Source organism: Mauremys mutica, chromosome 20 (genome assembly GCF_020497125.1).
Source record: "Mauremys mutica isolate MM-2020 ecotype Southern chromosome 20, ASM2049712v1, whole genome shotgun sequence".
In the NCBI taxonomy this organism is placed as follows: Eukaryota; Metazoa; Chordata; order Testudines; family Geoemydidae; genus Mauremys; species Mauremys mutica.
Genome location: NC_059091.1, coordinates 16,850,272 through 16,989,244, shown reverse-complemented (window position 1 = coordinate 16,989,244; position 138,973 = coordinate 16,850,272). Strand labels below are relative to the sequence as shown.

At 57.9% G+C, this 138,973-nt stretch overlaps 5 protein-coding genes across 7 annotated transcripts; 3 read left to right on the top strand and 2 right to left on the bottom strand.

The window, feature by feature from the left end:
- Positions 1–11,264: 11,264 nt before the first annotated feature.
- Positions 11,265–20,197, top strand: LOC123353857 (syntaxin-binding protein 2-like). The gene is made up of 6 exons (XM_044995287.1): positions 11,265–11,390; positions 12,695–12,801; positions 13,285–13,374; positions 16,286–16,371; positions 17,032–17,189; positions 20,088–20,197. The coding sequence occupies exons 1-6, from the start codon at positions 11,273–11,275 to the stop codon at positions 20,165–20,167; spliced, it is 639 nt and encodes a 212-aa protein (XP_044851222.1). The 5' UTR covers positions 11,265–11,272; the 3' UTR covers positions 20,168–20,197.
- A 19,978-nt stretch (positions 20,198–40,175) lies between these two features.
- Positions 40,176–59,260, top strand: PCP2 (Purkinje cell protein 2). Its single transcript, XM_044994383.1, has 4 exons — positions 40,176–40,327; positions 53,311–53,434; positions 54,628–54,791; positions 59,140–59,260. Exons 1-4 carry the CDS (start codon positions 40,253–40,255, stop codon positions 59,143–59,145), a joined length of 369 nt encoding a protein of 122 aa, XP_044850318.1. The 5' UTR covers positions 40,176–40,252; the 3' UTR covers positions 59,146–59,260.
- A 20,823-nt stretch (positions 59,261–80,083) lies between these two features.
- On the bottom strand, positions 80,084–84,236 carry LOC123354119 (protein PET100 homolog, mitochondrial). Its single transcript, XM_044995808.1, has 4 exons — positions 84,112–84,236; positions 82,640–82,726; positions 82,168–82,200; positions 80,084–81,224 (listed from the first exon to the last, which is right to left on the bottom strand). Exons 1-4 carry the CDS (start codon positions 84,136–84,138, stop codon positions 81,147–81,149), a joined length of 225 nt encoding a protein of 74 aa, XP_044851743.1. The 5' UTR covers positions 84,139–84,236; the 3' UTR covers positions 80,084–81,146.
- Positions 84,237–84,399: 163 nt separating this feature from the next.
- Positions 84,400–100,094, top strand: XAB2 (XPA binding protein 2). The gene is made up of 19 exons (XM_044995807.1): positions 84,400–84,568; positions 85,461–85,609; positions 86,074–86,197; positions 86,943–87,140; positions 88,114–88,248; positions 88,689–88,853; positions 91,260–91,404; positions 92,120–92,271; positions 94,072–94,191; positions 94,608–94,739; positions 95,330–95,461; positions 95,700–95,813; positions 96,152–96,314; positions 96,672–96,862; positions 97,375–97,497; positions 98,324–98,495; positions 98,585–98,711; positions 99,167–99,282; positions 99,438–100,094. The coding sequence occupies exons 1-19, from the start codon at positions 84,404–84,406 to the stop codon at positions 99,497–99,499; spliced, it is 2,685 nt and encodes an 894-aa protein (XP_044851742.1). The 5' UTR covers positions 84,400–84,403; the 3' UTR covers positions 99,500–100,094.
- Positions 100,095–100,850: 756 nt separating this feature from the next.
- Positions 100,851–138,462, bottom strand: CAMSAP3 (calmodulin regulated spectrin associated protein family member 3). Of its 3 annotated transcripts, XM_044995803.1 has the most exons (19): positions 138,188–138,462; positions 125,035–125,300; positions 119,736–119,870; positions 119,387–119,485; positions 118,636–118,668; positions 116,732–116,779; positions 114,658–114,796; positions 114,105–114,244; positions 113,291–113,384; positions 112,693–112,744; positions 111,158–111,234; positions 109,842–109,917; positions 107,566–109,417; positions 105,037–105,173; positions 104,506–104,732; positions 104,181–104,277; positions 103,681–103,799; positions 102,267–102,385; positions 100,851–102,103 (listed from the first exon to the last, which is right to left on the bottom strand). In XM_044995803.1, the coding sequence occupies exons 1-19, from the start codon at positions 138,333–138,335 to the stop codon at positions 101,801–101,803; spliced, it is 4,161 nt and encodes a 1,386-aa protein (XP_044851738.1). In that variant the 5' UTR covers positions 138,336–138,462; the 3' UTR covers positions 100,851–101,800. The 3 variants fall into 3 exon arrangements, with proteins under 3 accessions (XP_044851738.1, XP_044851739.1, XP_044851740.1); XM_044995804.1 differs by lacking the exon at positions 116,732–116,779; XM_044995805.1 differs by lacking the exons at positions 116,732–116,779; positions 118,636–118,668.
- Positions 138,463–138,973: the final 511 nt, after the last annotated feature.

The window sequence follows — 138,973 nt, the reverse complement described above, 5'->3', positions numbered from 1 at the left end:
TTTAGATATTACCCCAAACATTTTGTGTTCAAAATGCTCAGTTAAGATTTTCCATCTCAATACATCCTATGGCCAAGGCAATTTTATTTTTCTAATTTTATTTGTTGTTTATACAGGAGCCAGGAGGTGGTGTTCAGCCACCACCACATATTCCATGTTGCTTTTAGGTTTCCCAGAACTATTTGTACCAACTCCACAGTAGTATTTGCCTGCTTGTGAATGAGACTATCTTGCAGTTGTGACAAGGAACTTAACTTATTCTTAATTACCTTTAGGTTTATAGTATTTATCATTTTTGCTCCCAAACCAACTCCTCCTAATATGGTGTCTACTACATTTCGTTTTGCTCGGCCATTGGAGTGTTGATGTGTTTTTATCCAGGCCATTATAATAGGAAGGGAGTAGGGTGAACATTTGGGTTCCAGTTTAGACACATTCAGCAGAGTCCAGTTCATACCAATTTTTATTTGTTACTAATAGTGAATTTAATAAGACTTTTATTGGATCACTTTGAGTCACAAAACAATTTATTTTAATTGGGGAACCTTTTTTAAATGCTTAGTCTCTGGTCCAGATTCTGGTGCATGTGTCCAGGAACCATAGGTTCAATTCACCACGGGGTACTGGACAGTACCCCACATTGTTCCTGTCTTAACAGGCTCATTCCACTGAGTGGTAGTTGTGGGTACCTGGAACTCCAGGTGGCATCGCCATTAGGACCCTCTATTTTAACCCCTATTTCCCAGTCGTTTGGTATTTTTGTGGTGTTTATAAGGTACACTTGAAGTTCCACTTCCCCTTCCCAGGCATACACATTGGTATTTCCTACGGGTCTTAAGAGTCGGCTAGTGTTTTTATTATACTCTTTCATGAGGCTCACCAGATCACAGGTAGGAATCCATGATTGGTTGGCGGGGAGTAAATTATTTTAGGGGGAGGGATAGCTCAGTGGTTTGAGCATTTGCCTGCTAAACCCAGGATTGTGAGTTCAATCCTTGAGGGGGCCATTTGGGGATTGGTCCTGCTTTGAGCAGGGAGTTGGACTAGATGATCTCTTGAGGTCCCTTCCAACCCTAATAATCTATGATTCTATTCCTTAAATATTGGCTTATGAGGAGGGCTGCATTTTCTCCCATGATCACTCTAATTATCTGGGCACTGAAAGTTCCCAGAAGCAGGTAAAGCCAGGCCTTACACTGGAGTCTCATTTTCTGTGGATTAAAATTGTGGTGATTAAGCAACATTTCATGCTCAGGTTCTGGGATGTCCTTTTCTGCAGACAATTCAAACATCAGTGTTTATGTAAACAGTTTAATTTGTGAAACGTTCCATTTCAGTTTTCCATCTGTTTTGATACGGTGTGCCAAGGGGCTAAGGCAGCCCACTGGGGAGTAAGGGTACACGACTTGGTCCCACAAGGCTGCCTTTGTGGGCTGCCTTTGTGGGCCTTTGTTTCTGAATTTTGTTGTGTATGTGTTTGATGGCCTGATTAACCCTACACTGGAGGGTGGTTTTATTTTCTTGTAACTGTTTAAGCCATCGAAAATAATCAAACTAGAGCTCTCTTCTAGGCCCTGTACTACATAACTAGGATCAATCATTAGGCGCATTGGGTGTCCAAACAGAATTTGAAAGGGTTGGATTTTTATTCTTAGTTTATTACTGCTGAGGCAGTTTATCCAGCCAGTCTTTTTCTGTGTGATTCCTTCCAGAGCGCTTCTTTAATAGGGCGGTTTATGGGCTCTACTTGGCCTGAGGATTGAGGCCAGTATGGTATATGGAGCTTTTGTTTAACTTCCAAGGCTTGTATTATTGTTGCAAAGATTTTTTTTACAAAGGCTCCTGCATTGTCAGAATTTGGGGTGCCATATTTACATACTACCTTATTAAAAATCTTTTTGGCAACTACCCTGGTGCTATTATTTTTAGTAGGAAATGCCTTTACCCATTCTGAAAAGGAATTAATTATTACCAATAAATACTAGAATTCTTTTCTACTTTTTGGCAATTTATTAATAAAATTAATTTGAACTCTGTGCTACAGCCCAAACCTTCGTTGGTGCATTATGGGTTGTCAGTGTGGGGGATGCGTCTTGTCCTGAGCACACTGCACACAATTTCGCACCCGTGTTTTAACATCATCCTCCATACACTCCCAGTCTGCTACTTGCTTTAGCTTTTTTAAAGTCCCTTTTACTTTTTTATGCATAAACTGATGGGCTGCGTTAAGTGGCCTTTTTTGTTTTTGTTTGTTTGCTTGTTTGTTTTAAATTTGGTTAGGGTGGTTTATGTGCTATTTGTTAGCTTAGATGTGTTATCACAGACTTTTATTTATTTATTTATTTTTGGTTACAACTGCTATGTTATGCTGTTGAACTGTTGTATTTACCTGATTATTTTAGGTAGTTTTTATATCCGGTTTTTCACTGTGTGCTTTTACATGTCGTACATTTAACTGTTTAGGGTTTTTTGTTACACACTGGTAAAAAAAAATTTTTTTGAATATGCAATATTCTTTTTATCCATTTTTATACCAATTATGTATTTTAAACTGTATTTCTTTTACATAAAAATTACTGTTAGCAGAAATATATAGGGGTTGTGGGGAATTTTTATATTCCCTTAAAACCTGATAAATTGCGTGGAGCTCGACATGCTGAGCTGATCCATGGTCTAAATGTCCCTGAATAACTTCCTCTTCTAAATTAACGGCAGCGTATTTTACACATTTTTTAAATTATTATTATTGCACTTTCATTAGTAAACCAGACATGCTTTTCTTGGCCCACGGTATTTAATTTTTCCAGTGGGGGTGCCTTTACCAAAGCAATTTTTTACTCCAGAGTGACCTCCGGACATTCATGTCGGTTCCCTTTTTAAATATTTTGTAATAGTGTGGCAGCCACAGCCATGTTATTAGCCACCAAACAAACAAAAGACTGTGATTCACCCAGGCAACGCAGGGCTGGGGCTGTGAAAGCCTTCTGTTTTAGCAGGGTTAAAGCGAGTTCTGCTTTTTTCTTTTATATTTTGTTTGGGTTTTTAGCAGTTTCTACAGTGGGTGCGTTAGTTTTACATAAGGTGGAAATGGGGTTTTGGGGGGGCTTTTTTTTTTGTGCTTACAGAGTTTTTACGCACCCTTATTAAAGTGACAGTTTAATTACACAGAGCCACCTTAAGGCTCAGTGTGGGGCACTCTTTTTTTTTTTTTTACACTACAGCTTTTATTTGCTATTTTGTTACCAAAAACAAATTTAGAATTTTTGTTCATTTTTTTCGGTTTTGACTGCCCTGCTGCAGCCACGACTTTGGTCTTTTAAAAAGATATTAAATGTATAAAGCATTAAGGCACCTTAAGGGTTAAATGCTAAATACCAAACCCAAACAACACTGGTTACCCCTCTCTGGCAAAAAGTGTTTCTTGGTTTTGCAACTTCGAATGAAAGATTCAAATGGATTTTAGTGTCATTATTTAAAAACAAAACCAATTTATTTTAAACCTACCAAACAAGAGTTTTACAAACCAGGAGTGTTGGTTTAGGTCCTAAACACTTTACATATTTACACAATATATTTATACACACTTTTTAAAAAAATATTTTTTCCATTGCTTTAATTTTTACACAGCTGTACATAGATTACATTTGTGTATATTTGGGGGCAGTTAAGTTCCAGTAGAAACCCCTTATGTTTTTTTAGTGAATTTGACTAAATTGTTCATAGTCAAATGATTTCAATTAGATTTTTTTTTTGCCTGGCTTATTTACAGACATTCCTTTCGAAAAAGGCCTATTTTTTCCTTCAGAATGGCTGCAAAGAAACCAAGATTTTTTTTATAACACTTTAAAAAAAAACATTTTTACAATGTTTAACTGCTTAATTTTTTTCCAGCCTTTGCTGATACTCACACCTTCTTATCAACTGTTAGAAGCACCTTGATTGCGTTGGCCTCATTAGCACTACAAAAGTAATTAATTGTTGAGAATAGGCCACTTCCATCTTAATTGAATTGGCCTTGTTTGCACTGAACCCCCATGAGGCAACTCCCATATTTTCATATATATAGTGCTTACTGTATTTTTCACTCCATGCATCCGATGAAGTGGGTTTTAGCCCATGAAAGCTTATGCCCAAATAAATGTTAGTCTCTATGGTGCCACAAGGACTTCTCATTGTTTTTGCTGATACAGACTAACACGGCTACTACTCTGAAACCTGAATTAAGAAACAGTTGAATGTTGTGTATAATGAGAAACTGCCACTAGAGGGAGCCATGGAGAGTACGCTTTTTGAATCCACAAAGAAAAATGCACCAACATTTGAAAATAGCGGGCCCCATGGGACTAGGAAGAAGGGCTTCTGCAGGAGGTGAGGATAATGACACAGGCTTGGTCATATCATCCCCCTCATTATCTTAATGCAAAGGGAAATGATGTGATATTGACCCTGGAACTAGATACAGGAGGGGCAATGTCCGAGGTCACTCAGGGGGTTACAAATCGCCCGGGGGACGATTGAAAGACACTGAGGTGCTTTTACAGAATTACAATAATGGGCAGACAGGAGTATTAGGCAGTCTCTCAGTCACTGCAATTATAAAGCTAGCTGTTCCCCATTAGAGTTAATTGTATCGGAAGGAAATGGTCCCCCACTGATGGGCAGAAAGTGAGTATCCAACGTTTGACTGGCTTGGAGAGTGATGCACCACATGCCGGACAGAGAGAGGGAACTGAAAGAAAACTACAAAGCTGCATGTAGTACAGACATGGGATTGGTAGAAGGCACAGCAGCAAGGCGGGTTGCATCTGACAAGGCCATTTCTAAACTCCTGAAGGCTAGACTGTGACAAAGTGGGAATTTTCTGTAATATCTTTTATGAAGCCTATGTGTGCCTCAGTTTCCCCTATGAGCTTCAGGGTTACCCTAGGGGATAAAAAGGTTTGTTTGCTCTCTGCAGAGGCTCAGAGACTCTGGTGTGAATGGCTCCTAGCTGTCTGGGGCTTGGGTCCCATATCAATGGAGTTCTCAAGAAGACAATGGCAAACCCAATCACTGAGACTTTGATACCAATGACCATGGATGGCCCACCTCTTCGCAGGAAGCAAGCGGTGTTTGCCCAGCTGGAGAACAAAGGACTGGGGAGGTGCCAGGGGGTGATTAAGTGTTGGCTGCTGAGGGCTTCTGGTCACACACCTGAACTGGGACAGAGCAGTTGGAGACACAGAGCTTTGAGCTCTGTGCTGACCAGGATGGACCCTGCTGTAACTTCCTTTTCTCTGTGCTAGCCAAGGACTTCCTTTGCTGTGTTCCAGCCAACTAATAAACTCTTGTGTGTGACAGCATGGGCTGGGTGTCCCTGCGGATGCTAGTGGAGGAGGAGCATTGCTCCCTAAGATAGTACAAGTCCCCTCAGCTATCTGCCTCAGTTGGACTTGCTGAGTGGAGCACACGGTGCAAAGCAGGGTGCTGAAGGCCCAGAGGTCCAGCCTAAGGAGGTGGTGGAGCCATGTGCTTTCCCTGGAGGAAAAGTGAAGCCACTAAGGGATCTGGTTCACTGAAGGAGTTCTCCCAGAGACTGTTGCAAAGCTGGGCTCATAGCACCGCTCCTGTGGATTGGTGACGGAGACCTGTGCCATATGCTCTGCGACAGACAGAAGAAAACCAAATGGAGAAATTGCAAAACGGTGTAAATTCAAGTTCACTGAATGGGCTGCCCCAGTTGTGTGAACCCCAAAGCATGATGGCAACATAAGAATGTGTGGGGCTATAACATCACCATAAATCCCAGGCTGAAAGTGGACCCATATCCAATTGCTAAACAACAAGATGTATTTGCAGAACTAGGAGCAGGAGTGATGTTTCCCAAAATAGACTTGTCTCAAGCCTACCAGCAGGGGGTACTAGAACCAGATTAAAAAATACCTGACAGTGAAGCCACAGAAGGGGCTATTGGGTGTGAACGATGCCCTTATGACCCCCTTGCGGGGAGTGCACCTGCTGTGTATCAAAGAGTAATGGTCAGGCGCTGCAGGGGGTGAATGGTGATGTCTGTTATGAACTTTTACAAAGACTAGAGGAGGATCTACAGAGATTGTTAACTCTAATGTTATATTTTTGCAAAGAGACGTGTACGTGTTTCAAAATCAGGTTACGCACTTGGAGCATTGTAGAGGTGGAGAAGGGTAAACCCGTTAAAAGAGAAGCCACTGAGAATGCACCAGTAGCACAGAATGTCTTGGAGCTTAGATTGTTTCAGGCCATGTTAAACTACTGTGGAAGGCTACTTCCAAATGTAGCCACATTAAGCAGTCTGATGTCCACGCTGTTATGGAAAAACATGAAGCCGGTTTGGACAGAAAAGGAAAACAAGGGTTTTGAGGTCACAAAAAAGAAGCGGAGTCGTTCCAGGCTCCTGGAACATTTCAGTCCGGGATCCCCCTAGCACTGGTCTGTGAGTGAGGCCTCTCCTGTAGGTGCTGAGGCTGTCGCTGCACACACTGGTAAAGATGGGAGTGAAAACCCCAGAGCATTCCCTCCGGAAAGTTCTCAAAGGCTGAGAGAAACTATTCACAAATAGAAAAAGAGGCTTTCGGCACCATTTGGGGGGGACTTAAACTCCATGAGGGTCTGTTTAGACACATTTGCCCTCATCACTGATCATAAACCCTAGGCCCAAAGGCAGGTGTTCACTGCTAGAGGCAGCTAAGCTTCAGAGATGGGCTGTGATCTCAGCTGCCTACCAGCATGATGTTTATCATACTTCGATGTTCCCCTCTGGTGTTATCTGGACCAGTGACCTGCTAGGTCACTCCAACCCTCAACTCTGGAACCAGCCTTACCCTGCTCTGCTGTGAGAACCCCCACTCTGGGGCTGTTCACACACAGCCTCTGGCATGTAACTGCTCCTTGGACTGTGCAACCAAATGACACTAGCCACTATCTCTGGTCCCAAACGCAACCCTAGGAACTTCCATTTTGCAGTGTCCAGTTATGCCTGCTGGACGCTGCAAGCTTATATGAGTTTGTCAATTTAACAAAGAAATTGACATGTACCAGGCTTGTTATCCCCAGGGGAATCTCTGACACACTTCAACCAAATACACTGCTTCAGGTAGAATAAACCACACAATCCTATAAGGATGAACATGGGGGTGCAGGGTGTTCCCCCGAGGTACACAGTGTCACACATACACCATCTGATGCACTGTCCCATTTGCTTCTTTACACAGGGAAAGAGAGAGGGAAACTCTGTGTATACAGTCTCTTTCCTACATCGCCTCCCTATTACAGCTCAGGAAATTGCTCTGGTAACAAGCACAGACCCTGCTTTAGTTAAGGTGATGCACTGAGCACTTTCAGGGTGGCCAAATCACACAATCAAAGAGCAACTTGGCCCTTGCTATTTCAGGAAAGTGGAGTTATCCATGGAGAATGGTTGTTTGCCATGGTGCCTATGAGTAATAATACCAGAAACCTTACAGAAAAGGCTGCTAGTGGAATTATAGCACCAAGGGTTAGTAATAATGAAAGGGCAGGTGTGACATAGAGACTCCTTGGCAAAGGGACCCTTGTTCTTTGCAAACATCTCTCACCTCTGACCCGACAAGCTCTCTCCACCAACCAAGACTTGCAGGATATTGCTCATAAACAGTAATGTATAAGGTATCTATAGAAAGCTCCATAACTTGTCAAGATTCGTACTCATTACAAGACATACGTATGTACAGGTCATATTTAAGGAATAATGTTTTTATATTGACAACATGCTTTATAAACTTGGAGTAAAAGTCAGTCACCAGGGGATAATATGTCTCAGTGACGGCCTGTTCAAGCAGGAGGGAGTTGTTCCTGTTCTGGTTAGCCGGTGATGTAATGCAAGGCTCCATTGTCCAGCATTACTCCATCCCAAGACTATCCATGGCAAACCATCAGACAGAACTGCAAACAACTGAAACCTCTTGGAGATAAAAAAAAGGAAGATTACAACAGACAGGGGATCACCCTGTCTGGGAGTACAGACTGTGACGCTGGCAGATCACGTGTCAGCTCATGTCAAGGCCTCTAGGCCTCGACTGAAGCCTGACAAAGACATAGCTGGAGCCAGTCTGGCTCGCCTGGGTGTTAGTGTTGTTAAACTAGGTATTAGGGTTTGTGACACAGGGCCAGAAAGGGTTACACAACTAGCAGGCTAATTGACCCAGATTCAACCTTTAAAGACATATTAGTGGATAATTATTGTGCTTTTTGTGTGTTTACATGTGTATTGTTAGAGGCTGACAATGTAACCAAATGGTTCCTGTCTATCGCTGTATTCTGTTAATTCAGAGATTAAAAGGAAATGTTAACATTTAGATGAACTGTGAATGTAGTAATATCATCATCCTTATTTCTCTCTGAAGTTTGTAGTAAACTACCTGTGAATGGCTGACGATGGGCAGTTGCCTTATGTTAATCCATGTAGCTAATTATCGGTGAGGTGTAGGGAATACTCAAAGCCAGGATAATTGCCTATTGTTCACCCAAGGACTGCACGCTGTCAAGAGGCTGCTAGGAAACTATAAAAAGAACTCTAGGGCCTTGATCCTCTCATCTCAGATCTGCTTAAGCTTCATCAGGGGAAGTTTGAGTCACAATTCTAAGGTCTCCAGTCCCATCTGAATCACCCTGATATTGGACACTGGACTGTAACCTATGGATTAATTCTGAAAGTACTTTTTGCAACTGTAAAGCTCACCATCTCTGCTATGAAACTGACCTAAGAACTCTATTCATATCTGTATGTATAATGATCTCCACCCAATACTTTCTCTTTTCTTTTTTAATACATTTTAGTTTAGTTCATAAGAATTGGCTGTTAGCATGGATTTGAGTAAGATCTGAAATATTCATTAACTTGGTGGGTGATGTGCCCGATCCTTTGGGACTGGTAAAACTTTTTATATAATGAACTAAATTTTCAGTAATCCTCATCATATTTGACTTGGCTGTCTGGGTGGAAGCTCAAGGCTGGGTTGCTATAAGGGAACTGTATTTCTGGCTTCTGGGTAACCAGTAAGGTGTTGGGGAAGCTGTTTTGTTGCTGGCTTGGTGAATCTAAGTATTAGAATAACTGCTAATTTGGGGGATTGTCTGCCCCATTCTTTGCAGTTTGCCCTAATTGAGCAGCTGCAGTATGTGCCTCCCCGCCCCCCCGGACCTCAGTCACGTGGTTATAAAAATGTTCTCTGTGTTTAGACTTTATGGAATGCTTGTAAGTTGCTGTATGTGTTAACCTCACTTATAGCTGTAGCCCATGTTATAAGGTAATTATGGTGGGGCAGCTGCCCCACCCCTATGAGAGATTGGGGTAGGGCAGGCCAGAGCAGCTGCTCCAAGAGGCAGCCAATCAGGGAAGGACTGTGGGAGAGCCAATGAGGGCTGAGCAAGTGGCGGCCAGTCAGGGCCAGGCTCAGCCCTATATAAAGGCTGCCTAGGAGAGGAGCAGGCAGTTGTTCCCAGACCTCCAACAGGGGAGGTCTGTCTCCTGAGCTAGGAGACCAACACCAGGGATAGTGCAGTGCTGGGCAGGCTTGGGGGAGCCGAAGGGAACTCTAGCCTGCTACCTGCCAGGTAGGGTGACCAGACAGCAAGTGTGAAAAATCAGGATGGGGGTGGGGGGTAATAGGAGCCTATATAAGAAAAAGACCCAAAATCGGGACTGTCCCTATAAAATCGGGACATCTGGTCACCCTACTGCCAGGCTACAGGCCCTGAGGGAAGGGCCTAAAGGGTGCAAAGGATCAGAGGGCTAGTAACCCAGGGAGACCAGACAGCAAGCGAGGGGAGAGAAGGAGGGCAGGGAGGCTGCTGTTAGAGAGTCTCTGGGTCGGGACCTGGAGTAGCGGGTGGGCCTGGGTCCCCCCTCTTCTCCCTCATATTGCACCTGGCCATGGGAAGTAGCCATATTGAACTACACCATACCCCGGATGGAAGGGGTTAGACTTTGGGGTGTGGATGACCACTGCGGCAGGTGGAGGACTGCTGTTAAACCCCCCTGTCCTCCGAAGGCTTTGGGGTCCCATTTCCTGGGCACTGACTCTGTCTGTTACCTCTTCACAGAAACAGAGCCCCGCAGCCCACCTGCCTTAGGCCGTAGGCCCAGCACTGACCCCCAAGTAGCCCAGTAGCTTAACCCCCCACTTCTCCCAGATCTCCCCCTGGAGGTGTGGGCCGGCTGGGTTCCCTCTTCCAGGGGCCAGGTGGTCAGTGTAGCACGGAGCGCACAGACACCACGTGCAGGGTTCTAGCCCGTTGCTCTTCACTTAACAGAGCCCAGATCATAAGGGAAATAACCATCCCCCAATCGCAGTGCCGCTCACCAGCTCACCTGTTCCTTGGGAGTCCTTCGGGGTATGTCTGGGTTCAGGTCACAGGGTCCCCCTCACCACATTGGGATCCTGCAGCAACTGGGGGTGGGGGAGCTCTGGGGAGCTTCTTTAGCTGGTGAAAATGTACAAAGATACGAAATAGATCAGCCCTGGCCCTTTGTAACCTTCCAGCCCTGCTGTCACCTGCCTCAGCCTCCCCCGGTGATCCCAGACCTCGAGCAGGTGCCTTTGTAGCCAGGCCACCCCCTCCCCAGACAACCCGCTGGGAGCCAGTCTATTGGCTTGGGTGTCTGTAGTAGAACAGAGGATCATCCTGAGTTAACGACCTTCAGGATTTGGCCCATTTGCACATGCAGGTATCTGATTTAGGGCAGAGGCCAGTTAGGATTTGGGCTTTGCCGCTGTCTGGGTTTAGAGACATTGGCTGAGGTCTTTCAATCGAGAGGGGCTGCTATGAATTGTATTATGGTAGCACCCAAGAGCCCCAGTCATGGGCCAGGCCCCCATTATGCCAGGTGCTGTACAAACCCCAGTGAAGCATGTAACCAAAAGGGTCTGTGGGCAGAGCCTGGCTGGGGGGCAGAGTCTGGCTCATGGACTCAGCCTGGAGAGAGGGGTCTCAGACCCGCAGGCTCGCTGGAGCCAGGGCCAGCCCCCCCATGCAGCACCGGGGGTGCAGAAGAGGGACATGGGGCTTGTGTTACTCCCTGGGGGCCCATTGCACACCCCAGGGGGAGCCGACCCCAGGGAGGAGGGGGTCCTGGCACAGGGGGTAGGCGAGCTGTGGGTCGTGGGGCCATCGCGTCTCCCATCCTGCTGCGGGAGCTGGAGAAAGCAGAGTGGCCTGACCTGGGCCTTGTGTGTGCACCTCCCTCACCCCCCAGGACCTGGCCATGGGGACTGACATGGATGGGAAGAAGATCAAGGACCCCATGAAGATCATCGTGCCCGTCCTGCTGGACCCCAGCATGCCGGCCTACGACAAGCTCCGCATCATCCTGCTCTATATCTTCCTGAAGAACGGTAACACCACAGGCCTGCAGGGGGCAGCACTGGGGGGCCTACCGCTGCAGGGGGCGCCCCCTGGAGGCAGTGCCCAGGCCTGTGGGGCTGGAGGGAATAGCACTGCTCAGACTGGCACCCCCCCAGACATGCAGGGCGCCTCCCAGCCAACCGCTTCCCAGGGCCTGTGTCCAGCCTGGCTCTACGGCCCTGTCTCCCCTCTGCCCACCTCTTGGTGCCTGTGAGCCAGCGAGTGCGGCCTTTGCTCCTTGCGGCTGCCTTCCCAGCAGTGTCCACGCTCCCCCCAGCCCATTCTCTGCAGGGAGGGAAAATGGAGACACAGACCCGGAGCAGCCCCGCCGCCTGCTCTCTGCAGGGAGGGGGATGGAGACACACACCTGGAGCAGCCCCCCGGCCCGTTCTCTGCAGAGAGGGGGAACATCCCTCCCTTCCTGCAGGCTGTTCAGATGCCATGTTCTGCCTCTGAGCCCCCTGCGACCAGCTCCCTGCCCACCCCTTGTGTCCTCCCTGGACCAGCTCCCTGCTTCTTGCTGCATCCAGCCCCTTCCCCCAGCTCACCAGGGCCTGGGGAACCTCCCTGACCCTGACATTGGCACAGTCCCTCGTCCCCCATCGGTTCCTGCCCCATGCTGGCTCGGTGGGGCAGGGTCCTGCTCCGGGGCCCTTCCTGTAACCCTGCTCAGGCACTGCCCCTGTGCCCATTGCCCAGGCCAGGTGCCCTCATGTGGCTCCTCTGGCTGCCCAGTTTCCTGGCCAGGGGGGCGCTGTGGAGTTGCCAGGCCTCCCCCTCTGCACTAAGCAGCAGTAAATGGTTTGGGGGGGGTTGCCGTCCCTTCAGCTCAAGGCCTCACAGCCTTAAAGAGCCAGGCCTCGGCTCTGACACTGCACCTGACTGGCCGCAGAAGGGGGAGCCCAGATTAGGGGGAGGGGGGCTCCCACTGCACTGCCAGGGGGAGCTAGAGAGACCCCTGCCCCCAGCGCCCGAGAGAACCTGTGGAGGGAGGAGCAGCAAGAACCTAAATTTGATCATTAACTGCATGGGGTCTAGTGGTTAGAGTGGATGGTGCTGGGAGCCAGGACTCCTGGGTTCTACCCCCAGCTCTGAGAGAGGGGTGGGGTCTAGTGGTTAGAGGGGGGCTGGGAGCCAGGACTCCTGGGTTCTGCCCCCAGCTCTGAGAGGGGTGGGAAGAGCAGGATCTCAGGATTTGATCGGGGAACTAGGACTCCTGGGCCACGCACTGAATGTGCCTGGGCTGTGGGTGTGTCCCAGGGGTGCTAGCGCTGACCTGTCTCTCCCTATGCAGGTGTGAGCGAGGAGAACCTCACCAAGCTGATCCAGCATGCCAACATCCAGCAGCAGAGCGACATCATCCACAACATGGAGCTCCTGTGCACCTCCCTCAGGCGTGGGGTAAGGGACTAGGGCCAGAAGCCAGCAGCTGTACCCATGCCAGGGGGCAGATCTGGGCTGCACAGGGGTGCCCCCTATGGCAGTGACCTACTCCCAACACAGAGGTGACCTCTGCCCCTGTACAGTGGGGTGACGCCCTCCCCATATGAGGGTGACCCCTGAGTTACTCCCCATCTGGGGTGACCTCTTCTGCCCCTGCAGAGGACCCTGGGGATCAGGACCTCAGATCGCCAGGGAGCTGGAGCTGATGACCACTGCATGGGGTGGCCATGCGGCAAATTGGGGGAAGCGGCTCTCTCCTCCCATCAGTCTCTCTCCCCTCCTCTCTCTCTCGCTCAGTGATCCATTCTGTTCTTTTCTCTGCTTCTCCCCTGCCAGCCCGGCTGGAGCGACTCAGATAGGCCACGCTGTCCCTGTCTGCCCCCGTTCCCACCTCACACCCCCTCCCTGCTGCCTCTCACCCTCTCTGCCTTCCTCCCCCAGAGCGGGCAGCTGCGACCCGAGAGGAAGATGAGGCTGGAGTCCACCTACCAGCTCTCCCGCTGGACCCCCATGCTCAAGGACGTCATGGAGGTACCCGGCCGTCTGCTTCCTGGCCTTGGGGGTGGGGGTCACACCTGGCAGGCTGGGCACAAGGTGGAGGGGTTGGTTTGGGGTCAGCCGTGGTAGAGCCCTGCATATCCGCGCACCATTTCTGCGGATAGTGGATCGGCTGCAGACACAACCGTGCAGGGCTCTACTCCCCAGCAGCGCCTGGCCTGTGGCGTCAGGCTCAGGCAGCCCAGAGGGTGCAGTACGCTCAGGGCCAGTGGCTGGGTGACAGGTCGGAGTCGGGGCTGTCCGGCACCCACTCGCCTTGCCACGCTGCTTCCTGTCCAGCAGCTCGAGCAGCACCAGCGTCCCCACCAGCTCCTGGGCAGCAGGATTTGGGATTGGAGCGGGCAAGGCCCCGGCGCCCCACCCCACAGTGATGCAACACGCTCTGCTGCTGCCGTGTACTATCGCTTGTGGCCCCCCAGGAGCGTCACGTGAGGAGACACCCTTTCCCCTCAGCCCCCACCCCCTCCACGCTGCCCCTTCTCCTCCAGTCCCTGCCCCCGCGCTGCCCCTTCTCAAGACCCCGCACCCACATTGCCCCTTCTCCTCAAGACCCTGCCCCCTCCATGTTGCCTCTTACCCCCAGTACCCACCCTCACTGCCCAGGGCCGCCCAGAGGATTCCGGGGGCCTGGGGTCTTCGGCAGCGGGGGGCCTTTCCGTTCCGGGACCCGCCGCCGAAGTGCCCCGAAGACCCGCGGCGGGGGCCCCCCCCCGCCGCCGAATTACCGCCGAAGCAGGACCCGCTGCCGAAGTGCAGCCAGAACGGAAGGGCCTCCCACCACCGAATTACCGCCGAAGACCCGGCTGCACTTTGGCGGCGGGTCCCGCTTCGGCGGTAGTTCGCCGGCGGGGGGGTCCTTCCTCCCCGGAGCGGAAGGACCCCCCGCCGGCGAAGACCGGGAGCAGAAGAAGCTCCTGGGCCCGGCCCCGCAAGAGTTTTCTGGCCCCCCCGGAGCAAGTGTAGGACCCCACTCCAGGGGCCCCGAAAAACTCTCATGGGGGCCCTGGCGGGACCCGGGGCCTGGGGCAAATTGCCCCTCTTGCCCCCCCCCTCTGGGCAGCCCTGTCACTGCCTCTTCTCTGCAGGACCCCTTTCCCCCCGCCCCCAGCCCTTGTGAGGGCTTGCTGCAGCCAGTGAGGATGCAGATACAGGTAAAAGACAGCTAGTGGATCGCAGGCTGATGCACATCCACATTTTTGTATCTGCGCAAGGCTCTAGCCATGTGAGAGGCTCATCAGAGAGTCCTCTCCTGCTGCCATTCTTAGGGGTCATAGAATCATAGAATCTCAGGGTTGGAAGGGACCTCAGGAGGTCATCTAGTCCAACCCCCTGCTCAAAGCAGGACCAAACCCAACTAAATCATCCCAGCCAGGGCTTTGTCAAGCCTGACCTTAAAGACCTCTCAGGAAGGAGATTCCACCACCTCCTTAGGTAACCCTCCTTAGGGTCTTAAATCATAGAGATGAGTGCAGGGGAGTTGTGTTACCCCGGTGCTGACATGCTGCCACCTCTGGGGTGGGGCACAGGCGGTTTATACAGGGATCCCTCACCGGGGCTGAATTCTTCCTGAGGAGTGACAGGCAGCTGTTAACAGCCGCACAGCAGCACTGCCTGAGAATCTAGGGCAGGAGGTGATGAGTGTGTGGGGCTGGAAGTGCAGGGGTCCAGGTAGCACACTGTCATGACTGTCACTGGAATGTGAATGGCCGGCAGGGTCCTTGGCCTCAACTCCAGTGAGGAGCAGCTGTTTGTCGTTCATCTGAAGGACGAACTCCTGCAGCACAGTACTGGTCACTGACTGACCGGGAGAGCACCCTCTGCAGAGCCCCCCCACCCCGGCTCCCTGCAGTACAGCACCCCCTAGCGCTGCACTGGGGCCGACACTGACTGCCAGGGGAGAGCACCCCCTGCTGAGCCCCCCCCCCCCCGCCCACTCCTTGCAGTACAGCACCCCCTAGTGCCGCACTGGGGTCATAGAGCACCCTCTGCTGACTCACTAGCACCCCTCCACTGGCTTTTCCTTAGAGGTTTCCTATCCAAGCACTGCCTGAGCCCAAACCTGCTTAGCTTGTGAGCGGTGACATGGTCTCTTCTCTCCCCCCAACCTTGCTGGGGCCTGAGCCCCTCATCGCCCTGCCCTGTGGGGCACTCCTCGAGGGGGTGGGGGGGCACACTTAGTTGCCTTCAACCTACTGGCTTGGGGCTCCTCCAGGCCAAGAATTAACCCCGCTGCCCGAGCTCCTGTCCCACAGGCAGGAGGCTTCCAGGCCCCTGCTCCAGCGCTGTGATGGTTCCTCCTGTGGGATTTTGGGGCAGGCAGTTACAGTAGCCTCAATCCCGTGCCTAATCCAATCAGCCCCGCCCCCCCGCGCCAGCCGCAGCTCGTCAGGCCTTAAGCTTCCCTGTACAAGTCAACTCAGCGGATTAATGTAAAAGCCCCTATTATGTGGCATTAGAATGTATCATAGCCTGGGCCCCCTGCGTGGCTGGGACACACCTCATGGGGCAAGAGGCAGGGCCTGGATCTGCCCGCAGCAGGGAAGGGGCACTGAGGGCAGCCCCCTGCCTCCCCCCCTCCCAAGTGTGGGGCCCTGGATCCAGCTGCAAGACGTCTCTGCCCTCCCCATAAGGGTGGATGAGTGGGAAGTTCACAGCAGGGCACTGAGCAGCTGAGGGGGATGTGGGGAGATGGGGGGGCATCACAGGAGGAGTCAGCGTGGTCTTTGCTGGCTCCCCATGCCCCTCCCCCAGGGGTTGTCAATCATTCAGTGAGGAGCTGTCCCAGCCCCTCCCCGCCATGGGGTCCGGCTTGGCTACCAGGTCCGAGGTTACTGCTGCTTCATTGGCCCCTGCTGACCTGTCCTCCCCCCCTGTCCCTCCCCAGTACATCATTGAGGACAGACTGGACAGGGAGCTGTGGCCTTTCGTGTCGGACCCGGTCCCTGCCGCCAGCCCCCAGGCTGTTGTCAGGTAAGGCTGAGCCTGGCTGGGCCGAGGGGGGCAGAGCCCTGACACCCCCCCACCCCCACGCCCAAGGGTGTAGGAGCCTCTGTGCGTGGCCAGGACCCTGCCCTCTACAGGGGAGAGGGTGCCCAAGAGCCTGGAGCCCTGGACCCCTCTCAGCATGTCTCCCGCCCCCCAGCAGCCCCTCAACACACCAGGGCCCAGGATGGAGGGACGGGACTGGCCGGGCTGTACACAGCACCCCCAGCCCAGGGCAGGTGCCGCCCTCCCCTACTCCCTCTTGCCTGCTTTGGGGCTCCTGTCCCACTGCCTTGGGCAGGTCCTGCCCCCCAGCCTCCTCCGGGCCCTGCCCTTCCATCTGGCATCCCTCAGCAAGCCCCTGGTATCCACACTGCCCCTCTCTCCCCCCAGCCCCCACTCCAGGCAGTGCCCACCCCTCCGCCTGGCATTCCCTCAGCGAGCCCCTGGTATCCACACTGCCCCTCTCTCCCCCCAGCCCCCACTCCAGGCAGTGCCCACCCCTCCGCCTGGCATTCCCTCAGCGAGCCCCTGGTATCCACACTGCCCCGCTCTCCCCACAGCCCCCACTCCGGGCAGTGCCCACCCCTCCGCCTGGCATTCCCTCAGTGAGCCCCTGGTATCCACACTGCCCCTCTCTCCCCCCAGCGCCCGCTTTGGGCATTGGCACAAGAACAAGCCAGCGGCCAAGTACCCGACGGGCCCGCGCCTCATCGTCTACGTGCTGGGTGGGGTGTCCATGTCTGAGATGCGCTGCGCCTACGAAGTGACCCAGGCCAGCGAGGGCAAGTGGGAGGTGGTGATTGGTGAGTGGGGCGAGTCCTGGGGGGAGGGCAGCTGGAATGCCCAGGTCAGGGACAGTCGGGACCCTCTGGGAGGGGGAGACCCTAGAACTGCCTGCCCAGCACCCACAGGGCGCCCATGCCACCCTCTGTCCTCCTGCACCCGGGGGGCCTGGGAACAGATGTGCTGGCCCCACCTGCCCGCAGCCCCACATGGCCTGTATCTAGCCACCTGATCTCCTGGCCCCTGGCTCCCCAGGGCTCTCCTTGCCCAGGGACCATGTGTGGGGGCCCAGTCAGACACCCCCAGTAACACCCATAGGGATATGGCTCACCCCCTGCACACACCAAGGGTGAGGAACACTGTCAGCGGGTGGATTCTTGCCTGGCCGTGCAGGGTACAGCAGTACAAGGGGTGCAGTGCCAGGCCGCGGGGGGCAGGAGACAGCCCCTCTCCCCCCGCACTAGAGCAGGGTCCAGCTGCAAGGATGGGGGATGTGGGATTAGAATGTGAGATACTGAGCTGATTATGCTGGGAGTTGTGTGTGAAGGACTGGCCTTGGGCTTGTTCTCATTGGCCAGCTAATTGTAAATAGGATACAGGTGTGTAGGATAATTACCCTATGGGTTACAGCTGCAGCTGTGTTGATTTGATTAATCAATTAGCCACCATCTTGTATATAAGAGCATGCTGGGAAATGAATAAAGAAGCATATGCATATACACACACGCTGTTTCTCTCTCTCTCTGCTTGGGCTCTGTTCCTGCTCGAGTGTGATGCAACAAATGGTGACCCTGATGTGATGCAACAAATGGTGGAGAATGCCGGCATTGATGCCGATGGCCTGAGAAAAAAGAGACGTGCCTGAGCTCAGTGTTGCGTGGCTAGGAGCCGCAAGAAAGCCCAATAAGAAAGGAGGCGCACCTGAGCTCAGAGTCGAAGCAGCGGCAAGCTGCAGGGCGTCTGAAAAGGGAGCCCAGGGAAGAAGGGCGGCTATAAGTCGCAGGGAAGAAGGGCGGCTATAAGTCGCAGGGAAGAAGGGCGGCTATAAGTCGCGGAGAAGAAGGGCGGCTATAAGTCGCGAAAGAAGGGCAGAGCAGTTAAAAGGGAGGCTAAGCCCAGGGAAGAGCGGCTATAAGTCGCAGAGAAGAAGGGCGGCTATAAGTCGCAGAGATAAGCGGCGGCTATAAGTCGCGAAGAAGAAGGGCGGCTATAAGTCGCGAAAGAAGGGCAGAGTAGTTGCTATGGAAACCGCTGTGGAAGCGGAAGATATGCATCGCGGAGCGGGGCAGGCTGCAGGAGGGAGACTAGGTCTTACCAGTTAATGATGTTGATTTCCAGGACATTGAGCACAGCAAGTGTTGAGATCCTTAAGACTGCCCGGGAGATCATCATGTGGGATTGTTACTTCCCCTACAATTACCAGAGTCCTCTAGACTCCATGCTGTGAAACAAGGAGGAGCTTGGAACTTTGAAATCAAGCTGGAGGCGGGGGTGGAGAAGATCAAGGTCTCTCAGGCAGCTGCAGAACTTTAGTAGGAGTTCTCTTCAAGCATGAACAGCTGCCTTTCCTTCTAAAGAAAACACTATCTCTGTGCCATTGAGTGCATGTTAAAATATATAAGAACTCAGTTTTAATAAGAGAACAGTGTTGCTAAATGGAAAGGTTTTTTGTTTTGTTTTTAAATTTTTAAGACTTGGGAGTTAACTCAGACTGCTTTGCAGCTGCCTTTAAATCAGTATGTGATGTTTTTGATAGAAATTGCCTCACAGATTTTATTCTTATGACACATTCACTACAGAATGTCCAACTTGTTTACTGTCTTTATTTGTGCTTCTCAAGATGTTGTTTTGAAAATTGTGTTAGAGAAGCTATATTGGAGAGTTAAAGTTATAACTGCTTTTTAGTTTTTACAATTCTATCACTTGCTCAAGAAATTTTGTGTTTAGTGTACCATGCAATTATTATTATTAAGAGTTATGTTTTGTGTTTTTTGTTTTGTCTTGTGATGTCTTCTGGCCAGAATTGTTGTTGTTGTTGTTAAGTGATGTGTTTTTAACAGAGAAGGGGAAATACCCCCCCCCCATCCTCAGTGTCAGTTTGATCGCCTGACATCTGAGGAATGCTTTGGTAAAACAGAGAGGGGGGAATCCTGTAAAATTCACATCACTTGTTTGTTGTATTTTGTCTTTGTTTGGTGTTTTTGCGGTTATATGTTAATGATTGCATGGTTATATAGGTTTTAATTTTTGGCTTGTGAACAGATTATTTAGTGGTCGTGTATTGTGATTTTATTTGAAGGCTCTGAGGCAGATCCTCAGCTGGTGTTATTTTACACCAGCTGAGGACCTGCACCTATCTGTTTTAAACATTATTGTTCTTTAGTTTTTCACCATAATATTTATTATGATAATTTAAACTTCTTGGACAAGACTAAGATAGATTGTGGTGTTATAAGTTGGAAATGTTTTGTGAATGTTTTTTATCCTCTTTTCCTTTCCCTCTTCTTTATTTTGAATAGAGGGGGGAGATGTGGGATTAGAATGTGAGATACTGAGCTGATTATGCTGGGAGTTGTGTGTGAAGGACTGGCCTTGGGCTTGTTCTCATTGGCCAGCTAATTGTAAATAGGATACAGGTGTGTAGGATAATTACCCTATGGGTTACAGCTGCAGCTGTGTTGATTTGATTAATCAATTAGCCACCATCTTGTATATAAGAGCATGCTGGGAAATGAATAAAGAAGCATATGCATATACACACACGCTGTTTCTCTCTCTCTCTGCTTGGGCTCTGTTCCTGCTCGAGTGTGATGCAACAAATGGTGACCCTGATGTGATGCAACAGGGGGAGAGGGTGATACCAGCCTCATGCCTCCCCCACTGTGCCCACCACTGCCAACCACCTCTCTCCTCCCCAGGTTCCAGTCACATCCTGACCCCCAAGTGCTTCCTAGATGACGTCCAAACCCTCGACCAGCTAACCCCCGAGGAGGCCTAGAAGCAGCCCCCTCCCCCAGAGACTCTGCCCTGCCCCCAGCTCCACCTGCTTTTTTCAACAAGGCACCTTCCCCCCTACTCCTGGCTGCGGTGTCAGTTCTTGGTGGGGAGGGGGGGACGGGACCTCCAGGCTGCTTGGCTGTTAGGGCAGGGGGCAGGTCAGGTTCCCTCCCTCTGGCACAGCATTTAGGGTTGTCACCCTTTGTGCCCCATGGCCACCCTGCCCCCGATGGGTAGGGGGAGAGTCAGGCTCCGTTATCTACCAGCTTCAGCCGTTCCTACCTCCCCTGCCTGGGACCCAAAGCACAGCCCCTCCCCCTCCCTCTCCTGTCACCCCTCTGCCAGCGATGGGGGGCGCACAGAGGCTGCTACCAGCGTCTGGCTTTGCGGAGATGTGAGCCAGCCACTGAGCCCCAGGCTGTGTCTGTCCAGTCTGCGAAGGGTTAAAGAGAACTCACCTTCTGGCCCCATATCATCCCCTTTCACCCAGCCCTGGCTCCCTGCACCCCTCCCACCACAGCCTGGCACCCTGGCCTCTCGGCCCCGTCCCCCAGTGGGGACCTCGGCTCCAGAAGCAGGGAGGGGTTCTAGGAGGAGTTGCAGTCAGAGTGCCCAAGTAAGTGGGGGTGGAGCCAGGACTGCATAGGAGGCGCGTCCAGGGTTGGTCAGCAACAGGTAGGGTGACCAGATGTCCCAGTTTTATAGGGGAGTCCTGATATTTGCAGCTTTTTCTTATATAAGCTCCTATTACCCCCCACCCCTTGTCCCTATTTTTCACACTTGCTGTCTGGTCACTCTAGCAGCTGGGCAAAGCCGGGCTGCATCTAGGGCCCCGCAGGACGGGCTCACCACCCCGATGGGCCTGGATCAAATGCCCCTGCCCATTAGAGCCACCCCCTGAGCACCTGGAGCCCCAGCACCATCTGAGGCAGCCAGCTCCAGCCCCCTTGGCTCTGATCAGGCCCTGAGCCAAGCCTCACCCCCTGCATCCCACGGGTCCTAGAGGCCCCCTTCCTCTTGCCCGCCAGCAGGGCTGTGCTGGGGCAAGCGCTGGCAGGAGTGACCCCAGGTAAAGGCAGTGACCTCCTTTACTGGGAGTGACCTCCGGGGGGGGCGGGGCAGGGAAAGTTTGTGTGTTCGCAGCTCTGAGGCCCCCCCCGCCCATTATCACACAGTCAGTGCTGGGCCCTGCCCCCGGCTACTGCCCTGCTGGGCATGTGCCTGGGCCAATGAGGTGTGATGCCAAAGGCTGGCCAAGGTCTCTGTTGCTATTCACAGGCAGGGGAAGGGAGGGACAGGGCGGGGCGTGTGGCTGAGGACCCAGGGAGCGGGATCTCCCCAGCTCCTCCTCCAGTCCCGCTGCAGGTCCCAGCAGGATTTTGCCGCCCCAAGCACGGCAGGCACCGCACCCAGACTCTGACCTGGGCATCGACCCACCAGTACCCCCCGACGCCTAGGCACTGTGCCAGTTTCCTCGCCAGCACCAGAGGAGGCCATAATGGCACTGATGCCCGTCCCACAGGAGGACTTCAGGGCTCACCAGGAGCTCCTTACATGGGTGGCATCCAGTCTCCAGCTCCAGGCTGAGGAGATGGAGGAGCCGTCTGACTCTCTTTTTAATGTGCTCTCGTCCTCGGCACCAGGCTGGATGGCCCTGCCTCTCCACAAGGGGGTAGCCAATATCTCGACTACGCTGTGGCAAACCCCAGCTTCCTTGGCCCCCATCTCCAAGAAAGTGGAGAGGAAATACTTTGTGCCAGCTAAGGACCATGAGCACCTGTATTCCCACCTGGCACCTAACTCCCTGGTGGTGGAATCAGTGAACCACCAGGAATGTCACGGTCAACCCGCACCCACCCCCAAAGACAAGGATGCCAGGAGACTAGATACGTTTGGTAGGAAGGTTTATTCCTCAGCAAGTTTCCAGCTCAGGGTGGCCAACCATCAAGCTCTACTGAGCCAGTATGACTTCAGCCTATGGGGGTCCCTACCAAAGTTTGAACCTCTCCTCCCGGAGTGGGACAAAAAGGAGTTCAGGGCTCTGGTAGAGTAAGGAGCGGCAGCGGGTAAAGCAGCCCTCCAGGCGGAGTCGGACGCGGCCGACACAGCAGCCCGCTCAATGGCCTCTGCCATATCCATGCACAGGGCATTGTGGCTTCTCCTGTCCGGACTGTCTGCAGAGTCCCAGTCCTTGATGCAGGACCTTCCCTTCGACGGGAAAGCGTTGTTCGCGGACCAAACTGATGTCCACCTGCATGGGATGAAAGACTCCTGCACCACCCTGCAAACCTTGGGCCTGTACGTCCCTCCGGCGAAGGACAAGCCCAGGCCGCAGGCTTCGGCTCCCCCTGCTAGGAGCAGATACAAGCCCCCGCCCAAGAGACAGAGGGAACAGAGGCGTAGGTCCCAACGTCAGTCCCGCTCAGCCCCACGGCCAGGCCCCTCAAAGGGCAAAAGGCAGGGAAAGAGGCGGTTTTGACTCTTTGCAGGGGGCCACCGGGCCTGTTACAGGGAAGCCCCCCAGTTAATAAAATTTGTGTTCTGCAACCATTTATCTGTCTTCCGTGTGGAGTGGTCCCATATAACATCGGACCAGTGGGTCCTCAACACTGTCTCCAAGGGCTACATGTTGCAGTTCACCTCACACACATCCCACCCCACCCTGCCCCAGGTGAGCCTCGGGGACCCGGAGCACGCCCGCCTCCTAGACCAGGAGGTGGCACGCCTCCTCCGCCTGGGGGCGGTGGAACGGGTACCAGCAGAATTCCAGGGCAAGGGTGTCTGCTCCTGGTACTTCCTGATCCTGAAGGTGAAAGGGGGGCTCAGACCCATCCTAGACCTACGGGATCTCAACAGTTTTATGGTCCACTACAGGTTCTGGATGGTATCCCTGGCCTCACTCGTTCCCTCCCTGGACCCGGGGGTCGCGGCCCTGGACCTTCAGGACGCATATTTCCATATCCATATATTCGAGGGACACAGACGCTTCTCCAATTCCTGGTAAGGGGGGGACCATTACAAGTTCACGGTTCTCCCGTTTGGCCTTTCCACGGATCCCAGGGTTTTCACCAAACGCATGGCGGTGGTAGCAGCCTACCTCTGGAGGAGAGGGGTGCAGCTCTTCCCATACCTGGACGATTGGCTTCTCAAGGGCGCCTCCCGGTCCCAAGTGCAGGCCCAGGTGGGACTTCTCCTATCTACATGCACAGATCTCGGCCTAGTCTACGTTAGTTCCGGTTCAGCACATAGAATGCATAGGGGCGCTACTGGACTCATTAGAAACCACAACCTCTCTTCCCCGAGACAGGTTCGAGGCCCTCAAAGGTCTCATTGCCTCGGTCATGACCTTCCCCGTGATGACGGTGAGGGCGTGCCTTCAGATCCTCGGGCACATGGCGGCATGCATATACGTGGTTCGCCACGCCAGGCTCAGAATGAGGCCCCTCCAACTCTGGCTGGCCTCCCAGTATTCCCAGGCCTGGGACAGGCTAGACAAGGTTGTCACAATACTGTCCCAGGTAGTTGCTGCCCTTCAATGTTGGTCCCTCCCGTGCAACATGCTGCACGGGGTCCCCTTCTGAGAAATCTCCTCCTCACTAGACCTGGTGTCGGATGCCTCAGACCTGAGCTGGGGGACCCATATAGGGAACATTTAAACACAAGGGAGATGGTCGGCCTTGGAATTATCCCTACACATAAACATCAGGGAGCTCAGGGCAATACGGTTGGCATGCGTAGCTTTCAGTGGGCACCTTCGCGGGAAGGTGGTCAGAGTCCTCATGGACAATACGACTGCGACGTATTACATCAACAGATAGGGAGAAACGTGCTGCTCGGCCCTGTGCCTGGAAGCCCTGAGCCTGTGGGTGTTCTGTATAGCCCACAATATCTCCCTGTGAGCATTCCACCTACCCGGCATCCGCAATGTGCGAGCCGATCACCTCAGCAGGTTTTTTTCCCACCAGTACGAGTGGTCACTCCACTGGGAGGTCGTCCTACAGCTCTTCTGGGAGTGGGGAGTTGGAAAGGGGGCTTGGAAAATGCCCAGCAGCACCCGTGTGACACGAAACCTCAATAACAGGCACCCAGAGCGGGAGTGACTCACACAGATTTGGGGGCAGAGCTGGGCATGGAACCCAGGAGTCCTGCCTCCCGGCCCCTGATCTAACCCCTAGACCTTACTCCCATCCCAGAGCTCAGCACAGGACCCAGGAGTCCTGCCTCCGAGCCCCCCCTGCTCTGCTCATCCTTCTCTCCACTCACACTCCTGCTAATAATTGCACACGCAGCCTGCTGGGGAATGTGCCCCGGAACAGGTCAGTCCCTTCGAGCCCAGCAGGCCCTGTTTCCCCTGCCCCCTGGGCCAGCTCCTCTCTCCCTGCTGGGCAAATGAGCACTGCCAGCGCTGCGTGCCTGCTGTGGCCGGGGTGAGAGACTCTGGTACCTCTGATCTGCTGCTCGGGCCCAGCCCCAATCTGCTCAGCTGCAGAGCTTTCCGTCCCTGATCCCAGTGGGGAATTATCAGCCGCAATTAACAGCCATTTGGATAATTGCTGCACGGCTGCCAGGCGGGTGGGTGGCGGATTGGGGGCGCGGAATTAAAATGCTCCAGCAGAGACACCTGCCCGGCTGTGGGCTTGCCAGCTTCCACCGTGGCTGCCCTTACAGCTGGGCTGCCACCGGGGCTGCGTGTGCACCCCGGGCCTGCACCTTGAGCAAGGGGGACCCCAGCCACACACACTGTACCCCTCAGCCTGCCCCCAGAGGCATGAGTGGGGTGCAGGCCTGAGACAGCCAGCCATGGGCCTGGTCAGTACCAGGCAGGAGGCTGGGTCCAGCAGACAGGCCCAGCCTCCAGTCTCTCTCAGGGCAGAGGGCAGGATGGTGCCCTAGCTCTGCCATGCTCTGCCCCAGGCCCTGGTGAGGACAGCTGGAGAGGGTTGCACACATCAGCCCATGCAGTGGGCCTGTGGGAGCCGATCACTGTGCTGGTCCCAGCCCTGGGGGCTGGTGGGAATGAGGTGCCAAGATGCCCCTGCCTCCCAGTGCCAGCTGTGCCAGGGCCCCCAAGACCTTTGGGCCTGGATTGGGGGGGATCATGACTGGGACAGAGCTGTGACCCAGGGCCAGGTGAGGCTGCACCAGGCTTGCAGAAGAGCTCAGCCTGCAGAGACCTGTATGCAGACCCTGCTGGAGGGAGAGTGTTTGGGGCAGAATGGGGTGACTTGGGGGGCTTACCGCAGGGCTGGGGGGAGGCAGTGGGGGTAGCAGGGAGGGGGAGAGGTTTACAGTAACTGGAAACTGTATACAGTGCATGGGATGGGGGGGTCAGGGGTGATTTGGGGTGGGGCAGTGGGTGGCAGGCAGTGCCCCCTGTAGGCAGCACTGGTGCATCCAATGGGCCCTAGAGCAAATATTGTCTAAAGAGCGGAGTTAACCAAACCCAGGCTGAGCCAGCCCTGCCCCCAACCTGCCCATCCCTTGTGGGTGTGGACTGCAGCCCGGTGCCCCCTGCCCTGGGCCTGGCCATGCTGGGGGCTGAGCGATCCCAGAATGATGCCCAGCGCACACTGCTTCTCCTGGGCAGGAGCCCAGCAGCTCGTCCCCCAGCCCTCCCCAGAGTCGGCCCCCAACCCCCGGGGCTGGGCGGGGGGTGGGGAAGGCGACTGGCCTGAGCCAAGTTCACAATTATGCAACCAGCCCGTGTGACGCTGCTCATCGTCTTACCGCACAGCCCAAAGCCGGCTCACCCGCCACTTTAGTGGCATTTCATTGCCTGAAATTAAATCTCATTTCCTAATTACTGGGTGGGCTCCAGCTGCTGTGCAGGGCTGGGCTGGGCTTTAAGAAGGGGGCAGCGTAGTGTGATCAGCATCAGTTACAGAGCCAGCCTGTTGGAGAGAACCCCCCAAAGCCTGAGACCCGCCTCACCACAGCCAGCCCCCCAGGCTGCAGCTAACGAGGCCCACTCACCTCCCTCTGCCCTGCAGGAAACTCACCCTGGCTTGTTCCTACAGGGCCCATACAGCCCAGTATCCCCTCTCCCTGCTACGCTGGCTCTGACCAGTGTCATTAGGGTGACCAGACAGCAAGTGTGAAAAATCGGGATGGGTGGGGGGTAATAGGAGCCTATATAAGAGAGAGACCCAAATATCGGGACTGTCCCTTTAAAATCGGGACATCTGGTGGTGTGGAGCAGCTCACAACATGTGTGCCAACCTCAGGGCAGCCCCGACACTGGCTGGGTGTTCTCAAAAGAGCTTACACCAACCAGGTACCAGGTGCGAATTCCTCCAGCCCTGCAACAGCCACAGACAGTCTCCTGGGGCACCCTGCTCTAGCAAGCCGGCCTTAGTGATAGACAGGCCCAGGTTTAGGTTCCAAAAAGCAATAGAAGCTGCTGTAACATCCAAGCTCTGTTTGTCCTTCCAGGCTAACCCAAGCTGAGCTGCTTGGGGATCCCTTGCTTATGCTTAGAAATCTTGCCCTCCCCGAATGCCAACTCCCGCAGTGCTACCGCTCCTTCTGGCCAGGCATTTTATTCCCTTTTCCCAGAGCTCAAACTGATGGAACGAGTGTCAGCGCCTGGCTCCCCTTCAAGGGTGTGGGTGCTGTAGTAGGAAGAAAGCCTAAAATATAAGCCCTTGTATTAAAGGCCTGATAAAAAGCCTAAGCTAAAGTAGTGGAAAGCTTTGCTAATATAAAACAACAGGCAGGCTGTGAGCAAACGTCAGGCTCTGCCCACTTGCACGTTCCCAGAATCTGGCAAGCACAGCGCTGCTATTTCAGAAACACGCATTCCTAGAAAGTGCTAGGCACAAAGTACTCACGCAAACACATTCCAGAAGCATGGTACGAAAACCACACTATCAAGAATGGCACAAAAACATTCCCCAAGGATAACAGGAACACACTGAGCCCTCCGAAAAGATAAGGTCAAATAGCAATGTAATAAATAAAAATGTTTTAATCAAACCAACATGTACAAAAAATGGACAATAACTAGCCAGGTCAGAGGGCAGTATCTATGTCAGAGGGGCAGCTTGTTTGTACCAGGGTATCTCTGAGAGTATGTGTTGGTCCAGCCAAGGGGGAAATGGAAAGTCCTGCCATTCACTGAGCTGCGTCCATTGTCACTGGCATATGTCTGCCAGGTGCTATTACCATGCCTCGTCAACAATAAACCTGGCTGGGGGCCTTCATCCCTTAACGGATCATGTGGTCATTGGGTGGTTCACTCAAGGTCTGCTGTGCTGTCTGACTGCGCAAAGCTAGGGCAGCACACAGGGAGAACACACACAAGCAGTGAAATATCTAACAACAGAGGTGATCAGTAAGGTCTTGGATGTTTCACAATGGCTCATTTGGTTTCAATGGGCCCAGCACTTTATACTAATTCACGCTTCTCCCCTTTTGGGGGAGTTGCATAGGCGATGGCTACACTACTAAATCAAATTGCCCTGCATTCAGCCACCACTGTAGTTACAGCACTTGTGTGTGTATACACCTGGCTCCTTGTGTCAGTGGTGCGTGGTATCGATTGTACTGTCGGTGTGGGGCACTGTGAGACAGTCGATGAAAGCAACGCAGTATCTAAACTGACGCTGCGTTGACCTAACTACACTGACTGGGGGAGGTGGTGTGATTAAGTTGGCATAGCAGGCGAGTTACATCAGCAGGAGCCAAATTTTAGTGTAGACAGAGTGTTAGGTGGACGTAAGCTGCCTTGCAAACTCAGTAGTGTGGCACAGTTACAGAGGTTTACGATGCAAACAATCATTCTAACTTTATACCACGGGCTACAGAGGTTAGGGGAGAGATCAATCCTGCAAGCAATTCCACAAGTCGAAACACTCCACACACGCTGATCAGCAGCTGTTTTAACACGCCTAATGCACAGGCTGGGTCAAGCTCTGCATTTGTCAGCGTTCAGTGAGGCCTAAGGGCCTGGGCATGAGCTGGCACCTAGTGTCACAGGACCCATCTAGCCCAGTACCCCACCCTCTCCCTGCTGCCTCCTTCCCCAAATCAGATCAAAGGGGCCAGCCACCGCAGCACCAGCTACTTCAGAGGAAGGTGCAAGAACCCCCTCCTAGTGGCTAATGATGACATAACCAGTCAGGTGGCATCTCCCCCTCATCCTGACAGTCAGCAGTGACCTTATGCCCTATTTTCTAAATTCTGTCCCGACACCCTTGCCCCCCTCCGCCATCCTTGTCTGAATCCTGCCAGGCTTGCAACATCAGTGACATCTAGTGGCAGTGAGTTCCCCTGGCTAATTATGTAACTTCCCTTGACATTTGCTTTCACAGAGCGTCCCATTGCTCCTGCAACACTGGGGCAGGTGAAGGGGGAGCAAATCATAGAATATCAGAGTTGGAAGGGACCTCAGGGTCATCTAGTCCAACCCCCTGCTCAAAGCAGGACCAATCCCCAGACGGATTTTTGCCCCAGATCCCTAAATGGCCCCCTCAAGGATTGAACTCACAACCCTGGGTTTAGCAACACTGGGGTAGGTGAAGAGGGGGGCAAATAGGAGCACTCACCTCCTTTCATTATATTCGGTACCTATTTCAGCCCTGCTTCTTTCGCTCCTCTTTAAACTAAAGCCTGAGATTTTTGTTGGTAAATTGGCCTTTTTCTTGACAGTGTTGTAGAAAAAATTTGCTTCTTTCTAAACATTTCAGGTTTTTGATGAGCAATTAAAAAAAGCCTTCGAAAAATTATCCCTCCCTCCCCCATTTCTCTGCCCTTTGTCCTTTTCTCATTTGCCACTGGAAAGTGGACGGGAGGGGATGAAAAAGCCCACACACACACGCACGCGCACACACACACACACACACACACACATTTCCAAGGCAGCTCAATTGTGGGTCTGCTGCTCTTCCTGCTGTCCTCCTAGTGCCAGGGTAGACCAACACCCTGGCACACTTTAACCCTTAAATGGCCAGCGTTGCCAACACCCCTCATTGCATGGGGAGCCCAGCAGCGGGTGGGTGGGGGAGTTGGAATGGGATCAGTAATGAAGAATCTTGGCTTTTGTTATTTAAGGGGCCCACCCTCGGCGTGGAAGAGAAGCCCCAGACCTTGCGCCTAACGAACACAGCCACGCCAGAATGCAAACGAATATTAAAATCTTGTGATTTTTTTAAGCAAATCTCATGATTTTGAGGCCTGACTAGTGACTTCTGAACATTGGGAGGGACAAGAGGGGCACCAAAGCTGATGGGCCTGCTCGGCCTTCGTGCCATCTGGACAGAGGCACTTGGGTGGGCCCCAGGATGGGAGGTGACTCTCCACACATGGGACAGACAAAGCTAAATATCTCATGGCTCCCCCTGGCGGTGCGTGGGGGGAATGCAGCTCCCGAGCTATGGCCACAGAGTCAGGGGAGGCAGTGTTGCCTAGAGCACTGAACTGGAATGCAGCAGACTGGGGGTCTATGTCTGGCTCTGCCAATGGGTGACCTTGGGCAAATCCCTTCCCTGCCCTCTGCCTCAGTTTCCCCATGTATACAGTGGGGATGATGACATTGACCTCCTTTGGGAAGTGTTTTGCTGGACAGTGCTATGAGAGATGAATAATAATATTCTGGGCTGGCGGGGGAGGGGGCCACTCTCCTCTCCGGGGCACGGGTTCGAATCTGCCCAGGGGAGCAGTGTCTGACAGTGGGTGTTGGCTGTGGAGAGGGGCTCAGTCCAGTTCCTGTTGGACCAGCTCCCACATTGCCTGCTGGCTGTGGGACTGGCACGCTGGGGCTACAGAGCCTGAGCTCCGCTCTGCCCCTAGATGGGTCCCTTCAGGGCAGGCCCATTGGCGTGGGGGGGATGGGGGTGTGACGCAAGCTGTGGGCTCTGGGGCAGTCGAGCTGGCCCTTTCCCCAGTGTGGGACTCCCCTCCGCATGGCCCAAAGCTCCCCAGGCCTGAATCCCGGCCCCACGGAGCCCGGCTCGGGGGGTCCTGCAGCCACACTGCCTCTCCAGTACAGCCAGTGGCCTTGGCACTCTGGGGTAAGGAAAGTCCCTTTCCAGCCCCCACCCCTAGTGCCAGGGGGCACAGGCCAGCCCAGGGCTCTGAGGAAGAGGAAGATGGGGCGCGCCCTCCGCCCCTCTGGTTTAAACGTCTCTCTGTCCCATCCCCCTGCTCCATGGCCCTGTGCACAGCTCTCCTCTTTCTGCATCTTTCCTTCCTGCTCTTTAGGCTCTAACCCCCTGGGGTACCCAGGTGTCAAGGAAACGCACTCCCGGGTGGGGAGCCATGGTTGGCATTTGGGCCCCAGGCTTCTGCATGGCCCTGGCTAATGAGCCCCCTGGGAGGGCAGCACCGCCCCGCATGGGCCCTGGGGCCTCGGCAGGAGCTGCCACAAAGTGTCAGTGGCAAAGCTGCCAGTGGAGGCTTCTCCAGTGCCCTGCAGAGTGGGGGAACTGGGCTGAACTGGGGCCAGTGTCACGGCCGTGGGAGGTACCAGCCAGGTAAGGGGCTGGGTTCCCCACTGTTGGGCCCTATGGTGGTGCTGGCTGAGGGGCCCTGTGCCCACAGCATTGGAGGGATCGCAGGGACGAGGCCCTGGGGGTTGCTGAGAGCTTGGGGAGGGGTCTGTGTTCAGCTCCCTTCTCCTCACACAGGTTATGATACAAAATGGCCTGGGTGCGAGACCTTCCTCTGGCTGGTGCCGAATGGCCAGTGTTTGCTGGGGTGCTACAGACCCGGCAGCTGCTCCCTGCCCCTCGGGGAGGTTCATCGCCGGGGCTGTGCTGCCAGCCCCAGAGACTGAGGGCCTGGGCCCCACAGCAGATCACTCTGCACCCCACCCCTTGCCCTGCCCAAGAAGGCAGAGGGAGGAGGCATCTTGGATAGTCCTTGACTACCATCTAATGCCCATCACAGCGTGGACCCATCCCTCTAGGGACGGGGCTGAGACCCCCAAACTCATGTCACCCACAGGCCTGCTGGATGCTGGCAGCGGGGCAATCCCTTCCCTGCAGGGACTGCGGAGGGACGGGGAGGTTCTTAGGGGCAGAGACAGGACCAGTGGGGCATCCCTAGCACAGCGGGGGAGCAGGTCTGTCGTCCTGGCCTGAAGAATCCGTTATTCACCGCTTGTTACCGGCTGCCCAGTCGAGGCACCGAAAAGAAACCGTGCGATTGTAGGTGACCTATCGAGCAGCACGTAGTGCGACTCAGAGCGACATGGCTGGCACGAAGGGCTCGGTGAATGGGGAGGGCTGGCTGGGGGTAGGGCACTGGCTGAGTCACAGGGCTCTCACGGCCAGAGGAATCTCGGCCCTGGCCTTGCACCACCCCAGGGTCCCAATCGCTGGTGAGGCCTTGCCCACCTCCCCGGCAAGGGGCCCAGCAGCCCTGGTCACTCCCAGGACAAGAGTCACTGTATTCCAGTCACTGAGTTCATCCCTGGGGTTGAGATGTAGCCACCTCTGGGGTGGGGTGCAGGGGCTATTTATACAGGGCTCCTTTGCTCAGCACTGAGATGCAGCCACCTCTGGGGTGGGATGGAGCAGCTGTTTAACAGCCACACAGCACAGGAGATTAGGACAAGTGAAGAATCCCACATCTAGTTGCACTGCGCTGCACAGAGTGTGGGGAGCTGGGCCTGGCCCAGACACCAGGCTGCACTGCACATGGGCTCCTTAGTGACAAGCGCGCAGGAGCTTAGATTTACAACCCCCAAAATAGCACAAATTGAGCACTATGCTGGGGCCGGCACAGACTAGATGGGGCGAGCGCCCCATACTGGGTCCTCCCACCCCACTCACTGCAGTCCCTAGCACCACACTAGGCCCAGCAATGGCTGTGGAGGGAGAGCACCTCCTGTGGAACTCGGCTTTCTCTGAACACCCCCCATCCAAATCCTGAGCCAGCCTGGCCCCCATAAGCTCCATCCATGCATATTAAGGGGACTGGCACATGGAACTGCAAGCCCAATAGCAACCTGATCTGTTTCTCTGTGAAGATAACTGAGGTTTTAGACAAAGGAAATGCAGGAGATCTAAGACAAATTAGGGGATTGGGCCAAAAGAAATATGATGAGGTTCAACAAGGACAAGTGCAGAGTCCTGCACTTAGGACGGAAGAATCCCATGCACTGCTACAGACTAGGGACCGAATGGCTGGGCAGCAGTTCTGCAGAAAAGGACCTAGGGGTTACGGTGGACGAAAAGCTGAATATGAGTCAACAGTGTGCCCTTGTTGCCAAGAAGGCTAATGGCATTTTGGGTTGTATAAGTAGGGGCATTTCCAGCAGATCGAGGGATGTGATCATTCCCCTCTACTCAGCACTGGTGAGGCCTCATTTGGAGTACTGTGTCCAGTTTTGGGCCCCACACTACAAGAAGGATGTGGATAAATTGGAGAGAGTCCAGCGGAGGGCAACAAAAATGATTAGGGGGCTGGAGCACATGACTTATGAGGAGAGGCTGAGGGAACTGGGATTGTTTAGTCTGCAGAAGAGAAGAATGAGGGGGGATTTGATAGCTGCTTTCAACTACCTGAAAGGGGCTTCCAAAGAGGATGGATCTAGACTGTTCTCAGTGGTAGAAGATGACAGAACAAGGAGTAATGGTCTCAAGTTGCAGAGGGGGAGGTTTAGGTTGGATATTAGGAAAAACTTTTTCACTAGTAGGGTGGTGAAGAACTGGAATGGGTTACCTAGGGAGATAGTGGAATCTCCTTCCTTAGAGGTTTTTAAGGTTAGGCTTGACAAAGCCCTGGCTGGGATGATTTAGTTGGGTTTGGTCCTGCTTTGAGCAGGGGGTTGGACTAGATGACCTCCTGAGGTCCCTTCCAACCCTGAGATTCTATGATTCTATGATTCTAATCCAGTGGTTCTCAAACTTTTTCTATTGGTGACCCCTTTCGAACACCAAGCCTCTGAGTGCGACCCCCCCCCTTAAAAATTAAAAACACATTTTTGATATTTAACACTATGTTAAATACTAAATTTAAACCCTGTTGCTTAAAATGAATTTACCTTTTCTCACTGCTTTTAAATTAAGACTAAAAGGAGCAGGTGGCGGGGCTAGGGGCTGACAACCCTCAACATGGCCGGGCTCCACTGACAGCCCCAGTACAGGGATCAGGGCTCACAGCGTCCTGGATGCCCCAGCTCAGGGCTCACAGCCACGCGCTGGGGTTGGGACTCTCAGCCCGGTGCGGGGTCGGGGCTTGCAGCTGCGCACTGCAGTCAGGGCTTGTAGCCACATGTCCCTAAAGGTAATAATTGGAGATATACCAATCTCCTAGAACTGGAAGGGACCTTGAAAGGTCATCAAATCCAGCCCCCTGCCTTCACTAGCAGGACCAATTTTTTGCCCCAGATCCCTAAGTGGCCTTCTCAAGGATTGAACTCATAACCCTGGGTTTAGCAGGCCAATGCTCAAACCACTGAGCTAGCCCTCCCCCCTGTCAGGGTTGGGGCTACAGCCCAGTGCAGGGGTCAGGGCTCACAGCTGCGCACTGCAGTCAGGGCTTGCAGCAGGGGTCAGGGCTCACAGCTGCGCACTGCAGTCAGGGCTTGCAGCCACGCGTCCCTGTCAGGGTTGGGGCTACAGCCCAGCGCAGGGGTCGGGGTCGGGGCTCACAGCTGCGCACTGCAGTCAGGGCTTGCAGCCACGCGTCCCTGTCAGGGTCGGGGCTACAGAATCCGTAGAACGGCGCAGGGGTCGGGGTCGGGACTCACAGCCGCACGCCGGGGTTGGGTCTCGTAGCCCCACAGCTCCACACAGGGGTCGGGGCTCACAGCCAGGCATCACGGTTGGGGCTCACAGCCTGGCTCAGGGGTCAGGGCTCACAACTTGCAGCCACATGCTGAGGTCAGGGCTCGCGACCCCCCACATAACCGGGTCGTGACACCCCCAAGGGGTCACGACCCCCAGTTTGAGAACCAGTTATCTAATCTACCTGGATGTCAGTGAGGCAGCAGATCGAGGGAAGTGATTATTCCCCTCTATTTGGCACTGGTGAGGCCACATCTGGAGTATTCCATCCAGTTTTGGGCCCCACTACAGAAGGGATGTGGACAAATTGGGGAGAGACCAGTGGAGGGCAATGAAAATGTTTAGGGGGCTGGGGCACATGACTTATGGGGAGAGGCTGAGGGAACTGGGCTTATTTAGTCCGCAGAAGAGAAGAGTGAGGGCGGGATTTGATAGCAGCCTTCAACAACCTGAAGGGGGGTTCCAAAGAGGATGGATCTAGACTGTTCTCAGTGGTGGCAGATGACAGAACAAGGAGTAATGGTCTCAAGTTGCAGTGGGAGAGGTCTAGGTTGGATATTAGGAAACACTATTTCACTAGGAGGGTGGTGAAGCAGTGGAATGGGTTACCAAGGGAGGTGGTAGAATCTCCACCCTTAGAGGTTTTTAGGGCCCAGCTTGACAAAGCCCTGGCTGGGATGAGTTAGTTGAGGCTGGTCCTGCTTTGAGCAGGGGGTTGGACTAGATACCCCCTGAGGTCTTTTCCAACCCTAATCGTCTATGATTCTATGATTCTATGAAAGGGGAGCCTGCAACAGGTCATAATGAAAGGTGAACTCTCAGGCTAAAGGGAGGTTACTAGCGAGTTCCTCAGGGATCAATCTTGGGACCAATCTCATTTAATATTTTTATTACTGACCTTGGCACAAAAAGTGGGAGTGTGCCAATAAAATTTGCAGATGACACAAAGCTGGGAGGTATTGCCAATACCAAGAAGGACCAGAATATCACACAAGAAGAGCTGGATGACCTTGTAGGAGGACTAGATGTCCTGATTTTATAAGGACAGTCCCAACTCTTGGGTCTTTCTCTTATACAGGCTCTTATTACCCCTCACCCCCATCCTGATTTTTCTCCCTTGCTCTCTGGTTACCCTATGACCTTGTGAACTGGAGTAATAGAAATGGGATGAAATTGAATAGTGCAAAGTGCAAGGTCATATATTTAGGGACTAACAACAAGAATTTTAGCTATAAGCTGGGGACGTATCAGTTGGAACTGACAGAGGAAGAGAAAGACCTGGGTGTATTGGCTCATCACCGGGTGACTATGAGCTGTCAATATAATGCGGCTGTGAAAAAGCGAATGCAGTCCTAGGCTGCATCAGGCAAGGTATTTCCAGTAGCGACAGGGACATGTTGGTACCATTATACAAGGCACTGGTGAGACCTCACCTGGAACACTGCGAGCAGTTCTGGTCTCCCATGTTTAAGAAAGACGAATTCAAACTGGAACAGGTGCAGGGAAGGGTGAGTAGGATGATCTGAGGAATGGAAAACCGACCTTGTGAGAGGAACCTCAAAGAGCTCGGCTTGTTCAGCCTAACCACAGGAAGGCTGAAGGCAGATCTGATTGCTCTCTATGAATACATCAGAGGGGTAAATACTGGGAAGGGGGAGGAGTTATTTAAGTTAAGGGCCAATGTGGACCCAAGAACCAATGGATATAAACTGCCCATCAATAAGTTTAGGCTTGAATTAGATGAAGGTTTCTAACCATCAGAGGAGTGAAATTGTGGAGCACCCTCCCACGGGGAGCCATGGGGGCAAAAACCTAACTGGCTTCAAGACTGAGCTTGAGACGTTTCTGGAGGGGAGGGGGTGAGGAGTTTGCCTACGATAACATGGAGCCGATCGGTAGGGTGACCATATTTCCTGAAGTAAAAATGGGATGGCCGGGGCTCGCTGAGCCCAAGCTGCCCCCACCCACCCGCAGGGCTCACCAGAGCCCACACACCCCACTGCCTGGGGCTGGGGCTGATCCCTGAGCCCCACTGTCTCACCCCTCACGCTGCCACCTCCCCTCCCCTCCCCTCCCCTCCCTCCCACAACGGGATAAATGTCCATTTTTATCAAAAGAAAGTCAAGACAGCCAGGACAGAGCTTAAAAAGGGGACTGTCCTGGCCAAAACTGGACATATGGTCACCCCACTGATCTGCGACTGCTACCAGCAAATATCTCCAACGGCCAGAGGTGGGACACTAGATGGGGGGTTGGGGCTTTAGTGCTGAGAATCCTTTCCCAGGCTGCTGGGTCTTGCCAGGGCCAGCTCCAGGGGTTTTGCCTCCCCAAGCAGCCAAAAAAAAAAAAAAAGCCATGATCGCGATCTGCGGCAATTCAGAGGTCCTTTACTCCGAGCAGGAGTGAGGGACCCTCCGCCAAATTGCCGCCGAATACCTGAAAGTGCCGCCTCGCTCCAGAGTGGCCGCCCCAAGCACCTGCTTGATAAACTGGTGCCTGGAGCCAGCCCTGGGACTTGCCCCACGTGCTCAGAGTCTAACTCGCCAGATTTGAGGTTGGGAAGGAATTTCACCCCGGGTCAGACTGGCAGAGACCCTGGGGGGTTTCACCTTCTGCTGCAGCGGGGGGCCCAGGTCACTTGTGGCCTGCAACGTGCAAATGGTCCCTTCTGACCTTACAATCTGTGACCCCATTTAGCCTGTGTGTGCTGAGCTCAGCCAGGAGGGGGTGCTAGTCATGTTGCTCTTTGGCCCATGGAGCCTCCCTCAAGATGCCAGCCCCAGAGCCCACCAACCCCCCCTTTCTAATCTGTCCCTGCCAGCCCAGACTCCCTTCCCCCCAGACCCACCTCTGGCCCTGCGGGTCTGCCCAGGCTCTCCCTGCTAGCGGGCATCCTCAGGGGGCAGATCTGCTGGCACTAGGGCACCTCCCCCTGGGGGAGCATTACCAAGGGAACACCCAATGCCAGAGAACCTGGTTCTAGCTTCCGCTCTGCCCCAGGGCCCTGGTGTTGGCAGCAGATCATTCAGAGCCCCATTGTGCCAGGCCCTACACAGCCCTCTCCCCAGCCCCAGTGAGAGACAGCCTCTGGTCCCGAGAACTCATAGCTCAAATAACCAAGACAGATGGAGGCAGGATTGTTATCCTCGTTGTACAGAGGGGAAACTGAAGCAGACAGCAAGGCAGTGACTTGCCTAAAGTCATCCAGGGAGTCAGTGGCAGAGCCTGGACTAGAACCCAGGTATCCTCAGTCCCCACCCAGCTCGTGAACCACTGGCCTGCCCTCTCTCTTGCAGCTACCTTAGGCAGGTGACCCCTTTGGAGGGGACCGCATGTCTGCCAGGGGCACCGGTGCTGGGAGGGGTGTATAACAATGGGGTGGGAACCAGGGGAGATTCTCAGCAGGACCAGGCAGTACCTCACTGTATTCCCCTCACCTCAGGTGGGACCTGCTGTCCGTGGCACCATCCCCCTCTCGTGGCACCACAGGGCCATGTCTGCCCAGGTAGGAGAAGCACGGGGTTGAGATGCTGGGGGAAACCAGGGTGGGCAGAAGTCCCGGGTAGGGCACCGGGGTGTGAGGGCACAGGGTGGGGATGGGGATGGAGGCAGTGGGGTATGGTGGTACTGGGTTAAGTGGAGGCAACAGGGGGCAGAGTCATGGGAGAGGGGGTTAGGTGGACAGTGGAGTGCAGTGTCCGAGTGGGGTGGGGGCTGGGGCGGGTCATTGTGGCTGGAAGGGCAGGGACACAGGGTGGGGAGGGGGCACAGGACAGGGTCCCAGGGGCTGGGGGCAGGGTGGGGAATGGACTGTGCTCCCCAGCCCCAATGCCCAGGAGCCCACCCCCTCCCCAGCTTCGCTCCCCTGACCCCACTGTTCTCTGTGTCCCTCCCCAGCTGCTGAAGAGGAGCAGGCCAGGGGGGCTGCGGCGCCCTCGTGGGCAACTCCTGTGCTCGCTCCGTGTCCTCGCCTTGCCGGGCCGGCGCTACCAGAGCCTGCCCACCACCTTCCTGGATGACCAGGATGCCAGCGCCCGGTATGCCAAAGCCAGCGCCATCCGGGCACCTCCCCAGGTGTGTCACCCCCTCCAGGCTCCCTCAAGGTGTGACCCTGCCCTGGGCACCTCCCATGTTGTGAGTCTGCTCAGAGCTCTCCCAGGTGTGTGCCGCCCCCCCCCCCAGGCTCCTGGGCATCATGCTGGGGCAGCCGTCCCTCTGCCCCACAGAGCTCTCTGCCTCCCTGGCATCCATAGGGATTTCCCTTAGAGACAGCCAGCATCCCCCAGCTCCTGGCCTGTTCTCTGGGGCCAGGATTCCCAGGGGCCCTCCACCCCTGACATGCTGTGAAATAGTGCCAGGGCCCCACTCTGAGCCGGGTTAATCTCCTGACATCCCAGGGCCTCAAGGGGACTCATTTCCAGCTGCTACCCCGGCTGCCAGCTAACCCCCCAGCTGGAACGAACCAGGTGGGGCCCAATTCCCAGCCAGGCTGGTGGAGGAAGGAGAAACACCCACATATTCCTGACCCCACCCACCCTCACTGTCCTCCAACACCTGGGAGAGTCGCTCCTGTGACCTTCACCCCCCCACCGCAATGTCACCCATTCTCCCCCACAATGCCACCTCTATTCCCTCCCACAATGCTACCCCCATCCACTCCCCACAATGCCAGTCTGCAGCCCTTCCCCCCTCACACTCCCGGGACCAAAGGCTCTGGAGTCAGTGATTTGTCTGAAGAAGCTGGGAATAGAACCCAGGAGTCCTGACACCAAGCCCCCTCCCCCTTCCAGAGCTGAGGCTAGAACCCAGGAGTCCCGGCTTCCAGGCCCACCCCTACTAGACCCCACTCCCCTTCTCACAGGACAATGTCACTCTGCCATGGCTGGGGTGGCATGGAGCATGCATGGGTAGGGGTGGAGGCCCAGCTGTGTTCTCAGTGGTGCTGTTTGTAGCCTCAGGCTGGCCTTTGGGGGGTACCAGCCATCAGCCCCTGCCCCTTCAGACAGGGAATTGGGCAGCGTTTCAGTCCTGACTCTGCTGGCTGCTGCTCTGCCCTGTCATGGGCTACTCCTCTCCTCTTCCCTCCTCCCGTTGCTCCCCTCGCCCCCAAGGGCAGCAGCCCCCACAGCCTCTCTCCCCAGGGCACAGCCAGTTCTCCCCAGCTGAGGGGGAGGCAGGGGCAGGATAGGGCTGCCATGATGCTGAGGGGGTGCCCTGAGTGCCACAGGAGGAGAGAGTCTTCCCTGCTCGTCTGGAGCCAGGCCAGGGGCTGGGAGCAGCTGGCTCCAAGCGGGGGGGTCTGGTGCTACCATGGTCCCCTCAGCTCTCAGACCCGGTACTGGAACCGAGCGGGGAACCCAGGGCTAGTTCTCAGCAGGGGCCTGACGTTGCCTCACTCTCCCAAGAAGCCACTGTGGTGCCAGATCCAAGAGATGGGCCTGGTGCTGGGGCAGAGCTGGGGGTGCTGGTTCTGAGGGTGGGGCATGGCACCGGCGTGAGGGAGGGGCACTGGTTCTGACTGGAGAGACAAGTCTTCTTCTGGAGGGGCGGGAGGGCTGGGGCTGGTTCTGGGGCTGGGTCAGAGTGTGGGGCTGGCTGTGGGGCCTGGGCTGGGCCAGAGTGTGGGGCTGGGGTCTGTGCTGGGTCAGGGTGTGGGGCTGGTTGTGGGGCCTGGGCTGGGTCAGAGTGTGGGGCTGGGCTCTGTGCTGGGTCAGGGTGTGGGGCTGGTTGTGGGGCTGGGTCAGAGTGTGGGACTGGTTGTGGGGCCTGGGCTGGGTCAGAGTGTGGGGCTGGTTGTGGGGCTGGGTCAGAGTGGGAGGGGTCTCGTGCTGGTTCTGCACAAAGTGGGAGGCTGGTGCCAGTTCTGGACGGGGCGAGGGGTTTGGTGCCCCTCTGGTCTGGGGGCGCAGACCCTGGCCAGCCACCCCAGCAGCTGGCTCGCACACGCGCACACTGCCCCCCACCCCGAGCGCACTCACGCATGCTAACGAAGCGTGCGGGTGGCTTTTTTGAGACAATTATCCGGGATAATCTTTATGCAGATTATGGGGATCTGATGGACGAGCAGATTGGATGCCTGTTTATTAAAATATGGATTTGGATCTGAGTGGGCAGAGCAAGGCTGCGGGGGAGGGAAGGCCAGGGGTGGCACTGGGCTGTCCGGGGGAGGGGAGCAGGAGGCTCTATAAATCGCTAACGCCGACGGGCACCTGGGGCAGGGCACAGGCAGGGGCAGGGCACGGCACCGAGGAGGGCTCTCTGGACACTCACCTTGGGAGTGAGAACCGGCCGTGGGGCGAGGAGCTGTCAGCGCAGAGTTTGGGACACTGGTTGGCAGCAGCGCCAGGCTCAGGATGACCACGGTAGAAGCCAAAGCCGAGGAGGAGGAGAAAAAGGAGCCATCACCGGCCTCCAACCCATCCAGCGGGGTGAGTGAGGGACCATCCCTTCTCCCCAGGTGTTCATGGCATGGATGCCAGCCTCCCTGGGGCGCTTTAGGGGGCACCCAAACCCCCCTCCCACTGTGGGGTTCTGGGCAGTCCAGCACCCCGTCCCTCTGGGGGGGCTCCCGGGGCTCGAGCACTCCCTTGGCTTGGGGGTCCAGGGACTAGATTGATCAGCAGAGGGGGCTCCAAGTGTTTGGGTCTGACCAGGCGGGCTCAGAGGAGAGCCAGGGGGGTGGTTGAGGTCCAGGAGAAGGAGCTGGCTGGAGATGAGGGGAAGGGGTTGGAGAGGAGGATTGTTGGAGAGCATCTGAGAGATTAACAAGGAGAAAATGTTTATACTGTATGGGACATGTTGCTGCGCCATGCCCAGCTGTCCTGATCCCATGCCCACCTCTGCCTGTGCTATGCCCATCTGTGCTGTTACCCGCACACCTTTACCCTTCTGTGGGCTCAAGGCAGAACCCAGTTCATTTAGGCACCCCCAGCCTTTCCCCATTCCTAGAGCTCCAGCGAAAGGCACCTACTCGTACCATGTTCCTAGGGCTCAGGGCATAATCTTCTGCAGGTTTGTGGGGCCGTACACGGTAATATCCTCCTTACCCTCTATGTATCAACAGTCACCAGAACAGAATACAGCCGCTGCGCATACAATGCCCATCACTCCCACTAAGGCAGATGAACTTTCCCTGCTGGCCAGTCGGGATGAGGTCGTCCTGGGACACCAGGTTCTGCCCAGTGTGGTTGGCAGAGTGTTGAGGTCTGGCAGCTCTGGTCTTGGGCTGTGTCCTGGAGCTGGTTCCCAAGAACTTCCTTTTGGACCCCAGTTTATATAGTGAAACTTGAGTCCTGCTTAGCTCTACCTGAGCCAATCATTTACTGAAGTATTACAAAATAATTCTCCGACCAGTCCGAACATAGTGTGAAACAATTCTTTACCCTGTCGTACCCTACCACTGTATTTGATGTACACTTGTGAAATTAGTTATGTAACAGACAGAAACAAGCAAAGAACGGGACAGAAACCAGACAGATAAACACTAGAGAAGTGGGGACCAGCAAGGCCAAACAATAACGTAGAGATTTCACCCCCACACTGCTGATGAGTGAGTCCTTGCCAGACAGGATGCTGTCAAACAAAGTTTTCTTTAACCCCCTTAAGGTCAGCTTCTTTGCCTGGTGATGGTGGGCACTAGCAGCACAGAATCGCCTTCTTAACAGCCCAGGATTACATTTGCTTTGATATCATTTAGATGGAATGTGAGGATGTGACTTTCTGCTTTTTGGCTCATGGCTGCTGCTGTCCTAATATGGTTGCAGAAAAAAGGCCTCAGACCTTACAGTGCTGGTTCTTTGCCCACCTCCACGCACTCCTGGCCCAGCTATTCCGGCGCCATGTCCACCTCCACCCTCACCATGTCCAAGCTGCTCCATGATGCACTACGGCAGCCCATTCTGCCCACAACCCCACACGAGATTTTTGGCTGGCTTGAGAGTGGAGAATGGGACACGGGACCATTCCCTTCTAGGGGGTGCCCAGAACCCATCACTCTCTTAAACCATGTGACTCCTCACCAACCACTCAGCATCCAGCCCCTCCTGACAGGGCCCTAAAGCCAGGATCCCATTGGCCAAGGTCAAGGCACCTTGTCCATTTTCCACTAGAGGATGCTGACTGAGATCAGGGTCCCTGTTATGCCAGGCATTGCCCAGACCCCAGCTGAAATCAGGCCCCTGTTGTGCCAGGTGCTGCCCAGACCCCGGCTGAGATCAGGGCCCTTATGGCTGCACAGCCCCTGCGAGAGAGCCCAGTTGAGAACAACGCACACTGAGAACAGAGAATCCCCAGCCCCCAGGACCAATGGAGAAGCTGAGCGCTGAGATCTTTCAACAATCTGTCCATTTGAGTAGTCTGGCAGTTTCAGGTTTTCTACCGAAGCAGTTATAGCAGCAGGGATGGGGGAGATACTGTGACAATATGCCGTTAGCCTTCTTGGCAACAAGGGCACACGGCTGACTCATATCCAGCTTCTCATCCACTGTAATCCCCAGATCCTTTTCTGCAGAACTGCCACTGAGCAAGTCAGTCCCCAGCCTGTAGCAGTGCATGGGATTCTTCCATCCTAAGTGCAGGATTCTGCACTTGTCCTGTTGAACCTCATCAGATTTCTTTTGGCCCAATCCTCCAGTTTGTCTAGGTCTATCTCTACCCTCCAGTGTATCTACCTCTCCCCCCAGTTTAGTGTCATCCGTGAACCTGCTGAGGGTGCAATCCATCCCATCATCCAGATCATTAATGAAGATGTTGAACAAAACTGACCCCAGGACCTACCCCTGGGGCACTCCACTTGATACTGGCTGCCAACTAGACATCAAGCCATTGATCACTACCTGTTGAGCCCGGCTATCTAGCCACCTTTCTATCCACCTTATAGTCCATTCATCCAATCCATACTTCTTTAACCTGCTGGCAAGAATACTTTGCTAAAGTCAAGGTATATCACATCCACTGCTTTCCCCATATCCACAGAGCCAGCTATCTCCTCATAGAAGGCAATCAGGTTGGTCAGGCATGACTTGCCCTTGGTGAATCCGTTATTGACTGTTCCTGATCATCTTCCTCTCTTCCAAATGTTTCAAAATGGTTTCCTTGAGGACCTGCTCCATGATTTTGCTGGGGACTGAAGTGAGGCTGACCGGTCTGTAGTTTCCCGGGTTCTCCTTCTTCCCTGTTTTTAAAGCTGGACACTATATTTGCCTTTTTCCAATCATCCGGGACTTCCCCCAATCGCGACAAGTTTTCAAAGATAATGGCCAATTGCTCTGCAATCACATCAGCCAACTCCCTCAGCACCCTTGCATGCATTAGATCTGGACCCAGGGACTTGTGCATGTCCAGCTGTTCTAAATAGTCCTTAACCTGTTCTTTCACCACTGAGGGCTGCTCAACTCCTCCTACTGTGCTGCCCAAGGAGCCAACCTTGTCTGTGAAGACCGCAGCAAAAAAAGCTTGGAGTACTTCAGATTTTTCCACATCATCTATCACTAGGTTGCCTCCCCCATTCAGTAAGGCTCCCACACTTTCCCTGACCATCTTCTTGTTGCTAACATACCTGTAGAAACCCTTCTTCTAACCCTTCACATCCCTTGCTAGCTGCAACTCCAACTGTGCTTTGGCCTTCCTGATTACAGCCCTGCATGCTCAAGCAATATTTTTATACTCCTCTCTAGTCATCTGTCCAAGCTTTCACTTCTTGTAAGCTTCCTGTTTGTGTTTAAGCTCACCGAAGATTTCACTGTTAAGCCAAGCTGGTCGCCTGCCATATTTGCTTTTCTTTCTGCACATCGGTATGGTTTGTTCCTGCGCCTTCAAAAAGGCCTCTTTAAAATACAGCCTGGACTCCTTGCCCCCTCATATTAGCTTCCCAGCCTGCCCATCAGTTCCCTAAGGGAGTCAAAGTCTGTTTTTCTGAAGCCCAGGGTCTGTATTCTGCTGCTCTCTTTTCTTCCTTTTGTCAGGATCCTGTACTCGACCATCTCATGGTCACTGCTGCCCAGGTTGCCACCCACTCCTACTTCCCCTACCAAATTCTTCCCTGTTTGTGAGCAGCTGGTCAAGAGGAGCACGGCCCCTAGTTGGTTTGTCCAGCACTTGCACCAGAAAGTTGTCCCCAACACTCTCCAAAAACTTCCTGGAGTGTCTTGTTATGAGCTGGTCTGTTACAATTGGCACATTGGTCTTGTTGGGTATCTCAGCCCATCCAGGACGTCTGACCTGCACTCCTGTCAGGTCCAGGTAGGGACTGCAGCTGGTGCTGCCCATGGCTGTGGGCACTGGTGCCTGGTAGGTTATAATACAGGGGTCATTGGGGATGGAGCACAACTGGGGGGTCCCCAGGGGCTGTTGATCTGAGCCCTCCGCCCAGGGCAATTTGCATACAGGCCCCACCACCTCACAGGGATGAGAGCACAAGGGAGAGGATGGTGTAGGGCACTGACCCCGTGGGGCAAAAACCTGAGGCCAGGGGTCCATGGGGCTGACAGGGCAGCCCAAGGACTCAGGGTAGGCCCTAGGGGGCAGCAGGGTCTAATGGTCAGCGTACAGGCCTGACTGCCAAGGATTCCTGGAGCTGTGGCACTCGACTCCTGTCTGTGGCCAAACCATCCCAACATGAGGGAAAGGATGATGCAGAGCGGAGGGTGGCGCTGTGGTTCTGGTCCCCAGCCTGTGCTCAGGGCAGCGCCATGTGTATTGGTTATTAGCAGGCATTGCACACAGTGGGACCATGATCATGGGGCTAGATCTTGCTCCTAGGCTGCCCAATTCCCCCATTTCTTTCCTTCCCACCTCTTGATTGACCTGCCCTGGCACTCTGCGCTCTCTGTCTCCAGTCTGTGTCTGTGCCCAAGGGTCCCTCGGTGTCACACAATCACCCTGTGAGTGCTCCAGCATCAGACCTCGAGGGAGACGAGCACCACGGCTGATGAGGGGGTGGGGGAGTGAGTGGCTGGGAGACGTGTAGCTGCTGGCGTGGCTCCGTGCCAACTCCTCAGGGCATGCCACCCAGCTCTCAGCCCCCCAGGGGCGCAGATCAGCCATGGGGTGTGGCAGGAGGCAAATCCCTAGTGATCAAAGAGTGGGGCGCTCACAGCCACCTGGCAGCCCACCGCTGAGTCTCGCTCCCGGCTCTAGCCCCACTGAGACACTCCTCCATGGTGGGGAGTGAGGCTGCCCTGTGGCAGGGACGTGGGAGCACGTCACCCCAAGGACATTATCAGACACCAGGCAAGCTGGCACTTCTCAGCATGCTGCCAAGGTCACCAGGGCCTGGATCACATGGGGATCTCTCCCACTACAGGGAGATCTGTCCACCTGGCCCCCCCTGGCTGGGCTCCCCAGCACCGTGAGCTCCTGCAATGAGCCCACGGGACTGGCATTCCCCTGGCAACACCATCAAGTGTAATGCAGATAGGGCTGGAAGTCGGCTGGAATCACTGTGACCCCCAGTACCCGGGCTCAGTAGAGGCTGGTACCCCTCCTGGCAGGGGCTGGATTGGTGGCGATGGGGGGAGCTGTCTTGGCACGTCCCACAGGGGATCTGAATTCAGGAGCCCTTTGTCTGAGTCACTTCAAACTGCAGAAAAATCAGCCTGCTCTGACCTGCCCAGTGTGAGACAAATATCTCGGGCCAGGCCCCCACTGATGTAAACCGGCCTCACTCCATTGGAGTCAGTGAGGCCAGATCCCCAGCTGGAGTAAATCGGTTTCACTCTGTTGAGTTCTGTGGGAGAAATTGACACAGATGGAGTGATGCCGATTTACATCAGTTGTGGATTTTGGCCCCATTGTGGTTAGAGGGAGTCCGTGCTCACTAACACCTTTCTCACTCCGACACGGAGCCATAATCTCTCAATTCCCTGGCCTGTGCAGCACAGCGCCTCCCAGGCCCCAGGGCTGATCCCTCCTGGTGGCTCTGTCCCCTCAGTTCGTCCCACCATGTCGTGGCTGGGGACCGGACCTTGCTGCCTGTACCACCTGCTGGCTGCTCCCCACAGGTCACCTCCCCTCTGGCCCACAGGCCCCAGGTCCCCTCACGCCTCGCCTGGGACTTGAATACCCAGCCTGAGCACGGCCTTGGGGGCTGGGCCTTCTGGGGCAGCCCCAGCCCGACCCTGAGGTGACCAGACAGCAAGTGTGAAAAATTGGGATGGGAGTGGGGGGTAATAGGAGCCTATATAAGAAAAAGCCCCAAATATCAGGACAGTCCCTATAAAATCAGGACATCTGGTCACCCAACCTGGCTTTGTTGTCTCCTGCCTGTTCCGCCCCCACCTCCCTCCCCTTTTTCCTCTGAGCTGCTGGTCAGTGTGGCCAGAGATGGCATCTGTCTCTGCCCGGCCCCTTCCTCTCCCACACCCCAGGTCCCTGGACGGCTCAGAGCTCAGAGGATGGGGAATTTCCCCAGTTTTGGGGTGCTTCCCTGAAAGGCCAGAGCCTTGGGGTCCCAGTGGGTCTGGGGATCCCCCCATGGGACTGGGGCTCTCTTCTGAGATTTCCAGGTGCTCCCGTTTCTGCCTAGACCCCGGGCAGAGACTGTAGTGCTGTTTGCCCCCATCCAGCCCTCACCCCCAAACTCCCTGGAGGTGGAAAGAGCTGGTCCACAGCGAACTCCTCGCCCAACCCCAATAGACTGGGGGGATTGGGGCAGAGATGACCCCTCCTGACCCCGTCCCTCCCCCACTTGCAGCCCATTCCATTCTTGAGGCCCAGCAAGGCCAGGAAAATCTCACACTAGTGTGGTGCAGAGGTCAGACCCTGGTGACATTTAATGCCACGACACAGACACCTGGTGCTGCCGGGTGACCCTCCAGCCGCTGCACAGCCCCACTCTCCAGCGCAGCCCGGGGTGGGTGCCACACACTCACTACAGAGAAGGGTGGTGGGTGTCACTGGCTCATGTGCCAACCCCCGCGGGGTGCTGGAGACTTCCCAGGCTACTTTGCACCAAGAGGGGGGAGGGAGGTTGTGGCGGAAGCAGCAGCACGGACAGGGTGAGGCGGGCACCAGGACAGCCTCACCGCGGGCATGGCTTGTAACAGAATGCTGACTTCGGCTGGGTGCAGTAGGAGGCGCCTGGGCCCCCGATCCTCAAAGGGACTTAGGTGCTTCATTCAAATTGAAGGGATTTAGGTGCCTAAGTGAAATCAGTGGGAGTTAGGCGCCTAAGTCCCATTAAGGAGCTGGGCCCTGGTGCTTTTTGAGAAATATGCAAATAGATCCATGGGCTGGAGATTTCCCACAGATTGCAAACTGCCATCACGTGGTTGGCCAGTGTCCATCTGGGAATCTGGGGTAGAGCAGTTTGGTCCAGGGGATAGAGCAGTTTACTGGGACTCAATGATTTGGCCACTGGCCTCCTCAGTAACCCTGGTCCAGACACACCACCGCTCTGTGCCTCAGTTTCCCCATCTGTAAAATAGGGATAATGCCGCTGCCCTCCTTTGTAAAGTGCGTTAAGAGCTATGGCTGACAAGAGCTCAGTCATATTGACTGTAGATCGGCTCCATCAGCTCGGCTGCACAACCACCTCTCCCCTGCAGGCCAGCACAGCAGGATTATTTGCATTTGTAATATACAAAACCAGTTCAGCCCTTATTAAATGGATTAAAAAATCCCTGATCAGTCTCAACAAGTAATTGCAAATGGGGCCTGGTGTTTTGAGTGGCGGGGCTGTGATCTGAGCCCTGTGCTAGTCAATGTCTCTCTCTGTGAGCTGGAAGAAAATGTAACTAGTAACGTTTGCTGCTGACCCACAGACTGCGGCGTGGTCAGGTCAGTTATACCGAGCGCACTGGGTCGCTTGGTAAGCTGAGCTTGTGAATGACGCGCCTTTAATACAGCCAAATGCAAGGTCATGCATCTAGGAGCAGAGAATGTAGGTCACAATTAAAGGCTAGGGAAGCGCTGACAGGGGGACTATGGGGTCATGGTGGGAACCAGCTGACTAGGAGCTGTGGCTAAGAGGGCTAATGCCGTCCTGCTGTGGCTAAGCAGGGGAATCTCAGTAGCAGCGGGGGTAGGGGGGTTACCTCTGTGTATGGCACTGAGACCATCCCTGGAGACTGAGGGCAAGGCTGCTGCAGCTGCACTGATGCACTGCTTTAACGAAGACGCTGGCCTGGAGAGAGCTCTGCCGCCGGCGCTGTTAATCCACCTCCCCGAGTGGCCGACATAGCGCTGGCTACACAGGGACTTGGGTCATTGTCACGACGTCGCTCAGGGGGTGGATTTTTACACCCCCGAGCAACGCAGCTATCCCGATACAGGTCTGCAGTGTAGACCTGGCCTAAAGGAGGGTGACGGATTGGCAAGGGCTCAGACTAGAGATTCAAGGTCCTGGCGTGGGGGACTAACAGGGCTCAGTCCATTCCATTTCTCCAAGAGACGGCTCGGAGGTGACCAGACCCGGGCTACACGCGACTCCAGGGAGAGGTGCTTTCCGGCAGCCTGGGGCCCTTCAATCCAGCAGAAAAGGGCAGAACAGGATCTGATGGCTGGAAGCTGAAGCAAGACAAATTCAGCACTAACTGGCCATGGTGCCGGGAAACAATCAGGGGAGCAACTGGCCCAGGGATGTGGTGGAGTCTCCTTCCCTTGGAGGCTTCATGTCGAGACTGGGTGTCATTTGCAAAAATCGGCTCCAGCTCAAGTGGAAGCTCTGGGCATGGTGCAGCCATCACTGGGCAAGGCTCCCTGGCCCGTGGGATGCGGAAGGAATATCGGGAGACCAAATAAACAAAACCTCTGCAAATGCCGCTTGTCCTTTCCTCATTCCTCACCTGGCTTTGTCACGAGTCTCGGGAGATTTGGTGCTTCTCTCAAGTCCCCAGCTCCAGGAGGCCCGTGAGTCCATCAAAGGTTCTGCTTTCATTCCAAAAATTATACAGGCCGTTCCTAGCCATCAGTGCTTGCAAATGGGCCTAAAAGCTCAAAACCTGGCAGGAAAGAAACCAGAACCCACCAGTGAGTCCTTTGAGAAACCTTGTGACTTCCAATTGTCCTAGATTCCAAGGCCAGAAGGAACCATTGTGACCATCTAGTCTGCCCCCCCCCGCCCCCCTGCGCCTGCATTAATTAATTAATAGAGCAGGTCTTGGGAGAATCTCACCCACACTATTAACAAATGGTGCCTTGTTTCGTGTCTCAGTTTGTCTCGCTTCATCTCCCAGCCGGTTCTACGTGCCTGTGGCTGGTCAGGGCTGCGTCAGTCTCTAGCGGTGGGCGAGGACAGCTGGGCAACTAAAATCCCAGCATGGCAGCGCACACCCACTTAACAACACCCCAACCAAACCCCGAGGGGTCTCCAGCTCCGTGGCTACGTTGCCAAAGAGATTGATGGTGCTGGGAAATCAGAGCATCAAACGCACGTTTCTTTGTAGCATCTACACACCAATATCCCCCTAGCATTTAGGCTCAAGAATAATAAGAAGCCAAAGCACCAGATACTTTCGCAGAGTTTGAGGCCCGAAGGGATGATCAGATCAGCTACTCTGGCCTCTTGAATGGAACGGGCCACCAGCCCTCCCTCTGTTGAGCCCAACCACTCCAGTTCAGCTAAAGCATTTCAGCCCCCAGGAGACTAAGCTGCTGTGTGCCACAGGCAGAGAACAGGAGAGACCAAGGTGCCACCAATGCCGTGCCGGGCTCCCTGCGACATGATGAGGCGTGCCCAGATGATACCCGCAGGGGAGCCACACCCCTCTGCCAATCTGCCCTGGGGGAAGGGTTCATCCTGATCTCAAACCTGGAGATTGGGGTGACCCCAAGCACGGGAGTAAGACCCAGGTAGGCAGCAGTGGGATGTTGAGTGGAAGGGAAAGTGCTCGGGAGCAGCGATGGAAAGGGCAGCAAATAACGCTGGGGCAGTATGGGGGTGGGGACCAGTGTGGGGGCCCCTCTGCCCACCTGCAGCGTGACCCCCCCCCTTACAATATTGGATTCCAGGCTGGGCCCCTCGTTACTGGAAAGCTTTGGGCAAATTGGAGACAGGTCAAAGGAGAGCTCAAGAGGGAGAGGCCCGTACCTGAGAGGGTTGTGCTGTGTGCCGTGCCCTGGCACTGGGCTGAAGGGCACTGGTGCTGTGTGCTGGGTGTGTGAGCGCAGGCCAGGCGTACCCGGGGGGGTCAGGGCGAGGAGTGGGGGCGTTGGAAACACAAAGGAACTGGCACCTCGTTAGGGTGAAATTGGGCCTGTGATTCTCCATTCTGGGCCCCCACCCGATGGAGCAGGGTTCGGAGCCTGGGGTCTGCACGTGGGCTGGATGGGGGAGGGGATCTGAGGCAGGTTGTGAGCAGGCGGGGGTGGGATTGGGTGTTTGTGGTGGTCCCTCCCCCGAGAGCAGGCATGGACCCTCTCCCTCACCCTCGGGGCAGCGCTGGGCTGGCCAAGCCAATGGCAGCCAAAGCCTGCTCCCCCGAGCACCAGTCATCACCCAAACATGACCTCCTGGGTGCCAGGCCCCCCAGCTCTGCCCCCTGTGCCAGCTATCCTGTCCAGAGACTCCAGACACCACAGAGAAAGGCACCGCTAGCTAGTGGGCAGAGCAGGGACGGCTGGGAGCCAGGACTCCTGGGTTCTATCCCCAGCTCTGGGAAGAGGGTGCAATCTAGTGGTGAGGACTGGGAGCCAGGACTCCTGGGTTCTATCCCCCACTCTCTCCTGTCACCCTGCCTGCTTTGGGCAGTCAGTTCCCTGCTCAGTTCCGCTGGCCCATGGGAAGGGGTGTCTGGGGATCATGCCATGTCAGACAGAGGCTGCAGCAGGGTGATGCATTAATACCCAGCTGCATTTCCCTGCCGCCAGGGTAGATTTGGGGCAGGGATTTAACCCACTGCCTGCCAGAGGGGGAGCCTGGGGGCGCACGCTCTGTACTCCAGAGCGGGAAGGGTCAGAGATTCTTTTGATTTTGGCTGCTCTCCCCTGGCAGTCAGTGCTGACCCCAGGGTCTCAGTGCAGGCAGCTGGAGGTGCTGCCTTCGGCCCTGAGCCCTCCCAGAAGTTAAGATTTGACACTGCCAGGAATCAGCCTGGCCCGCACTGGCCTGGCCCCAGCCCACCTTGGCTAATGCCCTGCAGTTAGAGCTGGGCTTTTCCTCCACTTCTAGTGCCACACAGGTGCTGGGTGCTGCCAGGTGCCAGTCAACAGCTGCCATCTTGTTCCCTGCACCTACGGCCCCAGCCAGGGAATGCTTGCCGGACACAGAACCAAAGCCAGGGCCAGCCCCGAAGGGCTGAGACTGATGCAGCCAAATCTGCAGTGAGGCACATGGTATTTGGAGCTTCTCATGCCCCAGCTCCTGGAGTCAGGGGAACCGCAGGGTTGACAGGAGCCTTGCAGCTTCTGGTTAAAAAGCAATGGCTGGTTCTAGCCCTTCTGGTTGGAGAGAGAAGCTGGAGGAGAAGCCCCCTTAAGGTTAAGACACACACACACACCCCCATTAGCTTTAGGCGCACATGCCTTGCAATTGTTTCAGCAGTATACTGAAGGTATCATAGCACCAGCTCCTCCTCCCCAGCAAGGTTTGAACTCACACCCTTCAACCCCACTGCACATGAGCAAAAGGAGCAACTCCATTAGGTTGGCAGCAGCGCAGCAGCAGTAGCAGGCTATTATACTGTCTATGGCATTTTACCCTCCCCCACCCCCCAGTCGAGGGTGCAGACTCACCCTGTGAGAGAGGCCATGATTCTGTGAATGGGCCTGCTCCTTAGCAGAGGGACTCCATGATGCCGGCTGGGAGGTGGCCCAGGCCCATGGAGGGATTGGGCCGGGACGGGACGGGGGGCTTTGTAGATGGCTGGAGGGTTCTGTGCCCAAGAGGCAGCGTGGGAGCAAGCAGCAGAGGGGCATGCAATGGAGGTGGCCATTGGCAGAGCAAAGGAGGGGGTGACTAGACATGATCAGAGCAGGGCTGAAGGGGAAGAGCCTGGGAGGGAAGGACGAGGAGAGTTGGGCACCAAATAGCTAGTGGAGCTCATAACCCCAGCCTCAGACCCACACGACAGAGGCTTGCATTGGGGCAGCACAGCGGGGAGCCCTGGGGGGCAGGCGAACGAGGGGTTGCAGCGCCACTCAGGATTGCTGGGGAGGGCGGCCAGGCACAGCTGGAGTGAGTGTGTTGTGACTGGCAGCACAAGGGGTGGCAGGGCTGGCTGTGGAGGGAGGAGGTGGGCCGAAGGCCGTAGCGCCAGGGAGTGAGGCAGGTGGGTGAGCAGCGGGACGGGGGCGGGGCGGGGGCGCGTTGGCAGCAACAGCCACACTAGCTGGCCTGGGGGAGGCAGGGAAGCCAAGATCCAAGCGGGCAGGACGAGGCTCCTCGCATCTTGCCAGGGCTGGCGGCTGCTCCCTGCCTTGCCCAATCCTGGGTGCCTGCTGCTGGCACCCCAGATGTCCCTCAGCCGGCACTACCCACTTGGAGCCGAGCTCTTCCCTTCATTTGGGGGGCTGAACCCCCTTTACAGAACTCTCCTGCTCTGGCCTCGACACCCTGTTGGTGCCAGACACCATGGCGAGGGTCCCCTAGAAATCCCAGCATGGGGCAGGGCCCTGATCCCAGCAGGCAGGGACCCGGGCAAAGCCCCTTGCATAGCTCGTGGGCACAGCCGTAGTCGCCTGATCCATGGGATCTGCTGGGCCCAAGCCACGGTTCAGTGCAAAGCCCTGTCCCGCATCACCAGCCGGGGGTGAGCACTGCCATAGGGCCGGGGCACTGGCTGGGCAGAGGCTGGATTAGCAACCCACTTAACACCTGGAAATTAACTAAAATTAGCTAAAATATTGGGGGGGAGGGGCTATGCCCGGCTTGGGCCTCCGCTCTGTGCCCAGGGGAAGGGAACAGAACCTGCTTGCTTTGCCCTGGGAGTGGGGGTGCTGGGCAGAGGCAGCGCTCTGGGGTGGGATGGGGGATGCCCCAGCTACAGCCACAGTCCAGGTTCTGAGAGGGGGTCTGGGAGCCTGGGCAGGCTGGGGGGTCTCCCAGTTCAGTTGTGGCACAGATTGCTCTCATGGCTTTAGGTTTAGACTGTTGTTTGGAGGGGCCTTGGTCTGGGCAAGGGAGGGAGGGTGGAGGATGAGGCCGTGGTGGGAGGTGGCCTGGGGAGGGTCTGTATCCTTGCTGGGGGAGGGGGAGCTGCTGCTGGGATGGGGCTGAGTCTCCATCTCAGGCTGTGGGCTAGGTCCCTTGTGGGCCTGTGAGCACCCCCTAGTGCTGGTGATGGTGCCTGAGCTCCGCAGAGGGGCTGAATGTTGGGGCCTGGGGCTCCAGGGGGTGCTGTACAGGAGACATTCTCGGTGGGCAGCCTGTGCTCAGGGGGAGGGTCTCACAGCAGGAAGGCTGGGGGTGGTGTGTCACTGGGGGGCATCTCTCCCCCACACCCCATCTCATCCGCCCCCTCCTCTCCCCGCACAGTCGGTCTCCCCAGAGCAGGAAGGCTTCTTCAACCTGCTGACCCACGTGCAGGGCGGGCGCATGGACGAGCAGCGCTGCAACATCCAGATCGTGCATGGCAAGAGCGGTGCTGACCCGGAGAAGCGTGAGTCCTGGCGGGGAGCAGGGGCAGGGGGGGTTTAGAGCTAGAGGTCACAGCTTCCGTCCCTATGCCTGGCCACTCGCCCAGCAGCAGACGTGGCTATGGGGGTGGGAATAGGCTCAGCAAGGACTGCTCATCTCTAGGGGCTTGGCTACACTTCCAGGTTATACTGCAATAAAGCCTCCCAGAGCGCTCAGCCTTACTCTCTATCCACACTGGCCAGGCATGGAGAGCGCTCCTGCTACTCCACCTCGGCGAGAGGATTAATGTCTGATGTCTAGTGGGTGAGATGCCCCAGTGTCAGTGTGGACGAGGAGTTGCGTTACTGCGCTCTGATTGACCTCCAGAAAGTCCCATAATCCCCTTAAGTCAAGTGGCCTCTCTTCTCATTCTTGTGAACTCGGCTGCAGGAATGTGAAAGTGCCTTTTCAAAGCTCCATTTCTGACAGCTGGATGCTTCTCTGATCCGAGTGAGTGAGAGAGAGGCGGAGGGGGAGGGGGTCTGACCTTACAAGATAGCGTGCTGACACACACTTAGCACCCCAAAAACCCGCTCTCTCTCCACCCACATACACACAACACACTCCCTGTCACACTCCACACACACCGCATTTGAAAAGCACGTTGCAGCCACTTGAACCCTGGGATAGCTGCCTACAATGCACCGCTCCCAATGCCTCTGCCAGTGCCACAAATGTGGCCACGCCAGATGTCGGTGTGAACAGACTGTGGCGCTTTCCCTCCTGCACTCTCCAAAGGCTGGTTTAACCCAAAGCGCTCTACAGCTGCAAGTGTAGCTAAGCCCTAGGACAACATGGGTCCCTGAAAGGGGGGGGGTGGCCTGTGGAACTCCCTGCTACAGGAAACTGAGGAGTCCAGCACTGGGGCTTGGAAACTTTAGTCCCAATGAGAGCCTTGTGTGATTCTGCCAACCTGAGGCTGGGCATGCCACCTGCTGCAGGTCAGCAAGGAACTGCCAGCCCCGCGGGCACCATTACACAAGTGGCCAGGTGCATTCTGGGACGTTTACTCTGTAAGTGTAGGGGTGGGACTGCGGGGCATAGTCGGAGTTGTTGTGGTGGCAGGCGGGAGGCAGTGTTGGAGGGCCCCAAGGGCAGGGAAATGGGCCCAGCATCATGGCCCCCTCTGGGAGCTGCCCAGCCTTTCCCTCATGCCTGCATCTGCCCCGCCCACAGAGGACAGCCCCAGCCCCCCGCCGGAGATGGACAGTTTCCTGGATATGCTGGCACACACGCAGAGCCGGCGGATGGACGACCAGCGCGTCAGCTTCAACTACCTCCCAGGCTTCCAGAACACCGACCGCAACGCCCCCAGCAAGCCGGCCTCCGGGCCCACCAAGGTGAGAGCAGGGCGGCCGTGCGGGGATGGGGGAGCTCTCTGCCTGAGTGTGCCCCTGCGGCACCATGGGCAGGCACTGGGGCTGTGCACCTGACCAGCTAAGCCATGGGCAGGGCAGCATGGAGGGAGGGACTCGAGGCATTGCCTGGGTAAAGGGAGCAAAGCCATTGGGTGTGGCAGTGCCAGAAACGCCCCTAGGGGGCGACATATTGCACATGTAGTCCCGAGGGCATCCAGGAGGGGGCAGTGTTGGTGTTAGAGCATCGTATGACGGGAGAGAGCAGCGAGGGGAGTGCACAGCAGGGTGGGGGCAGCCCCGTGTGGGAGGCCCCGCAGAATTGAACTGTGATTTCACCACTCACAGCTAAGGCCCTGCCATCCCCCCCGCCCCCCCGTGCCCTATGGGACTAGCCCCTGGGCCAGGCCACACAGGGTCAGGACGTGCCAGGTGTGGCCCAGACGAGCGAGAGAACCAGGCTCCGCTGCCCACCGGCGCCAGGAGTCCACCCAGGCTGCTAAGGGAGCTAGATGGGTGAGCAGAGCCCAAATCCCCCACACTGAGTGCCCGTCTCTGCTGTCCCCCTCCCGCCTGTGCAGCCCCCAGCCCCGGGGCTCCTCGCCCTGGTAGGGGGCTCCCCTCCACCCCGATTCAGCAACATGGGAACTGGGTGATGGGGCCTGATCCAAAGCCCCCCAGAGGGGAGCCAGTGCGCAGTGCCCATTGGCTCCACTGCGTGTTAGGCTCAGGGCCCCAGTGCCAGGGGAAAGTGGCTGGTGCCCACCACCTCCCCATGCCAACTCGCTCCCCCTTCAGCCATGTCAGTGCCCCCCCCACGTGTGCTACCCCATGTCCCCTCCCCCCCACACCTTCACTCACCTTATCAGAACCCAACCCAGGCTACCTAGGCAGCCACTAGCAGACCACCAATGGCCAACCCTCAAAGCTGATTGGCTGATGTAGCACATCAAGGGCCCCTGTCTGTCTGGGGCTTCTTCACTGGAATCATCTAAATTCCCTTGGAGCGGCCACACCCCAGCCACACCCATGGCCCATCAGGGCTGGTCCCCTCCCCAGTGACAGGCCCCCTCTGCTCACCTGGCAGATACTGGCCCATAGCCTCCCCCTCCCCCAGGCCTCCATCTTCACCCAGGCCCATTTGGAGCAATTTGTTTGACCAGAATTAACTGGAGCAGCCCCCGCCCAAGGTCTCTGCAGTATAATAGCCAGCTTGTTAACTGGCAGGCTGTAGGGGTTGCTAGCCCCACTTTGCAGATGGGGAAACTGAGTCATGGAGAGCAGAAAGGTCTAGCTCAAAGTCAGAGTGATTCCGTAAGAGTGCCAGGGACAGAACCCAGGAGTCCTGGCTCCCAGATCCCCTGCTGTAACCCACTAGACCCCACTACCCACCCAGAGCTGAGGTTAGACCCCCAGAGTCCTGTTCCCTGGCCCCTCACTTGACCTTTCTGTTTCAAGCATCCGCCAAGAGCTGCTGTGTGGTGTCCCAGCTGGTTCAGTCAGAAGGAGCAGGCAGCCCAGGGCTGGTCTCTGGCCGGGGGGGACAAGGAAGGTTGGTGCTGCCCAGCCACAACACTTAGAGGCAGTATGGGGTGGGAGGGGGGGACAGGGCCCTTCCCTGCAATGACAGCCTGGCTTGGGGGATGGGGCATTTCAGTAGGTGTCTGGTGCCCTCTGGTGGTGACTGGCTGCAATGAAATGCCTCTGAGCAGCAGCAGGCCATCAAGATCCCTCGGGGGGACAGACATTCCCTTGCAGAACCAGGGATAGAACCCAAGAGTCCTAGCTCCCCGTTGCTTCCACTAGACCCCGCTCGCCTCCCAGAGCTGGGGATAGAATCCAGGAGCCCTGCCCCTCAGAGCTGGGGCCGGGGGATAGAACCCAGGAGCCCTGCTCCTCAGAGCTGGGGCCGGGGGATAGAACCCAGGAGCCCTGCCCCTCAGAGCTGGGGCCGGGGGATAGAACCCAGGAGCCCTGCCCCTCAGAGCTGAGGCCGGGGGATAGAACCCAGGAGCCCTGCCCCTCAGAGCTGAGGCCGGGGGATAGAACCCAGGAGCCCTGCCCCTCAGTACCACACACTTTCCACTCCTTAAACCCTCTGGGCCAGTCTCACTTACCTGGTCAGAGCTGAGTGAGGAGCCCAGGCTACAGCCTGGGGGAGTCTGGCAATCCAAAAATGGCATCAGGGGGGCAGGGAACCCCAATCAGGGATAACACCCCCCCCCTTGGCCAGCTGGCAATTCCCTTACCCACAATGCAGAGCAGCATCTGTGGCCAGGATCCCCCCTGGGGTCCTCTGCCATCCCTCCCGGTCTCTATCTGTCTTGTTTTGGCTTCTCTACCAGCCCTGTGTCTGGCTTGTGACTAATATCTGTGTCTGTGTCTCCACATTCTCCCTCTTCCCCCCGCCAAGTATCACTTGTCCTCGCCTGCATGTGAATTAACACAACTAACACACTCTCTCTCTCTCTCTTTCTCTCTCTGGTTCTCTCTCATGTGCCCAGCTGGAGTTTCGTCTGAGTGTCTTGGGGGGGTGGCCTCGCTGGCTGTGCCATGGGGGTGGGTTGGGGGGTTGCTGACTGTGCCATGTATCTACATGAGGCTTCTCTGGGATGCACGAGCTGGCACTGTGTCCAGGGCTTAGGCCATGAGGCCACCAGGAACTGGGGTCACAGTGGCAGTAGGGGCACTAGCCACGCTCTCAGGCCCTGGGGCGGAGTGAAGCTCACATACTCGGGGGGCTAAGAGCACCTCCTGGGGGCTGGGGAAAGGTTTGGGGTGCAGGGAGGAGGGGCTCTAAGGGGAGTGGCCCAGCGAGACAGACCAAAGCAGGGAGGCGTCAGCTCCCCTCCCCCAGCTGGAGCAGCTCCTGTCCCTGTGGCAGGGGCTGGGGAGGGAGGGGAATGGGAGCTGGCCTGGGGCTCCATCCACAGAGACTGAGGGGAGCTCTCGCCTAGTGAGTCAGTGAGTGAGGGAAGACCCAGCCGTTGAGGTGTCCCCAGCGACAGTGCTAGAGTGTCCAGGGTGCACCCGTTCCAGCCCTGGTGCCAGCAGGGGATGATGGACTGGGGCTGCCCCCAAACGACCTGACCTGCATGCACTGGACCCTGGGCAGCCTCATGCTCTGCAGGGCAGCAGAAGGTGGCACAGACATGAGTGTAGGTGGGAGTGCATCCAGCAGGGGGCAGCAGTGCACAGACCCAGGAGGGTGGGGGACAGGGAAGGGATGGGGGGAGTGCGTACATCACAATATGTAGGACCAAAGCACCGAGAAGTGGGCTCTCTCCTGGGAAGCAGTGACTCTGAAAAAGATGGGGGAGGTGGATCATCAGCTGAACATGAGCCCCCTGGGGGATGCTGGGGCCTAAAGAGCTAATTGGCTGCATCAATGGGGAATCTCGAGTAGGAGCAGAGAGGCTCTTTTATCTCTGTCTTTGGCACTGGTGTGACCCTGCTGGACTCCTGTGTCCAGCTCTGGTGCCCACAACTGAAGGATGTTGAGAGGGGCAGAGACGAGGCAGCAGAATGCTGAATGGATTAGAAACCTGCCTTATAGCGATGGACTCAAGGAGCTCGATCCACTTAGCTTCCCAAAGAGAAGGTTAAGGAGTGACTAGTTCACTGTCTATAAGGCCTGATCTACACTACACAGGTCATGTAAGGCAGCGTACATCAGCCTCACTCTGTCAGTGTCTGCACTACAGACTTGTCCCAGCGCTGTAGTGCCCTGCTCCGCCGAAAGAACAACTCCACCTCCACGAGAGGCGCAGGGCTTATGGCATGCAGACACTACGCTATTTACACTGGCTGCTGGCTGTCTTGTCAATGTCACGGCTCCATGCTGCCATGAAATGGACAGGAAAGCCAGGCAGCTAGAGCCAGGCTGCGCCCCACACTTAGGGGGGTGGGAACCACTGGATCAGTTTCCCAGGATTTCCCAGCACTGGCCATTTTAAAATCAAGATGAGAAGTTTTTCTAACAGATCTGCCCTGCTTCAAACAGGAATTAATGCCGGGAAGTCGCAGGACCTGTGTGATACTGGGGTCAGGCTACAGGATCACAGTGTCCCCATTTGGCCTTAGCACCTATGAATTACACCTGGGGGGGTGCCCTGCACAGGGGGGGCACATCACATGTGTGGGCACACTCTGGTGGGGGCACATAGCGGGGGGATACACAGAGTGGGGGAAGGGGCCCAGTGCCAATCCAGCCCCTGCCTCTGGGAAGAAGCTTCATGCGCGTGTGTGTGGGAGAGCTTGGGCGAGGCCGGAGGGGCCTGACCAGGATCCGTCCTCGCTCCCTGCACCCAACGCCGTCTCTTCCTCTTTTCAGAAGTGAGCGCCCCCATGGCGGGGGGAGGAGCCGACATGCCTGATGGCCGCGCTAGCACCCGTGCCCTGCAGCACCTGCCCCGCCCACTCTGTACAACCCCAGTGCCCCAATAAAGGCCTGGCTGGTTTCCCACTGGTCTGTGTCCGTTTCGGGGTGCCCCAGGGACCAGTCATGCACTAAGGTGGGGGCTGGGGGAGAGGAAGGGGACTCTCACCAGGGCTGTGAGGAGGAGACAGCCAGTGCTGGATGTGCCCAGTTAGCCAGGGGCACGGGGATCCTGGACTGGCACCAGATGTACAGGGATGGAACTGCAGGAGCCAGCAGGACAGCAGGGAGAGGACACAAGGCAATGCGGGAAAGGACTGGGGGGCACACACACAGGGGGGTATCAGTGCAGTGGGCTCTCTCACGCGTGTAACACACATGAGATACACGCACAGGGGCACACACACACGTGGGAGTATCAGCGTGGTGGGCTCTCTCACACACGTACACACACGTGAGGTACACGCATAAGGGGTACACACACGGGGGAGTATCAGCGTGGTGGGCTCTCTCACACACGTACACACACGTGAGGTACACGCACAAGGGGTACACACACGGGGGAGTATCAGCGTGGTGGGCTGTCTCACACACGTACACACACGTGAGGTACACGTACAAGGGGTACACACACGGGGGAGTATCAGCGTGGTGGGCTGTCTCACACACGTACACACACGTGAGGTACACGTACAAGGGGTACACACACGGGGGAGTATCAGCGTGGTGGGCTCTCTCACACACGTACACACACGTGAGGTACACGCACAAGGGGTACACACACGGGGGAGTATCCACGCGGTGGGCTCTCTCACACATGTACACACACGTGAGGTACACGCACAAGGGGTACACACACATGGGGGAGTATCAGCGCGGTGGGATGGGATGGGATTAGCACAGGGGAAGTAAACAAAAAGGCACGGCCAGGGGGATAAGATCAGAGGGCTCTGACACGTCGGGGTTACAAGCCCAGCGAGGTCACACGCTGTCTGCACAGGGAAGTATAACTCAGTGGGATCACACAGTTGGGGGTGTTAACACGGGGGGGCTCTCACTCACGGGGTATAAAGGCAGAGGGATCACACATGGTGAGGGGGAATAACACACAGCCACACAAACCGGGGTAGTAGCGCATAACCACACACACACACGGGTATTTAGACCATAAGAACGGCCCCACTGGGTCAGGCCGATGGTCCATCTAGCCCAGTATCCTGTCTTCCGACCGTGGCCTGTCGGGTGCCCCAGAGGGAATGATGTAGTAGGATCTCACACACACTGCACGTATCAGTGCAGTGAGAATAACACATACGGGATGATGGGGTATTAGCGCAAGGAGATCAAACACAAATACATGCCTATGGGGGGATAAGATCAGTGAGATTACACACAGACACACACACCTGGGGGCATTGGGGTAATGGGGGGGGGGTCGTCTCACACACTCACACACAAGGTCTACACATAAGTGTGGGTATTAGCAGGGGGGATCATACACACACAGGGGTATGAATGCACTGAGATCACACGCCTGTGGTATAGGTGCAGGCAGATCACACACACACACCCCAGCTATAAGGGCAAAGGGTCACACACATTCAGTGACGCGTCCCGCAAGGGTACCCAGGATTCTGAGGCACCTGGCGCCCACCTGTCCTCACCATGAGGGAGCCTGGCTGGGCCTGCTCAGCTCCCTGACTCCACCAACCTCTGGCACCCTACACATGGCCTTCTAGGCCCCTCCAGGCCTCGCTCCCCCGTCGAGGTAGCTGCTAGTGCAGCATCCCTGTGCCGAGCCCAGCCCCAGCCCCCAGAACGCTCCCAGAGCGCGCAGAGCCGCTGCTCCCGAGGGCTCGGCACAGGCCGGCTGGCGAGGCTCAGCGCAGGCAGGATGGCCCCAGAGCGCGCAGAGCCGCTGCTCCCGAGGGCTCGGCACAGGCCGGCTGGCGAGGCTCAGCGCAGGCAGGATAGTCCCAGAGCGCGCAGAGCCGCTGCTCCCGAGGGCTCGGCACAGGCCGGCTGGCGAGGCTCAGCGCAGGCAGGATGGCCCCAGAGCGCGCAGAGCCGCTGCTCCCGAGGGCTCAGCACACACCGGCTGGCGAGGCTCAGCGCAGGCAGGATGGCCCCAGAGCGCGCAGAGCCGCTGCTCCCGAGGGCTCGGCACAGGCCGGCTGGCGAGGCTCAGCGCAGGCAGGATGGCCCCAGAGCGCGCAGAGCCGCTGCTCCCGAGGGCTCAGCACAGGCCGGCTGGCGAGGCTCAGCGCAGGCAGGATGGCCCCAGAGCGCGCAGAGCCGCTGCTCCCGAGGGCTCAGCACACACCGGCTGGCGAGGCTCAGTGCAGGCAGGATGGCCCCAGAGCGCGCAGAGCCGCTGCTCCCGAGGGCTCAACACAGGCCGGCTGGCGAGGCTCAGCGCAGGCAGGATGGCCCCAGAGCCGCTGCTCCCGAGGGCTCAACACAGGCCGGCTGGCGAGGCTCAGCGCAGGCAGGATGGCCCCAGAGCCGCTGCTCCCGAGGGCTCAACACAGGCCGGCTGGCGAGGCTCAGCGCAGGCAGGATGGCCCCAGAGCGCGCAGAACCGCTGCTCCCGAGGGCTCAGCACAGGCCGGCTGGCGAGGCTCAGCGCAGGCAGGATGGCCCCAGAGCGCGCAAAGCCGCTGCTCCCGAGGGCTCAGCACAGGCCGGCTGGCGAGGCTCAGCGCAGGCAGGATGGCCCCAGAGTGCACAGAGCCGCTGCTCTCGAGGGCTCAGCACACACCGGCTGGCGAGGCTCAGTGCAGGCAGGATGGCCCCAGAGCGCGCAGAGCCGCTGCTCCCGAGGGCTCAGCACACACCGGCTGGCGAGGCTCAGCGCAGGCAGGATGGCCCCAGAGCGCGCAGAACCGCTGCTCCCGAGGGCTCAGCACACACCGGCTGGCGAGGCTCAGCGCAGGCAGGATGGCCCCAGAGCCGCTGCTCCCGAGGGTTCGGCACAGGCCGGCTGGCGAGGCTCAGTGCAGGCAGGATGGCCCCAGAGCGCGCAGAGCCGCGGCTCCCGACGGCTCAGCACACACCGGCTGGCGAGGCTCAGCGCAGGCAGGATAGTCCCAGAGCGCGCAGAGCCGCTGAGCAGATACAGGGCAAACGACAACTGGCTCACCCAGAACAAGGATTGGAGGGACAGACAGTGAGACTGTTGGAAACAAAGGGGTAAAATAACAGGCCTTCTGTGGCCACAGAGTAACTGACAAGGCAGCCCCCAGTCTGCTCAGTGGTCCTCTCCTGGCGTTTTCTGCCAGTTTCTCATGAGATCAAGCCCAGCTTGTCCTCACAGACTGAAGGGCTCCCTGGGGTTCCTCTGTGCCCCAGATCTAGTTTCAAAAGTTCATTATCTGACTCCTGAGCGGGTGAACCCGGCTGGGTTTGTTCTGTCCTGCGGCCCTGCAATCTATTGATTAGCATTTTGCTCAGACTGTCAGTGGACACCATTGTGCACCAGACAATAATCAGTCTGTACATGACCAGCCAGCATGAGACAAGTGTCTCTCCCTGCTGCCAGGTGGGTCTATGGCTCTCCTCTCACTGAGCGACAGACCAGACAGAGGTCCTCACATACTGCCCATCACCACCAGTGTGACACATAGAACCCACACAGGACATTCGTTGGCAGATCCAGGGGATCACTGTACCCTGTCTACCCCTGTGCCCTCTGCCCACTGGCTTCGAGGCCCTTGGGTCTCGCTCTCTCTCTTCACACACACACATACACACACACACACACAGGGTGTGTGAGCATGGGAGGAGCCTCACACATACACAAACACACACATGGGCTATAAGTAGGGCCCTACCAAATTCACAGCCATGAAAAACATGTCACGGACCGTGAAATCTGGTCTTCCCCTGTGAAAGCTGGTCTTTTGTGTGCTTTTACCCTGTACTATGCAGATTTCATGGGAGAGACCAATGTTTCTCAAACTGAGGGCCCTGACCCAAAGGTGTGTTGGGCGGGGAAGTGTCACAAGGTTACTTTAGAGGGGAGTTGCCTGAAGGCAGAACCACCACCAGCAGAAGTGCAGAGGTAAGGATGGCATGATATGGTATTGCCACCCTTCTGTGCTGCTGCCGTCAGAGCTGGGCGACCGGAAAGCGGTGGCTGCTGACCGAGGGCCCAGCTCTGAAGGCAGCAGCACAGAACGGTGGCAATACCATACCACGCCGTCCTTACTTCTGTACTTCTGCTAGCGGTGGTTCTGCCTTCAGAGCTGGGCTCCCAGCCAGCAGCTGCTGCTCTCCAGCTGCCCAGCTCTGAAGGCAGCGCTGCTGCCAGCAGCAGCAGCACAGAAGTACGGGTAGCAGCACCACAACCCCCCCCCCTACAATAACCTTGCGACCCTCCCCGCCAAACTCCTTTTTGGGTCAGGATCCTACAATTACAGCACCATGAAATATCAGATGTAAATAGCTAAAATCATGAAATTTTCAGTTTTTGAAATCCTATGACCATGAAATTGACCACAATGGACCGTGAATTTGGTAGGACCCTAGATATAAGCACAGGGAGATCACAGACACACACACGAAAGTAAAGCCGAGTGGGCTCACACACATACAAATGGGGGGGGGGATAAGTACAGGGGCATAGCTGTCTCACCCACACACCCAGGGATATAAACACAGGTGGAACACACACACGCACACCTGGGAGATATAAGTGCAGGGCGATCACACGCACAGAGGGAAATATAACCATCACATGTACACACACACACACCCCTCTCTTTGTGGGAGTGAGTATATAAGTAGAGGGGGAACTCACACACACAGGAGGGAAACCTTGGTGGTCTCTCTCCCGCTCTCTTTCTCACACACACAATGGGGCATTAGCGCAGGGGGATCTCGTACATACGCACACACAGAATAAGTGCAGGGCCACCTTACATGTATGGGTTATAAGCACGGGGGAGTAACACACACAGACAGTAGTAATAGCACATGGGGATCACAGACACAGATAGGGGTTAGGTGTAGGGGGACTCACATACACACAGGTATTAGTATAGGGTGAATTACACACACACACACAGGCATTAGTGTTGGGAATCCAACACACACACAGGGTATTCGTGTATGAGGATCACTCAGACACACACAGGGGATATAAGCAGGGGGAATCACACACACAAAGGGTATTAGTGGAGGGGATCACACCTGCACAAACACACTGGTGCATTAGCACATGGGGACCCCCCACAGACACACATGGGGATATTAGCACAGGGGAATCACACACGTTGGGTGGATAAGAGTGCGGAGGACTCTCTCTCTCTTTCACACATACACACACACACACACACACACACACATACACATGCGCACACACATATCACGGAGTCACCGGGTCAGTGCTCTGAAACTACTCCTTGGGAAGCCAGTCAGGACTCTGGGGGAGCCTCCTCTCTCTGCGCTACACTGTTGCCAGGGCAAGAAGCTTACACAGCTTTGACCTTCCTGGGTCTGACCTCGGAGCATTCAGCATCCCCTTCCACACCGTGCGCTTCCCGCAGCGAATCCGCACAGGCGGCTCCTGGGGAAGCCAGAGGGCCCTGCACCCCAACTCTGCACTCAGACGTCACTCTCAGCCAGCTGGTAAAATATAAGGTTTATTAGTCGACAGGAACACAGCATAGAGCAGAGCTTGTTAGCACAGAAATCAGTGACTTTCAGCCAAGTCCATCTTGGGGGTACCCCAAGCCAGAAGCCCGGGACTCCTCCCTCTTCTGGTCCCCCCAGGCAGACCACCAGCTTCCAGGGACCCGACCTCAGACACCCCCGTTGCTCCTCCTCCTTCTCTTTGTCTTGCTTCCCAGCCAAAAGGTGTCACCTGGTCACATCCCCCTCCTGGGTCTCAGGTTACGAAGGGCACCGGCCATCCCCTATGCGCAGACCTCTGAACAGCCTCACCTGCCCCGAGGGCCTCAGCAAAAGTCACACGCCCAATTCCCACCACCTAAGCATTGGTGCAGTACACAGGGAAACTGAGGCATGCACACTATTAGTACAGGAGAGTGAGACTCACATACAACATTGCAAGATGAATAACCCCGACTTTGTCACATCTCTCCCGCCTCCGAGACCGAACCTTAGCCAGTGGCCTGGGGAAGTTCAGGCCCCCCTCTCCAGGACAAAGCATCTGCTCTCATGTTGTCACTCCCCTTCACATGGACCACCTCCATGTCATACTCCTGAAGGAACAGACTCCACCTCAGGAGTTTGGCATTCGCTCCTTTCATCTGGTGCAGTCACGTCAGGGGTGAGTGGTCAGTGTACACAGTGAACTGCCGTCCAAATAGCTACGGCTGCAGCTTTTTAAGGGCCCACCACATAGCCAGGGATTCCTTCTCTATGGGTGCATAGTTCTGCTCCTGGGGAAGCAGCTTCTTGCTCAGGTACACAATGGGACGTCTCTCCCCCTTTTCGTCAACCTGCATCAGCACCGCACCCAGCCCTGAGTCTGAGGTGTTGATGAACACCATAAAGGGCTTGTCAAAGTCTGGGTTTACCAGCACCGAGCCTCTGAGCAGAGCCTCCTTCAGCACACAGAGAGCCCTCTGGCTGCTCGGTCCAGACCACCTTGTCTGGCTTCCCTTTCTTACATAGCTCAGTGATGGGGGCGGCTATAGCGCTAAAGTGGGGCACAAATCTCCAGTAGTGCCCCACCATCCCAAGAAAGACCTGGGCCTGTTTCTTAGTCTGGGGAGTGGGCCAGTCCCTGATTGCCTCCACCTTGGCCGGCTCTGGCTTTAGGCAGCTGCTCCCCACCTTGTGGCTCAGGTATGACACCTCTGACATCCCCCCTTGAACTTGCCAGCTTTTATAGTCAGTCCTGCATCCTGGAGTCGGTCCAGCACCTGTTTAACCTGGGACACATGGTCCTCCCAGGTCTGGCTGAAGACACAGATCTCATCAATGTATGCCATGGCAAAGTCCCCCATCCCCTTGAGTAACTGGTCCAGCAGGTGCTGGAAAGTGGCAGGTGCCCCCTTGAGGCCAAAAGGTAGGACCAGGAACTCGTAGAGCCCCAGAGAGGTGATAAAAGCTGATTTCAGCCAGGCATCTGGATCCAACGGAACTTGCCAGTAGCCCTTGGTAAGTTCCTTAGTACTGAGGTAACAAGCTTGTAGTTTGTTTTTTCTCATGGGAATGAGAACCACCAAACCCAAAGGGTAGCAGCTGGCGAGGGTCTCCTTCCAGACCTTCTCCCCCCGCACAGAGACCCCCCTAGCCAGCTCATGTTGATCTCATGACACTAGAGTCAAAGGAGCAGTCATGATCAATGCCAGCTGGAGATCGGAGCTGGCTTGCTGGCGTTCTGGGTGTTTAAGTACTGGACAAGGGGTCATTCTGCCAAGGATCAGTGTCTGTTCTGTGTATGTCACCCTCTGCCGACTGGGAGCAGGGATCTGGGCCCCACGGGGCAATTTCCCACTGGGGAAGAAAGAAATGCCATGGAGTCTAGGGGATTTCTTAGTGTAATTTGTTTAGCTACGGGTTTATTTACAGTCCTGATTACTTACTCTCTCGACCCAGTCCCGGAGCAGGGAAGGTCACAGATAGCATGCAGGCTAATCCAGGATCTCAGCCCAGACACCAGTGCCTAGGGAGGAGCTTGGCCCCAAGCTCTGAGGCTAGTTGGGGAGAACCAGGCTAGGTGCACGCTCCCCAGCTGTCTTCCTGCAAAGAAGGTGCATAATTATTTCACACACCTACCAACAACGCAGCGCGTCTGCCAAGACTGATCACCGCCCACATGCTAAGTAAGAACTTCTAAGGCTGTGTGTAACAGCATCACCTGTGACTCCTGCCTTACCAGTGCTATGGTGGTGCCTGCCCATGGCCCCATGGTGCCAGTGCTGCACAGACTTGCAGGGTGAAACAGCCCCCACCCCAAGGACCTCACAGACTGAGAGCCAAAGAAGGGAAGAAACTTGCCAGGGACATACACAGCAGGGCTAGGAATAGAGCCCAGGTGTCCCAAGTCTCAGTCCTCTGACCACTAGACCTCACTGCCTCTGAACTAGACAGGGTCTCAGGGTGTCCCGCGGGGTCTCATGCACACGGGGGTCAGCTGGGCACCTGCTGGCAAGATCACAGCATGCAGCTCGCGCCAGAGTCCTCTTGCCAAGGGAGCGAATCTTTCCAAGGCCTGGAGTGGGAGGGCGGACGTGGGGACCAGCAGGCAAGGGCCCTTTCCCAGCTTTGCCTTCTATGACAGGGTCTTACCGAGCCATCTGTGCCATTTGTCGGGCCCCCACCAGTAGAGCATCGGGGCATCTCACAGTTGTTATGGTATTTATCCTCACAACCCAGTCTGTGGGGCAGGGCAGAGCAGGGCTGCTATCCCGAGGGCACAGAGGGGGATCCCAAGTCCCACCACCAGGCCATGCTGCCTCTTACTGTATTGTCTTCCTAATTGCATTGCCAGATGCCTGCAGTACTTGCCTCAGTTTCCCCACCCTGCTTGGTGGGTTCAGCCTTCCGACTAATCCCAAACTTCTCCCCCCCTCCCCGCAAACCTTCCCAGGTAAAGGAGAATCCAGAATAGCTAACAGAGTCCAGGGCAAGCCACATCCCCCTCTGCCCAGGCTCCTTATTGGGGGGGTCCAATTCCCACCTTGGCATCCTGGGAAGCTTGCACACACACCCCCAAGCGCCATCCTCAAGCAGGAAGTAAGTGTCCAGTGCAAGCCCAAAGCCTCTCCCTTCTTCTTTGCCCCACATGCTGAGCTCCTAGCCAGGAGCCAACCTAGTCCGCAAGTGGAGCAAATTTCTCCTCTCAGGAGCCCTGCTAAGGAAGGAGATTCCACCACCTCCCTAGGTAACCCACCCTCCTAGTGAAAAAGTTTTTCCTAATATCTAAACTTGCCCCTCTACAACTTGAGACCATTACTCCTTGTTCTGTCATCTGCTACCACTGAGAACAGTCAAGATCCATCCTCTTTGGAACCCTCTTTCAAGGTAGTTGAAAGCAGCTATCGAATCCCCCCACCTTCCTTAGAGGTTTTTAAGGTCAGGCTTGACAAAGCCCTGGCTGGGATGATTTAGTTGGGGATTGGTCCTGCTTTGAGCAGGGGGTTGGACTAGAAGACCTCCTGAGGTCCCTTCCAACCCTGATAGTCTATGATTCTATGATTCTTTGTTGAACAAAACCAGCCCCAGGACTGACCCCTGGGGTACTTCGCTTAATCCCGGCTACCAGCTAGACATTGAGCCATTGATCACTACCCACTGAGCCCAACGATCTAGCCAGAGTCAAGGTATATCATGTCTACTGCTTTCCCCATATCCACAGAGCCAATTATCTCATCATAGAAGGCAATCAGGTTGGTCAGACATGACTTACCCTTGGTGAATCCATGCTGACTGTTCCTGATCACCTTCCTCTCCTCCAAGTGCTTCAAAATTGATTCCTGGAGGACCTGCTCCATGATTTTTCCAGGGATTGAGGTGAGGCTGACTGGCCTGTAGTTCCCCGGATCCTCCTTCTTCCCCTTTTTAAAGATGGGCACTATATTTGCCTTTTTCCAATCATCTGGGACCTCTCCTGATTGCCACAAGTTTTCAGAGATAATGGCCAATGGCTCTGCAATCACATCAGCCAACTCCCTCAGCACCCTCAGATGCATTAGAGCCGGCCCCACAGACTTGTGCATGTCCAGCTTTTCTAAACAGTCCTTAACCTGTTCTTTCACCATTGAGGGCTGCTCACCTCCTCCCTATACTGTGGTGCCCAGTGCAGCAGTCTGGGAGCTGACACTGTCTGTGAAGACCTAGGCAAAAAAAGCACTGAGTATTTCAGCTCTTTCCACATTATCTGTCACTGCCTCCCCCATTCAGTGAGGGGCCCACACTTTCCCTGACCACCTTCTTGTTGAGAACATACCTGTAGAAACCCTTCTTGTTACCCTTCACATCCCTTGCTCGCTGCAACTCCAACTGTGCTGTGGCCTTCCTGATTACATCCTCGCACGCTCGAGCAATATTTTTATACTCCTCCTTAGTCATCTGTCCATGTTTCCATTTCTTGTAGTAAGCTTCCTTTTTGAGTTTAAACTCAGCAAAGATTTCACTGTTAATCCAAGCTAGTCGCCTGCCATATTTGCTGTTCTTTCTGCACATTGGGATGGTTTGCTCCTGTGCCCTCAGTAAGGCTTCTTTAAAATACAGCCAGCTCTCCTGGACTCCTTTCCCCCTCATATTAGTCTGCCTGTCCTCTGGGGGGATGAGGGGAGATTGTCGGCTTTCATTCGAAAAAAGGAAGTTTCCAGCCCTCGTAGCTGCGGAGAGGAGCTGGGGAACGGGAGCCGAGTGTGATCTCAGGACCAGAGATCAGAAGGGAGAGAGAGTTAGGGTGGGGGTGCTCCCAAACTTTGTAATTTTGGAGGCAATCTCTTGACAATCTTGGGCCTGGCTCAGAGGCTGGCAAGAAGGTGGAATTGCTGTGATTCAGGCCTTAGCTAGGCTATGCTTACTGTGAGGAGAGGCAGAGGCAAACCAGGACAATGGAGATCACCTTAAACTTTCTAAAGAAAAAACCCAGACATTTGGCAGGAACAATAAAAGCGGAGAACAGAAAGTAACATCAAACAGGAAAATAGTAAACTGTACATTACCAGCACAATAAAAGCAGTTTTCTCAACACCTCTCTGTGTCATCCCAAGAGGGAACCAGCACCCCCTCCATAGTTGCAGTTTGGGGGGGAAAGAGAGGGTGTTGCCCTCCCAAACCTTAAGTGTCAGGCAGGCAGCCTGAGTGTGCAATGCAATGAGTTCTGAAGAGGAGACAGGAGATGTGCATCCCTGAGGTAGGGAGTCAGAATTTTGTTCATAAACAGACTAACAGATGTATTGGAGCATGAGCTTTCATGGGTGAAGTGGGTATTCCCCCACGAAAGCTCATGCTCCAATACATCTGTCTATAAGGTGCCACAGGATTCTTTGCTGCTTTTACAGATCCAGACTAACACGGCTACCCCTCTGATACTTCATAAACAGAGTGATTAACAGATGATTAAGAGAAGAAAGGGTTGTTAGAATTTTTCCTAAAATTAAATGATCTGTTCCAAGCTTGGTAAACTGCAAAAAGTAAGTAGCCTAAATGATAGAAAGTAATTGTAGATCTTTCTACAGTTGTTTCAGTTGTTGTATTCAAGAGGTGGTAATAAATTACCAATATCTTTCTTTGAGAAGATAACTGATTTTTTTAGGAAATGCAGTAGATCGAATCTACCTGGGTGTCAGTAAGGCATTTGATACCGTTCCACATGAGGAGGTATTAAAGTGGAGAAGATGGGCAGGGCCGGCTCCAGGCACCAGCATTCCAAGCTGGTGCTTGGGGCGGCAATCTGAAAGTGGTGGCAGTCCCTGTTGTTTTGGCCCCAAGCAGCGCCGAATTGCCGCGGCGGACAGCGGGGGGAGTCCGTGTGCCCTTAGGGCGGTTTGCGCGTTTCCGCGGTGGCTGCAGTTCAGCAGCAGCTTCTATGTTTAGCTGTCCGTGGCGGCTTCAGCTAAACATAGAACCTGCCGCCAAATTGCCGCCGCCGTGGAAATGCGCCTGCCACCCTAAGGGCACACGGACTCCCCCCGCTGTCCGCGGCTGCAATTTGGTGCACTGCTTGGGGCGGCAAAAACTGTAGAGCCAGCCCTGAAGATGGGGATTAATAAATACGAGAACTGAAAGGTGGCTAAGGAACTGGTGAAAGGGGAGAGTACAACAGGTTATAACAGGGGTAGGCAATCTATGGCACGTGTGCCGAAGGCGGCACGTGAGCTGATTTTCAGTGGCACTCACACTGCCCGGGTCCCAGGCGGTCTGGGGGGGCTCTGCATTTTAATTTAATTTTAAATGACGCTTCTTAAACATTTTAAGAACCTTATTTACTTTATATACAACAATAGTTTAGTTATATCAGGGTTTCTCAAACAGGGGTCACCACTTGTGTAGGGAAAGCCCCTGGCAAGCCGGGCCGGTGTCTTTACCTGCCCCGTCCGCAGGTCTGGCCAATCGCGGCTCCCATTGGCCACAGATCGCTGCTCTCGGCCAATGGGAGCTTCAGGAAGCGGCGGCCAGTAAGTCCCTCGGCCCGCACCGCTTCCTGCAGCTCCCATTGGCCCGGAGCAGCGAACCGCGGCCAGTGGGAACTGCGATCGGCCAGACCTGCGGACGGGGCAGATAAACACACTGGCCTGGCCCACCAGTGGCTTTCCCTACACAAGTGGTGACCCCTGTTTGAGAAACCCTGAGTTATATATTATAGACTTATAGAAGCAGCAAAGAATCCTGTGGCACCTTATAGACTAACAGACGTTTTGCAGCATGAGCTTTCGTGGGTGAATACCCACTTCTTCGGATGCAAGAAAGAGACCTTCTAAAAACATTAAAATGTATTACTGGCATGCAGAAACTTAAATTAGAGTGACTAAATGAAGACTCGGCACAGCACTGCTGAAAGGTTGCAGACCCCTGGGTTATAATGAAAGGTGAACTCTCAGGCTGAAGGGAGGTTATTAGTGGAGTTCCTCAAGGATCAGTCTTGGGACCAACCTTATTTAACATTTTTATTATTGACCTTGGCACAAAAAGTGGGTGTGCGTTAATAAAATTAGCAGATGACACAAAGCTGGGAGGTATTGCCAATACTGAGGAGGACCAAAACATCACACAAGAAGAGCTGGATGACCTTGTGAACTGGAGTAATAGAAATGGGATGAAATTGAATAGTGGAAAGTCATGTGTTCAGAGACTAGCAACAAGAATTTTAGCTATAAGCTGGGGACGTATCAGTTGGAAGTGACAGAGGAGGAGACAGATCTGGGTGTATTGGCTCATCACAGGATGACTATGAGCTGTCAGTGTGATGCGGCTGTGAAAAAGGCTAATGCAGTCCTAGGATGCATCAGATGAAGTATTTCCAGCAGAGATGGGGATGTGTTAGTACCATTATACAAGGCACTGGTGAGACCTCATCTGGAGTATTGTGTGCAGCTCTGGTCTCCCATGTTTAAGATGAATTCAAACTGGTACAGGTGGAGAGAAGGGTGACTAGGATGATCCGAGGAATGGAAAACCGACCTTGTGAGAGGAGACTCGAAGAGCTTGGCTTGTTCAGCCTAACCACAGGAAGGCTGAAAGCAGATCTGATTGCTCTCTATGAATACATCAGAGGGATAAATACTGGGGAAGGGGAGGAGTTATTTAAGTTAAGGGCAGAGATGCAAGTAAGCCGGTACACCCCGGTATGGCGAACCGCCAAGAGCCAGTGCACCACACCAGGGCAGACTGGCTTCCCCCGGTAGCAATTTAAAGGGCTTGAGGCTCCCAGCAGTGGCTGGAGCCCTGGGCCCTTTAAATTGCCGCCAGACCCCCACAGTCAGAGTCCTGGGGTAGCGACGGCAGCACTCAGGCAGCGATTTAAAGGGCCCAGGGCTCCTGCTGCTGCTACCGCCCCTGGCCCTTTAAATCGCCGCTGGAGCCCTGCTGCTGAAGCCCTGGGGATCCTGACAGCAGCCGGGACCCCCGGGGCTCCATCGGCAATTTAAAGGGCCTGAGGCTCCCCTGCAGTAGCGGCAGCTAGAGCCCCGGGCCCTTTAAATCACCCCTGAACCCCAGGGCTTCCAGATGCCTCTGAAGCTGGGAGCTCAGGCGGAGATTTAAAGGGCCTGGGACTTCCAGCTGCTGCTACCACAGTGGGCCCAGGGATTTCCGAGTGTCTGGAGTGGCCCATGACCGGAAGTGCCAACCTCACAGCAGACTGTCAAAAACAGGGCAGTCCCCCTGTCCCCACAAGTTGGTGGTGTGTTCTACAATTAGATTTCACCACGTAAACTCCTGGATCACTACACGAGCCTTACCATGGAGTCACACACAGTCCCCTTAGACTCCCCAGTCTATCCTGCCACCCAGACAAACTGGCCTTAGTGATAAATGGTCACTTACACCAAAAATGACACCACATTCAGGTTGCTTCCAGTCCCAAGAGACCAGTCACCTACCCCAGATCCCTTGATCCTGCACCAAAGACGGTGCCTGTAGCCAATCCTGAAATAAATTATCTAAAGATTTATTAACTATGAAAAAGCGATAAGAGCGTCATTTACAGGTTAAAGCAAGTGAACAGGTACAAGCAACGAGTTACCATCTAACTCCTGAGAGTGACAGAGCTGTCGTGATCTATCGATTCAAAGCATCTTTCAGGGCAGCCCCAGGGGGCAGCCTTTGGGGATCTCTGGCTTCAGTTTCGAGTCTCTGCTCCTTCAGAGTTCAAATAGCCACAGAAATGGACAATTTTCCTGTGCCTTTGTTTATTTCAGGGGTTCTCAAACTGAGGGTCACAAGGTTATTACATGGGGGTCGTGAGCTGTCAGCCCCACCTATGGCAGGGCTGACAGCCTGAGTCCCACCAGCCCAGCTCCACTTCCAACCCCGCTCTGCCTCCAAAGAAAAGGCACCAAACTAGAAATTCACCCAGTGCCACTTTCCCTATGGCCGGCCCTGGGACTGCGACAGCAGTAGAGGGCTTGCTTTATAGGGGGGGGGGCACTCAGAGGCTTGCTGTGTGAAAGGGGTCACGAAACAAAACGCTTGAGAACCACTTTCATTCAGGCCAGGTCAACACTTCAGAGTTAGGTTGACAAGGCAGCTCCCCTCTGTAAGTGTCACATTACAGGGTTGCTCCCACCAATGTAAGTCACCCACTGCAGACCTAATAACTCCACCTCCACGAGAGGCGTAGCGCTTAGGTCGGTGCAGTTAGGGGGGACACAATGTCTGTGTAGAAACTGTGTTGCTTACATCACCTGTCAGCTCTGCACAGAGCACACAGCTGCTCGCTCCCCGCCCCCCCCCACACACACACCCATATCGGTCGGTGCACAGGCTCCGGGGAAGGACACACACCACCAGCAGAAGGAAGGTAGCTTGGACATGAAAACCAGCAGTTATCACTGTGGTGGCTGTACATCGATCTAACATAGGTCCACTTAATTGTGTAGTGTGGACATGGCCTCAGCTTCCAAGCCCACAGGTAGCATTTCCCAGGCATGATAGGGCCGTTAACCAATTCTTTGTACTGCCATGATTCTTGATGGCCCATCTGATTTTGATGGTTCTTCTGAATGGCTGAGGGGAGTGATTTCCCTGCCTGAGTTCAGAAGTTCTGGGCAAACACTTTTAAAGTTATAAAGGAAAGGTCCTTTCATGGATTGAGAACTGGTTAAAGGACAGGGAACAAAGGGTAGGAATTAATGGTAAATTCTCAGAATGGAGAGGGGTAACTAGTGGTGTTCCCCAAGGGTCAGTCCTCGGACCAATCCTATTCAATTTATTCATAAATGATCTGGAGAAAGGGGTAAACAGTGAGGTGGCAAAGTTTGCAGATGATACTAAACTACTCAAGATAGTTAAGACCAAAGCAGATTGTGAAGAACTTCAAAAAGATCTCACAAAACTAAGTGATTGGGCAACAAAATGGCAAATGAAATTTAATGTGGATAAATGTAAAGTAATGCACATTGGAAAAAATAACCCCAACTATACATACGACATGATGGGAGCTAATTTAGCTACAACGAGTCAGGAAAAAGATCTTGGAGTTATCGTGGATAGTTCTCTGAAGATGTCCACGCAGTGTGCAGAGGCGGTCAAAAAAGCAAACAGGATGTTAGGAATCATTAAAAAGGGGATAGAGAATAAGACTGAGAATATATTATTGCCCTTATATAAATCCATGGTACGCCCACATCTCGAATACTGTGTACAGATGTGGTCTCCTCACCTCAAAAAAGATATTCTAGCACTAGAAAAGGTTCAGAAAAGAGCAACTAAAATGATTAGGGGTTTAGAGAGGGTCCCATACGAGGAAAGATTAAAGAGGCTAGGACTCTTCAGCTTGGAAAAGAGAAGACTAAGGGGGGACATGATAGAGGTATATAAAATCATGAGTGACGTTGAGAAAGTGGATAAGGAAAAGTTATTTACTTATTCCCATAATACAAGAACTAGGGGTCACCAAATGAAATTAATAGGCAGCAGGTTTAAAACAAATAAAAGGAAGTTCTTCTTCACGCAGCGCACAGTCAACTTGTGGAACTCCTTACCTGAGGAGGTTGTGAAGGCTAGGACTATAACAATGTTTAAAAGGGGACTGGATAAATTCATGGTGGCTAAGTCCATAAATGGCTATTAGCCAGGATGGGTAAGAATGGTGTCCCTAGCCTCTGTTCGTCAGAGGATGGAGATGGATGGCAGGAGAGAGATCACTTGATCATTGCCTGTTAGGTTCACTCCCTCAGGGGCACCTGGCATTGGCCACTGTCGGTAGACAGATACTGGGCTAGATGGACCTTTGGTCTGACCCGGTACGGCCGTTCTTATGTTCTTATGTTCTTATGTTCTTAAAACATATTTTCTTATAGCCTGGAATGCCAACAGTGCATGTGAGATTAATGCAGCAGCAACTTCCAAGCATTTCACAGAGTCTGACCCCTAACCACGTTCTTATAAAACTAATCCCTATATTGAGCAAAGTTAACATATGTGTGACCTGGTCTGGTCTCCACCAATGAGTTTGTGAGGTCCTAGCTAATGCCTGCAGCCTGGGCAAGAGCTGGCATCTGGCCTGCCAGTGTCACAGGAGATAGGCCTACAGGGCGGGGATTGGGGGGCGGGAGGGGGGGTATAAACCGGCTGGGCAGGAATGATGTGTGTGGAGGTGGGCATAGGCCGGCTGAGTGGGGATGGTGTGTGTGTGTGGGCGCGGGTGGATGTAGACCTAAGGGGAGGGGATAGTGTGTGGAGGGGGTGTAGGCCTGCTGGGTGGGATGGGGTGGCAAAGTCCTACAGAGACTAGGCATAGGTCCAGATGGGTAGGGATGATTTGTGTGGGGGTGGGTGTAGGTCCAGATGGGGCTGAATTGTGTGGGGGTGGGTGTAGGTCCAGATGGGTGAGGAAGATGGGGTGGGTAGGCCAGCAGGAATTGGGGGCACTGTTGACATCTCTGTTTGCCCCTGCAGGAGGGCGAGGAGTCGACCCTTCCGGAAGCCACCCCTGTCATGGTGTCCCCAGATGCGCCCATCGTCCCCACTGATGATTACTTCTCCCTGATCAATCGCATCCATGGGCGCCAGTTGGACAGCACCAGCACCATGCCCAAGAGCCCCCCACCCAGTGCTAGCCAAACCTAGCTGTCAGGACCCAGCTCCCCCAGACCCAGTGCATGGGACCCCCCAATCTCTCCCAGACCCCATCTCCCCAGAGCTAGTGTCCAGAACCCCCCCAAACTTCACCAGACCCAGTGTCTGGGACCCCCCAACATCTCCCAGACCCCACCTCCCCAGACCTAGTGTCCAGGACCCCCTGACCTTCACCAGACCCAGTGTCTGGGAACCCCCAACATCTTCCAGACCTCACCTCCCCAGACTCAGTGTCTGGGACCCCCAACCTGTCCCAGACCTAAGCTCCCCAGACCTAGTGCCCAGGAGCCCCCAGCTCCTCCAGACGCAGCATCTAGGACCCTCCCAAAACCATCCAATCCCCACATCCAAGCTACCCTAAACCTAGCCCCCCCCCCAGACAACCACCCTAGACACAGCATTCCCAGCTCCCTGAACTCCTCCAACCCCACCAGATTTAGCACCCACTCCCAATTCTCCCCACACCAAGTGCTCTGACAACCTCCAACCCTACTCATACCAAGTCCCCATGACACCCTCACTAATCTCCGGACCTTGTGCTCAAGACCTTCCTGCCCCCATCCCACCAAGACCCAGCTCCCAGGACCCCCTCAAACCAGCACCCCAACCTCTCTCCTAATCCCACTCAGACCCAGCACCCAGGATGCCCCCAAGGCCCCAACTCCTCACCACATCCAGCATCCCAACCACACCTAGTACGTCTCCTGAACCCAGCACCCCCACCCAACCCCATCCAGGCACCCTGACAGCTGCCTGCCCCCAACCCCACCCAGACCAAGCACCTGGGACACCCCCCCTCACCCTACTCAGAATCAGCAGCCCTGGTGGAAGGGAGCACCCCTCCAACCCACCTACACCTAGCACCCTGGGTCACCCCTCCACATGAGAACTGAGCAGATCTAGTGCAGGTCTCCACTCTCCTCAGGCCAAGTGCCCCAACACCCCCAAACTTGCCCAGATCTACTGTCCCAGAGCCCCTCACTCTGTCCCCAGCCAGGGCACACTTACACCCACGGCCCCTGGGACAGGATCTCCTGTGACCACTGGGTCACTGGAAGGGACAGGCAGCCAGGGCATGAATACAAGAGGCTACAAGGTAGGACTCCCCCGATCCCCAATATTTGGAGCAGGGACTGTGGGAATGGGGCAGCTTCCATGGGGGGAGTGGGGCCAGCCTGTTCCATCCCTGCCTCCACTGCCGGCAGGGACCAGGGAGGCACTTGGCTTCATCACTTGACCCCGCCCCCCAATCCACATTCCCTGCGTCTGGAGGCAGAAGGGGCCCAGTGAGTCCAAGGGGTGCTCTCTTCCCCCTGGGGTCCCCAGCCCCTCTGAGTGCGGCCTGTCCCTCCCAGGCTCATGTGGGGCTAGAGAATCCCCCCCATTCCCAGCTCCCCTCCCCATCAGGTTGCATGTACCCCCTTCCCCTGCCCCACTCATATAGGGATAGGACCAGGGGCTGAGTGATTGCAGGGGGTCTTCCACACAGGGACCAAGGTTGCAGGTCCCCTGCACCCCCACCGCATTGCTGTTTGTGCCCCTGTTCTTTGTGTGTGATTCCCCCCTCCCAGCATGCAGCTGCAATAAAAGGAGCTTTCGTAAGAGCAGGCGTGTGCCAGGCGCTCACAGGGGGCATTGCAGTGTGTGGGGGGTGGGGGTGGCCAGAGCAGAGCTGGGGACTCTCACGAGTGGGAAGTGGGGCAGGGGAGAGTGAGTGGGTGGGTTCTGCCCATAGCCCCAGTTCCCGGAGTCCTAGGATTATGGGCAAATCACAGCTGTCACTTTAAGCAAGACACTTTTTAGCTCTTGTGGGGACACTGGGAGTGTCCCAGGTTCTAGGTCTGGGTGGAGTTGGGGGGAGGTTTGCAGGGGCTAAGCCTGGGTAGGTTGGGGGGGGGGAGGTTGGCAGGTGCTAGGTCTGGAGAGGGGTGGGGGGGATCCTGGGTGCTTGGTCAGGGTGGGGTTGGGGGGGTCCCCAGGCACCAAAGCTTGAAAAGGTTGCACAAGCACAGCCTAAGGCACAGAGCAAGTGAGAACCAAGCTGGAGTCACTTATGAGGAAGGGGGTCTTGGGCTCCAGCCGCACGGGGGAGGGCTCTGGCCACAGGGGGGTGGTCTGGGGGCTCCAGCCACACGGCAGGAGGGAAGCGCGGTGCGGCGCACCTGGGGAAGGAAGAGGGCCGGGGATTTGGGGAAGGGGTGGAGTTGGGGAGCAGGCGTGAGCAAATTTGCCACCCTAGGCCTAGGCCTTGTTGGCCTAGGCGATAATACGCCACTGGGTGAGGGGGACAATGGGGCTGGGCAACCACCTGCCAAACTTGGCACATGGCCCTAGTATCCCATCTCGGGCACCACAGAGAGCAGGAGCTCTCCCAACTCTTGGGTAGGGGCAGAAAGAGGTAGGGATTCTGCTAGGAAAGCCATGACCCAGCATGTGGCACCAGCTGCTCATCTCCCCCTAACTATGGCACTTGGTGGAGAAAAAGCTACCCTCTTCTCCCCCCCCTTCCCGCCTTGCGAAGACAGCTGGGAGGGAGGGAGAAGCGAGTAGCGGCACGCTTGGAGGAGGCAGAGCAGAGGTGAGCTGGGGGCCACGGTGCAGGGAGTAACCCAGAGGGACCGGGAACCGCTCCCCGCCCCGGCTCACCTTCACTCCACCGCTGCCATTCCCCGAGTGCACCGCAACTCCCCTTTTCCCCGCTCCCTCCCAGGCTTACCACGGGGGAGCAGAGGTGAGCTGGGGGGGGAGAAGTGAGTAGCGGCGCGATCGGAGGAGGCGGAGCAAAGGTGAGCTGGGGCCAGTGGGCGCGGGGAGTGACTCGGGGGTGGGGGGCAGGGAACCGCTCCCTGCCCCAGCTCACCTCCACTCCACCGCTGCCATCCCCCGAGCACACCACAAGTCCCCTTCTCCCCGCTCCCTCCCAGGCTTACCACGGGGGAGCAGAGGTGAGCTGGGGGGTGGGGAGGCATTTTTTGAGGGCCTAGGGGTGCCAAATTAGTTAATCGGCCACTGGCCTCACTGCACACTGCTACAGCTGTGCCCAGGTGGTCCCAGGGCAGTGCAGCATGACTCTGGCTCTTTGGAACATTCACATTCAGTGACTAATTTGGCAGGCTGCTAGGGAACGTGAGCGAGAAAAGGGAAGTGACATTTATAGCGTGGCCAGACCAGAATGGGGTTTCCTTGGACAAAGCAAAGACAGTTCCCTAACCTGGGGACCTTCTCCCACCCATGTGTCAAAGGTCTGTCACAAACAATGGAACTATGCAGTGCTGCGTGCAGGCTCAGGCAGATTGCCCTGCCTTGGATCTGCTCTGTTCTCATGGGGACAGCAGCTGCTGATCCTGGAGCCCAAAGTCAAGTGACTTGTCCACATCCAAACAGCTGGTCAGTCGCTAATTGCAGTGCAGAGGGCGAGAGCGCACACACACAGGAAGGCTCCTGCAAGCCCCACCATTCAGCACATGTACAGCCAGTCAGGACTGCATCACATCGGAGATAACCCAGCCCAATGGGACCTTTGGGTATCTAATACTGGAGACATTCTGCAAGAGTGAGAGGCTTCAGCCCCTAGAAGAGAGGGAGGTGAGGGGGAAGATGCTGCATCAGGGGACTTGCCTCCGACCCAGAGATCAGGCCAAAAGAGAACAACCCAGAGGCAAAGGGGGTCAGCACATGACCTCATGGTAGAGGATTTTATTAGTCAGTTCAAGCAAGAGCTTGGCTAGGCCAGGACACAGACACACAGAGGACGTGCCTCCAGGGGAGGGGGGGGCTACAGTTACTGCAAGATTTTTCCACACACTCTGCCCCAACCAGACAAAGTCAAGAGAGCCGGTCAGACTTAGCAGAGTCTCAGTGGAGCATGGTTTCACCTCCTCACGAATGCTGAATCTGAGCAGGATGTGTGACAACACACAGCAGAGACCGGAAAAGCCACATAGCCCAGCCTGGTCCTAGTGGAAGGGGACCGTGGAGTCAGACAGCAATCCCAGGGGCTCATTCCTGGAGCGGGAATGCACTGCGCTCTCCAGAGGGTCGGCCCATCCCTCTATCCAGAGGCTCCATAATCCTGCAGGCCCAGGCCCCCCACCATCCTCTCCTGGAGTGCTGCCAGGCGGTGCAAGGGCTCCATCTTCCTGCCTCCCTCGCTACCAATTCAAAACACCACAAGGTGAAACTCATCTTCTCAGTACTAAGCTTGTGTGCCTGACACTGGCCCCAAACCCCTGCACTGCTCACGCAACACTGCACCTTTCCCTGGCATCTCCTAGCCGAGCAGCTCAAAGCACTTTACTCTTAACTCAGCCTCACCGCCTCTCTTACAGGTGGGGAAACTCAGGCACAGCAAAGGGAAGGGACTTGCTCAAGTTAGTTTCCCTTTGAGCCTCTTCCCTCTCGCCCAGAAAGGCTGAGGATTAATTAACGAGCAGTGCAAAGCCCACCACCACCCTGAGAGAGCAAACAGCGGGTTACTCTATTTGCTGTTAACCCCCCTGCATCATAACTGCAGCTCCCTTTGCCCCACATGCCTGGAGTTCTCCAAGGAGGGCAGTTGACTGCAGCCGTGCCAGTGCATCCTCGACAGCCCCTTGGTGGTGACTTGCAGGTCACTTGCATCCTCCCTCCCCTGGAGGTGTGTAAAGGTGTTTGAGGGGGGGAGTGTCCTTCCCCCACCCCAGGCCATGCTCCCCTCTCCCTCAATCAAGCTCGGGGGGCATGAAGTGCTGTCACTGCTGAGCCGCACCCAGGAGCCGCTCTTCATGCTTCTTCCGCATCCTTTCCTTGAAATCTTCCAGCTCCTTCCTCTGAGGCACAGACAGAGGGGAAGGGTCAGGGTCAGTAAGCATTACAGTTCACCTGCTTCATGCCCCCATACCACAGCCCCATGGGTACCATCTCCCTCCCGGGTCTCCTCAGAGCCAGAGGCACAGCTGGTGGAGGCGTGAGAGATCCTGCTACCCTCTAGTGGTTAGAGGGTGACTCAAGAAATCAGCCCTGATGCTGCTGCAGCTAATGGAGCCTGTAACTCACCAGGTTAGCGTTTCTCTCTTACTGGTGGGGAAGGAAGGACACACAGACAGGGGTGGCTCCAGACCACAGCACGCCAAGCGCGTACTTGGGGCGGTAAGCCACGGGGGGCGCTCTGCTGGCGCCGTGAGGGCAGCAGGCAGGCTGCCTCTGGCGGCTTGCCTGCGGAGGGTCCGCTGGTCCCGCGGCTTCCACCGAAGCGGACTCTTCGCAGGCAAACCACCAGAGGCAGCCTGCCTGCCGTGCTTGGGGCGGCAAAATCCCTAGAGCCGCCCCTGCACACAGAGCCCCTCATGTTCATCCCAAACCTCCAGGGGCTGGACAAGCTGCTTCTTCAAACCCCAGCTGAGTCCTGGGATGGGCTCAGACTGGGACAGCTACAGAGCACCTGGAGACACCAGATAACTCCCTGGTCGCACACCACAGCTGGGGAAGGGTCGAAGCAGCTGGGGCTTTGCCAGACGATGCTCTGAAGGCAATGGGGAGGAGAGCTCTATCCTTCTGCTCTGCCAGAGACAATCTATCCCAGCAAGGCCTTGCAGGTGATGGCACATGGCTGCACGTCACCTAGGGGTGTAGATCCAACCCCCCAATGGCTGTTAACCCCAATGACCTGCAGCGAGCAGGATAGCTGATGTCACGCGGGGGAGGGGCTCAGCAGAGGCCTCCACAGCTGGGATATGTCCTCAGCAAGGTTCATGGGGGGGGCAGTACACTCACCTGGCGGTCGTCATCGGGTGGGTAGATCTCCCTCTGTGAAAACAGAAATGCAGGCACCTGTGAGGATTACCAGCTGGGGGGGTGCCAGGGCCAGTCTTACCCAACAGGGGAGCTAGTGCCATTACTGGCACAGATGACAAGGAGAAATGGATCCAACAGACCCTGCTGGGATGTCTGTCATCTCCACCCCCCTTAGCAACAGCTCCTAGGCAGGTCTCTCGCCTATCAGAGGGGAAGGAGTAGGGCATGGCAAATGAAGCCAGTGCAGCTGTTTGGTCAGCTCTAGGAAATGCCCTCTATAGACATCACCTCCAACTCCTCCCCATGAGCTCTGACTGTACTCCCCTGTTGTTTTAACCACTAGCCCACACTACCTTCCTAGAGCTGGAAACAACCCGTAAGTCCTCCCCCCACAGTACCTGCATGAATCACTAGCTTGCACTCCCCTCCCAGAGCAGAACACCATGCTCACCTTCCTTTTGATGACATATTCTTCAAAGTACTCTGCTTGGTTGGAGATCCAGAACATGGCAACAGGGAAGGACAAATACAGAACCATCTGCAGAGGAAGAGAGGAAAGGGGGAACATGTGGCCCAAATTAAGGGGAACACTGAATTGAGCTTAAACAAGAAAGGCCTTGCGTGAAATCCCAGGTACTACACAGCCCAATTAAGCAAAGCTCCTGCAAAGCACATGGCAGTGATGAACTCAGTGCAGCTTCGCTTCAGCTATGTCCACACTACAGACTCTAGGCCAGCATAGCTCCAAGCGTAGATGGAACATACAGCGACAGGCCTTTTTCTGCTAGTGTTGGAACACCAGCTCCCCAGACAACATTAGCTCTGCTGACAGAGGCGCTCTTCCATCAACAAAGCAGCCTCTACATTGGGGGTTTTGTCAGCATAGCTCTGTCACTAGGGGCTATGGGTTTTTTTCACATCCCTGACTGACATAGCTATGCTAGTGTGAGTTGTAAGTGCAGACGGGACCTTAGCTTTGATCAAGCCACATTAAAATGTATTGGTCCAGGAACTTTGTGTGCATGAGTCTTTTCTTTTAAAGTCTCTTCCTTTCCTCTGGGTCCAAGCAATAACTAATGATAGCTTAGACATCTGCTTAGACACCTGACACATGTCTGGACCAACAGCATTTTGCAAGGCTATTGCCAAAGCATTTTCCCCTTAGGAGGAAGGACCTGGCTGTATGTTTTTTTATGGAGACATTTTATACACTTGATGAACAGTGCCTTAAAATTTCATGAGCTAAAAATGTAGCAAACTGAGAGAGCATGGGGGAGTCCCCATAAACCTGCTGCCACCAAGCGAACCCACTGCAATGCCACCCAATCCTCGGGGCCATGATGGTGGAGTCCTATTCCTCTCCTACCACAAAGGCACACCACCCCTAGGGAAAAGGGGTGGGGTGGGGAAGAATTCCTCCACCATCTTGTTGAGCTGCCCAGTGTCTCAGACCATGCTGGATCCTGCCACTCTACTAATGGGCTGTCCCATCTTCAAGGCTGCCACTGAGCTGCCAGAGATTGAGGCTGGCAGCCTGGGGTATTTGCTCTGACCCGCAGGCCTGTCTGCTGCTTCTCTGGGATGCCCTCTAGTGAGGATTTTCCATTTTAATTTTTTAACCTCCTCCGTCCCCTGCCCCAGCAACAGGGGCAAGCAGCCAGCCCTAGGCTCGCCTTCCCTCCAGAGGCTCTCAGCGCTGGCCCCTTGGCGCCAGCTAGTCAGGTCTTTCCATGACACCCATCACCCTGGTACCAGGACACCCCAGCCAAGCACCGATGAGCCCCGCCCCCAACCCTAGACCCATCCCCCACTTGCCCCAGCCCCATCATGTTCCCTACAGGGCTTCTCTGTCCCTACGACGACTGTAGCAGCCCCCCTCCCCCAGCCTCTCCACGCCTCCCAGGTTCCGTTTCTGCCACTGACCCGAAACACCTCCAGCTTCACCCCCATCCTGTCTGCTCTGCCCCAGCTACTCTTCCGCCCGCCCTCCCTCAGGCCCTCAGCGGCCGCGAGCTTCCGCGCTCCCACAGCGCAACAAACGCGATGCTTATTGGTCAAGGAGCAGCATCAGCTTCGGTCGTTGGTGAAGAACTCGGTGAGGCGGGACCCACTCCGAGTGCCGGAGTAAAGATGGCGTCTGAGCGGAACTGGCCCCTGAAGGTGGAGCTTCACCGGAAGTGCGGCCCTCTTAGCCAATAAGCGGTTTCCCCGCGAGATGGCCGCCCCCCGACACAGAGAGAACGCGCCGTTTGCGTCATCGCCGCGCGCCGCGGCCTGTCGGTGTCTGTGTGTGCGGGGCGCAGGGCCTGGCGTAGCCGCGATGCCGGAGCTGGAGGAGACGCCGGTGGCGGCCGGCGAGGGGAAGCCGGACCTGTTCTTCGTGAGTGCCCGGCCGTGTCCTCTCAGGCCGCCGTAGCCTACAGCGCCCCCCTCCCCTCGGCCTGGGCTCGCCCCGCCCTTGGGTTCCCTCTGACTCAACCCCTCGCTGCCCCCAGGCGCCTGTGGCCAGGGAGCCCCGCCCCTTAGATCCTGTCCCGCCCCCTTCCTCCCCACGGACCCAGAGCGCCCCCCCCCCCCGTGCTGCCTCCCATAGACTCAGACCTGCCCCCTACCAGCCTGGGGCCCCTTGTCCGCCTCCCACTGTGCGAGGGTGGGTTCGATCGGTCACCTCCAGGCAGAGCTCTGGGTTTGCAAAGTTGGACCCTAGAAAACTAAGGGACCCTCGGGTGTACACGCCTGTCATTGCCAGGTGCTGGAGCAACTCTTGTGCCATGATTCCTCGCCCAGGTCTCAGCCCTGGAGCTGTGGTGCAAGGGTCGGCCTTCGACAGCTCAGCTCAGCTCTCTGTCTGGTTTGAATTGTACCCTCCAATACCAAGCTAGTGTGTGTGCAGTACTGAGCAACTCTGCAATAACAGCCAGTGTACAGGTACAGCCCTAGCTTTCCTGAGCAACCCTGTAGTGACAAAACAACATTTGCAAAGCCCTGGCCCTTCTAGGCAACCCTACAATAATAAACCGGTATGTTGACGTCCCCAGCCCCATGTTAACAAAACAGGCTACCAGCATGGAGGAAGCAAACACTGAATAAGAAAACAGGTTGTAATAAACAGAGGAAAATGAGTTTTAAAAGTTTGGATTCCCTTGGTGGTTTCCCTACTAAATGGACTCTGAGTTTCGGAAGCAGTGCTGCTAGTGCCTGGAGGTTCATGGCTATAAAGGAGAGGCCTGGGCTCTGCCTCTAACCCCTCTCTCCCCCACCACCCCATGCAGGAGGAGGAGGATCTGCAGTACGAGGAAGAAATCCTGCGCAACCCCTTTTCTGTCAAGTGCTGGATCCGCTACATTGAGTTCAAGCAGAACGCCCCCCGGCATGTGCTGAACCTGATCTACGAGAGAGCCCTCAAGGAGCTGCCAGGCAGGTATGTGGCTGGGAGCGAAGACATGGAGAACTCTTTGGGCATGTCTATGTTGCAGTAAGAGGTGTGACAGCAGCGTGTGTTGACACGCCCAAGCTAGCGAGCTCAATAACAATGGTAATGAAGCTAGTCACTCAAGTACATACCCAGGCTTGTGGGCTCACTTGTACAGCCCGTGCTGCTGTGTCTGTACTGCTGTTATTCAAGCTCACTAGATCGAAGGTAGCTTCTCTGTTGACACATTCTGCAGCCACACCTCTGATCACAGTTGTAGACATACCCTTTAGGAGCTCACAACTGTTGTGATCTCATGTGGGAAGCACTGCAGAGAAGTGCAGGTGCACTGGATATGGGCAGCTCCCGGCTACCACATGCCTAGCCTCTCCCAGCAGGAGGCTATGTGAGGGCCAGGACAGGAGCACAGGCTACAGAAATCTCTGGTAGTGACAACTCCATGGTGTTTGCAGTTACAAGCTGTGGTACAACTACCTTAAGCAGCGCCGGAAGCAGGTGAAGAACAGGTGTGTGACTGACCCCGGCTATGAGGAGGTGAACAACTGCCATGAACGTGCCCTCGTCTTCATGCACAAGGTATGGGGAGGCCCGGGACGGATGAGTGGCAAAGCCACTGGGCTTGATGATGGTAGATGAAGGCTTCCTGGTGAGGGCAGGGTTGTTGGATGCTTTCTGCATGGCCCTATCTCTAATCATGGACAGCCCCTGCCCCAGGTTCTGGCCGCCCTTGTAGATCACCAACCATGGACCCCTTGTGTCCTGGACCTCATCACCAACCATGAACTCCTCCCACACCTTAAACCCCTGCCTGCCTGCTCTGAGTCCCATGTGTCTCCAGAATGGGCATAGCCTGGGCAGCTGCAGGGCCAGCTCCCCCATGCCATCACTAGCCAGCGTGCGTCGGCACTGACCAGGTCTCATTGTGCTCAGCTTGCTAATGGGCTGGGGCCAGCGGGAAGCTGCCTTGGACCCAGCAAGCTTATTTTATGTAACCCCACTGGTGGCTGTCAGTCACTTCTGGCCTCGGGCTGGGTTGGAACCAGCAATTTCAAGGCACAAGGCTCTGTAGGGTTCTCTTGAGGATTCACCCCCAGGGCCTTGTCTGCTCATTGTTCTGGCTAGAATGAAACAAACAGGAGGGGAAATCTAAATATCAGATGAGGTACCTATGTGTCGGGGACCTGGCTTCTCTCCTTAGGGAGAAGGGGTTTTGTCTTTAGGGACAGCTGTGCCATAGCATGGCAGTATAACCCTGATGGGAGGAGTCGGGCCCTCCCCGTGGTCCTGCTCCAGTAAGCAATCCTACCTCTTGAACTGGCAGATGCCTCGGATCTGGCTAGATTACTGCCAGTTCCTCATGGACCAGTGCCGGATCACCCGCACACGCAGGACCTTTGACCGGGCACTCCGGGCGCTGCCCATCACACAGCACCATCGCATCTGGCCCCTCTACCTGAAGTTTGTGCGCTTGTACCCCCTGCCCGAGACGGCTGTGCGAGTCTACCGCAGATACCTGAAGGTAAGGGCACCAGCCTCCCTGATCTTTGCTGAGCTGCTCCCCTTTGAACAGTCTCCTCTGGGTTTGCCTGTCTCTGCACAGTGGATCCACAACATTGGAACAAAGGCTTGGAGCTTCTGCTCCTCATAGGGTCAAAATCCAGCCCTAACCCCGCCCACAGCTGCAGGGTGCATTGCAGTGGAGGCAAATGGATTGGAGGGGATGGCTGAGTGACCTGCCTAGGGTTATGCAGGGAGGCTGAGCCAGAGCAGGGAATTGAACCTGTCTCCTGATCCCAGGTTAGCACCCAAACTTCTGCACTGTCCTTCCGCTTATCCCTGCCCCACCTAGCTGTGGGACCTCAGGCAAATCACTTCGCCTCTCTGTGCCTCAGTTTCCCTTCACAGAGGGGGGCTAGTGAACTGTAAAGTGCTTGGAGATGGGGGGGTGGAGAGGGGGGCAGTGTTAACCTGCAAAAGCATGGGGGGGAGGGTTACCCGTTTAGCTGCCACTAAGGTGGACCTCACTGGAAATGCCGTACTTATATCTGTGTAATGGTGACGTTGGTGTCTGTGCCAGCTCTCCCTGCTCTAGGGCTAGGACCCTGTGAGGGGCAGGGGATGCTGGGTTACCGTTAGTCATAAGGCTGCCAGAGTGGCCAGGCCTAGCTACAACGAACCTAGTATCCCATCTCCGACAGTGGCCTGAGCTAGTGCTCTCAGGGAGTGTACAGAACAGGGCAATCATGGAGTGATCTACCGTGGTCTACCACTCCCGGCAGCCCATGGTTTAGGGTCACCACGAGCGTGGGGTTGCGTCCCGGATCATCTTGGCTAATAGCCACCAATGAACCTGTCCTCCATGAGCTTTTTGGGAACCCAGTTCCCTGGCTGGGATGATTTAGTTTGGGATTGGTCAGGGGGTTGGACTAGAGGACCCTGAGGTCCCTTCCAACCCTGATATTCTGTGCTCATCCCCATGGTGTGTGCTGCAGCTGAGCCCCGAGAACGCAGAGGAGTACATTGAATACCTGCGCTCCATTGACCGGCTGGATGAGGCTGCCCTCCGCCTTGCCAACGTGGTCAATGACGAGAGGTTCGTCTCAAAGGAGGGGAAATCCAACTACCAGGTAAGGTGCCCATGCTGCCAGGGCAAGGCTTCCTTCCTGAGGGGGCAGCTGTGCCAGTCACCTACCGCATTGCTCAGAACTCGTCTTGCCCCCTCCCTTTAAGGATGGCTTATGCCCCAGCCTCTTTGCTAGTCCACCAGAGCAGGGTCTCTCACATCCTGGAATGTGCCAGGTGGGGCAGCAGGAGTGAATAGGGGCTGGGCGCCAGACCTCAGCCTGGAGCCTGGGCCCAGGGTGTTAGGAAGTGGAGGGGATGGGCTAATTTGTGCAAACCAAGCCCATAGCAGGAACTGGAGTAGCCATCGTGGTGTGTGCCCCCACATGGATACAGCAGTCCTGGGGGATGGGCTAGATGGGCCCCAGAGTCTGGGAGCACCTGGTGGGTGCGGAGTGGCCTGTGTAGCCTTGCCCTGCTGCCTGATGTCTTGTCTCCCCTCCAGCTGTGGCACGAGCTATGTGACCTCATCTCCCAGAACCCTGACAAGGTGAAGTCCCTCAATGTTGGGGCCATCATTCGCGGAGGCCTGACCCGCTTCACTGACCAGCTGGGCAAGCTCTGGTGCTCCCTGGCCGACTACTACATCCGCAGCGGGCACTTTGAGAAGGTACCTTGGGGGGTGGGCAAGGCCAGCAGTGGGAGCTCGTAGGGACGGGCTCTGTTCCATGCAGACTGCTCTGTGAGTGGCACTAGCTGCTGACAAAGGCTTTCCCATTGCGAGGGGCAGCTGGTGTTTAATCTGATGGGCGCAGGGGTTAAAGGACCCGGGGAGGTTGCATGGCAGGGTGCAGCGTGGGCCCACAAAGGGTTAGTGAATCATGCAGTGAGGGGACAGAGAAACCAGGTGTGGTGGAGTGGGAGAGAGAAGAAGGAAGTCTCCACCTGAGGCTTGGCTCCAGGAGCTGCATGGGAGAAGGCTCTCTCTCCAGCAGCAGCCATAAGGGCCACACAGAAGCTGGTGCTGGATGATTCGTGTAGGAGAGGTTACGGGAGCCAGGGATAGTTGAGCTGAATCTAAGAGGGGTTTTGAAGCAAGGTGGGTGATGTTTGAACTGGATCCTGAAATGGGGGGAGGGGGCATGCGGAACTGGGAGGGAGGTGCTGGGGGAAGGCTGGGAGAGTACTGCAAAGACCAGAGCAGTCTGAGGGGGGAGGAGGGAAAGGGAAGCAGGTTGGGGGAACTCCTCACAGCCCCTCTCCCCCACCCCCCACGGAGCTTCCCTGGCTGCAGAGGGATGGTGGGGAATTGTCCAGCCCAGCAAGGATGCAGGGTGTCTGAGTTCACCGCCCCAATGTGAAAAGCAGCTGGGCTTCCCTGCTCACTCAGGCATTGGGGTAGCTCCTGTTTGTCTAGCCAGTCTCATCCGGCAGGAGCCCAAAGCACATCTTTGGAGGGATCACTGCCCTGGTACTGGAGTGTGCCTGCCTCTGGGGTGGGATATGACAGGGGCTAAACAGCGCACAGAACACTACATGGTCACTGATGAGCCCATGATAGGTTTGATAGGATAACGTGATTTAGTCAATAGGTCAATAACGTGCGACCACTGGTAATTAGTACCGAGAGTCAATGTTGGGATATTGAAAGTCTTTTTCCTGAGTGTCTGGCTGGAGAGTCTTGCCCACATGCTCGGGGTTCAGCTGATCGCCATATTTGGGGTTGGGAAGGAATTTTCCTCCAGGGCAGATTGGCAGTGGCCCTGGAGGTTTTTTACCTTCCTCTGCAGCATGGGGCAGGGGTCACTTGCTGGAGGATTATCTGCTACTTGAAGTCTTTAAATCAGGATTTGGGGACTTCAACAGCTGAGTCAAGGGAGAGAATTATTTCAGGAGTGGGTGGGTCAGCTTTTGTGGCCTGCATCTTGCGGGAGGTCAGACTAGATGATCATAATGGTCCCTTCTGATCTTAAGTTCTATGATTCTATGATTCTCAGCAGTGAGGATATTAACCCCCATGTCCAGGCCCAATCCAGCATGCTCCAGCTGACTCTTTGCATTCCCCCAAAGTTAGTTAGTGTCTCCTCTAACCAGGCAGGATTTCTAAGGCTCCTAGCGCCATAGCGTTGAATCATCTCCCTTTGTGTGGTGTTGTCATGGGACTATTAAACAGCGTAGAAGAGGGGAATGTTGCTGCTAAGCTGTTACTGTTGCTCGATGCTTTTGTTCTTGGAGCTCCAGTGTTACCAGCACTAGCAGGCAGTGCAGCCTGCTGATTCCAAGGCACTTGCCCAGGTTTATTGCCCTTAAGGCACAGCCCTAGCATCCCATAGGAGCTACAGGTACACTAACCCGTGAGTGCCCGGGGAAGGAGCGGCTCGGTCAGCAGCGGGAATTTCAGCTGTCCCATTGGCCGCACCAAGGGTTACGGCGAGGTCCCCTGACATTTATAGACAAACAACTGGGATAAACAACTTCCACAGCACCTAACACGTTTTATGACGTCTGTTTGTTACCGCCGGTTGTTCCTGGTATTTTGGACAAAACATTCTTATTGATTGATTTGTCAAACCATCTGATTTGTGTGCTACATTTCTGTGTATTTGCACTGGCCTTCTAAAATATATTTTATGTCAATATCTAGGGCCCCCGCTAGCAATGGCTTTGCCAACTTCATATATTGAACAGTCACCTTGTGAGCATTTACTTTAATACGTGGCCTGACTTTGGTTCACAGCCTCTGGTTCAGGCCTTATTTTGCACCAGGCCCAATGCTCCAGACTCTTTCTCTGCTACAAACAGTTTTTTCACCCCACCCCAGGAGCAGCCACATCACAGTACCAGGCAAGGGACCAAACAGCCCCCACACCTCACCCCCAGGCGGGGGAATCCCTGTATAAACGGCTCCCCATACTCCACCCCATAGATGGCGCTGAGATGCAGGCGGGCAAGGGCCCTTTGGAGGCTTATCAGGGTGGAGGGGCCATAGCTCCCATTTCTCCCCTGGGAGCTGGCTTGGGGGCCCCTTTGTGGGGCAGGGAGCCTGTGGCCCTGCTCACGGTGCCGTGTGTCTCAGGCCCGGGACGTGTACGAGGAGGCCATCCAGACGGTGATGACGGTGCGGGATTTCACCCAGGTGTTTGACAGCTATGCCCAGTTCGAGGAGAGCATGATTGCAGCCAAGATGGAGACCACCTCTGAGCTGGGGCAGGAGGAGGAGGGTGAGTGAGGGGCTGGGCCCTGCCTGCGGGTAACATGCAGCGCTCCCCAGCAGGGATTGGCCAGCCCAGGGAGGCAGAACCCCACGTGTGGCCCTGGGGGGTCAGGGGGTAATGCTGACTTCTGCAGTTACACCACTTATGGCCTCCAGACTCTGGCAGCTGATTGCTCTTTATAGGAAGCACAAATGACCTCTCAGAAGGGTTGGAGGATAGTAAGACCCTGCTAGGCCCAGTGGGTAGAGCTGGGACTCAGGACTCCTGGGGTCACATCTCTGTGCTTCTGTTCCCCTGTGTAAGACAGGGATAACTAGTCCTTCCCCTTGGCGTTTCCTGGGGTCTGAGGCTGGAGGCGCATGCGCCTTGCTTCCTGCCCGAGCGAGGGGGTAGAAACGGGAGCTATTAAACACCTTCCCCTCCCCTGGCTTGGAGGGTTGCAGGGCCCCTGCACTCTGGGTCCGATCCAGTGCTGGTGGCCCATGGCATGCTGGGTCTGAGGCAGGTCACAGGCAGGGCAGGGTGCTGTGTGGTTGGTTCGTAGCCCACAGTGGGCTGGGAGGACCCTGCTAAGTTGTCCTAGGAGGCCGGGGGTTCTTGGTGAGGGGGAGAGCTGCGGTGTGTAGCATCTGGTGGTGTATCGGCTTGTCGCCCCCCTGCTGCGGGCCCGGAGGGGACACTGGGACAGTGGCTAATCTGCCTGTGCCTCTCCCTACTACAGATGACGTGGACCTGGAGCTGCGCCTGGCTCGCTTTGAGCAGCTGATCACACGGCGCCCCCTGCTGCTCAACAGCGTGCTGCTGCGCCAGAACCCCCACAACGTCCACGAGTGGCACAAGCGCGTGAAGCTCTACGAGGGCAAACCCCGAGAGGTAGGGCCAGCTCATCCCCCGGGGGAGCATGCAGGGGCCACACACTCACCCTGGGGCTCTGCCTTGTCATCCTGGTGACCCCCCCCCCGGCATCCTGGGGGAGTTGGGAGATGGGCAGAGGTGCAGCTGCCTCTGGGATGTGGGGGTGTTTATACAGGGACCCCTCATCTGGTGCTGAGATGCAGCTGCCTCTGGGGTGGGACAGATCTCCCCTGCTAATCAGTGCTGCACGAGGCTGACGCACGCTGCAGTGTGATGGGCTTGGGGTGCAGGATTGTGCAGCATGGCTTGGTATGAGTTCATGGCTCAGGGAGCGGCTGAGACACCAGGTGTGTGGTCTGCTGAGCTCTGAAAAGCCCAGCCTGGCATGGCTGAGCCCTCTGGTGGGATTGGCTTGGGAAATAGCCCCAGGCAGAGGCTGGCTGTGCAGTGTGCTGGGCTGCCCTAGAGGACGCTGTAGTGGGGGGTGCAGGGCTGGTGTGCTACAGAGGTAGGCTGTGCGGCTGGCACTGCCCTGGGCCCTCCTGCCCCAAGCGGGGTCTGTGCACGTCTCCCTCACTGCGCCTGTTCTCCCCAACCTGAGCCCAGTGGATTCACAGGATCAGTGCTACGGCCCCAGCTTTGGAACAGTCCCTCGGAGGAGCCTTCCCGTGGGCCAGACCCCCTCAGGCTGTCATGCTTCCTCCAGGGTGAGCCCCATGGCTTCACCACCTCCGGAGCCTGGGTCTTTGGGTCTTCCGCACCCCGGCGTCACCCCGCGAGCTCTGTTCAGCGAGTCCCACGGGGACAGACCCCAGGGGGGATTCATGACCTCACCCAGCATTGGCTGCGACGCTCACGCAGCATTGTCAGAACAGTCGGGTTATCAGTCACCCTTGTCTGTAGTCAGCCCTGAGGTTAAAGCACAGACCCTCCTGCTCAGCCCAGAGCCCAGCCAAGCTGGAGCGAGCCCCTTTGTTCAGGCTCTGTCTGACCCTCCATCAGGCCTCCTTGGTCAACCCCAAGCGAGAGCCCCCGACTCCTTCCAGCAGCCAGCCCTGGTCCCCCACCTCAGACCTTGGCAGCCCTTTGATCTCCAGCTGAGGGGCTGCTGTTCAGCTTCCCTAAGGAGAGGTGGGGAAGTCCCTCTCTGGGTCCTTGGTTGCTAGGTGTCAATGGCCTGGAATTTGGAGTTCCCATTGACTTCTCAGATGCTCCACTGCCATGGGGAATAAGGCCCCGGCAGCTAGGCAGCACCTCCAGCCGTCTCCTAGCCTGCCCTGAGAGCAGCCAGGCTCTTTCCGCTTGCTGGGAAACTGAGGCAGGAGTAGGACTTGCAAATTATTCCCACTTCATCCCATCTGGCAGTGGGTGTAAGTGGCTGCGCAAGGAGTGGGGCAGCAAGGACTTGTCTTTGGGGATGTGTCCAGAGCATTAGCACAGCTGGGGCACAGGGAATGGCTACAGGGGCAGGGGATGAGGGTGAGGGGCCGTGTCGCTGGTTCTGATCCAGGCTCAAGCCCAGGGCATAGGGCCCGGGTTCCAGTCCAGGCTGGGAATGACTGAAAGCTGCTCCCATTGCATGACTGTGCAGTGCGGGCGGATTTCAGTCCATTTCCTCATCACTGGGTTCAGTGAGATCACCAGGGAGACTCACTTGCCCCAGTGAGGAGTCAAGGGAAACCGAACTCCGCCCTCACCCCTCTGGGGCGGGGGAGGGGCTGCGTGGGCCCTGCTGTAGCAGCTCTGTTGGCAAAGGCCGTCAGCAGAGCGTTCCCTTCTCCCACTGGGTCTAACACTGGCGCCCACCTGCGCCCACAGATCATCAACACCTACACAGAGGCCGTGCAGACCGTGGACCCCTTCAAGGCCACTGGCAAGACACACACACTCTGGGTCTCCTTCGCCAAGTTCTACGAGGACAATGGGCAGATCGAGGATGTGAGTGTTGCTGGGGGTGCGGAGTGAGAACGGCCAAGAGAAGCTGCCCCCTCTTCATGCCCTGGTCTAGGGGACTCATCGGGGTGGTAGGACCCTCATCCTGGGGCGTCGCCCAAGCAGGGCTCATGTTCCCAGCAGTGGCTGCTAGTGAGGGTTAAACTGGGCAGGAGCATCGCCCAAGCACCTGGAGAGAGAGTCTGCGCAGAGCCCCCATTAATGCCAACCCTGGGGGGCCAGGACAGAGGGGTCTGTGAGGGAGGGATTCTGCCTGGCTGGGTGCACTGTCTGGGCCCCTGCCGGAGCCTGGGGGAGGGAGTGGGCCGAGCTCCTGCCATAGCTCAGGGGAGCAGGCTGGCCTGGGGCTGGGGTGGGGTAGCTTGTGCTCCCTCTGATTCTGCCTCCCTCCCCTTCCCCAGGCCAGGACCATCTTTGAGAAAGCCACCAAGGTGAACTTCAAGCAGGTGGACGACCTGGCCTGCGTGTGGTGCGAGTACGGGGAGATGGAGCTGCGCCATGAGAACTATGACCAGGCCCTGCGCATCCTCCGGGTGAGCCCAGCCCTGCTGGGCATGGGGGGGTGATGGGAGCAGCAATGTGGGATACGAGGGCAAGAACCAGGTAACCATCCCTCTGGCTGCTGGAGAGTCCTGGGTGGGTAGAGGAGCGAGGAACATCTTGAGGTTAAGGCCCGGACTCCACAGTTCCACTCCCAGCTCGGGGAGGGGCAGGAACCAGGACTCCTGGGCTCTGCTCCCAGCTTTGGGAGGGGTGTGGGGGTCTAATGGTTAGAATGTGGGCGGGGGGGGAGGGGAGCAAGAGCCAGGACTCCTGGGCTCTGCTCGCAGCTTTGGGAGGGGTGTGGGGGTCTAATGGTTAGAATGCTGGGGGGTGGGGAAGCAAGAACCAGGACTCCTGGGTTCCACTTCCAGCTGTGGAAGGGGCAGGCAGTCTAGTGGTTCGAATGTGGGCCATGCTTTGCTGAGGACACAGTGAGTGATGGCGAGAAGCTGCCTCCGTGGCACCTGCCAGGGGATGTCATGGGTCCCTGAATCACCCTGCCCACCCTGTGCTGCTGGCAGTGAAATCCTGGGCACAGGGTTCGCTGCCCCACTGAGCGCCCTCCTCTCTCGCCCCACAGAAAGCCACGGCCATCCCAGCCAAGAAAGCCGAGTACTTTGATGCCTCGGAGCCCGTCCAGAACCGTGTGTACAAGTCCCTCAAGGTCTGGTCCATGCTGGCTGACCTGGAAGAGAGCCTGGGCACCTTCAAGGTGAGGATACCCACCCTTCTCAGGGGCCAGGTCCCGGGACGGGGGTCACAGAGCCAGGCCCTAACTGCTCTCCGGCAGAGGGACTGGGAGTTCGAGGGGGTGGACTCCACTGAGGATGGCGCCAGGCTCAGCCTGCACCCGCCCCTGCCCATCCTGCTGGGCCACCTGGATCCCTGCAGCATGCCAGCCCCTCCCATAATCCACCTAATACTGCTGCCCGCCTGGTCTTCTCTCCTAGTCCACCAAGGCGGTGTACGACCGCATCCTGGACCTGCGCATCGCCACGCCCCAGATCATCATCAACTACGCCCTCTTCCTGGAGGAGCACACCTACTTCGAGGAGAGCTTCAAGGTGCAGGGGAGCTCCGTTGTTAAGGGCGAGGGAGGGTGGGACTTAGCTGGGCTCCGAGAAGCAGAGTTGGGGTGAGGGGGAGGTACTGGTGGGCAGGGCCAGCAGAGAGCCCCTGATTGGCAGGCGTTTGCCCAGTGAGGGAGGGGCTGCAGATCTGGCTGGGTCAGAAGGGCTCTGAGGTGGCGCCGTGGGAATTAAAGGGTTAATGTGCAGATCTGGGTGGGGGTGGGGGGGTGCGATTGCTCCCAGGGGCGTCATGGAAGTGCCCCCAGCTGCTACCAGGCGTGAGGGCTCCAGGGGGCACCCGGGCAGCCATGCTCACACTCCTCCCTCGGCAGGCCTACGAGAGGGGCATTTCCCTGTTCCGCTGGCCCAACGTGTACGACATTTGGAACACCTACCTGACCAAGTTCATCGACCGCTATGGCGGCAAGAAGCTGGAGCGCGCCCGCGACCTCTTCGAGCAGGCGCTGGACGGCTGCCCCCAGAAATATGCCAAGAGTATGTGTGGGGGAGGAGGGGGTGTTTCCTGGCTCCCCGATATGAGGGCATCCTGGCATCAGCTGCCATGTGGCGCTGTCTGGCCAGGATTCCACCCGCACTGGTGCCCAGTCCTGTCTCCAAGCCGAGGGGAGTCCTGGCGGATGGGATACTGAAGCGGGGAGCCCAGACTGCTGTGTGGCAAAGAGGGCCTGAGAACCCTGGGCAGTGGCAGGGCCAACACCCCCATATGCAGCCCCCCGCCAGCCGGCTTTGCCTTTGCCCCAGTGGTGCTGCGGGTTTCTGATTTGATTCCGAGTCACCCTGTGGCCTGGTATCCTTGTGCCAGCCGGTCCCTGACTCACCCTGTCCCTGCAGCCATCTACCTGTTGTATGCCAAGCTGGAGGAGGAGTTCGGGCTGGCGCGGCATGCCATGGCGGTGTATGAGCGGGCCACACGAGCCGTGCAGCCCTCGGAGCAGTACGAGATGTACAACATCTACATCAAGCGGGCGGCGGAGATCTACGGGGTCACCCACACCCGCAGCATCTATGAGAAGGCCATTGAGGTGAGGTGAGGTGGGGGGGGGGCAGGGCTGGGGGAGCTTTCCCTCTCCCCCCTCACACATGGGCCTAGAGCAGTGCCCCCACCCCTGCGTGCCAGTGCATTGAGCTGTCCTAGGCCCCTTCCTGCCATTCAGTAGCAGAAACCCCTCCCAGCCTCCTGCACCCACGTCCCATGGGCCAGTGCTGAGGAGCCCTAGACCCATCCAGCAGAGGCATGGGCTGGCTGAGGTCCTGTGCTGGAGGGCAGCACTGCCTTCTTGTAGCAGGGGCACTCGGGCGGCAGAGATGGGCACAGACAGCACTGGGCCGAGCCCCAAACACCCCTGGCACTCTGCAGCCCAAGGCTGTGAATCCCCAAACCCGGGATCTTGGGGGGGCGCTGTCCTGAGCCCCAGCCTGCAGGGAGCACACTGCATGGCATCCTGACTCCCCCCCACCCAGGGGGGCAGGGCATTCAAGAGCGCATGCGTGCGGTGGAGGTGGGGCTGGTGGGATTCAGGGCTCTCTCTCCCAGGTGCTGTCAGACGAGCACGCCCGCGAGATGTGCCAGCGCTTTGCCGACATGGAATGCAAGCTGGGCGAGATCGACCGGGCCCGGGCCATCTACTCCTACTGCTCGCAGATCTGTGACCCCCGGGTAAGGGCCCCGGGCAAACGTGGGCTGGTAGAGCAAGCCCAGGCCCTGGGTGTGGGATTGTGCCCTACAGTCTGGTCCCTGACACTACCGTCCCCAGGCTTGGTTTCCCTGCTGCTCTGCCCAGCCAGGTGGGCTTCGGGCCCTGCTAGAGGGATCAGTTGCCCAGGAGGAGGCTGGGAGATGGACCAGGGCCACCCTCACTCCTGGAGCCAGCAGGCAGTGGAGGGCTCGACCCTTGACACCCCCCCCCATTGGCACTACAGTGACCCAGGGTGCCCACCTTGCGCCCCCTCCCGCCGGCTATGGTGGGGATGCAGTGGTGCTGGACATGGGCCTCCCACCAGCCCAGAACCCGAGTGGGTGAGGGTGTCTCACTGTGACTGCTGGAGCCTGTAGCCCTGGGGTGAGTGGGGAGGGGCTTGACTGTGATAGGGCCCCTGTAAACGGGTGCAGGACTCCCCCTTTGCCCTTTTCTGGGCATTACTGCCACATCCCCAGGACAGCCCTGGGCTAAGTCTGGCTCTTTAGGGGTGGGGCTCTCTGGGGCCCCACCCACACTGGGGGAGAGTCTTGCAGACCATGGAGCCAGAGGGGTGGTGTTTAGGTGGTTTAGTGCCCATGGGGTAGCCCAGCATCCTGCCCCCATCTCCAGTAACAGCCGGAGCCCTGGGGGGAGATGGTCTCTGAGCCGGGTGGGAGTGGTCTGGTAGCAGATCCTGGGGTGAGGGGATGGGTCAGCCAGGCCATGGGGATGGAGAGGAGAGGAGAGGGCAGGCCTTGGGGGTGGGCACAGCAAGGCTCACTCTCGTCCACCCCACCCCCCCAGACCACAGGCTCCTTCTGGCAGACGTGGAAGGACTTTGAGATCCGGCACGGGAACGAAGACACGATCCGGGAGATGCTGCGCATCAAACGCAGTGTCCAGGCCACCTACAACACCCAGGTCAACTTCATGGCCTCGCAGATGCTCAAAGTCTCCAGCAATGCCACGGGCACCGGTAAGCAACCCCTGCATATGGTGGGAGCCTTGGGGGCACCTGTATCCCCCCGAGGGGTCCCTGGCATTGACCCTGCTGTCTGGTTCCAGTGTCAGACCTGGCTCCAGGGCAGAGTGGCATGGACGACATGAAGCTGCTAGAGCAGCGGGCAGAGCAGCTGGCGGCCGAGGCAGAGCGGGACAAACCCCGGGCCAAGGAGAAGATCCTCTTTGTCAGGTCTGTGTGCATAGGGCAGCTTGTGGTGACTACACAGGCCATCATGCATCTGGGCAGCCAGCCCTGCTGCATGCTGGGGCTCAGCTCCCCCGCCTCATAGCCAGCAATGGCTCTGATGTGCCCCTTGCCCAGCGCCCAGTGTGCCGGTGCAGCCCTGGGCTGAGAGCCAGGCTGGCTTCTCATCGCTGAGCCCGTAACCCCCAACCCCCTCGCTGCTTGGCACTGCCCTCATCCCTTCCCCGCTGGCTGGGGCTGGCACCCATGGCAAAGCCAGCCATAGCCCCCCCGCACACTGCGGGGGAGCCTCTCCTAGGCCTAAAGTCATGTGGGGAGCTGTGGATGGTTGGGGGTGGGGACAGTTGGGGCCTAAGACTGTTTCTGGAGCAGCTGGCGTAGGGAGGACTCCCTGGTGCCCAGCCCCTCGCTTACTCCCCTCCCCCCCGGTATGTTGGCAGGAGCGATGCGTCACGCAGTGAGCTGGCTGCACTCTCCAGGCAGGCGAACCCTGACGAGATCGACATTGATGAGGAGGAGGAGGAGGGTGGTGAGAGCGAGGAGAATGAGCCTGATGGTAAGGGGGGTGCACAGCTGTGGCTGGGGGAGGGGCCTAGTGTAGCTGGATACATCCTGCCCCTCAGGCTCAGGATGGGAGATGGGCAGGGTCTGGCTCCTGGCCGTAGATGGGTGCCGGCTCACCACTGACCCATCCTCCCCTTCTCCCTGCAGAGGTGCAGCTGGAGCAGCAGAGCGTCCCCTCGGCTGTGTTCGGGGGGCTGAAGACCGACTGAGCTGGAACTGGGGGCAGCCAGTGGGCACCATGGATCCTGCTTCCCTCCTGGAGTGCGGGCAGAGGGGTCTGGACTTGGAGATTCCTGGGCCTGTGCTGGCCTGGAGCTGCTCCCCCAGAGCATGGGCTGAGTGTCTGTCCCCCACCCCGGGGCACACTGCTGCCCTAGTTCTCCTGCCTGAGTTCTGGGCTCCCTGGCTCCTAGCAGGGAGCGGGTGGGGTAGGGCAGGGCAGGGCAGGGCTGTCCCTCTGCTGTGCAGGGAGGGGAGGACCCTGCTCAGGGCCATTGGCAGGAGGGGGTGGAGCCAGCCTGCCCACCCCTGCCCCACGAAGCACTTTGGGAGCCAGGCTTGTTAAATGGGGAGGGAGCAGGCAGAGCTCCTGGGGCTGGGCCCTGCTGGAGTAGCTGGGGCTAATCTGCCCCCTCCATCTGGTCTCCACCAGGTAGTGAGTGGGGTAAACCCTGTGCTTGGTGCTCTTCCCCCCACTGGGGCATGGGTAGCCCCCACCCCGGCTCTTGTGCAAGGAGAGAGGGAGTGACCCCCCTCCCTGCCTGGGGGGCTGCTGTGTCTGATGCCGGGTGTCTTACTATAAAGGTTTCTTTTTCTAACCCCAGCTGGGCTCTCATTGCTCAGGGAGGGGCTTGGGAACAGCTCAAGGAAGTGCCCCCCCTGCCCCCCCCCCACTGCTGGGCAGGGACATGGTGACAGTTTGCCCTGGTCATGGACTCAAGCCAGCAGGGCCAGAGCCTGGGGGGAGGCCTACCCCTCCCCCCCTTGCACCATGCTATTCTGGGGCAGGGCTGTTCTGGCCAGGCCTAGCCAGGCCCTCAGTGCTGGAGGGATGATGTGAGGTTGGAGCTGAGCAGGGGCAGCCTTAGGGTTAAACATGCTGGTCAGGCACCAGTTCTGCCCCCCAGCTGATACAGGGGTGGGGCTACATCAGCAGTTCTTGCTGCTGGGGGAGGGGGGTGTAGAGTCACTGCAGTCCAGGAGAACCACCCCCACACACACGTGCACAAGCACTTTCCACATGCAGCCCTTGGCCCAGGCTCTGAGCACCAGCAAGGGCTTGGCCTGCAGCATATGGGAGGGGTGGGGAAGTAGTTTGTTTTTCCATCATAAAACCACAAGGAAAATTTTTCCATGCAGGAGCCAACTGAAACCAGAGGCTGCTCCTGGGAGTCCCAATCCCAAGGCCCCTGCTCTGACCCCCTTGCCTCATCCTTGCCCAGGCTCCTTGACACCCAGCCCTACTGGAGCCCAGCTCCCCAGGGCCCTGGGGCAGCAGGGGGAGGCTGCTGGCCTGGGCAGCTGCTGCTCTTCTGCTGAGGAACCAGGCAGAGACAAAAGCTCCTTTAAGTTACTTTATTGTGACAGGGTGAGGGCCCTGCCAGCTCATTACAGCATTACTCAGGTCCCCATCCCCCCACCACAGGGAGCCAGCAGGCCCTGCCCCCCCTCACCCAGCCCTGGGGGCCAACAGCCCAGGCATCAGTGCCAGGGGGCTGTCACCTGACCAGGCCCAGCTGCCCTTCCCTCTGCTCCAGCCAGCCCCCTAGAAAGGAGCAGGCCCCTCCCAGCTGGGCACAGCCACTCAGGAAGCGACAAGGCTGGCAGGACAGCCCTGGGCAAGGGCAGGGGCACAGGCAGCAGCCACCTGGGCTTGGGGTGGGGGGAAGCCATGGGCACTGGGAGTCCTGCTCCCTGGGGCAGCTGCAGGTGGGCTCAGGCCAGGGCCTGAGGCAGTGCCCAGTCCTGTGCCCCACACCCTTCCTGCAAGGGGGACAATTCAACATCATTCAATTGTAGCAGAAGCTCAGAAGATACAAAATAGACAAGACATGAAGAAAGAGACAGACACCCCCACCCTCCCCCCTGCTCATCCCAGTCTGCTTATCAAATGCAACTCACTATATACAAATCATTGCAAAATCATTTAAATAGCTCAATCTCTGTATAGTTATGTATAATATACACAGCCCAGGGGCCAGGCCCTGATCCACACTTCATGGAGGGAGGGGGAGAGACATGCCCCTGGGGTGCAGTCTGACATTCAGATGGTTGGGGGGCCAGAGAGCAGAGGAGCCAGTCTAGGGGCACATAGCCCCCTCCCCTCAGCATAGGGTGGGGGCAGGGCCAGGCCATACCAAGTCAGTTCTTCCCCTCCGTGCCCTTCAACCCCATAGTTTATTAGTGTATTTGGCAGTTCCCAGGATAAGCCCTTCCCCCCCTTGCTGGGCCCTGCATGGGAGCACAGCCGGGGCCCAGGGGTCCTAGCTCAGCTCAGAGGCCAGGTGAGGTTATTTTGGGGTGCCTGGCTTCTTGGGGGTGCCTGGCTTCTTGGTCTGCCAGAGGTGGCCCTGGATGGTGATGGCGTCAACGTTCATGGACATGGTCTTGGCAGGGATCTGGGTGAAGCGCTTGCGGTCCGAGTTGTACTTGTAGATTCCCTCAATCATGGCCTGGCTGATGGTGCGGGGACCGTAGCCCGTCAAGCGCATCAGCTCCTCTGTCTCCCCTGCCGGCGTGTAGAGCGCCCGGAACTGGCAGCTGGAGTCGCGGAACAGGATCAGGAAGTGATGGGCCTTGCTCTTCTCCATCTCCTGGGGGGCAGGGGAGGGATTAGAGACCAGGCAAGCCCTCAGCCCTACAACACAAGGGCCCCCTCCCCATTCACCCCCCAGCCAGGCCACGTCTTGAGCCAAAAGATGTACCCAGTCACCTCCTGCTCTGGGATGGAGGAGCAAGGGGTCCCCCCCCACTCACCTCCAGGATCTTGTTCTTGTGGGGCTCGTTGACACGGCCGGCCAGGCAGCAGTGGGACAGCGCATTGTGGATGATGTGCTTGTTGGACTTGGCGCTTGGCTCTTTATACAGCTTGGGCCCTGCCAGGGAGAGTTGGTTAGAGCCAGTGACCTAGGAACTGCCCCACCAGGCCCTGCCCCCAGGGGACCTCCCACTGGGTCCCAGCCGGCTAACAGACCAGCCCAGGCAGTTCTAATCAATGTCTGTGGGGATGGAGGTGGCCACTAGAAGAGTCTTCAGCTGTGTACTCAGGGCTGAGGCAGGCAGCAGGAGGTGGAGGCAGGTGAGAGGCTGGGTGGGGACAGGGGGTCTCAGACATTGTGACAAAGTGGAAACTTTTAATGAATCCTATGTGCCTCAGTTTCCCCTGTATTTTGTGTGGGGGGAGGACTGTTTGCTCTCAGGGCAGGCTAAGAGACAGAGGTCAGAGTGGCACTGAGCCCAGCTCAAAAACAAAAAGGGGGAGGGGGGGCATTGGCTCCCACCTGGGAGCTGAGCAAGGAGGTGAGACAGAGTCTGAACGTGGGGGCTTGGCCAGGCTCAGGGCTTTACCCATCATTGCTCTGGGCTGGCCTAAGGACTTCACAGGCCTGGGGTCCAGGTGCCTAAGAAACCCGACTGTTCTGACAACGCTGGGTGAGTGGCCCTGTCACCCGGGCCGAGGGGCGTCGGGCCCTGCGGAGTGGACGGGTCTCTACCAGGGTCTGGCTCAGCTGGACTCACTGGGCAGGGCTCACAGGGTGAAGCCCAGCGGTTCAGTCTCAGGAGGTGGGGAGGCCATGTGGCCTGTCCTGGAGGGAGAGAGAGACCTGTTGGGGTCTGGCACAGCAAAGGGCTTCCTCCCAGAGACTTCCCCAGCTGGGCCCTGGCCCCTGGGTACTGAAGGATGGAAGTAGGAGCAGTGGAGGCAGAGCAGGAGAGGGAAGGGGTCTCACCCATTTACTTGGGGATGGAGGCTGGAGAGGAGGCAGTGGGCAGGGATCTTACCCCTGTACTCTGGATGGACACAGGGTGGTGGGGGAAGGCAAAGGGGGGGGGGAATGCAGGGTGGGGAGATGGGGGATCTCACCCTTGTACTTGGGGCTGGAGGAGTAGTAGAAGTGGGGGAGGCAGGACAGGGGGTCTCACCCCATGTACTCAGGCACAGAGGAGGGAGAGGTCAGGATGGTGGTGGGTCTCACCTGTGTACTCTGGGCTGGAGGAAGGGCAGCAGGGGAAGTAGGGGGAGGGGCTGTCTCATCCCTGTTCTCTAGGACAGAGGGGGTGGGAGGGTCTCACCTGTGTACTCTGGGCTGGAGGAAGGGCAGCAGGGGAAGTAGGGGGAGGGGGTGTCTCATCCCTGTTCTCTAGGACAGAGGGGGTGGGAGGGTCTCACCTGTGTACTCAGGCACAGAGGCAGGCGACGAGGCAGTAGATGCATTCTCCCAGTCCCGCTCACGGCTCTGGCTGCCCAGCAGACGGCTGGGGGACATCAGGCCCGAGGGGGAGGCAGCTCTGTGGGGCAGGGGGGCAGTTAGAGATGTGGCAGGAGTTCCAATGCAGGGGCCAGTCAGACTCATCCTCCAGCTCCCTGAGAGTCACCCCCCACCCCAAACCTTCCAGCTCCATCACTCCACCAGGAGACTCCACCCTCACCCCCCCCCAAGAAAGGAGGAAGGACACCAGGGATGGCCCCAGACCAGCCCCACAGCCTGGGGCCTTCCCTGCTAATGGGAGCCATGCTGCTTTCTCCCCTTGATATAGGCCCCTGGGAGGGGGGCGCGCGCGCACACACACACACACACACTCTCCCCTCCCCCTCCAAATCCAGGGGGGGCATGGAGAAGCACAGGGGGTTACGTGCCCAGCTCCCCCTACCCACCCCAGTGCTCTCACCTGGAGGGTCTCTTGACAGTCAGCGAGTTCCCAGGCTCATTGGCCACAGTGGACAGGGACAGGGTCGACTGGGAGTACACCTTGCTGAGCCTGGATCCTTTGGCGGGGGGGACAGAGAGCTCAGTCAGACAGTGCCCAAAACATCCCCCAGCCCCCCAAAGAGAGACACCTCCCTGCCCAAGTTAAGTCAAACAACTCCTGGGCTGCCCAGGTCCTGGAGTAGGGGGTTTGGCTGGATAGGACAGCTGGGCAAGGGGTGGCCCCCCATGAACCCACCTCCCCCTACCCGCACTGTCCATGAACCACCCTCTCCCCCCAGCCGTACCGAGGAGCCCCTTGACCGGGCTGCGGGCCAGGGCCGAGTCGTCACAGAACACCGTCTTGGGCCGCCCCTTCTTAAGGGCGCGCACCGTGGTTGGCTTCTGCCGCAGCACCTTGTCCAGGTCCTCCATGAGCTTCAGCTGGTGGCGCCGCTGGTACTCCTGGCGTGTGAAGTCACCGCGCCGTGGGCTTGCTTCCTCCTCCGGCCGTGGGCGCTCCTCTGCCTGCAGCCTGGCACAGGGAGTATGGCCATCAGGGGCTGGGCTCTGCCCCAAAGCCCCCCAGCCAGCCCTGCTGGCACCACCCCAGTGCTGCTCAGACCAGCCCCCCACCCACCCACACACCTGGGTGCCTGTAGACCTGGGCTCCACCCCACTGTGGCCCAGCCCCCCCCAAGGCACCACCCTGATGCTGCTCAGTCATGCACTTCCCCTGAGTGTCACCCTGGCACCTGCCTCCATCTACCTGAGCACCACCTGACATGGGCTCCTTCCCTGACACTGCCCCTCGACTCCCCCCGCACCCACCCACCCACCTGGCTGCCTCCTCCTTCTGCTCCTTCTCAGCCTCCAGCCACTGCTTCCGCTGCCGCGCCTCCTCGTTGCGCCGCTGCTGGCGCTCCAGCAGGCTGGCCCGTTTCTGGGCCATCTCGTCCTCTGGCTTCTCGTCATCCTGGGCAGGGACAGAGCTAGTGAGCAGAGAGGCCGAGGTCTGCAGGTAACAGTGATAAGTGGTATGTGGGCACACAGCAGCCCCTGGGACAGCAGGCACAGAGGACAGCACTGGACAAGGGGGGCTGCCACAGCTCCAGGGAGGGTGGGCACATCCCCATGAAGCCAGAACAAGCCTGTAGTGCATCCTGGGTATCCCAACACCCCCACCCACTCACCAGCTCCACTGGCCTCAGCATAAGCCCCAGAAAGCCACACAGCTGAGGACAGAGCCTAGCTATCCCAGCCCATGGCCCTGCTGCTTCAGAGGGAGGGGCAGGAAGCCACCCTGCTCAGGGGCAAATACTGACCATCCAGGCCTGTAACAGCAGTGGTGTTACCCAGACCAATATCTAAACCTCAGAGCCAGCTAAGCTCCTGCCCTGGACACTATCCTGAGGCAAGGAGTTCCCCAGGGGAATGTGTCATTTCCTAGGCAGCCCAACAGCTATGGCTCATGAGAGCTGGACGGCAGCATGAGGCCCAGGTCCCCTTGCTGCTTTCAGGTCAGTTAACCCCCTGCAGTGTCCCAGCAGGTGGGAGTTAAGCAAAAAAGACAATAGCTAGACCCTGAGCCACAAAGATTCTGAGGTGCCCAAGTCCCATGGACCCTACACCCCCATCCCTCCACAATGAGTTCTAGGCAATAGTCCAGGGGTTCTCAGCCAGGGGGTCGGGACCCCTCAGGGGGTCATGAAGTTATTACATGGGGGGGGGGTCATGAGCTGTCAGCCTCCACCCCAAACCCCGCTTTGCCTCCAGCATTTATAATGGCATTAAGTATATTTTTAAAAGTATTTATACTTTGGGGGGGGGGTCTTACTCAGAGGCTTGCTATGTGAAAGGAGTCACCAGTACGAAAGTTCGAGAACCACTGCAATAGTCTCATTGTGGCAGAATCCAAAGGGTTAACTATACAGCTGAGATAACATCCCATAGCACTGCCCCCACATGGCCCACTGGGACAGGAGCGACCCCCAGCCCAGCTGCAGCCTGCCAAGACACCAGTCAGTCAATGCCACAGCACCAGAGGGGCAGGACTGCATCCCAGCCAGCCCCCGGCTGCAGACCCTGGGGGAGGCAGGGAGCCAGAAACAGTAGCCCCAGGATTTCCCTACAGGAAGGAGCTGGCTGTGACCCAAGGGAGCCCAGAGGGAGGGAACCCCACAGGAGCCTGAACCGGCAAGTCTCCCGGTGCTGGGGACAGCACCCCTAGAGGGGAAAGCCCCCATGTGCCATTCCTGACACTGAGCCGGCCAGATCAGAGCAGTAGGGAGCGGGGCAGACTGACCTGGGAATGTCTGCATGGGGGATGGGAGAGCCAGGGGCGGGTCTACGTTTTTGGCCGCCCCAGGCAGTCATGCGCGGGAGGCGCCCCGGAGCCGCGGGAGCAGCGGACCTCCCGCGGGCATGACTGCGGAGGGTCCGCTGGTCGCGCGGCTCGGCTGGACCTCCCGCAGCTGCGGGCGGTTCGCTGGTCCGGCGGCGGGAGGTCCAGCCGAGCCGCGGGACCAGCGAACCGTCCGCAGTCATGCCGGCGGGAGGTCCAGCCGAGCCGCGGGATGAGCGCCCCCTCCGCAGTCATGCCTGCGGCAGGTCCAGTCCGCTCGGGGCTCCGGTGGACCTCCCGCAGGCATGACTGCGGCTGGTCCGCCGGCCCAGCCTGCCGCCCCCCCCGGCGGCAGGAAACGCCCCTTACATTTTGCCGCCCTAGGCACCAGCTTGTTTTGCTGGTGCCTAGAGCCGCCCCTGGGGAGAGCAGGGGGTGACTTTACTTGAGGGGCAATACCTGGGCCTGTAACCCAAGCCGTGAGGGGGATGTGGCCAGGTAACACCTTTGCCCAGAAACCTGAACAAAGGCGGGGGGGGAGGGGGGAGAGGGGAAAAACAGTGGAAGGAAACGGCTGCAAGGGAGTTTCAGTTTGAAGCTGGCTGGAAAAATGGAGGGAACCCCCCAGGGTTGGGGTCTAAGATCCCTGCCCCACAGAGGGACCTGGCTGAGGGGTCCTGGTTGTACCTACAAGCCCTGCTTGGGACTGTTTTCCTGTCGTCTAATAAACCTTCGGTTTTACTGGCTGGCTGAGAGTCACGGTGAATCGCAGGAAAAGGGGGATGCAGGACCCTAACTCCCCCCCACGCTCTCTGACAGCCCCCTAGAGGGGAAGGCCCCGTGTCCCATTCCCTGCTCCCCTCTCCCCAGAGAGGAGCGCTCCCAACCCAGGGGCTTCTGTGCCAGGATGGCAGGTTGTGGCTGAGACAGGCTCAGTGCTGTCCTGAGTGGCTCCAGCAGGCAGCACAGTGATGGGCCATGGGAGGGGGATGTGTGGCTCTGTCCCATGTGGCCTGGCTCTCACCTTGAAGAAGAATCCCAGGCCGGCTCGTGGCTCCGTGTCCATCACCTCGGTCAGTGACTCCTCCAGCGAGTCGTCCCCGTCACCCTCCTCAGCCTGGAGGCTGGACAGCGGGATCTCAATGAGGCTGCTCCGCCGCTCGCCCGGCGAGGACACATCACTGGTGCCGTCCCCAGACACCCGAGCGCTGCCCACCCCGCCCTGTGGCACCACAGAGGCCACAGGGCGCAGGTTGCCCTGGGTCTCCAGCTCAGGGGACTCAAGCGGCTGCTCCGGCCCAGCTACCTCCTCCGAGAAGTGGATGGAGGAACGGGTCTGCACGGGTACCTGGCTGGGTGAGAACTTGCGCAGGTGGGGCAGCGTGTCCACGTTGTGGGGGGGCGTCAGCACCCGCGTCAGGGGAGGCAGCTTCAGCTCCACAGGCCGGGCATGCTTGGGACTCTTGGGGGGCGTGGGGGCAGCCTTCTTGGGGGCTGGCTGGGGCGAGCGGGGCGCGGCGGGGACGGGGGGCTTACGGGAGGGGGAAGGCGAGGGTGAAGAGGACGAGAGCTCCACAGAGCGGGGTGGCACAAATTCCCGGCTGGCTCGTGGGGCGGGGCCCTTGGGGGCCGGGATGACCCAGGCCTGGCTGGGCTTCTTCTCCTGGAGCAGGCGCTGCTGCTGCTGGCTCAGGCGGTGCATGTCCAGCTGCAGGGAGCTCAGCGCCGTGTTCAGCTTGGCCACAGCCCGGTTGTAATCGCCCAGGTTCTCATCCAGTGGGGCCCCCTTGATCTCCGACGAGAACGTCACCTGCTTCTCTGGGCGGCCCTGGCCTGGCCCCTCCTCCTCAGCCTGCACCTGCAGGCTGCCCCCATCTTCCTCTGCCTCCAGCCGGGCCAGCCTCTCCTCCAGCGACAGCTTGGCCTCCCCCTCCTCCTCCTCCTCCTCCTCTCTCCCCTCCCTGCGTTTGAGCTGCAGGAAGGCGCTCTTGCCCAGACGCTGGCGGTGCTTGGCAAAGATGGCCTCAATGCGCTTCTTCTGCGCCTCAATGGCGCGCCGCTTCTCCTCCAGCCGGGCACCCAGCTGGCTCATCTCGGAGCTCAGGGCAGGGCTGCAGCCAGGGCTGTCCTCGGGGGGCACAGCACCCACCTCCGAGCTCTCACCAGTGCTCTGCTGCAAGGCTTTGCCCTCAGGGGGCGCCAGCTTCTTCTTGCGCTCGGCGAAGCTGGTCATGCGCACGCCAGCACCCGAGGAGCCTGCGCTGTCGGGCTGGGAGCTCAGCGAGCTCAGGCCCGAGGAGGTGTCGTCCTTGGTGCCAGGCAGGCGGGCAGGGTCCTCAGCATCCGAGTCCAAGCTGCCATCCCCAGGGGGGGTGGGGGCCTCGGCTCGCCCATTGGGGGGCCCGCTGTGGAAGCGGTAGACAGCCAGTGCTGGTGTGGGCTCTGGCGCCTGGGTGGGCTTGGTTGGCTCTGGCGAATGCAGGTAGAAGCCATCGGCTGCCCCCTCAGGGTGCAGGCGCTCACTGCTGTGGATGATCTGCAGGGCCTCCTCAATGGTGGGCAGGTCGGGGTACCCGTCCGCCAGCCCATTCTCCACAGGGGGGCCCTCACGCTCCACAACCCCCTTGGCAGACAGCGCCACCTTGTGCACTGTCCGGTGCGGCGCCACCAGCCCATTGTGGGCCTCATCCTTGGCCAGCCGCTGGGCAGCATCCTCAGGGAGGGGACCAGGGGAGCGGGCCAAGCGGGCGGGCACTGGTGCCAGGCTGTCTGAGCTGATGGAACGCAGCATGCCCACGGGGTTCCCCATCACGATGTCCACGTCACTGTCCAGCCCAAAGGGGATGCTAAATGACACGGCCTGCGACAGCGGATGGCTGCAGGGAAAGGAGGAGTGAGGGGCTGGCCAGAGACAGGCCCTGCCCCCAGAAAGGGATGGGCCCCACCCCACCCAACCATGCCCAGCCCAGAGTTGGAACAGGCCGGCACAGAGCACAGATGACTGCGAGGACAGCAGGGGGCCAGGGGCTGACTATGGAGAGACAAGCCATGCCCACAGAAAGGGACAGCCCCCCCCCCCCCCCAGGCCCCTGCACAGTGCTGGAGGTGGGATAGGCTGAGCTGTGGGAAGGCCCTGCCTCCCATATCCCCATTCCCACCCCTACCCCTTGCATAGAAAGTGTGGGGGGAGGGAGGAGAGAAAGGCTGTGGAGAGAGGGTTAGGGCCCAGCCCCCAGCAGCTCCTGGCCCAGCCCCCATACCTGAGATGCTCCCCACCCACTCAGCCCCTTCCTGCCTCACCTCAGCTGTTTCTTGCTCCAGGATTTGCCAAATCCGCCCTCCACATGGGACATTGAGGTAGAGTGGTGCATGGAACCTGGGGCACAGAGCTACGGTCACACAACCCCAACATCTTGGGACCCCAGCCTGCCAGCCCTCCAGGATGACTCAGATCCATCCACCCCAGCCCCCACCCCAGGCAGCCCAGAACCATCCATCCCCCCCACCCCAGAAACCCCACAGATCCACCCCATGTCCCCCCTAGAATAAGACAGAGCTGTCCCCAGCCCCCTCCAGGATGGTTTGGGGCAGGGACCGGGTGTATAGGGACCTGGGCTGGGGGCATTACAATGCCCCTCTCTATGCCCCTATGTGCCCAGGGGCAGTGCAGGGGCCTGGATGCCAACTCAAGGGGTTCAGGGCCAGATCAAGCTGGGTGGGCCTTGGAGGTCCCCCATTTTCCCCCTACGGGGGCTCTGGAGCTCCTAGCTGGGGACCCTCGCAGACGTCAGGCGCTGGTCAGGGGAGCGTACTCCCAGCTAAGGTCAGACCAGGCCTGAACCCCACACAGCCCCAGCAATAGCTGGAGCCTTCCCCGACCCCCAGGGCCAGTGCAAGGATATTTTGCACCCTAGGTGAAACTTCCACCTTGCGCCCCCCAGAGCATCACTTATTACAAACTTTCAAAAATGAAGACAGTGGAGTCACATCTTATGCGGAGGTTAGGTTCTAAGGTCAGCGCGTAAGAGGAAAATCACGTATAGTGAACGTTACCTTAAAGTACGGTACACACAGTATCCACTAGAACAGGGGTCCTCAACCTACGGCACACGAGCAGATTGGGTTTAAATGGCAGGCTGCGGGTGCCGGTGAGCGGAACCCTAGGCCGGCGAACTGAACCCTGGGTGAACAGTCAGAAGCTCAGACCGGTCACCCAGGCAGGCAGGAGGCTGAGCGGAGCTGCCGGTCTGGGGTCCCGGCCGCCGGCCCACTCAGCCCGCTGCCGGCTGAGTGAACGGAACCCCAGGCTGGCAGTGGGCTCAGCAGCGGCCGGGACCCACAGCCTGCCATTAAAAAAGGGGGCTCGCGTGCCACCTTTGGCACACGTGCCGTAGGTTGAGGACCCCTGTTCTAGTGTATACTGTACTTTATGGTAATTTTCACTGTATCTGATTTTCCTCTTACACGCTGACCTTAGAAGCTAAACCCCCATGTAAGATGTGACTCCACTGTAGTGTAAAAAAAAAAAATTGGGGGGCACCGCTTTTTGGCACCCCCAAATCATGGTGCCCTAGGCCCTGCTGACCCCATCCCCCATGGAGGGCACAGCATCTCACCTAGCGAGCCTCTGAGCGGGGACTGCGGCTGCCCACCTGACAGGAGTGGGTGTAGGAAGCTGAACACCGGGGAACCACTGCAAGAGAGACCACACATGAGGCTGGAGCACATCAGATCACACCTGAGCCCACAGGTGCCAGCTCAGCACCACCTGGCCCCAGAGGAGACATCTGAGCAGCAACCCATAGGCACCCTATGCCAGCCCAGCAGCAGGCTCGTGGCTTTGGGTGTACCCCACTGCTGGGGATGTTGTCACACTCAGGGCTCCACCAGGGGGAGCTCTGCCTGGGTCGCAGCATGGCAGGGGCAGTGATTTGGGGCAGAAGCCAGCCAGGCTCAGATTGGATTTTACAAACTAATTTCATTCAAGTTCTGCCCTTGCTTCCTGGCAGGAAGTTAACTAAATGAAGCTCTGGTCAGGATGGCAGGGAGAGCCAGGACTCCTGGGTCCTATCCCCAGCTCCTGGAATGGAGTGGGGGCTAGTGGTTAGAGCAGCGACAGGGAGCCTGGACTCCTGGGTTCTAGCCCCAGCTCTGAGAGGGCTCTGCCAGGAACTCCCACTGCTGTTTTGAGCCAATATCCTGTTCTGCAGAGACCCAGGTTGAGGAAAAAACAAAAACTCACTTAAACTTAAAAAAAAAAAAAATCCAATTGTTGGGGGAGAAGAGGGTGTTCTCTTTTGGAGGAGGGGCAGCCCAGTCTCACATCCTCACTGAACGTTTCTCTTCCTGATTGGGGGGGGGGGGGAGGAGGAAATTGCCCCCTCCCCCATCAATCCCTCCCAACTTTCCTCCTCCCCAATCACGATACACTCGCTGTCCCCAGAGCGGGGACAAACCAATGGCTGCAGGGGTCCACCTAGTGGGTCAGAGCTGATCCTGCCCAGGCGCTATTTAAGCTGCCAGGCGAGTCATGGCATCAGTACGAGCCCAGCCAGGGCCTGGAAAACAGAATCCCAGCAGGTAGGTGCTGCAGAGACTCCACCCCCCAGCACAGCACAGAGGAACCTCCCGAGCTCCAAGGGGATGAAAAGAGGTCAGGCTTCACAATACCCCCGAGACCCACCAGCTTTATGGAAGAGTCATCAAGAGCTCAGCAGGAGGGAATGACCCAGTGCTACCAGTCCAGTCAGACTGGAGTGACCTGGCGAGAGCGCCCCCTGCAATGCCCCCTGGTGCCGCACCGGAGCCAGCACTGACTGCCAGGGGAGAGCGCCCCCTGGCGCCGCACCGGGGCCAGCACTGACTGCCAGGGGAGAGCGCCCCCTGGTGCCGCACCAGGGCCAGCACTGACTGCCAGGGGAGAGCGCCCCCTGGCGCCGCACCGGAGCCAGCACTGACTGCCAGGGGAGAGCGCCCCCTGGCGCCGCACCGGAGCCAGCACTGACTGCCAGGGGAGAGCGCCCCCTGGCGCCGCACCGGAGCCAGCACTGACTGCCAGGGGAGAGCGCCCCCTGGCCCCTCACTCACCAGCTCCTAGGTACCACAGCAAGACCTGCCCACCATGGCAGGCTGCAGGGGTGCCAAGACTCACCTGTTGCTGTTCCCACTGCTGGGCGTCAGGGAGTCGCTCATTGCAGGAGGATCTGGAAGGCAGGCAGGGAGCATGAGTCTCTGCCCCCAGCCACTCCTGGGGGACGGGCATGGCCAGCATCCGCCCAGGCCAGGCTGCCAGCCCCACAACCCCGACCTGAACAGCAGCCAAGGTCCTTCAAAGGGCTTCGCCAACACAGGGCCTTTGTTCTGGGGCTGGGCTGAGCCAGCTCCCAGCATGCTCCACTCCCACTCCTCCCCTGCCCCGACCTTGGGCAGGGAGCAGCAGCCACAGCCGGGGCAAGGTGGCTAGAAGGGGGGAGTCGCCCGTGGCTGGGGGATGCAATGAACCCACCACACCTTCCAGGAGCAGTCAGTCGGCATGACATCCTATGCTGGACCCCAGGCAGGAGATATCCGCCCCTTTCAGCCAGGACTCCCCCGCCCCACTGTACCCAACTGTGACCAGGGGGGGTCTAGTGCCAGCCAAAGGGGGAGGATTAGAGGCAGCTTTGCCCCAGGGTGATGTCTGGAGGAGACGAGAAACCATCCCCCCAGACTTAGCCTGGCCCAGCAGGGACTGACAGGGCCCCTGGTACCTTTGAGTCCCCCCAGCTCCTTGGGGCGCACAAAGTCCGGCTTGAGCACCTCGAAGCACAGGAAGAGCTCAGCCAGGAACACCCCAATGTTGATCTGCAGGGGAGGCAGAACAGCTGCTCACGTGCTCTGAAGAGGCCAAAGCAATGAGACACCCCCGTCCTCCCGCCCCAGGCACCCTCTAGCGAGGAGAGAGAGAGGATGGACTCCCCATTCCACCCCCCTGGGTGTGTGCAGACCAGGAGGAACAGGGTGCCCCCTCCCCCCAGACCAAGGCACCCGTTGAGCACAGCAGGGACTCCAGGGCTGGGGGCACCAGGCCCAGCCCAGCAGGGGCCCTTTGTGCCAGGCTGCACAGCCCCAATTAGAGCAGCCGGAGGCACCAGCCAAGGCCTCATTAGGACCAAGCCGGGCTGTTCCGCCAGGCTGCCTAATCCGCATCCTTCTGCCTCAGTGGAAAGCAAGGGGTGCAGGCTGGGGGGGCTGCAGTCACAGAGAGCTGGGCAAAGCCCCCCCGCCCCTAGAACTCCAGAGCCAAGAGCTTTATGGTTATGTTTAACCTGGCCCCAAAGGAGGGGTGTCCTGCCAGGGTGAGTCCGAGCCAGCCACCCCTCTCCACGCAAGTACCCATGGCTCCCCTCAATGAGCTCCGTCCCCCCGCCAAAAGGCAGGACTCCCGCCCCAAGCTCCCTCACCAGCTGGGGCATGACGACCCCTTCCCACCACCCCGACAAGTCTCCCTTGCACAGGGCACCGCCCACATGCTGGGGGCACCTTGGCTCAGGCCTCCCCAACCCCAACCCTGACCCCACTCACCCTCAGCACTGGGGGCACATAGAGCAGGTCCTCCAGTGCCAGGGGGCAGCAGCCGCCCAGGTACTCAGTGCAGAATTCCTGGATCAGCTGCAGGTTGTAGAGGCTGTCGGCCACTGACATGGTCTCCTTCAGGCACACGTCTGCAGGGAGTGGGGCATGAGTGCTGCCCGGGGACTGCCCCCCCAGACCTATGGTTCCCCACCCTGCCCCTCTGGGCCCCAGAGACTGCCCCCCACCAGACCTTCCCCTCCTCCTCCTCCTGGCCCCAGTGACTGCCCCCCACCAGACCTTCCCCTCCTCCTCCTCCTGGCCCCAGGGACTGCCCCCCACCAGACCTTCCCCTCCTCCTCCTCCTGGCCCCAGGGACTGCCCCCCACCCCAACCTACCCCTCCCCAGCCAGGCTCCCAACCCCTGCCCCTCCCAGCCCCAGGGATCTTCCCCCTCCCCCACCCAGCCCTAGGGACTGCTCCACCCAGCCAGCACAGCCCCCAGGCTCCCAACCCATCACTGCCTGGCACCCCATCCTTAGTCCCGCCCCACATTTGAACTCACCCTCCAGACGCACCACATCAGGGCAGTAATAGTGAATGGTGGCAGCGATGGCACCCCCGTTGGCCAAGTCCTTCATGCCCAAGATGGGTGTGAAGCAGGGCGTCTGTTTGGGCAGCACCTTGTCCTTCCGGTACCGGATCTGCCCAGAGCAGAGACAGAGAGGGGGGTGAACAGCTGGAGGGTGGCCCCCCCCATGGGGGCGGGAGGAGGAATTGCAAAGCCAGTGGCATTGCAGGCTCCTCCGCTCTACCTGCCACCCTCTCAGGTCAGGGGCCCTCAACTGCCTAGTGACCCTGCCCCCTCCCATCACTCCAGCTGTCCCCAGCATGCTGGCTACCGACCCCCTATTCCCCCAGTCCCCACCTCCCCAGGGTCTCTATGGCTCAGCAGACCACTAGTGCCCCCATTCACACCCAGCCTTGGGTTCCCTCTTCCAGGTGTCTTCTTCCCTGTGCCCCCAGCACCCCATTGAGAAAGGTCCACTCATCCCAACACGGCTCCCCCTCCCATATGGGACATCAGGAAAAGGCTTCGTGCTGGGAGGGATCAGGCTCCCTCAGGGCAGGGGGGCTGTGGCTGGGGTCCCAAGGGGCAGAGCAGCCAGGATGAGCTGTGACCTGGGGATGCCACCCCCCCCCCCGCAGCACACAGGACACAGCACAGCTCAACATAATAGCCCTCCCCCTGCCCCTCAGTCTAGGGCTGCCCTACTGCCCCACAGGCCTGGCACGGAGGGAGGAAAGCAGGAAAGACAAGCCGGGGGCCCCCGCTCTAGGCCAGGCCCCCCTGCACTGAGAGGCCCCAGCTGGGTGAACAGGACACCCCTTCCCATCCTGCCCTGAGGTCACGGCAACACTCGCCACTCGAGCACAGGAGACGAGACAACAGCCAGCATCCCGGCGCAGGGCTGGGCACACAGAGCCGAGCAGGGCACGAGCGTGCAACTACAGCAAGGGTGGGGCACAGCCAACAGACAGACGGCCAGCAGGCCAGACAGACAGCCTCGCGAAGGCATGAAAAAAGGGGGACAAAAAAAGTTATGGGATGCCCTGTTATTCCTGCTGCAATGAGCCCCTGGCAGGGACTGGGGAGGGAGCGCTCCCCCACCCCCAACAACATTGCTTGGGGAATCCCTGCCCCCTCCAACACACCACAGCTCAGACGCTGCAGGACCCCAACAGAAGGGGTCAGGAGACCCTATCGGAATGAGGGAGGGGGGCAGTCTGGTCCAGGAGCCACCAACTGCTCCATTACAGCCCAGCGGTCCCACAGGCCCGTGAACCAGACTCCCCCACCTCCCTGACATAGGCTGGGGGTGCCAATCCATCCTGTGCTGCTCCCTTGCAGTGGCATCCCCGCTGGTGGAAAGCAGAGTCCATGGGGCTTACAGTTCCCTTAGCAGGGGTGGCAACGGACACTTCAGCCAAACACAGGGCTGCCTGTCCCCAGCTTGGGGCAGCTCCTCTGGGGGTGTCTATCACCTGGGCCACCCCATAGCTAACCCAGGAGGGGGGAAAGGGGGCACAGTGGTGTGTATGCCGGCACAGGGAATCAAACCTGGGACCTTCGGAACTAGGAGGGACTCCCCTGGCAAGACACATCCTCTTGGCCACGGGGTGGGCTGCAGCCACTAGATGGCACCTAGGCCTGTGCAAACACCCTACCGCTCCCCAGGGGCAGCCTTTGGGGGGCAAAACTGCCTTGTCACATGTAATAGTCTATGCTTCTATTGTACCCTGCAAAGTCAGGGGGGAGTGACATAGTGGAGCACAGACCTATGAAAAGCCTGGGGGAAGCAAACCAAGGTCTGGGGGAGCTGCCCCCATTGCCCCATAGCAAGTGATGCCCCAGTCATTCATGCCAACCCATCAGGCCCAGAGGCCACTGCACTTCGAAACCTTTCAGCATGGGCAGGGCCTGCTGCTGTGGGGAGATGGGCTGGGGGCAGGGGCATTGCAGGAGGAATAACCAGCCCCCTGGGCAGGGGATGGAACAGAACAAAAATAAGCTCAGTGGGTGCGGCGGGCACGCAGCAGCGGGCACTGCAGGGCACAGGCACTGAGTGATACGTTACCACAGGAGGTTTACTCCCCGACTCCTTCAAACAAAAAGCGATGGCATGCTGGATGCAACAGCAAAGGAAAGAGAAAGCCTTGTCAATGCGGGGGCCCAGCGGCTGCCGGAGAGAGCGCCACAGGGAGGGAGCTGCTGCCTGGCCAGGCCTGTGGGGGGCGCCACTCTACAGCCCTTCCCTCTAGGGCACTGCCTTCTGAGCCTGCCCCAGGGTGGCCCTCTCCTAACATGCAGCAGGGGTCCCTGCAAAGATGCCTCCCTATAGCCCAACTAGACTGTGGGGCATCCCTCAAACCCAATTCTAACCTAACCCTGGGGAGTGGGCACCCTCCTGCTTGTAGCCTGGACCCCAGAGCACTGGGGGCCCTAACCCCTAGAGGGGGATAAGAGCAAGAAAAGAGAAGGGGGGGATGTGTCATGTGACCAGCATGCTGCTTTTGATTGGCTGTCTGACTCCCCCACTCCTGGGTCTCTTAGCTCATTACTGAACCCAACTCTCCCCAGTGCAGCCGTAGGGTCCGTTTTGGGGGGTCACAGGCTGGACAGTCCTATGTACCCTTACCTGACCCACCCCCCACATGGATCCTGAACTTGGCAAGACCCAGGCAATGCCCCTCCCTTCCCAGCCACCAGAAGGGGATTCACCCCCGACCCTGCTCAGTAGGGCAGATGCCACAGACCTGTGTGTAAGAAGCTAAGAGACTGAAGAAGGGGGTATTGGGGGGGGGAGAGGAGGAGGAGTTGTGAGCAAAGGATGCTGGGATGCATTGGCCACCATCTGCTGGCCTCTAGTGACGGGCACCTCCCGCCACTTCCTAGCAGAAATCCCCCACAATGGGGTCTGACAGGGCATCTTCTGGTCTGAGCCCAGCAGACTCACCACCCAAGAGAGCCCCACCCAGACCATTGAGGATGCTGCCTTCCACCCCCAAGGGACAGGATGGCATCCAGGGGACCCAGCCTCCCCTCCCCGCCATGAGCCAAGCCCAGGGGTGGAGAAGGAATGGCTTCCCCACAGCAGGCACCCTCCCACAATGCTCTGGTCCACCACCCGTTCCAGAGTAGGAACTTCCCTCAGTGCTAGGGCCCCTCCTCATCACCCCTCACAGGGGCTAATTTAAAAAAATTAATAATTGGAGATATACCAATCTCCTAGAACTGAAAGGGACCTTGAAAGGTCATTGAGTCCAGCCCCCTGCCTTCACTAGCAAGACCAATTTTTGCCCCAGATCCCTAAGTGGCCCCCTCAAGGATTGAACTCACAACCCTGGGTTTAGCAGGCCAATGCTCAAACCACTGAGCTAGCCTGCCCCCACACAGTGCCCTGGGGCCTGCCCCTCTCCACCACCACCCACACAGGGGCCACCCTTCCCACAGTGTTCTGGGGCCTGCCCTCCCCAGGGTTCTGGGGCCTCCCCCCACCCCAGGGGCCACCCTTCCCACAGTGCCCTGGGGCCACACACACCCCACAGTACCCTCGCGCCTCTCCCTACCTCTCCTCCCACCCCCCACAGGGGCCATCCTTCCAACAGTGCTCTGGGGCCTGCCACCTCCCCACCCCCCCACCCCACCCCCCCACACACACACACAGGGGCCATCCTTCCCAGTGTCCTGGGGCCTGCCACCTCCCTCTCCTCTCCCCTCCCCGGGGCCATCCTTCCCACAGTGCTCTGGGGTCTCTCCTCACCCTCCCATGGGGGCCATCCTTCCCACAGTGCTCTGGGGTCTCTCCTCACCCTCCCATGGGGGCCATCCTTCCCACAGTGCTCTGGGGCCCCAGCATCCTTTGCTCGGGGTGGGGGGTCTCTTGGCATGCAGACCCACAGCCAGCAGCGCTGGCAGGACATGGCCCCGGCCATCAGAGTTGGCACAGGGGAGGGGAGAGTAAATAAACCACCCACTTACAGGAACCAGTTTCCAGTACCACCTGGTGGGACACTGATGCGGAGGAAGGAGAAAGGCCACAGGAAGGAGGAGAGAGAGACGCAGAAGAGAAGAGTCACACAGCGAACCTCCACGGGCAGCCACGCAGGGGTCACGCCAGCTGCCCCAGGGCAGCCCTGCAGCAGGGGAGGGCAGACTGCATGCCCAGCGCGAGGGTAGGGGAGCTCCCGTCCCCTGAGTGCAGGAGGGGTGCATGGAAATGCCCCCACACCTCTGCTCACCCCCAGGCACAGAGCCGCCCCTTGCTTACCCACCAGGGCAGCACTGGGAGCCAGGGACCACTGCCCAGAGGGAGAAGCATGGGGTGGGAGGGAAGCATGTGGGGGCAGCAGCTAGACTAGGATCCATCACCCCCAGGAGGTCAGAGCACACACAATCCCTCCCACCCCCCAAACACACACACACACACACACACACCACGGCCAAGAAGGGGACATCCAGCAGCAGACTCGAGGATAGACAGTGCCCGCCCCTCCCACAACAGGGCAGGAGAGGGCAGGTGTCCCTTGGTCCATGGCCTCCGGGGACCAGCCACAGCCCCTCCCTGAAGGAGTTAATGCCACCAAGCCCCAGGAATACCCCATGACCCCAGCACACCACCCGCCATGGTGCAGTGGCCCTGCCCACTCACTCTGCTTCGAGCTAGAGGGCCCCACACAAACCCCCTGGTTCCCCCATAGGAAGACCTCAGCACAGTGCTAGACCGACCCACCTTGGGGCCGCTTGCTGGGGACTGGCCCTGGCCCTCTGTGCCAGGCACTGGCTGCTGCAAGCCCTCACGCTCTGTGCTCTCCTGCAGCTTGCGGTTCACCTGTGGGGGATAGCGACAGGTTAGTCTGTGCTGAGGCAGGGAGAGCCCCTCCCTCGATGCTGCAGGAAGAGGGCAGCTCAGCACGGGCTCGAGGGCCGGAGGCCAGAGTCTCTAGGGTGGCAGGAGACCACTCCCTGTGTCAGATGGGGGCTCCCACTCACAGCAGTGTCCGGGGAACAAGCATCCCAAAGCTAGAGGCACCAGGGGCCACGGCTCCCCGCACAGTTCCCCTAGCATCCCACCATCGTACCGTGTCCACCCAGCAGAGGAGCTTCTGCTCCCAGGAGCCGGCGCCAAGGTCGGTGCCAGGGGGGACACTCAGTGAGCAGGTGGATTCCACAGCAAAGGCTATCATCAGGGAGTCAATCACTGCCAGGTGTGCGCCCTGCAAGGAGAACGGACTATCAGACACTGCCCCATCACCAGCCCCACCATGCTACCCTGGCCCAGAGACCCTGCCCCAGCTCCCCATGGAGAGACAGGACTGTCAGACACATCCTCGCCTGTCATGCATCCCAACCCCATGACCCAGTCCCGAGAGCACCATCTCTGCCAGGCCCACACCTGGGCCCAACCCAGAGATTCAGTCACACACACACAAGCCCCCACATGCCCTGCCCCAACCCAAAGCCCCCTCTCCCTTCATCAACCCTGCACCCCAGACACCCCTCACCCTCCACTGAAAACACCCTGCAGGGAGAAAGGACCATCAGACACAGCACTCACCGGATACTCCCCCCGACACACACCCCTGTGCCTTGCACAACCTAGAGACCCCCACAGGCCCTGGCCCTTAGCAGCCTCACCCCCCTCAACTCCATGGCCTTGCCCAGCCCAGAGACCCCACCCCCCAAAGAGCCACTGCCAATCCCACACCAGCCAAGACACCCTCATCCCCGTGACCCAAACAGCCTGATGCTCACCTCTCCCATGGGCACAAGACCCCCTGATTTACACCTGCCTGGGGCACCTTGGGCGGGGGCAGAGAGGGTTTTGGATGAGCACGAGAGGTACCCCCCACCCCCCGACCATCGCAGAAGCAGCCCTTGGCTCCAACACTGGTACGCCGCAGGCTCAGCTTGGCCAGCGAGGCCAGCTTGGCCAGAGTCGTCAGCACACACCCTTGGTATTTGAACGGGCCCTACACCAGACCCTCGCTAGCCACAGGGCCTCCACTCCCCACAGCTAGGGCAGCCCCCAAAGTGCACCCCATAGGCACTGCCCACAGTCAGAGGGCAGGACATGCACCCCAGCCCAGGGAGGGAAGCAAACAGAAATACTCTAAGAGCCAGAGGAACGGAGCCCCATATTCTCTTCCCCCCACCACCCCCCACTGGGACCAAGACCAGGGCTGGGAGCAGCCAAGGATACCTGCAGCCACAGGCCTCAAGGTGCCTGCAGAGGAGCTGGGGGCCTCTGACAAGTCAGCACCAAGGGTCAGGCAGGCTTAAGAGAGGAGAGCGAGAGGTTTAATGGCCCCAAGCCAGCTGAGTCCATACAGATACTAGAGCTCCAGGGCATTGCTGCCGGGCCCAGTCCAGACATGGACCTCACTGCCAGGGCAGGGCCTGCGGGTAACTCATGCCACGGCAGCACCAGGCCCACTGACCTTCGGATGTAGGGCCTGGCACGACAACAAGCTTACATACCTTGGGGAAGGCAATGGCAGCTCTGAGGGAGCAAGGCCTAATGGTTACAGCAGGAGACTGGCACCAGGACGCCTGGGTTCCATTCCCAGCTCTTAGAGGAGTGGGGTCCAGTGGTTTGAGCAGGGGAGTCAAGACTGGGTTCTGCCCCTGACTGGCTGTGTCCTCTCAGGCAAACCCCTTCAGCCTCTGTACCTCAGTTTCCCCCTCAACTAGTGACTCTTCCCCCTCCCCAGGAGGGCAACACTCCCAGCCACCGACTAGGTGAGACTCTCACTGGGCCCCCTCAGAGTGGAGGCAGCTTCCCCATAACCTGGCAGGGACTGACCAAGACATGCATCCACCCCACCCCTCATTGGAGCACAGGGAGCCTGGGGCTACATTCTCAGTAGCTGATTGTGAAAGCAGAGCTGGGGGGTGGGGGGGAAGGGCTGAGGGCAACAGGGCTCCCCAGCACCATGGCGGCTGTTGGATGAGCCAGCTGGAGCCATTAATATGAACCTGTAAGAGTGAGGGGTGGGAGGGCAGGGCCCCGCCAGGGCTGGGCTGACAGGGTCCCAGGGTTCATGCCAGTGCCACAGACCTCAGGCAGAGGAACCCATGTGCCTCAGGAGCAGGGTCCCAGCCCCCTCTCCTCTGCAGACAAGGGTAATAGGATCCTCCCACAAGCCAATTATCCCTGCACAGATCCCCTGGCATCCCATCGTGGCTAATGTTTAACCCGATTAGCGCAGCTCCGACCCTGGTACCAGAGCTCCCAGCTCCCCCGCGGCCACAGCCTGGGAGGGATCCGGCTGGCTGTTGCCTAACACAGCAGCTCGTCAATCATTAACACGAGCCCATCCCCCATAGGCCAGGGCACGGGCACCAGCCTGGGTGTGACAGAGCCCACACCAAGCCTAGAGACTCCAGTGTGCACTGGGCTCCCCTATTCCTGTCTGGACAGATAGTATGGCCCTCATCCCCCACCCAGGGGGGGTGGATCCCAGACACAGGGGTCAGGCTCCCTGGAGAACTATGTCAGACTGTGCCTGCCCAGAAACCCCCAGTCGGGGGGAAAATCCCATTAGCCAGGCCTGGGCTGGGCAGGGGCAAATGGGGGGTGTTATGCCAGTATCGCCCAAGGAGCTGCCGAGGGCAGAACCACAGAGCGTGGAACAGGCAGTGGAGGGCACAAGGAGCACTCGCCTTTCTGAAGAAGGCAGCCCAAGAAGGGTTTCTTTTGTGTAGGCCGGGGGGGTTAGGCTCTCAGCCTTCCCTGGCCGAGACAGACCTAGACAGACCGGGGGGTGGGAAGAAGGGGCTTTTGTGACAGGGATTTGGGTAGGCTGACTGGAGGAAACACCAGCTGGGTAATAGAGATCAGCCCCAGTTAGCCTGCAGAACTGCCTGCCACTGGATCTCAGGGGGGAGTCAGAGAAGGAGCCAGATGTTTTCTGTGAGCAGTGGGACAGTGGCAGCTCCATTAGCTGGGGTAGATGCTCACAAAGGTCATAAACCATCACACGCACTTAAGGCAGACCCAGCCCCAACCTCCGGTCCCCAACAGGGAGAGAATTTCCTCCCATGCAAAATGTAAAGAGCCTCCTGCCAGTGAGGGGTCTGTAACTGGCCAGCATCAGCCACCAGGGACCAGGCCAGATGCACGATTGCTGTGGCAGAGGTGGAGAGTCTGCGCTAGAAGGACACTGATCAGCCCTCACAGCCAGGGCCACCGGGCCGATGCCCTTTCTAGCCTAGGCTATGCAGTGCGGGAGGGGACGACAGACCACTGCAGTCTTGCTGGGCAGACTGGCCCCCCCAGGCCTGTGGGATTTAGGGATGGGGATTACAGCGCCATGGCAGCAGGGGCCTGGCAAGGCTCCTGTGAAGATGAGGATCAGGCACTGTTCTGACAGGGATGGGGAACCAGGCCAGGGTGCAGGGCCCTGGGGCAGCCTGGCCAGCTGGCACAGCAGCTGGGATTGGAGGGAGGGAGTCATTCTCCCTCCCCACAGCCACGGAGCCTAAGTCAGGCAGGACTGGGACACTCATGGCAGGTTCATGCCCTGATAGCACCCCTAGAGGCTGGGCTAGACAGCTGGGACCCTCTAATCCCCATTGTCTGCTCCCCTTCAGCACAGGGGAGAAGCCAAAAAGGGCCAGTGTCCCCCCGCCCATATTCCAGTTCTCCCAGGCTGCCCACCGCCATCTGCAGGGGCTGCAGGTCCCAGAGCCAGCTCCCTGGGGCATCAGGCCTTGAGACAGGGAGCCCAGGACTCGGTGCCGCCACTGAGTGCCACCCACAGCCTCCCAGGGCAGCCCAGCTACCAAGGCACCCTGCTGGGGGCACACAGGAGAGCCCGCCACATGGCTGTGATTCCCCCCGCCTCCACCCAGAGCTGTGTGTGGCCCAGAGAACTGGGTTGTGCCCTCGCCGTGCCCTGCATGGATGCCCCCTCCGGGGCTCTGAACCAGCCATGGCTCTCTATATATAGCACACCCACCCCACTCCCAGCCTGAGACAGAGCCTTACAGCCAGATCACCAGGGCGGCATTAATAGCAATCCAAGCACATCTCAGCCACACCAACAGCTGGGCCCTTAACCACCCCCCACAGGCAGGTTTATAATCTCCAGGCTACAGGAGCAGACCTCCTGCTGCCAAGACCACCCCTGGATTTAAGCAGGCTGGTGAGACCCCCCCACACACACACACACAGCCTGTGGGACTTATCCAGCCCAGACAGCAGCTGCTCCCGGCAGAGCTGGCCTGACTTCCCAGAGCCCCCAGCTAGTGCCACCTTGGGGCCCCCAGTCAGGAGCCCTGTGCTCATAGGCCCACCCCCACACACCAGAGATCACCCACAAATAGCACACACACACCCCCCAGACAGCATTAACCTCGCACACCCAGCAGCCTGGCCCAGCCTGAGGAGGGGAGGGGGCCCCTCTCTGGGTTTGAAAGTCCCACCCAGCGCACACAGCAGGCAGGCCCCCAGCTCAACACCCAGCTTGCAGATAGCTCCCACCCCAATGGCGGTTCAGGTGCCAGCCAGGATCCCAGCTCGTAAAGGCCCCACCCTGACGCCAATGTACTTCCCAGGCCTGTGCCCAGTGCCTGCAGGGGGAGGCGGCAGCCAAGATGGGCTGGGGGGCAGATCTGCCCAATCCAGGGTGCCTGCTCCCTCCCCCCAAAAAATGCATCAGCCTCCCCCAGTGCTAGGCTCATGCCCTTCCCCATAAGAAGCCTACTCCAGGGGGCACCACAGCTCCCACTCCCTACCCTGGCAACATCTGCCCCTGCCACCTGCCAATGCCCATCCTGGGCCCCAAGCACCCTCCTACCCTTGGCCAGCCAAGGCCCCACTGGGCACCTCCCACCAGGGGCGGCTCCAGGCCCCAGCACGCCAAGCGCGTGCCTAGGGTGGCAAGCCGCGGGGGGCGCTCTGCCAGTCGCCGGGAGGGCAGCAGGCGGCTCCGGTGGACCTCCCGCAGGCATGCCTGCGGAGGGTCCCCTGGTCCCGCGGCTTCGGTGGAGCATCCGCAGGCACCCCTGCGGGAGGTCCACCGGAGCCGCGACTGGCAGAGCGCCCCCCGCGGTGTGCCGCCGTGCTTGGGGCAGCGAAATTGCTAGAGCCGCCCCTGCCTCCCACAACCATGCACTGTCCTGGGTGTCCAGGCACCTGGCACCACAGGAAACCCCGCAGCAGAGGCTCCCTCTCCACAATACATAGAAAGATCCCTGGACAGGACATACCCACACACAGAGAGACACCCCAGGGGCAAGGGGCAGTCTGGAAGCTCCCCCACCCCCACCCCCCCAAGCTGTTTGGAGGACCCTAGGCAGACACCTCCCCTAATTACTGCACTGGAACATGCACCCCTGAAGCAGTCACCAGACAGTCGCTCCACCTGGTCTTACCATCTTGATGGGTTTCTGGCGCAGGTCAGCCTCCTTGACAGCCTTGTCCTGGTAGGTGGGGGCCAGGCCACGGCGCCCCAACAGCGCCAGCAGGGCAGCATTGTCCTTGGGGGTGGGCGCGGTCGCATCGTCAGGGGGCAGCACCTGGCGGCAGGCCCGGCAGTAAATGTCTGAGGAGAGCAGCAGGCGTGTCACGGGCGGCTTGATGTGCTCCTGCTCATACTGGTCTGTGTAGAAGGGGTCACGCAGCTCCTCTGGCACGTTCTCTGCAAGAAGGAGGGGGTGAGGAGCTGCTGAGGGGGCCCTCACTCACCCAGAATCCCCACAGATCTCCCATGGCCATTCACCCAGAACACCTCACTAACTATCCCCCAACAGCCCCTAACAGCTCCCCATGTCCCAAATGGTCCACCCCATTCACAGCCTCTTGAATCCCCATGCTCCCCCATTCCCATGGCCCCCTTTCCCTCCACAGCCCCACTCTGAGCCCCCCACTCACCAAGCCCCAAAACTCCCCCTGTGATCCATTCCCCCTATAGGGACTCTGGAGAAGGAACAGATTTTCCCAGTCAGTGCTGGAGAAGGGGACCCCCAGCCCCTGTGGGGCCCCACAGCAGCAAGCCTGGCCCCCACCCTGATTCCCAGCTCCCAGACAGGAGCTGCCCCCACTCCCACGTGGCGCCTGTACAGACACGTCCTGGGGTATGAGAAGCAGGGGCCGACACGTCTTCCCACGGGCCATGGCCCTGCTGCCTCCCTTGCCCAGAGCTGCCAGGGCGTCAGGCGGAGGTGGATGGAGCCGACAGTGTTCCCAGGCATGGGGAGGGGCGGGCAGGTGCATCGGGATGACGGGGGGTCACTCCCAGGGGCAGGAGGGGCATAGCAGCCAGCATGAGACAGAGCACAGGGGGATGATCCCCACTCTCGCAACCCCCCCAGAGCGCGCACACAGCCCAGCCAGCCCCTCCAGCAGCAGGGAGCCCCAGGACAACCAGGGTCTTTGGCTTCCCCTCAAGCAGCAGCCAGGAGAGACTGCAGACAGACAGCTCAGCTTCCCCCGCACCATGTCCATGGCCTGGCAAGGGCCCTGTCCCTCTCCAGCCCCCACCCCCCGCCACTGCCCATGGACTGGTGAGGGTTGCCAGGCACTCAGTGGCTCTGGGGTAGCTGGCTGGGCCATGGCCCAGCTTGGGTTTGTTCTGGGACCTCACAAACATGGCCTCCTGGGCTTGGAGCTGGACAGGGAGGGTCCCAGCTGTGGCCCATCCAGGTTCCTTCACTCCCTGGCCCTAGGGGATCCCTGCACTTGCACCTGGGAGCCCAGAACCCTCCCAGCCCTCTCTGCCCCCTCATCCCAATCCCTCAGAGAGCAGTGCTGACAGGACCAGCCAGGGCTCAGAGCCTCCCACCCAGCCGCTTCCCCTCCATAACTCTCCTCCCCACCCCAACCCCCCACAGCTCCAGACTCTCCATCTCTGGTCCCCTGTGCAATAGCCATTGACCCCCTTCCCCTCCATTAACCCCTGCAGTGCCAGCCCACTCCCACCCCCATGTAGTTGACCCCAGTGCTGTGGCAGGGAAGAAGGGTGGGTCACTAACCAGACCTCATAGCTACACAAGACCTTCCTAGCGTCACCTGCCTCCCGGCATGGCCTCCAACCTCTCTCAGTGCACTGCGTCCGAGCACAGAGATGACACGATGCGGCAGACTGGCTGAGATGGAACCCACTCCGCACCCTGCCAGACCAGATCCCTGACACCCAACTACAGGAGAATCCCCACTAGCAGTGCAGGGGCACTGACACCACTGGGCTGCTCCAGCCCTCCCACTGCCAGCCCAGTCACTGCCCCAGTCACCGCAAGGGGGGCTCCACCAAAACAGACAGGCTCACCTGGGACCCAGTGACAGGCAGCAAGCTCTCCCAGGAGGGGCTGAGACCCACTTCCCTGCACTGGCCCAGCCTCCCACTCTGCTCCTCGGGGGGGGGGGGGGGAGAAGCAGGCAGTGCTCTGTACTGCTACCCCCCAGACATGAGTTCAACTCGAACACTTCCATGTGCTACCATCTTGGATCTCAGTATGGCGGGCCATGAGGGAGCTAAGAGCTCCCAGCCATTGCTGGGGGTGGCTGGAGGCATCAATTCCAGAGTCTAGTGCCACCCCATCCCCAACAGCAGGGCCGCTCCTAGCAGAGTGCCCCGGAGGGCAGGCAGAAGCAGCAGCCAGTCACCTTCCTAGGAGGCCCCACAGCTGCTAAGAACAATCCCTTTGCACCAGCCTGATCTGGGGCACTTTGGGGTGCCCCCCTTGCTGGCCATGCAGCTGGTACAATGCCCCCCCATACAGCACTCAGGGATTAATCTTTGCCATGATGACACATGCATTCCAGGTGCTCCTGCCTGGAACCTCTACCCACCCTGCCATGGGCACCCCCAGTGCAGGCACCACCTGGCTCCCCCACACCATGAGTCGCCCCCACTCCTCGAGATGGGGTGCCAGGATGCTCACACACCTCCTGCAACATAATCCCCAGGCAGGCGCCATTAAGGTGGAAGGGAAACCGGCCAGGCCAGCTGCTCCTGGCCCAGCCCCAACAGACTTGCTGGTGACACCCCACAGCCACACACTGGGAACTCGCAGGACAGATCCTGGAGCCAAGGGAACTTACCTGGGGGTACAGTTTCCAGGGAAGCAGCACCACAAGCCCCATGCCCTTCTGGGGGGGCTGCTGGCTGGAGAGCAGCAGGGAGGGGGCTCACTCACTCACTCACTCACCCCAGGCTCACCAAGGTGCAGAGGGAATTCAGCCAGAACAGATCCATTGGGATTAATGGAACCTGGGTGCAGACGTCACTGTGCCAGTCCCCCACCACAGATGGATACTGGGGCAGGGGGATCACGGCTGGGCACTGAAACACCAGACCCATATTAGGGGGATTGGGACTGATCAATAACCCAGATAGCGCCACAGCTCCCACCAGCTTCAGCAGGTTGTTCTCAATAGGGCAGCCTGGGAGCCAGGACTCCTGGGTTCCACTCCCAGCACTGGGAGGGGAGTGGGATCTAATGGGTTATAGCAGGGGAGCTGGGTGTCAGGACTCCTGGGTTCTCCCCCTGGCTCTGCCCCACTTACTGCTAATGACCCCGACATTTATGTCCAAGGTAACATAAGGAGGGCAGGGCGCACACACCCCTTACAGTCCCCTCTCCTGCCCACACAAAGGGGCAGGAAGAGATGGGTCCTCTTGATGCTGTTTTCTATGCAGAAAGGATGTAAAACATGAGATTTGCGCACCAGCTCCCACACCACCACGTGCATGCACACACGGGGGGGGGACATTCCTGAGCAGGGAGAGTGCCCCCACCCCCAGGGAACAGGTGGAGCAGCCCACATGGCTGAGTCAGCATCACCTGACAGCAGAGTCCCTGCTGCACACAGGACTTGCGGCTCCAGCACGGAGACACCACGCCCCCTGTGGCACCGTGCCCACGACACCCGCCTGCCCCTCCAGCACCCGACGCTGGGAACAGCCAGATCCCAGGACGGGGCGGGGGTGAGTGTGGGTGCAGACACCCCAGCCCCCCAGGCATTGTTACATGGCCCCAGTTTAGCACGAAGGGGCTCAGCCCCACTACACATCACACGCCCCACAGCAGTATCTCTGCTCTGGAGCAAAGGAGCTGTGTACAGGACTGACAGGAGGAAGGAGCAAACTGGATTAAGGGGCCCTGGCTGGGATAGCGGGGGGCTGCAGGGCTCAGACACTGGTTCCCAAGCAGCTCCTGATGTTTGAGATTGGCAGAGCCCAGCTCAGGGGGGCAGAGTGGTGAAGGGGAAGAACAGGCCTGGAACAGCCACAGCAACATGCCCTGACACACGGCCCCCGGGACCCCGCTGAGGCTGGGTGCAAAGGGAGGGTGAGTGGCAGGAATCAACACAAAGGGCCTGCATGACAGAGCTGGGGGGCTGGAGTGCACAGCCCTGCTCCTGCCCCTTGGGGTGACTGGCTAGTAATTCCCTATGCTGACCTCAGCAGGAATCCACTAGCTGCAGGGCTCCAGTAACAGCCCCCAAGAGATTAGCGTGGAGCTGCCAACAGCAGGAAAGAAACAAGGGTCCAATCCTGGGGAGTCAGGACTCCTGGGTTCTCTGGGAGCCCTGCCACTAGGGCAGGGAGTAGAGGAAGGTCCCAAACAGCTGGGCAGCTGCCACATCCCACCCCAGAGGTGGCTGCCTCCCTGGCAATGCAAGCCAGTGAGCTAATCCCACCCTGCTGCCTGAGCCGCTTATCTGGGCAAGGCTGTGAGGCGAACGCGGCAGTGCTGGGTGGGCGCCAGGCCTCCCTCACCCCCGGGGAGCCTGCCCGGCTTTATCTTGGATAAGCACAGCTGGGAGGCAGCCCCTCCCCCAGCCCACCAGGCGTACAGAGGGGAGCCACGCACATTCAGCTGCCCAGAGGTGGGAGCCGGGGAACTGGGCCTGGTACAGCCCTCACCCCACACAGAGCTCTCCCTGCACCCCAAACTCCCGCTCTCTGCTGCAGGAGCAGGGGGCGTGGGCAGAACTGCTCTGAGCAGCGGGAGGGAATCCGGGTGTAACAGTCTCCAAGGCCCCAGCACCTCTCAGGCACCAACCCAGGGCACACTAGCCTCATCTGCAGAGTCCCCAGGCTGAGCCAGCCTGCAGTGGGAGCTGGGACCAGGGCACAGTGCCACCTGGCCTCCTGGAGACCATGAGGCAGTGTGTGCCCAGAGCTGGGCCCAGCCCCTGGGGCCTGATGTCAGGGATCCCTGCAGAGCGTACACCGGGCTCCCACAGCTGGAGGAGGCCAACAGGTTCCAAGGCCAGAAGGGACCACTGTGATCATCCAGTCCTAGCTCCTGGATAGCCCGCCCGGTTCATACCCCCGCAGGCTAGCGCAGGGTGGAAAGAGCATGTGTCAGTCTTGCTGTAACAGCCGGTCAGCGACAGAGAATCCCCCACGACCTGGGGGAGCTGGTCCCTCCCTGCTAAAAACCATGCACCTTATTCCCAGGCTGAACTTGTCCCACTTCAGCCTGGCTCAGGGCAGGCCTTTGTCTGCTAGACGAATGAGCCCCTCAGCCAACAGCTGTTCCCCACATAAGAACTCAGACTGGGATCAAGTCACCCCCCTTAACCTTCTCATTGTTTAACTAGATTGAACTCCTAGAGTCTATCACCACTGGGCACCCCCCTGAGGGTCCCCTCACATGGGGCAGGAGGCACTGGCACAAGCAGACACCCACAGACTTGTCTTCCCCCCGTCCCTCTGGCTCACCCTAGCTGCCAAAGCACTGGGACCTGCAGCCACTGCCGCAGCATATCTACATCACCGAATAAGAGCCCACGCTGTGCACGCCAACAGGCAGAGCTGCACAGGATACCAAGGCCCCTGCACGCACCCTCCCAGCAACTCAGGGCCAGCCCCTGGCCATGTCCTGGAGATGGCAGCCTGTGTTCCTGCTCCAGAGGTGTCAATGCCTCATGTGCAGCCAGGCCCAGAAAAAAGCCCCAATCCTGGGGCCATGAGCATTGCTGCCAAGGGGGATTCTTGACCTACATGTCGCCCCCATCTCCACAGCCAGGCCCCAGGGAAGGGCACAGACCGTACTGCATCCCATGCCCAGCTGCTGGCCTAGTCACTCACTGGGCACGCCAGTGGCAGGGAGACCCACACAGCACCTGCACCCAGGACATGCCACCAGCTTCACGGTGGGAATGCTTGCACACTCATCCAATCAGGCAATGGGAAGGCTATTGTGTGACTTTCCCAACCAACCAGCCAACACCGTATCAGCAGCGTGCGCTGCCAGGGGCCCCAAACGCAAGCACAGACAGGACTGGCTGGTAATGTGGCACCGAGTAGGATGGGCACAGCACAGCCTCCATGCCCCAGCCGGGAAAGCAGCAGCCTCCCACAGGACACCAGCAGCCCCCTTCATTCCCCCTAGCACCCAAGAGGCCCCTATCCCACCGCACCCACCATCATCAGGCCAGTCCTCAGGTGCTGAAATGGGGATAATAGTAACTGACTGGGAGACCAGCACAGAGGGCGTGTTTAGATACATGCCTAACTCTCAGCCCCCCCACTCTAACCCGCTAGACAATGCCCTGCCCCCACCACACAAGCCAGAACACCTCCCAGCACAGCTTCCCCATGAGATGCCAGCTTCTCCGCCCCACAGGAGGCATGTGCAGGTGCCTGAGGAACCACAGCATGAGACTGGCGGCCTGCACAGGTGCACATGATGTGAGACACGCAGCCACTTGGCAGGAGCCAGGCTTGAAACTCAGCTCCAAGGGAGACAACGGGTCCCAACACACTGTGCCGCCTCACGGCTCAGGGCCAGGTGCAGCAGGGCCTGCTGGGGCCTGTAGTCCATGCAGCACATGAGTGTCTGGAACGATGTTAGCGGAGGTAAGAAAGGGGCACATCCCTCCTGACTCCAGTGTATCAGGGCATCAGCTGAGCCTCAGTGATGGGGGACGGGATCAGGAAGGAAATCTCCCAAGCTGGGGTGGGCTGGCACAGTCCAGACATGGGCCTGGGAAAGGAGAAGGCACCCCCTACCCCCACCTCCCAGCAGGGCCTGCTCAGAGCTGGGAGCTCAGGCTGTGCTAGGAGTGGGGGCAGCAGCTGGGAACCAAGAACTGGAGGTGGCTCCAGCAAACAGGAGGTGTGGGCAACCAGAGGCAGAGGACACAGTGGTCCTGGAGGCCCAGGGGTTAAGGCAGCACCAGGACTAGTTGAGAGCTGTTGCACATGGCTGACCAGCCAGGATTAGAGAAAAATCCAGGCAGAGTGGCTCTCCATTCCTCCACCCGCCCACAACGAGGTCATTGCCAAGAAGCCGGCACCCTGTAGCCCTCGAGACCCCGACTCCCGAGAGCCAGCAGCCTGGGGCAGGGGATTGCTGGGAGACAAGGCTGACAGAGCCTGTCTACACTAGGCAAGGAGAAGCTGCAACAAGCCACTCCACAGCCTGCACAGCTGCCCCCAGTGGGGTCCCAGACCGGCTCCAAATAAGGGGACTGCCCCATCCCTAATGGGGCAAGACAGTCCTGTACACTTCAAGTCCTGGCCCTGGGCTAAATGACTCTTGGACGGCATTTGTCCCAGATTCCCTGTGGAGCCACTCTGCACCTGCCTGATGCTCAGGGGCAGCGCCAGCCTCTTCCTGGTGGGGTGGAGGACCTGAGGTGGGGTTTTGCTCCCCATTGCCATGAGGCCCCACCCCCTGCTCCTCCTCTTCCCCCCAGAGGCCCCATCCTTGGCCAGGCCAGAAGCCAGAGTTGGGCAGTAGTAAAAGCCACTTAGGGAGTCTGGGCCACTGTGGGGAGCCCCAGACCCTGCACCTGGGGGAGGTGGGGAGGGACATGGGCCCACCATGGGTCCAGAGCCTCCCTGGTGGAGAAGGGCAGCACTTCCCATTGGGGAGGTACCCTGAAGCCCTGCTCCCCATTGGAGATCCAGGATCCCAGAATGCACTGCTGCAGCCATTGCCAGGGCACTGGGACATCACAAGGGAATGAAGGACCATTGGGATCTCCTGTACAGCACAGGCCAGAGACCTGCCCCAAGCTAATTCCTAGAGCAGAGCATTTGAAAAAAACTCCAATCTTCACCTAAAACTAGTCAGTGACGGAGAATCCACCACAACCCTCCATAAACTGTGCCAACAGCTAGTTACTCACGCCATTAAAAACGTACACCTTACCTCCACCCTCAATGTGTCTAGCTTCAACTTCCACTCTTTGGATTGGGTTAGACCTTTGTCTGCAAGGCTGAAGAGCCCAGTATTAAATAGTTTTGCCCATGTAGATTCTCGTAGACTAATCAAATCACCCCTTAACCTTCTCTTTGTTAAGCTGATGGAGTGACAGACTCAAAGAGCTCAGTCTAAGGCAGCTTTCTAATCCTTTAATCATTCTCGTGGCTCTTCTCTGACCCCTCTCCAATTTACCAACATCCGTCTTGAATTGTGGGCACCAGAGCTGGACACAGGATTCCAGCAGCTGTCACACCAGTGCCAAACTCCGACTCAAGATTCCCGTTTATGTATCCCAGGATCGCATTAGCCTTCTTGGGCACAGCATCACACTGGGGGCTCATGTTCAGCAGATAATTCACCACGACCCCCAGTCACTGCTTCCCAGAGCCCCTAGCCTCTAAGTCTGGCCTACGCTCTCCGTCCCTAGGTGCATACTTTTACATTTCACCAGATTAAAAGGCAGATTTTTTGTGCGCGCCCAGTTTACCAAGCAATCCAGATGACTCTGAATCAGTGACCTGTCTTCATTGATGAGTAGCAGCCCCGGGGTGAGGGGGTCAGGGGCTACCTCTCCCTCTCCACAGCCCTTCTCCAGGTTGGGCAAGGCAGAGACAGCAAAGGGTCAGCAGACCCCAGCCATAGACACCATGCTGGGGTAGCCATAGGGGCGGTGGGAGCTTTCCCCCACTGGCCTCTGTCCCTTTGCACTGAGAAGGTACTCAGAAGCCCCTGTTCCCACCCCCAAAGGAGGCAGACAATGTGGGGGAGGGGGATGTGGGTTACAGAGATACCCACCTCCATTGGCAGTGCCCCAAATGGACTGGCCCATGCCACAGTCTCCCTGCACCCTGCCCCCATCACCCCCCTTCCTCCAGCATGTGCGAGAGTCTCCCTCAGCACAGCTCTCTAAAGCGGCTCAGCAGGAACCCCCTCCCCCCCCCCAGACAGTGGGGGGGGGGTACAACAGGCATCAAGGGATGCAGCTGGATTAGGCAGTCCAAGGGTCAGTGTGATCGGGGGCGGACTGGCTGTGGGGTGGGACATGCGCACATACCCAGGCACCCCACCCTGGCAATACCAGCCTGCCCAGATCGCAGCTGAAACTGGCTTGCTTCCTTTCCCAGCCTTCCCACCACAGGAATTCAGCAGCCAGGAGTCCCCGCCCCTGCCCGAATCACCAGGTTTGAACATGGCGTTGGAGCAGCTGGGCCAGGAGCCTGTCAGGACTCGTCTGGTGCTGGTGTTGCTGCCTGTGTTGACATCAACATGTCAACGAACTTGTGTTCCAGGCCTGGTCCCTGCAGGCCCTGCTGTCCCCCGCGGGGGCTGTGCTAGCACAGGCCGCACCCCTGCCCACCAGGGGACTTCTGGGATGCAGACAGGGTCTTGCAATGCCCGTGACATCTCTGAACAGCCACCTCGGTGCAGCCAGAGAGTTTGCAGGTGCTGATGGGAATCTCCCGAGTTCCAACAGGCAGGAACCCTTGTAGGGGCTACCACTGGAGCCTGGGCCCATTGAGCCACGCTTAATTGAAAGAGTGGTGAGAACAGTTTCGGCCTTTGGGGCACAGTGGGGTCTAGTGGCTCCAGCTCCACACTGGGAGTCAGGATTGCAGGGTTCAATTCCCAGCTCTGCTACTGACCTGCTGGGCAGCTGCCCTCTGTGCCTCAGTTTCCCCTCCACATTTTACTTACTGGGAGCTCTTTGGTGCACAGACTCTCTCTTATTAGGGATCCATGCAGGGCAGCTGGGGGAGCCCATGCAGTAGCCAGCACAACAGCTCTCCCCACACCCCCAGGCAGAACCTGCAGGCACTCCCGTCATACACACCAACAGTGGCTACCAGGGCCTTGCGTACCCACCACCCAGCTCCACTGGTTACACCCAGTCCTGGTCTGTAGCGCTGAGGGGACCTGACTCACTCCACAGCCAGCCCAAAAACCCATCCAGGCCTCAGTGCTGGACTGCAGACAGCACTGGGGCACGCAGAGCGGGCGCCATGCGTGTGTTCCCAGCTCAGGTCGGCAGGGCTGCCGGCAGGTGTCAGCATTGCCAGGGCTGAAGATAAGCTGCTTTCCCAGCAGGGCCCTGGACTCTGAACCTGGTGCTGCCCCACCAGGGCCACCCTGGCCTGGGTCCAAAGCAGATGACGCAGCCTCCCTGCTTGGGCTGTTTGTGTGTGACACAGAAGGGCAGGGACAGGGGGAACCTGTTCTCAGCTGGGCCCCCTCCCTCACTCCACATACAGCAACAGGCTGGCAAACTCTGCACCCTGCCCTGACCCTACTGTCATCAACTCCATCCTGCCCCACACCCCGTAACACCCAGCTGGGGCAGGACCTGCCTTCACTTCCTCTGAACTGCCGAGCCTCACCCCAGAGCCAGCTGCATTCTAGGAGCCAGTGAGTAACTCCTGCACAGAGCAGGCCACAGGCCGCTAGCTCTTCGTTGTCCCATGGCCTTGGCAGCGCTCACTCCTGGCAGGGAAGGGCCCACGCAGGGCACCAGCCCCTAGTCCACAAGCATTCGCCTTGGCTGCAGCTCTGCCTTCAAGCCCTCCCACATTACTTCCAGGTCAGCAGCCTCAGCCAAATGTCTCCCCTCCCCCCAGGCTGGCTGCTAGTACGTGGGGTTTCCCTCCCTCATCACCAGGCTGTGCCTATGACACAGAGCTCTTAGCACCCACCCCAAGGGGGTGGCACTGCCCCACTACCGGCTCCTTCTGCCGCCCCTTCCATTCCCAGCCACACAGCACTAGGAGGGGAAAGGAATTCCCCCGCCAGCCAGCGTGTGGAGGGTGTTTGGGGGGCCCCCACCCCATCCTGTGTGAAACAGAGCTGCTCCCAGCCAGACATCTGGGGAGGATCAGAAGCCAGGCAAAGGCAGGAGAGCCCCACAGCTGGCTGGGAGCCGGGGATGTCAGGAGCTCAGGGAAGTGTGGCATGGGGAGCAAGGTAGAAGACACTGTTCTAGGGGCTGAAGGAACAGAGAGCCCCGAATGGGAAGGTTCACTCACCCCTTCCTACCACCACCTAAAACTGATCCCCAGGCCTCCTGGGGCATCGGGTCAGACTGAGCTTGGTGCGGGACCCTACAGACAGGGAGGGAGGGAGACTCTATGGGGCGACTGATCCCAGTCCCATCGTTAGGTCTAGGGCCTCCTCATAGGCCTGGGGGCAGCATGCTGCCCTGCCAAAGGGGCACAGGGGGAGGTGGTGGTGCTGGGTAAGGGCAGGGGAAGCCCAAACACCCTGGATCTAGGAGCCCCACACACACATATCCAGCACATGAGGCCTAACCCCACTGACGAGATGGGACAATTTGGGTTCTCCATGAAGCTCCCACTCAGAGGGGACCCCTCCTCATCCCAGATTCAGTCACTGGGCCCCACAGGCAATGTCTGCAGTCACTCCTCACTCAGACGGTCTGGCCAGCCCACGCTTTGTTGAGCTGCACGTCCCAAGGCAGGTGCCTGCACTAGCCAGGTGCCCTGGGCACAGGGACACATCCTGGAAGGCTGCTAAGCCAACTGCCTCCCCGTGGGGCCACATCAGCAGCTAGAGCAGGCTACAGAAGCCCCATTGCTGGAGGCAGCAGCCCAGAGCAATTCCCTCCCCCTTTGGGCTTTTCCAGCTCCAGCGTCATCACACAGAGATAAAGGTCTGACAGCGACACCTGCCAAGGCCACCGGGCACAGCCGGTATCGCAGTCTGGCAGGGCGGGGCACGGCACCAGCCAGCCGTCCACAGCCCTGGGCGCACAGCAGCAGCAGCAAGCAGAGGGTTAAAGCAGTGTGAGCTCACCTAGCCACGCACACACGTCACCACACAGCTCCCATCACCCAGGCCCTGCCACTGCAACAAAAGGGCCTCGGCAGGAGACAATACAGAGCCATGGGGCTGGAAACTAAGGCCCTGGGAGTGTCGGGCACAGCAGCCCCCTCTGCCTGTCCCAGATCAGACACAAATAGAGGAACAAACACGGCCCCCAATCAAAACCCTTCGCCCGCCAGGTCCTTTCCACCCTGCCGCCACTGGGAGAGACACACCTGCCCACCCAGGGCCTCAGGGAGAGAAAAATACATGGAGATTAAATCCCAGCCCTTCTGCATCCCCCCTCTCCAATCACAGAGCAGGCCTGGGAACAGATTGCAGACAGGGCTGGGGGGAGGGGGGGGAAGAGACCAGCACACAACCCACTCCCCATCTTTCTGAATATTCAGGCAGCCCTTTCATATGCCACAGCTGCTGAGAGGGAGGGTCTGCACTGCAGGTGACAGACCCACACTTGCCACCACCCCCACACACAGATACACGCACACACATCGCAGCCCTATCTCTGGTGCAGCACACCCCACCAGGGCCAGAAAAAGCCTCTCTGGGCACTGAGATGGAGGGCAAAAACCCCAGCCTATTGTTCGGACTGGGCGTCTACAGAGCCAGTCAGATGCCAGGCCAGACAGCAGGCGCTCCTGGAAACAAGGGCCCTGCTAGGAAGGGGCATGGCAGAGTTATGGAGGGGGTGGGGAGGGACCCTTCTTTGCCCCCAGCTCAGAGCAGGCAGGTGAGTGGAGCTGGGGGAGTTCCTCTGTTCCCTTCCCTCCCCAGGGAGCAGCATGGAGGCCTTTGTCAACAGCAGGGGGTGTGACCAGCAGAGCCCAAATCCCCCCAAAGCCAAACCCAGGCAGAGGGGTGGTCACCATCACCCCACTCCTGCCAGGCAGAAAGTCAGGCCCCTCCCCTCAGGGACCCCCAAGCCAGCCACCTAAATTTGACAGAGAGCAGGCAAGGGGACAAGGAAGAGGAAATTCCCCACAAAACAAGTCTCCTCCCCCATGTATTCTGGATTCTCGTCCCTTCCCCCCACAGACTTCAGCTCATCTCTCCCCCATAATCCGGACTGTCCAGCCGCCCACTTCCTCCTTCCACCCTGTGATGGCCACCTACCTACCTTCCAGCCCCCCATACCTACCTCCACTCCATATAATCCAGCCCCCCCGTCTCTCCCTACCCCCTATAGCCCGGGCTTCCCCCTCCCCGGCCCCCGGAGCTTTCCGAACCTTCCTCGGTACCTACCTCCCAGCCCCATATAATCCAAAACCGCCCCCCCCAGGCCCGTATAACTCAGATCCCCCTCTTCTTCCCAGGTGCACCGCCCCCACCCCGTGTACCTGCCCTCCCTCTGGCCCCCCAGCACTTACCCGCTCCAAGCCCCCTATAATGCAGAACCCCCGCCAGATCCCCGGGCCCCTCCAGCTCTACCTACCCCCCAGCTCGGTATAATCCCGATCCCCCCCCCGGCCGCTCAGGCGCCCCTCGCGGTACCTCCCTTCGGCCCCCCGCGCCCGGCCCGCGGTACCTGCGCCCCCGTAGCCCTTGGCCAGCGCCCAGGCCAGGCTGGCGGCGCTGCGCGCCCGGGGGAAGTCATACTGATCCAGGGGCTTGATCTCGGGCACCAGGAAGCTTTTCCTCATCGCCGCGGCGGCAGCGGGGGCGGCGGCCACCATGGCCCGGCCCAGCGGCTCAGCAGCCCCGCTCCATGGGGAAGGGGGCCGGCGCCCCGCCCGCTGCTGATGCACAAGAGGCCGGCGGCGAGCGCATCCCCGGCGCGTCTCCTCCTCCGGCCCCGGTCGTGGCGGCTCCCAGGTGGCGAGTCTAGCGCCCGCCCCCCATGTGATCCCGGCGGCTGTCACTCAGCGCAGGGGGCGGGGCTCGCGGGCAGGTAATTGCCCTAGGCCGGGCGGGAGCAAAAGCGAGGGGGGCTCCCTCCGCGGAGCATAGCCCCGCCCGTGCAGCCGCCCCCCCCTCCCGCCTGGTGCCAGCACCTGCCCGTGCTGGGGCGAAAGGCCGGGAGCCAGTCGGGGGACTCTGCAGACCCATCTCCCCCCCCCAGCAATGGGGCTCTGCAGGCTCATCCCCCCGCCAGCAATGGGGCTCTGCAGGCTCATCACACACACCCCAGCAATGGGGCTCTGCAGGCTCATTCCCCCCGCCAGCAATGGGGCTCTGCAGATCCATTCCCCCAGCAATGGGGCTCTGCAGACCCATCTCTCCCCCCCACCCCAGCAATGGGGGTCTGCAGACCCATCTCTCCCCCCCCCAACAGCAATGGGGCTCTGCAGATCCATTCCCCCACCAATGGGGC

Coding starts and splice junctions, on each gene's coding strand:
- LOC123354119 (XM_044995808.1), bottom strand. CDS start 84,138: ATGGGGGTGAAGCTGGAGGTGTTTCGG. Junction 82,727..84,111: donor TGAAGCTGGAGGTGTTTCGG/GTCAGTGGCAGA, acceptor CTTCCTCTGCAG/ATGGTTCTGTATTTGTCCTT. Junction 81,225..82,167: donor CACCCGATGACGACCGCCAG/GTGAGTGTACTG, acceptor TCTGTGCCTCAG/AGGAAGGAGCTGGAAGATTT.
- CAMSAP3 (XM_044995803.1), bottom strand. CDS start 138,335: ATGGTGGCCGCCGCCCCCGCTGCCGCCGCGGCGATGAGGAAAAGCTTC. Junction 113,385..114,104: donor ATGTGCCCCCAGTGCTGAGG/GTGAGTGGGGTC, acceptor CCTCCCCTGCAG/ATCAACATTGGGGTGTTCCT. Junction 104,278..104,505: donor CCCGGTCAAGGGGCTCCTCG/GTACGGCTGGGG, acceptor CCCCCGCCAAAG/GATCCAGGCTCAGCAAGGTG.
- LOC123353857 (XM_044995287.1), top strand. CDS start 11,273: ATGGATGGGAAGAAGATCAAGGACCCCATGAAGATCATCGTGCCCGTC. Junction 12,802..13,284: donor GCACCTCCCTCAGGCGTGGG/GTAAGGGACTAG, acceptor TTCCTCCCCCAG/AGCGGGCAGCTGCGACCCGA. Junction 13,375..16,285: donor TGCTCAAGGACGTCATGGAG/GTACCCGGCCGT, acceptor GTCCCTCCCCAG/TACATCATTGAGGACAGACT.
- XAB2 (XM_044995807.1), top strand. CDS start 84,404: ATGGCCGCCCCCCGACACAGAGAGAACGCGCCGTTTGCGTCATCGCCG. Junction 85,610..86,073: donor CTCAAGGAGCTGCCAGGCAG/GTATGTGGCTGG, acceptor TGGTGTTTGCAG/TTACAAGCTGTGGTACAACT. Junction 95,462..95,699: donor AGAGCCTGGGCACCTTCAAG/GTGAGGATACCC, acceptor CTTCTCTCCTAG/TCCACCAAGGCGGTGTACGA.
- PCP2 (XM_044994383.1), top strand. CDS start 40,253: ATGACCACGGTAGAAGCCAAAGCCGAGGAGGAGGAGAAAAAGGAGCCA. Junction 40,328..53,310: donor CCTCCAACCCATCCAGCGGG/GTGAGTGAGGGA, acceptor CTCCCCGCACAG/TCGGTCTCCCCAGAGCAGGA. Junction 53,435..54,627: donor CGGTGCTGACCCGGAGAAGC/GTGAGTCCTGGC, acceptor CCCCGCCCACAG/AGGACAGCCCCAGCCCCCCG.